Here is a 144,179-nt window from a genome sequence, read left to right as displayed (position 1 = left end):
ATGGCATAAGAATATCAATGGCAATGCACTCCACTGGTGCCTCCCACGAGATCCTGCTGCAAAGGGGCTCTTCCAGTTTTAGGGGGACTCTTCTTTGTAACGCAAGCATAATATATCCCGCTCCAACTTTCTATGTCCTGCTTTCATTTTATTCAGTAGACATTTTTTCTTAGCTTGGGTAAGGATTTTGCAAGTCCAAAACGTCCAGCACTATTAAGATCATGACATAACATCAGAACTTCCTTTTTCAGTGTATCTGGTACAAACAGCTGTGCCCATCACCTGTTGGTTTCTCCCATCTTCTATACAATATTTCATCTTTAAATTCCATGCTTTCCCTCTGTAAACAGGAAGCTTTTTTATGGTACTGTGGGAGGAGGCCACGATCCAGGTTGGCTGTGTTTGCCAGTTGATTTTCTAATCTCACACTATCATGAGATCAGAATCCTCTCTTTGGGAGCTTTTTAGTTGCTCTGGGTTCCATTCCTGCAATCCTCATTGTTCCAAAGGATAAACTGGGAACTTGGGCACTTCTGCGAATTAGAGGAAGAGAGGCAGACCTGTTCTCTTGAGCAACTAATTCCTTGTTCTCCTGCTTGGGGCAGTGTTTGCAAATTAGCCTCCCAACAAGGCTGCCTGGACAAGGCTTCAACATTACCATGCTTATGGCCATGCCTGCCTGTGATTGTGAAATCATAGCACTGCAGTTTTTCCAATCACCTGATAAGCTGTCCCTTAGGATTCCTGAATCTAAAGAGTCATTGCAGGGAAGCATTGGTTGGTCCTGATGATAAACTTCCTCCTATGCAAATAGTGATGAAAACATTCTGTAGATTTAACCACTGCCAGGAGTTCCTTTTGGTTGATGCAATAATTTCTCTCATGAAAACTTAGATTTTTCCTATAAGTTACCACCCTCTCAAGTCCCTTGTGTTTTTATATCAATATTTTCCCCAAACCATAAGCTCTAGCATCTGTGTCCAACATAAAAGGGATTTTGAAACAGGAGAACAAGGAACCGTCACAAGAGCCTTTTTCAACTCTAAAATGTTACATCACACTCTGCTGACCACTGAAGTGGTTTCCTTTTCTCACCTTACCTATGCAATGAGTTTGCAATATTTGCTAACACACAAAATAACTTTCTGTAATAGGAGCAGATCTCTATAAAACTCTGTACATCTGTGAGTGTCTGGGGAGTTGGGTAGTCTTTTTAGCATGTCTGGTCTAATAACCATTATTTTTGCGCCTGTGTCAACTATCCCTATACGTATCACAGATCGTAATAGGCACTCAGTAACCAAACTCCTATTGTTGTTTAACAGCCCATATCTAAACCAAAATTCTGAGGCTGATCTTTGTACATCCATAAGCTTTCTCCCTTCAGCTTTGTGTCACCTGTTTCTAGTCCAGGGGAGAGGTTATCATTAGACACTCTGTCTTGGCCTGCCTTACATTTATAACCATCTTTCTTTTTTATGGCCAATTTTGTCACAGTACCAGCATTTAACTAAACTATTTCCTTTCACTTTTGCATTATAGCCAACTTCCCATTTTTTAAAAACCAAATTTATCATTTGTTCTAATCATTCAATACTGTCATGAACCGTATTTGACTACCCTTTTCCATCATACATATTGGATACAGAGTTGTGTTTACAGGGCTCATGTCAATCAGCTTCCGTCTTTCCTCTTCTGGTGCACTGTTGCAAGAAATGATTCAAGTTCAACAGCAAATTCCACAGCTTCTTGGAGGGTCAGTGGCCTCCTGTAACTGATCTTGATTGGGAAGTCCAAGCCCAGCTGAGCATCTATAAATTGGTCCAATGCCAGTTTGTCCTGGTATATTGTATGCCAGGAACAAAAGTATCCACAGGTCCTCTGCCAGTTCAGGTGAGGGTTCTGTTTTTCCTTTCCTTCCATCTTCTAGCTGTGCCTTGGCCAGCTCAGATTGATGGCTAGCTTCAAACAACAGGTCAAAGGTCTCGATAGCTCAGTCTCTTTTCTGAGGGTAAGTTCTGCAGCACAGTCAGAGCTGGGCCACGCAAGTTGGCTGCTAGTAACCCCCTTTCTGTTCTTCCTCCCAGCTATTCATCTGAGCTATAATGTTGAACTAAGCCTCTCAGGGAGAATTATTTTTCCTCAAAGGTTTTGCCTTATTTGAGCTGGGACAGCCTGATCTCTCCTCCAGGCTTCTGTGGGTTACATATGGGGTAGAAAACTGTTGTAAGTGTCCAGTCTTACCCAAGTCTGCTGGCTGGCTCAATTCCTCATCCAGGCTGCTGCCTTCCACTGGTCTGTGACCCTTTGATTTCCTTCTGGAGCTGAATGTTTAGCTCCATAAGTCCTTGCTACAGCTCATCTTGGTTGGTAAATTGCAGTCTGGCTAAAGCTTGCTTAGACTCCACTATTTCATGAAAGAACTTCTGGTCTATGTCAGTCAGATTGCTGGTCACCTCGTCACTATTCCAGCCTGGATGTGTCCAAACCAATCTGTCCGGACACTTTGTAGTTGTTGCTCCAACAGGGATTTCATCTCTGTTTGCAAGTCATCTCTGAGCCCTTTCTGGCAAGCTTCCAGATGCTGCTTCACTTCCATTTGTGAAGCTTCCAGCTCCTGTTTCAGGTTTTGGTTTAAATCCCGCTGGCCACTTTTGATTTATGCACTCACTTCCATTATTTGTCCCATCTTGGTTCAGCAGAAATACCAGCTCACAATCCTTTTCCTTGGAAACTAGATCCCATGACTAACACCAATGTTGTCCCTTTTTGAGCTGAGTGGTTAGTCAAATTTCTGGGCCCTGGGGATTTTCCAGTTGGAAGTAGAAATTGATGGAGTCTGGTATTCTCTTTAACCTAATCTTGTTTATTTGCAAGAAGTGTACTAAGTCCTACTTCTCCAAACACAGGCGGAACCAAAAACAAAAGGAGCAGTTTCTTAGCTTACAGCCCCAAGCCTCCTTAGCCAGCACATCCAAAAGCTCTCTCTAGCTTTTCCAGGGTCACACTGTGCTCACTGACTCCTGCCTGCTTTCTTGCTTTTTGCCTATTCCTCTCCCTGTTCTTGTGTGTTTTCAGTTTCTGTATGTACTACCTTCCCTCACCCTCTCTTACCTTTCCTAGTCACAATACTCAGTGGAACCCCCGGCCTCCATGGTGTTAGTTTTTGGGCAGATTCTGTTAGACCTTGTTTTAGCTGTGGCTCTTTAACTGTCTCTTGCAACTCTCTTAAATGAAGGGCAAGTTCACCCACAAGCTTGAGCAAGGTTTTAATTCAAACTATAACAAGGTTTCACACAGCTCATAACAATATAGTTTGTATTGGCCTAGGTTTCACATGTAAAGCTACAATATGATTTCACAGAGATAATGCGAAAACAACGAAAGTCCTGTAGCACTTTAAAGACTAACAAATTTCTGCAGGCATAAGCTTTCGTGGGCTGCAACCCACTTCGTCAGATGCATGTATACAGACGAACATGGCTACCCCTCTGGAATTTTTCATCATGAAGGCAGAGATAATGTATTAATTCATGAAGGTTAAGAGAGAACAGAGTTCAAGGATGAATTGTTTTCTGTCTGTCATTTTTAGAGATAATCCTTTCTCTTGTCAGACACTGAAGAGTGTTTTCATCAGACTCTAATGTTAATCAATATATTTTCTTAGTGTCAGATCATGGCTCCTTGGCCTGAGTTGGAAAACTCTGAACCCAATAACTATACTGAAGACTCCTCCAAGCAAAACAAGACCATGTCTGAAAAAGATGGAGAAAATCACAAAGGTAAATATCTGCTCTTGTATAATTTACATGGCTATAAAAACCATACATTTGTGCTACCAGGGAAGGTGACAAGTAATTAATTTGGCTTGCTTGTGTTTTATTTCAACAGACAGTGTGGTTTCATTTAGAAGTAAAGGTGAACTTCAGCCTGCATATTCCAACATTGCCTTGATAGAAGAGCCAGGGCAAGAAGATGACCCTTGGAGTATGCCAGTGCTTCAGGACACTGGGGTCAAGTGGTCAGGTAACAACCTGTCAATACACAACTTATTTACCTGTCTTTATTTCTTCTAATCTTCTGCACTCTTTATCTTAACCATTTCTTCTCAAATGTTAGTTTATGGAGAAATGAATTTAAGATCCCCATTTTAGGCACACAGGTTTTAAAATGCTGTCTTTAACCACTCTGCTTCAGTTTCCCCATTGGTAAAATGGCGCTACAGTATTTCCTCAGATCCTGTGCATGTGGAGATTATAATACAGTTTACCCACCTTTTTAAAGCACTATGAGAGCTATGGATGAAAATTGTCAAGTGGTATCTTAATCTCAATCTTTCATTAATCCCACTATATGCGGTAAAAACCTAAAAGTGACAGCAAAAAAAATGATAGATTTCAAACTTCACTGAGTCTTTAATGTAAAGTCTTTTATGTGCAGTGATGTTGTAGTTAAAATTTTATTAACAAGAACATTCCTTTGGGTTTATCATCCACAGAGCTCAAAAATTGTTCTTGACTACATGGACTATGGATGGAAAACTTGCTGGAAGTGCTAAACTGTTCAAAAAGGAGTGCCAAATACATAAATATTTGATACATAAAAACTTCTCTTATGTTTTGCAGACATGGATAACAAAGGAAAAATGCTCTCTGTACTAACAGGGATAGCAAAATTTATTATCTTGCTTGGACTACTCTACTTCTTTGTGTGCTCTTTGGATGTACTGAGTTCTGCCTTCCAGTTGGTAGGAGGTATGAAAACTCTTTTGAAGTATCAGGTTAAGGTTTGGGTGGGCTGTTGAATCTAATTCAATTCAAAATAAAGTAACTAATCAAAGAATGTCAACCCTGAGAACTCATTTCATTTAAATATACAGAGGGAGGCCTCTGTGATTGAATGTTAAACTCCCTTTGTTTGTTGGATGCCTTTGTTTCCAGAATTCCAGAGAGGTGTTGACATGAGAGATTAGTGATCCCAGTTTATTTTGGAAATCCCTTTTTTTAGGGACTGTTAAATACTCAGGTGTATTTGTGTTATCTTTAGTGTGTGAAAGCTTTTTTAGCATGGAGAAACTTAAAAACTGGATGCTTATTGAAAGCTCTCATGATCCCAGGTTTCCTATGCCCCAGGCTCAGGTAACTGCTGTCACCACCAACCTTTGCAGATAGAAATATTATGTCACCCTTTGCTCTGCTCCCTTATTCCAAGGACCCTGTCTCCAGGAGAAGGGTGCTCACTGATAAATACAATAGGTGTTATCTCAAGGCCATTGCAGGAAAATCCAGTCGCCACAGGTCCACTCCAGAGTTGGTTAACAAACTCTTACTTTACTACTTACCAGTAAACCCATGAATGATCTAATTTCTAGTTCATCTAGAGCAGGGGTCCCCAAACTTTCAGCTGCGAGGGCCACACCACTCAGTCTTGCTCTTATGGTGGGCCGGAGTGACTGGGCCCACTTCACATGGTAGAGGGGTGGAGGGAAGGGGCAGGGCTGGGAGGGGGAAGCAGCCGCCTTGCACTACTGCTTGGGGCTGGGAGTGGCTCCTGACCAGGGCGCTGGGCTCATGTCACATGGGAGGGGGTGGGGCCAGGGCCGGGAGTGGGGAGTGGCTGTCATGTGGCGCTGCTTGGAGCTGGGAGCAGCACACTGGGCCCACATGGGAGAGGGGCAGAGGGAAGGGGTGGGGCCAGGAGGGGTGAGTGGCAGGTCAAAATGTGTTGGCGGGCCAGATATGGCTTGCAGGCCTTAGTTTGGGGACCCCTGATCTAGAGGTATCCTTTATGCTCTCAAGCAAAGGAAAGTCTTATTACAGATCCCAGTTCAGACTTCCTTCTCAGAAGCCTCTGGATCTATGTCCTCCTAACTTGGTCTCAGCACCACCTTCCTGGTTGCCTGGACTCCTACAGTTTCCAATGGATTAGTCTCTGGTGTCAGGAAAGTCAATTCCTGGCACCTACAACCAGGTCCCAGAAAAAAACACTTCCAGTCAACCAGGCTCCACTCTCCCTTCCCCCAAGCCTTCACCAATTGCTGGCATTTGAGTGACTATTCCATATTGGCTCTAAGCAACCAAATGGGTCTTTACAGAGTCCTCAGGTGTTAAATCACTATCTCATGTCCACCCATAGATTTTACTCAATTCCAACCCATACCCAAAATAACATTAACTCACCAAATTATCTTATTATCCATAAAAGCATTCAATATAAAATACCCTAAGATCCTTTCAGGATGAAAGGTGATATCTAAGTACATAAAGGAGATTCTGCTCATAGTTAAATTGGTGTAGCTCCAGGATAAATCTGTTGGCTTCTATGGAGATACTCTGGATTTTCACCAGTGTAACTGAAAGTAGAAATTGACTCTGAATTATTTATTCACATTGTAAACCAGAAACATTAACTATACGATAGTATTTAAATCTGGGTTTATAGCTGAAAAATGGTTGTTTTTATTCTTATCCAACTTTCACACCATTTTATTGATGTCTGAATCAGTAATTTACTTGTTCAAGCATAGAACCACGTAGGCAGAAAATGCTTGAATGAGTGAATGCCCGTGTGTGATTAGTCCACAGTGCCATGCTGAAAGTAAAGCAAAATATAGAGGCATCTATCAGTCATGTCTGTGCCTCAGACAGCTGCTTCCTTTGAATGTCTCCTAAGACTAACTACATATATGTACAATCTTTTTTCCTCAGGAGTTTTCTCTCCTCAACCCTCAAAACCCCCTAATTTTGGTAGCCTTCCCTCTGACAAAGTGGACTAGATACTGTTCTCTTCAGGGCCCATCGCTGCTGCTGCTTTTTCAGTCGACAAAAGGAAAGAAAAATGTAATATCATCCCTGATAACTCAGAAAGTGAGAGACTATGTTCAGGATCTGAACTTGGATCGCTTAGTTACATCACCCTCAAACTGATAGGCATGGCCACATGCATATTGTTTTTATGATCTTTCACAAAATACTGTCTTATTTACTGTTGACTGTACAGGGCACTTTTCTCACTAAAATAATGCCTTTTCATAGGAAAAGCTGCAGGGGACATTTTTCGAGATGGTTCTGTGCTATCAAATCCTGTTGCTGGTTTGGTGATTGGCGTTCTGGTGACAGTCATGGTACAGAGCTCTAGCACTTCCTCATCCATTATAGTCAGCATGGTGTCTTCTACATGTAAGTCTGCTTACAATATGCTAGTGCAGATCACTCTCCTACCCTTTACATTCACCACCTTTTACCTCCAAGTATAGAAACATTGGGAATGAGGAATGGGACTGCAGGAAAACAACCTCACAGTTATTTCATCCTGATGCTAAATAAGAAATGGACAGCAATTAAAAATTGACACTTAATGTAGAAAACCAGCCATCCCCTAATGGTAGTAAAATCTGTTTCGTACACTGACACTAGTAGGTGTGTTAACTTCAGCAGCACTTGCATACTTTGTCCTACCAACTAAGTTACTGTAACTGATTTGCTTCTGTGGCTTAATTCTGTGATATATGCATGCAGGATAATGTTTAGGATGAGAGAGAATTTCTCATAAATTTACTACTTTAACATCTTGTGGCAGAGGCAGAGCATGTATTTTGAGTAATAGGATTAATCATGTAGCACATTCTCAAGGTGCTTTGATAAAATAAACTTGTTTAGATTATATGGCCTGATTACAGTTACTTACATAACAGGCCAAATCCTGATCCCATCAAGTCAATGGCAAAGAGCCCATTGATTCCAGTGGGAGGATAATTGGGTCCAATGTAAAATGTTTGCAAAGAATTTGATTTTCTCCTAATACTCCTTTTTTACTTTATAGTGTTGACTGTAAAGGCTGCTATTCCTATCATAATGGGGGCAAATATTGGTACCTCAGTCACAAACACAATTGTGGCGCTCATGCAAGCTGGAGACAGGAATGAATTTAGAAGGTATTGTACTTTCATCTTAGCCCTTAAAAGCCTATTGTCAACTCCTCTAGCAGGCTTTCTCTTATGTTCTTATAACCACAGTAGCCACTTTACAGTTTAATTGTCCAAAGGGATGTTTTATCATTTGGAAATGTGAAAGTACATTTCTAAAGCTACATTTCTAAAGCTTTAATGAGTTATTGTGCAGTGCAGCTCGAGTTATATACTTGAATGTAAATTAATTAAAATAAGTCAATATTTAGTCCACAGTCATGAAAAAATACCCAATCCTGCCTCACTTAGATCAATGGGAATCTTGTGATTGACCTCAATGAGAAGCAGGAACAGCCTCTGTCCTGCTTAGTCATCATAAATAATTACATGGCAGTCCTGTAGCTTTCTGCTTCATAAAGCTGTCAGCTTTGTTAGTACAGTAAGTACCATGTTGCCTCTGTGAGCTATGTGCCACTATAAAGTACAGTACAGCCTAGACTTAATGAAAATACATCTGAAAAGATGCATAGTGGCTCTCTTGAAAGTTCCACAGTTCAAAGAGATTCTATTCTTCCTTAATAGAATCCTACTTTTTAAAGATAAGGAATGTCCCTGGAACTGGTAGAATCTTTCTAACCTGTGGAACTTTAAATGCACCTGCTTTTCACTATATCTCTATAACAGGAAAAGAAAAACTTTGTCTGCACAGGAGAGGTTAATGTTACACCAAATAAAATGTTTTCCACCTGTTGTATACTCTTATTATGATTTTTTTTCCAACGTCTGTCAATTCCACAGTAAGTAAGATATGATAAGATAAGGAAAGTGAAACATTCTAACAACGGAATGTATGCATGACAAGTTTATGGATTAGTAACTTGACATTACAAAGGTACACTGTTAGCTTACTGATAGAGGGCAGTAAAACTGGGATGGGAGTGAGACTTTGGCACTTTGTCATTCAGTACATATAACATATATGTGCCTGTAACCAGATGCGTGAAATACATTTACTCAAAACATATTTCAATGTGTTTGTTGTCCCTCTGAATCTTACCAGTCTTTGTGAATGACATAAAAATGACTTACCAAATAGTTTGTTAGAGCTAAATAATGTATAGAAGGGAGAAACTTTAATTACTAAAGTAAAAAAGAAAAAGTTGCTTTGTAATATAATGATTAATAATCATATCTCTCTCTTAATAACCTGTACTGTTCACGTTGCACTTGTGGGGGATGAAATGCATGTATACGTTCATATTTCAAAGAAAGAATAAAAAATAACAAGTGCCTGATAGCAGTCAAAATAATACTCTGTAACCGCATTGTCATTTCCATTATCCAATTCTAACACTCCAACTTCCAGTGATATTTTAGCCTCAAACAATATTGCAAATCAAAGGTATCAAACAGATTAGCATTTAGAAAACATGTTTCCATATTTCTTTGGCCCACATCATTAGGTTTTTAGTTTTAGAACATATACAGACAAATTGGAGAGAATTACAAGGATACTTATAGGTGATTAAAGGCTTGAAAAAGAACAACTAAGAGGAAACAACTGTGAATATTTAGTCTGCAGAAGAGAAAGGTGGAAGGGAAATCTATTTTTTTTTTGTAATTGTTTGCAAATATGTACAGGATTGCTATAAAAAGGTAGAGATAAACAATTTGCACTAGTCAATGAGGACAGAAAAAAAAATGGTTTTAGCTGCAGCACGAAAAGGTTAGGTTAAGTATTAGGGAAAAACTATATAACTATAGTTGAGTGATGGTACAAGCTAATGGAGATTATGCAGTGGCTTTCACTGGCAATAGTCAAGGCAAGACATGACATCCCCTACCAGGGAAAACTGCTCTATTTGTCTGTTCTTGTTTGATGTTTTAATCGCTCTAGGTCATTTTGCCAATTGGATATAAGATTCTCTGCACTGTGAGACAGGATGGCAGGCTGTGGCCCTAAAAATGAAATCATTCCTGCCTCAGTGCAGGCTCCTTTCCAACCCATATGATTACATACTTTATCTATGTTAGGCAAGTGTTACTTACTCAAAAAGCAAATTGTCTTTTTGAATCTCTCTTTGCAGGGCGTTTGCTGGAGCTACAGTCCATGATTTCTTTAACTGGCTCTCAGTGTTTGTGTTGTTGCCCCTTGAAGTTGTGTCTGGTTATCTTTATCGTCTAACTAATGTTATAGTTGAATCCTTTCATCTCGAGAGTGGTGAAGAAGCCCCTGAGCTGCTAAAAGTCATCACAGATCCTTTTACAAAGCTTATCATCCAGGTAAGCTCTCACTTTAATGAGGCCACCTGCTTGATTCATCTTCAATTAATCAAACTGCTCTGAAGCTGTTGGGCTGCCTACTAGTATTACTGTACTTATGACAGAAAAGCTCACTTGCAGATTTTATTTTATTTTATTTTATTATTTTGGTTAACTTTTCATGAAATCTTATTATTAGATGCATGTTTCAAGTTTCTCAATATTTCCCCAAAAATGTCAGCTTAATGATTACAGCCCAGCCAGGCACTTGTGGGAGGGTTACTCTGGAGTTAAGCATTCCGTAAAAAAATAGAATGAACAGGGAAATTGATACATGGAGAAGTTGATTTTATATGAAATCAACTATGTTTGTTTGTTAAAATGAGGAATAGCTGATTGCTGATTTGGTCTAGTGCCTGAGACAAAGGATGCATGTTTCATATTTTTATAGATGTATAGAAATAAAAAAAGAAGATTATTTTTCTAGGAGCTAAATCCCTGTTTGTATTCCCTGTTGGGCAGCAGATCAGGCTGCTTCCAAAGTCACGTTTGCCTGACTCGTGTTAGCAGACCTATTGATTTCAGTGGGACTACTGGATAGAGTTAAATGAGCAGGTTTGGCCTTAATTTTGCAGATTCGAATGACAGATTGGAGTTACTATTCTATTTGTTTCTTTCTTTTTTTTTTTTTAGCTTGATAAATCAGTAATAAATGCAATTGCTACAAACGAGGAAGGAGCAGCCAACAAATCCCTGGTAAAGATTTGGTGCAAAACTAAAACCAATGTGGTGAGTATTGTGTTAAAATGGCTTTTGTGCCCTTACAGAAAAATATTGTGAATTAACTATCAATCCTTCATATAGAAGGAAATAATTTTATTGCGTTATAAATATATCCACAACACAATAAGAGATGTTTCTATTACGACTAATGTTATTTACAGTAGCTGGTCAGAGCATTCCAATATATGCAATTTGTGGATTATTTTGAGATTGATTAGTTTTATTTGTAGCATAAAATAAATGAACAAAATTTAGCACTCTTGTACATTTACTGAAGTCAAAGGAGTTGTACCAGGTGTGAATTTGGCTTAATTTTTCTGTCATTGAACAATATTGTACACCTTTTGATTTGTCTTTTGTGATTATCTTGAATCAAAAAGAAAAAGAAAAATTTCCTAAATCCACTGAGTGGGTCTTTCTGAGTAATTTGGGATGGATAATTCTTCTTTGAATCATCTGGCAAAGCAGTGTCTAGAGTCTGCATCTCCCACATCCCAAGCCAGTGCCCTCACCACCAGCTTATAAAATCAAAAGCTGAGGTTTCCATCTGAAAATGGATATTTTAACACAATTCTGCATTGACAAAAACATTTGGAAGGTTTTGTTTTCGTTCTAATGCAAAACAAAAACAAACATCAAAAATTACCATGAAAAAGAATTGTCATCCAGAAAGCTCAAATTATAAGCACTCCGTTGCTTAGCACTCTTCTTGAGGAAGGATGGTCTTGTAATTAAGACTGGGACTCAAGAAATCGAGGTTAAGTGTTTGACTCCACCACAGACTGGCTATATGACCCCAGGCAAGTCACTTAATCTCTCTGGCCCAGATACTCAAAGGTATTTAGGTATCTAACTTCCATTGAAATCAATGGGAGTTAAGCACTTAATATCTTTGAGAACTTGGGCCTCCGTGCCACAGTTCTTCTGTAAAATCACTTCCTTTCTACCACTCTTTGGCTTCTCTATTTGGATTGTAAACTCTTTGCAGCAAGGACTCCTACTGTCTGTCTGTACAAGCCTACCATGATGGGGTTCTGTCTGCAGCTGAGTCTTCTAGGGGCTGCCAGCCATACAAATAATCAATAACGCTAAACTGTAATAATGACATATCTGTAGAAGTTTGAGAACACCACCAACATATGAAACAGTTTGGCACAGTTCTTCACAATAGAATTGACTGTTGGTATAAAAGCCACAAAAGGCAGTTTTCCAAGTCTTACTAAAATTATGCAAGTGTGAAAAATAGGTCATGTCATATTTCATTGCTGCTTTTCTGACAACTTCTAAGAACTTTAAAGAGATGACAGCTGATTCTTAGTGGTGTATTTCAACCTGACAGATGGGTTCCATTCCTCAGGTCAGCTAGTGAACTGGTGACTTTAAACTACCAGATGAGAAACTGAATGCATGTCAACTGTCCATCCCCTTGTCAGTTCCACAGCTTTGGGCCACTGGTTTTTGACAGCGTTTCTTCTGAATAGAATGGTCTCCTGCAGATCAGCATCAGTTACCTTCTGGATAGTTTCTGCCAGATATCGTTGTCAATATGTGACTTGACTTGCTGAAGATTGAATTTGCAAGTATTATACTTGACAACTTTAGAGACACCAAATATTAAATAGCTATTGGGACAGATTTGGTAACTCCAGGTCATGGTTGAGGTATATGGGCAGGGCATTGTGAGAAGCCCGCACTGCCCCTGCCCATACAGTACCTGTTCTGTTGATAAATACAAAACGTCACTCAGCAGGTCTATCAATCTACCATCTTTCACCAGTACAAAATGCACTGAAAATAATTCTTAAAATATGAGTCATGTTAAATTCTCTGTAATCCCTCTGCACAGTATATTCTCCCTTTGATTTTTGCACACAAGTCCCATTTATTTCATGGAATAAGGCCCAATATCAATTTATAATGGGCTAGATTTTGTCACCCTTTGAGAACTACCTTACTAGAGTCAGAGACTACTTTCAGAGTAAGGTACTGCTCAGCATGAGTAAGAGGAGCAGATTCTGGTGCATTAAAAATGTGAACATGCACACCTCTCTAAACATATTTTCTAAAGGCTAGATTCTGATTATTCCTTGAGTAATCTCATTGAAACCAATGGGACTTCTTGCGGGATAAGGTATTACTCAGTGAAAGTAAGGATATTGGAATTAAGTACAGCAGCAGCATATTGTTTCATTCTAATACTTATTGGTTAGGTTCGCTGCTGTTAGTGGCTATTTCAGAAACTCTGCTGAGATTGGTAATGTTGAAATAATACAGTAAGAAATATTTTACAATAAGTGGGCAGTAATTGATGCTGAATTTTCAGGAGATACATTAAACATTATAAGATTTCGTGCTTTATTTACAATAACCTCTGTTTTCAGAGACTACTGTGAATGCTAGACAATTCGTTCTGTTGTGTTTATTGAATTGTAAACTTAGTCCGATGTCTCTGATGAATGAAAATTCATATGAAGGAAAGAAAAGGAGAAAAAACTGTGTAGAAGGTCTCCTGTATTGTCATTCAAAAATGTTATTAAATTTGGTACGTTTAAATAAACAGTGTTAGAAAATTGTTTAAAATACCCTTTACAATCATAGACGCAGACAACCTGGCTGTAAGGGCAACAAAGTGAGAGATAACAGAAAACGGAAAACTTGTATGTGGACTAGTGACAACCACAGTGTCAATGGCTCAGAGAGTCCCTCCTATTCTGCAAATGGAGTTCACAGTCTAAATGGCTGGTAACCACTTTCTTGGGATGTACTGTTCAGCAACTATTCCATTCCACGGTTTCTTAATCTGCCTATGACTTACAGACCCTGTGCTATAACACTGTTTCTCTGTGAACTGGAGAGTCATGGTCTGTGTGTGTCTGCCACCCTGAATGAAGAGTCCTGTTTGCATCCACTAGAGCTGAGTCTGGTCTCTTATCTGCCTTGAGGCAACTGCTTTGAAATAGCTTGGCAAATCACAGCCAGCACAGCAACAGTCTGAAGCCGGTCACTTCCACACACAATTCTCTCCTCACAGGCAAGGTTGTGATTGGTGAAGGGTCCAGTACAGGTCCCACTAATGGTAATTAGCTCTTTTATAGCACTTTTCATCAGTAGATCTCAAAGTATTTTACAAGGGACATCAGTAGCATTATCTCCATTCACAAATGGGGAAGCTGAGTCACAGAAAGGTGAAGTGACTTGCCCAAGATCACCCAACAAGAAGAGCTGGGAGTAGAATCAGGTGTCCTGAGTCCTAGTCAAGTGCTCTATCCATTAGGCAGCGCTGCCACCGCTAACTTCAGTTAAGGACCCACAGAGGAGATAAGTTACTTTGGTTCAAGTAAACAGTGAGATGGATAGGAATTGGAAAGGAATTCCACATCCCTCCCACCCACCCCACCATATTACTTTAATTAACTTGAATGAAGTCTCAGCTTTTTTCAAAATACAAAGCCTCTTCATTGGTGGAATGCCATGAGTTATAGACTAAGCTTAACCCTGTTCACCGTTCTTCATTTATTATAGGAGTGCATGTTAATTTGTAATGTAAAGGATGTAGTTGATTAAACTGTCTGTTTTGCATGGCAATATCTAGACAAGACAGAATGTCACCATTCCATCCTCAGAAAACTGCACGTCCCCTGACCTTTGCTGGACTGAAGGAAACTTGACATGGACCATCAAAAATGTGTCTCAGACAGAATATATTACAAAATGTAGGTTGAAATAACACTTTTTTGTAAGTTATTGGTTTTTTATATACTTTTTTGTGTAAAGGGAACAACAGATCATTATAAAGGGGCACAAGCAAAATGAAGTTTGACTGCTTCATACATTCAGATCAACTCCTCTATAGTTATAATACTGGAGTTATTGACCAATTTCCTTTTGGTAGCATCACATGATTTAGATCCTAAATAGATCTCTTGCTATGAGCCCTAAAATCAGCACTGAAGATCTTCCATATCATGTCATCCCTTAATATTCCAGTGACATGGTCCTATGGTTACTTTACAAGAGTGCTTTCTTGGATATTTTGATTGATCTTCATGTGTGCTGCTCAGGACTTCCAGGGCCATTGGCATGTGAATTCCAGTTGGCAGAGAAGGGGTGACACACTCATTTTGTCATGAAGAGCACACTAAGGGCTTGTCTTTGCTATGCTGTTCTATCCATGCTATAGTCATCAATGCAGCTGCATCAATTGAGCGGGTCTGGTGAAGACATTCTCAGTTGATTGCCGAGCACTCTCCTGTCAACTCTGAAACTCCACCAGAACAAGAAGTGTGAGCTACGTCGACAGGAGAGCATCTCCCATCAACATAGAGTAGTGAAGACAGTGTGACTACTCAAGCCAAAGTACATCGACTTCAGTTATGTTACATCCATAACTTCCATAACTTGTATTGATGGAGGCACATAGTGAAGACAAACCCTAAGATTTGCTCCTGTCTTTGCACTCCCTACCATTCCCTTGTACAAAGTGGTATGGAGGTACACCCCTGTACATGGGTATGTTTCTGTCTCTGTCTGCTCCTTTGTGTGGGGATGCTGTATATCTCTTATAGCCCTGTCCATAAAAGATACGCACACCCCTCTAAAACACCCATGTTAGGCAGCCAGTGAGATAAGGTTTTTTTTGCTACCTTCATCTCGCACAGCAGTATGTATGTTAGCAGGTATGTGCCTATTTATGGAAGAATAGGAGTTTGGCCTAGTGACAGAAATAAAATTCTGGCTAGTCTGACATTGACTTTCTTTTTCTTTTTAGGCCAGCATATCTTTGTAGAAACAAACCTTGCTGATCTTGCTATTGGTCTCATCCTGCTTGCAGCATCTTTGATAGTTTTGTGCACCTGTTTGGTGCTGATAGTTAAGTTACTGAATTCTGTGCTTAAAGGACAAGTGGCCAGTGTTATCAAGAAGACCCTCAACACTGGTAAACTATATGTTGTTTCTATGTAACTATGAATAACTGTGACAATAAGCATGTTTACTGACACTTTGCACTGGCCAATCTAAAACGATGGCACGAGTAAAACAAGACTAAGCTGAAATTCTAGAATAATATTTCATCTTTTATTTCTTTCATTTCTTTTTATAAATCTGTGAGTGAATGTTTCACTTGTGAAGTGTGGCTGATTAAGCCATAGAAACCAAAGTCCAGACTCTGTTATTGATGTACTGTATAATCATTAGCTGTTAGAATTCTAGGGGTTAGTATCTATATCCTCAGTAAATAGCACTGAAGTACTGACTGCTTGCTCTGCCATGGGGCCTGCATCTCATATTACTGCTAGAGCTAGATGAAAAAAGGGACACATTTTTTGGTGATTTCCCCTCCCTCCCCAGTTACTACCATTCCTTCCCTTGGACTGCTGCACCCCTCTAACCCTTTCTTAAGTGAAATATGACAGCCAACAGAAGCACCTTCTCTCCTTTCTGAGCAGCCAGCTTTGGTTTCTATGACCACTTGCCTCATTAAAAAGAACTGCTGCTTGTCTAGCGCCGAGTTACTTTGTGCTATGGCATTTGCCCAGGTGCAGCTTTTTGCCACCTTCCCCTTTTGCTTCCTAGATTGAGGAGAGGGGCAGGACCCACTAGCAGTGGGAAGCAGAGGTCAGATAGAAAGAAGAGATGGTGCTCTGCAGGGGAGAAGGTTAAACAGATGGGACTTGTTTCTGGCCTTCCTTCCTCTGGGACACAGGGCACCAGTGGCTCAGAAAAAAAAATTAGTCAGTTGCCACCGTTACATCTTGTTTGGAATTGGTCAGTTTTCTGAGTTTCTTATTTCAGTTCTTCCCAACTGATTAAGTCCTGATTTCTTAGCTGACTGGCAAAGCTGCAACTTGAGACTCATTAAAGAAACCTGATTTTTCACAGGATGGGTGCTCAGTGCTTTTTAAAAAACAGGCCCACTGAAAGCATCTGAAGCTGACAAAATTGCGGATTTTGAAACCATAGGCCCTGTTGTTTCAGCGTATAACTTGAAAGGCACCTATATGTTGTGTTGATCTCCATGTAGATGCTTCTATTAGTATTTACATGGTGGTAGCACCTAGGAGCCCTAGTCAAAGACCAGGATCTTGCTGTGATAGGTGCTGTACAAACAGAATGAAAAAATAGTTCTTGCCTCAAATAGCTTTAAAATCTAATAAATAATAATAATTAATATTTTCACAGTTACATTACACATAGCAAAAAATATTTTCTGAATTTAAAGATTGCGCCCTCCCTTCTTTATTTTCCAGATTTCCCATATCCTTTTACTTGGGTAACCGGATACCTGGCTATGCTTGTTGGAGCTGGTATGACCTTCATTGTTCAAAGCAGTTCTGTTTTCACGTCTGCTATTACACCACTTGTTGGTAAGTTCTTTTGTCTTTTCTTTTTAAAGCCACCTCGTATTTTATATTTTTTCAGTCCAAAATATTCAGTCCTATTTTCTTCTTCTAGGTATTGGTGTTATAAGCATCGAGCGTGCTTATCCCCTTACGTTAGGATCTAACATTGGTACGACAACAACTGCTATACTTGCAGCTTTAGCAAGTCCAGGCAGTACCTTAAAATATTCATTACAGGTTAGTATAAATCATGCTTATTATTACTTACAGACTGAAGTCAGTGGGAATTTTGCCAAAGTGAGGAGGATTAAGGAGTAAGGAGGATTTAGCTCTAATGATGCTGGTATACAAATATCCCATGCTAGTATCAGTCTATTACCTTTCAAACCTGAGCTCTTCAGGTTATTAATGGTCATTCATCAGTCTCAAATATTGAGGCCAGAGCAAAAAGGTACATTAAATGGTCACAGAATTCTGTTACATAATGAAGGCTTTGGCTTTCATGAGATTAGCTTGATTCAGTTATATAGGCCAAAATTTTCAGAAACGAGAGTCTGAAGTTAGGCTCTTAAGTCAGAATGTAGATACCTACACTGAGGGCCTGATTTAAAAAATACACCAGGTATCTCCCACTGACTTCATTACTGGCTCAGCCCTTTTGAAAAGCATGCTGCTGATTTTAAAAGCCTAGGTTTGGGAGCCCATTTTTTAAAATAGTGAATGACTTTTCAGGTATATGGTGGTGTCAGAATTTACTTTTCTACACTGAAGGGGAAAATAGAAATGAAGTCATCTGTATAACCAGTATCAATGCATTTCAATAACTCCTGTACACTGAATGGGTTATTGACATATATGTAAAACATGGAAATAACTACAGTAGTCATTTTATTACCTCCACATGAGATAAAGCAGCTGCAATCTCAAGCTGGGCTAAGTCCAGTTTAGTTGATCTCAAGTTAAAAAATCATTTTATAACATCCTTTAAAAAACAAAACCATGTGTTTAAATGTTAGCTTTATCAAATAACTGTTACAGGAGGAAAATGAGATAAGAGCAGGGAACATACAGATTGGTTAGCAGACACTGGGCTTATTTTGCCCATGCCACTTTTTAAGGCTTTAGAAAGCAGGGCATAAGGTTTAAGGCCAGATGAGCTCATCTGATCATCTAGGCTATATCGACACTTAAACCACTACAGCAGGTGTGCTGCAGTAGCCTTCAACATTCGCTGCACTAATGGGACACTCGCTGTGATGAAGGGAGGGTTTCTCCCGTTGCTGTAGTCAATCTGCCTCCCTGGTCAGTTTATGCCCATAGGTTCTTGTGTCCTTCAGGTTTAATAGTTCTTCACCCTCCCTGGCATTTATCCCCTGATGTATTTATAGAGAGCAATCACATTCCCTCTCAGACTTTGTTTGCTGGGCTAAGCAAGCCAACCTCTTCCAGTCTCCTCTCATAAAATAGGTGCTCCATTCCCAGTCATCCTAGTAACTCTTCTCTGCACCTGTTCCAGTTTGAATTAATATTTCTTGAACATGGATGTCATGTATTCCAGATGAGGTCTTACCAGTGCTTCGTACAATAGCATTAATAGTTCGCTATCTCTCCTGGAAATGTCTTGCCTAATACATCCTAGGATCGCACCTGCCTTTTTTGCAGCCACATCATGGTGGTGGCTCATAGTAATCCTGTGATTAACCAGTACACTCAGTTCTCTCTACTTCTCTGTTACTTCTAACTGATAAGCTCTGAATTTATAATGGACATTCTTATTATTGGAACCCTACCTTACACTTTGTACTATTGAATTTCATCCCACTTCTGTCACTGCAGTCTTCAAGGTCTTTCTGTATAATATTCTGATCCTCCTCTGTATTACCAATTCCTCCCACTTTGTATCAACAGTAAATTTCATTAATACTCTTACTTTTTTGTGCCAAAGTCATTAATAATAATAAAAACATTAAATAAGATTGGTCTCAAGAGGGATCCTTGAAGAACTCTGCTAGTAATCTCTCTCCAGTCCGATTAGTCACCTTTCAGCACAACCTGTTGCCTTCACCCCTTTAGCCAGTTCCTTGTACCAATCCTCTTCTTCTCTAATTTAATTAATAATTTTCCATATCATACCATGTCAGGTGCTTTATTGAAGTCTAAGTATATTAAATCTGCTGCATTTCCCTTATCTAAAAAATCAGTTTTCTTCTCAAAGAAATAAATCAGGTTTGTTTGACATGATTTATTTTAAACCCATGTTGTGTTATATTCACTTTTCCACTTACCTCTATGAATTTAATTATCCTTTTCTTCACAATTTCTTCTAAAGCCCTGCATACCATTTAGGTCAGGCAATTAGCTCAGTAATCAACCAGATCACTTATTTTCCCTTTCTTAAATATAGGAACAATGCTAGCTATTCTCCAATCATATGATACTACTGCTGAATAGATCGATTTATTAAAAATGCTTGCTATTGGACTAGCAATCTCATGTGCCAATTCTTTCAGGATTCTGGGATACAAATGATCTGGTCTCCTGAATTTTAGAGCATTAAACTCTTTAAGTTTTTCTTTTACCTCATTGTGGTAATTTCCATTCTGTATTCTCATTTCCATTACTCCTACTACCTTCATGCCCATATTCCATATTATCATCCTAATTGAAAACTGAGGCAAAGTATTTATTTAGTTTTTGGGACACACCTAGATTTTTAATCTCCTCCCCCTCCACACTGCGTAGCTGCCCAGCCTCATCCTTCCTAATTCTCTTTTTATTTTTATAGCTAAAAAACCTTATTATTTATTTTAAGTTTTTTGATGAGCTAATTCACCTTGACTTTTAGCAATTAAGACTTTATCCCTACATTTTCTAACCTCCAAAATATAGTTTTCTTTACTGATAAATCCTTTTTTCCATTCCCTGTAGACTCTCTGCTTACTCCTAGTAAGCTTTTTGAGGTGTTGTTTTATCCAGTTGGGTCCGGAGCCTTTCCCTACAAATTTTTCCCTTTGCTTGGGATGCAAATTGCAGGGACTTTTTGTATACTTGATATCAAGTATACAGAAACTTCCTCCACATTTAAGTCCTTGTGGTCTTCAATCAAGTTGCCTTCTCTTACTAATTCTCTTAATTTCCCAATGTTTGTCCTTCAACGCATATCAATGTTGGAAATGTTATTGGAGAGAAACAGACCCTGATGTTGGAAATCAGCATATGCACACTACTGTACTTTGGTCACATTAGGTGTAGAGATGGAAATAACCTGGAAAAAGTTATTCTGGAAGAAATAGTGGAGGGTCATCATAGTAGGGGGCTACCACTGAGGAGATGCATGGATGATGTGTGGCAATCACTGGAAGGTCAGCTGCTGAGAGCGCAAAGACAGTGGTGGATGATGAAGGCTTCTAAAAGTTCTGCTATGATGTCACTGATATTCAGACATGAATAAATAGATTTTCTTACTTTACTTTACTGCCTTTTTGACATCACAAACCATAGCTGATTACCTAGTTTTGATTATCCTTCCATTTAGTTTAAACTGAATCAACTTATGATCACTCCATCCAAGGTTATATTCTATGACCAACTCTTTTAGGATGTCCTCATTACTTGCTAAAACCAAATCTAAAATTGCATCACCTCATGTTATTTCAGTGACTATTTAAGAAAATTGTTGTCTATCACATCCAGTAATAAGTTGGCCCTACCAATATTAATAGCATTTACTGTCCAATCTGTACTTGGGAACTTAAAAGTCTCCCCTTATGACATAATTCTTAGTAATATTTATCTTTTATACTATTAAAGATATCTCTATCCATATCCCAGTCTGACCCTAGGGGACTATAGCAAACCCATGAAACTGTCCCAATAGAACCTCTTTTACAATCCTTCCCCAAAGTGATTTTGACCCAAACAAATTGTTTTATCCATGTTATCTCTTATTTCTTTACACTTTACTGTATCATTTATGTACAGTACCCCACCACATTTGCCATTATTTCTCTCTCTCCTAAACAGCACAGACTTTCAATACCTATATTTCAGTGATTAGTGCTATTCCACCACATTTCTGTAATCCTTATAATATTCAGTTTGACCTCCTGCACCACTAGTGCCAGTTCTTCCCATTTTACTACCCAGACTCATTGCATTTGTGTACAAGCATATCAGTTGTTTTTCCTCAGACCTCACCCAATTTTCTGGCTAGATTAGGTTTAGTCCTTTAACTAACTGTATCATATACCTGATTACTACTCCAATCAATATTTGTACTTTCTTTCTTCTTGCTGCCCATACTCTTACTTTCCAATGTTCCTTTAACCCTGACTGTATCATCAATTAGCTGGTTTTCCTCCTCCTGTGTATTGAAACCAGGCATGGAGATTACATGAGTTTCTCCCATCCTTCTCATCTCCTAATTTAAAGCCCTTTTTATCAGTCATGCCAGCCTTGATCTCAGAAGATTAATACCCCAGGACTCAAGTGGAGTCCATCATTCAAGAAGAGTCTTCTTTCTGTGACTGCCTCTCACTGGCTCGTCATCCCAAAACTTTCCTCATAGTACCAATACTTGAGCCATCTGTTGATATTCATTATCTTTTCACACCTTCACCCCCCTTCCCTAGGGACCAGAAGTATTCCACTGAAGATCACCTGAGTTTCCACTTCATGAAGAGTCTTACCCAGCTGAGTATAGCTGTCCTTGATCCATTCCAGTGGGAATCAAGCAGTGTCATGTATCCTGACATATAGCACAATCCCTGGATTTTTCCCCACTTGCATCAGGATCCTTTTCAGCTGCACATCTACATCTTGTATTCTTGCTTCTGGCAGACAGCACATTCTTTTGTTCTTTGGATCTGATCTGGAGACAAGCGTGTCAACTCTTCTTAGTACAGAGTTCCCAGTCACATACAACTGTCTCTTCCTGGTGTTAGTATGAAACTCTCTTCTGTTCTCGCTTGCAGTCCCCTGTATATCATCCTCCTTTTTCCTTGGTCTCTGATCCCTGGCTTATCTCCATCATCTCTTCTTCTCTTCTGTGGGGACTGGCTTCCCTTCTTTTCTTCCTCATCACCTCATCTTCTGACTGTTTTTCCTCATTGCTCCCCAGTGCAGCAAACCGGCTGTCACTCAACTCATTTCACCACCACTAGTCAGTCTCTTTCTCTGCCTTGTGGTCGTGGTCAAGTTCTTCCATGGATCACCTTCCTCTTCTGGCAGTCTACCCACTCCAGGTCTTTTTGTTTGGTAGGTATCCACAAATCTTGACTTGTTTGTATTGGTACTGCCTGCTCTCTCCTCTCATGCATTATACCTTTAAATCTCCATCTGAATTCCATCATCATCTCCAGCTGCATCTTTAGTCTTTGGATTTTTTCTGCCATGAGTTCTTTCAGCTGACATTTCATAAATAAGTAGCTTGCATCAGATATCCATTCAAGGATGATGTACATCTTGCCATTTCTGCATCTGATCACCTTCTCTGTCTCCTCTCCTCTGTGGGTCACTTCTTCACTGCCTCAGTAGTCATCGTCTTCTCTTCCTAGTCCCTACTCCTAGAGAAAAAGAGAACAAAAATCATACCCAAACTGCCACAGACACTCCACTGTTTTCTGCTCCAAAGTTAGCTAGTGACTGACTTTTAAACCTTGCCAATTAGATCATCATTGCCCCCTTGTTAAGGTTTAAGAGTGAGCCCTGGATCAAGTCACACGCCTGGAACAAATCATTCAAAAATCAAGAGAGAGAAATAATGAAGTTTTTTTCTTTCCCCTCCCATCCCCAAATGATATCACAGCAAAATGAACCCAGTTTCATTCAGCATTTTGATGTTGATGGAACTACATATTCCAGCAGAATCTGATTCTGTCAAAGCTTCTCTGACTAGCTCTGTGTCTCAGTCTGCATATGGATGTGCTGTCCATTTTGCACTGTTGATGACCTGATCCCATATCCCTGTTAGGAGGCTCCTTGGTTTCTCCTTGGAATTTTGCTAGTTTAAGAGTAAGGAATCAGACCATTAGACCAAGTCAGATGTCTTATGTTGATGATTCACCAAAAACACACAGAAGTCTGCATAGTTTCTAAACATTATACTGATAATTGACCTTAAATATTAATTATTTAGTACCCAAAGTGTGCACAGTGCTTCCCAGAACATAGACAAGACCTTACAAGCAAAATCCAGTCATAACACTAATAGTGATAATACAGTAAGAGAGGAGTGAGGGAAGGCAGAACAAACACTCTGAGGAAGATCATAGGTTTGTTGATATTTGGGTCACATAATTTAAAGGCACTCTAACTCACTGCTCAAAATGTGTTTGCTTTCAGATCGCTTTGTGTCACTTTTTTTTCAATATTTCCGGGATTCTACTGTGGTACCCAATACCTTTCACCCGGATACCAATCCGCCTTGCAAAGAGCTTGGGGAACATAACAGCCAAGTACAGATGGTTTGCTATTTTTTATCTGATCATTTGCTTCTTCCTGATCCCGTTGGCTGTGTTTGGTTTGTCAGTAGCTGGCTGGCAGGTCCTCCTGGGCATTTGTGGTCCCATCTTAGTTGTTTTGATTGTGGTGATTGTGATTAATGTTCTCCAATCCAAACGGCCAGATATTTTGCCAACAAAGCTTCAAAACTGGGATTTTCTTCCCAAGTGGATGCACTCCTTGAGGCCATGGGATCATGTGATAACCTCTACACTCACCTTCTGTGGGAGATACTGCTGCTGCTGCTGCAAGTCATGCAAATGCTGCAAAGGCAACATGGGAGATGAGGTGGTCGAAGACAAGCAGCAAAAGGCTATGGAAGTTTATGATAACACAGTTGAATTGGCTGATGAAGAAAATGGTGTTACAAGGAAACAACCTGCAGCTGGTGCTGAAAAAACAGACTCAGACAATACAGCCTTCTAGTAGGGGATCAATCTATAATAACAAAGAAACAGTATAAGACAATCAATCTCTTGAAAATCAGTTTGGGCAGTATACTGAGGACTGAATGAAAACTCTATTAGGTTCTTGTATCTAGTGGTATACTACTCATCAAGGAATGCTGTAGAACAAATTCTACAGGGTTCCCAGAAAGTCTAAGATCAGGTAAAAAGCCAAGGATGGATTTGTATCTGGAGGCTCTACTATATGGTATGTTAATGCAAGGCCAGCAGTACCAAACAAATAAAACGTTGATACAGTCCCATTAACACAGTGGTTCCAATGAGTTAAGAGACATATGACCTTAACAAAACACCTGCAAGGGTGCAGAACATTCTCCCTAAATTACAGGGCTATTAAACCAAACTCACCTTATGATACCACAAAGTTTCTGGATAAGGAAAAAAAATCAGAAAAATGAAAATGTTTTCATATATTAATTTCCTTTAATGTTCATGAGCTTAGTTGCTCATTTTGTGACTTCTAGCTCCAGGGTAAAATGTAAATACTTTAAATGGCTGGTGCACTTGCCTTTTGAAAGTATAAACTGGTTCAGGATTGGGTGCCTACTGACAGGTTTGCTGAAAACTGTTTTACTAAACCACAAAACAGCCTTTGAAAATCGTGGTGAAGGTTGAATTTAGTGCTATAAAAGCAACGAAATTTGGGATTCAGCATTTTGCCTACTGCAGGGTTTATGATAAAATCACACATTCTTAAAGAAATCTGTTAACACCCACTGTGGAGAAAAGGTGTGTTAATTGTAACCATTCACAGCATGGGCTGTGTCAACTTACTTGGAATCAGCATAGTGCCTGGTGTGAATGACAGTATTATGCATGTGCATATTAGGAATTCAAATCTCAAATGAAAATCCATAGGTAAAATAGTCGTACAGCATGTGCTGGGAAGCCTGTTGTCCTCACTCTCTATGATATTCATCTTTTAGTAAATGCCAGTGCAGGCTAGTCCACATCACAGACTGACAAACTGCAAAGTTTCAGCATTAGGGAATGACCTATTTCTGAGTAGTTCAGAACCTTCAAAAATCAGTATATTTTTGTTGGTTTTCTGTGGTTTAAAAATGACCAAATCATGGGTGATGTAGTGGGTGAGGGTTGGAATGCATGAAGGTTGACAGTTGTGAGAGGTGGAAAAACTATAGCCCTGGCTCTATGCTAATTGTTAGTTTATATAGCTGAGTTATAAATGAGCTGTATAATGGAAATGCTGACAAGACCCTTCACTGTAGCATAACTTCTCAGTGCTGCTAAAATATATTAACTTCTGAATTTGCTATTTTCTTAAAGTTATGTAATTCAATAGGCAGAACTCAGTTATAATATAAATATGTACATTTTGGGGGTGAAAATAAGTTCTTTACATTTTTAAATTGACATACTCATAAATTGTATAAAGTCTGCTTTTTTATATTATATTAAATTTTATTCAGACTGAGCTTTTGATTTTTTCTGTTACTGTGAGCCAGTGACAAGATGCTAAGCATGGTTGTGATTCGTATCTGGATTAGCAGAGATGGGATTTTCTTCACAAGGACATTCCACTCGCCTGGATCTCTAGAGAGCTCAGAGTTAGGTCCAGCCATCCTATTCCTTTTTCTGTTTTCTTGGTGTTAATGTTTGCTGAATTTTATCATCTTTCAGTAACTCTTCTCATATGAACAAGGTCTTTAGTCTGTGTCTCACATTTCTAATGTGCCGTCACACATCTTTATATGCTCATGTGCATTTCCTACTCTCAGGCTTTTGACTCAGAAAAATATCTAGAAGTTCTTGTGAAATTCTGTCATTTTTCACTGACTAACTTTAAAATGGAAAGTGTTATTTGCTTTTCCTTATTCCTTCTTTCCTCTTTATATACTTTGGGGCACATTATGCCTTTATTTTTAGGCAGAACCCATGGACTTCAGTGGAGACGTTTATTTAAAAATTGATAGCACATGTCCCAACATATTCATCCCCAAATGCTAATAACTTCTATTTACACTTAATTTATAATTGTACTAGTGTACAGCATTTTCATAAGTTATATATATAGTACATGTCTTTGTGATTGAGTTGTTTATATTACATATTTGAAAACTATGCAATGTTTATCTATAATGAAAAAAGGACGATACTGTACATTTTGTAACATAGCTTTTAAAAACTGTGTTTGTAACTTTGTATACTTCATACTGTGGAGGCACATTAGTGGCTCCATTGTTTAAGTTACATTGTGATTTGCTGCTAATGCAGGATGTGAGAATCCTTAAAATAAAGATAAAAATGTAGCTAAACACTTTCATAGTATGTCTATAATGTACAAGGATGTTGAATTCTATTTTTCTAGCCAGTTGTGAATGTTCTGTGAAGAGTAGCTGTTGAGGCACAAAGTTTCTGAAAATCTTTTTTCAAATTTTGAGAAATTGTACAACTTTTTGGGCTTCGGTACTATTGGCAGTAAACAATATGTGGCTTTGTAATTGGACATGAATGTTCATCTTGCTCTAGAAGAGTGCAGTGTACTGAATATAAAAATAAAGAGATGTTTAAAATATATATATTTACTTATATGCAATGGTTGCCAATGGAAAAATAGTTGTGATCTGAGCAGCTGTACTTTGAAACAGCAAGGTCTAAAGGATATGGGGTTGTGCATCAGCATAGGAACAACAAAGGAAATCCTAGGAGGAATGTGCACCAATACAGATTTTCATAGAAGTGAACATGCTGCCTGTGAGGATGACAATAGGGTTCAGAAAAATCACAGAATCATAGAAATGGAAGGACCTTGAGAGGTCATTTAGTCCAGCCCTCAGTGCTGAGGCAGGACCAGGTTAAGTCTAGAACATCCCTGACAGGTGTTTGTTCAAACTGTTCTTAAAAACCTCCAGTGATGGAGATTCCACAACCTCCCTTGGAAGCCTATTCCAGAGCTTAACAACCCTTATAGTTAGAAAGGTTTTCCTAATATCTAACCTAAATCTCCCTTGCTACAGATTAAGCCCATTACTTGTTGTTCTACCTTCAGTGGACAAGGAAAACAATTGATCATCATCCCTTGTATAACAGGCCTTAACATATCTGAAGACTGTTATCAGGTCCGTAACTCCCCCTTCCAAACCCGACATTCTTCTTTTTCTGAAGACTAAATAGGCCCAGTTCTTTTTAACTGTTCCTCATAGGTCAGGTTTTCTAAATCTTGTATCATTTTTTGATGCTGTTCTCTGGACTCTCTCCAATTTGTCCAGTTCTTTCTTAAACTGTAGTGCCCAGAATTCGACACAGTACTCCAACTGAGGCCTCTCCAGTGCCAAGCAGAGCAGGACAATCGCCTCCAGTGTCTTACATACATGACTCCTGTTAACACATCCCAGAATAATAGTAGCCTTTTCCACAACTTCATCACATTGTTGACTCATATTCAATTTATGATCCACTAGAGCACACAGATCCTTATCAGCAGTACTACCACCCAGCCAACTATTCCCTGTTTTGTAGTTGTGCATTTGATTTTTCCTTCTTAAGTAAAGTACTTTGCACTTGTCATAGGTGGGCATGGGCATTTTCTGGCAAGTTTCTATGGGCTAGCCATAGTGAAAACTAGGTTTGGGAGGGCAAAGGGAAGATTGTCATAATACTTTTGATGTTTGATAGATTGTGGCAACTAACGTCCTCCAGTGTTGGGCCTCTGCTCTCCTTTCCCCCAGACTGTGTGAACGGGATACATGCGGAACAGAATGTATTCCAGAGACACTGGTGTCTCATTTCCCCAGCTAAGGACCTAAGCAATACGGCTTTCTAATTGGGCATGAATATCCATTTTGCTGTTTCAGACTGCATTTAAAGCAAAAGAAATGCCCAAAACCCCAGACATATTTAAGATAATTAAACATTGTAATTACAAAATTACAGCATTCTATGAGATTAAAATACCAACAACATTCCTTATTTGGAAATGGATAAATATGCAACACTACATGAACAGCGTTCTTAAACAGCAGACATCTCAGACACCAGGTTTATCATTTTAATTTCTCTATTCATGTAGGAATATTGAAATTCAGCCTGCCTTCATCATGCTTTATGCCTAGCCTACCATCCTGCATGAATTAAAGCAAACCAGTGAAAACATGGATTGTGCCGGTAGCGGGGTGCTTTGCTCAGTCAGCAAGCCTAGTGGTTTGTGCTGCCAGCTCCAGCTTTTCTGTTTGGTCAAGGTATCCCTGACTGCTGGATGAGATCTTAGCTGGAGTGGCCTTTTTGATGGTAACCCCAAATCCTATCTTCCTTGTGGCTAGGGGCCTAAGTCTGCGGGTGGGTAGGAGGACCTGGGCCCTGAAAGTGGCTCCATGCCCTGGGCCTTGAAAGTTCACTGGCATGCACTGACCTAAGTTCAGCCAGCCCATTTGCTCACCTTCACCTGGGCCACTTCCTACCACCACTGCATCTCAGGATGGGGCATGGTCGCAATGGACTTAGTCTTTACTTTCAAATCCCCATAATCTAGGGCTGATGCCTGTGGCCTGCTTGAGTCCTTGCCCACAGTTCCTCCTCCCTCCTAGGGAGCATCTGGCGAGGTGGGAACTGATTCACAGTCAGGTCGCCTCAGGAGAAGCTTCCTCCGCTGTTGCTGCAGGGCAGTGCTCCTCCTGGAAATGCCCCCCTTCTTCACCTGAGACTGCTGATGCTCCCTTTATCCTGGTATTCTCCCAGGACCTTTCTCGGCAGGGCCTCCCTGGGCCATTACTGCTCCAACCCTTCCTTTGTCTCTGCATTAGTGTGCGGTTTGTAAACCCCATCACAGTGCTTTCTACTTCATGTGGACTATTCAACTCCATTCTGGAAGTTCACTGAGGCCTCACTCGGGCAAAGCATTTAAGCGACTCTTAACTTTAGCCATGTGCTGCAGAGGCATCTAAAGACTCTTAGAATGATGTTTCAGCAAGGGACTCCTCATTGCTGCTCTTATCTCTTTCAGCTGTCTCCTTATTTGGACCCCATTGTTCATCGTTCACCTCTGAGTTTCTGATTCCTTTGCTGTCACTTCTAAGTTGAACCTTATTTGGTCCAGGATTTGGGCGTTTCACCTTTTCTTTCTCCAGGTTCCACTGTGACCAGACAATGTGTTCATATCTAGAACAGACCATGAACATCAGTGCATTTTAAATCCAGGGGAAGTTAAACACACTACTAGCACTACTGTGGGTTAAACACTCCACGACTTATTTCTCTCCTTGATTTCCATATTGGGAACCAGGGAAGGCGATGGTTAAATGGCTGTCTCCAGACTATTCTATATAGGTTCTTATACTGCACTCATCACAGTAGTATCAGTGTACTTTCCAGTAGTGCATTTAGCAACATGACTATCTGTCACATTTTTATTCATTCGCTTTCTCATTCTTTCCTCAGGGAGGAATCGTTTTTGCAGTGCAGTGTTTTGTTTGGAAGAGGTTTTTGTTTGTTTGTTTTTAAATGTATGTGCTGCTGTGTTTATTAGAGCTGGCCACATTTTTTTTTTCCTGAACAGATTTCTGGAAAATGCAATTTTGTTGAAATCAAAACACTCAAGGGAAGGTTTAGAAATTGAGAAAATTTTTGATGGAAAAGTGTTGAAATGATTCACTTCAATGGTCTCATGTTGATTAGTTTAGATTTTTTATTATTAAACATGACTTTAAATGTATAATTTACTATTTTATATTGTTTTGACATTTTTGAATTGGCATTTTTTTCAAAATTTCTTTACCACAGAAAATTTTGAAATTTGGACTTGTCATTCCAATTCGGAACCAAAACAGGTTTTGATAAGCTGAAATTTCCCATGGAATGGGAATTCTCTTGTTTAGTCAGCTCTAGCATTATATTAGAGAAGGCCAGGTCAAAGAAGTGAACCAAAGTCAATGTCACTGATATCTCTAGGTGGTGCAACTAGAATAGGATTTTAAAAAAACCAGAACCACTAACATTAAAAATATGTGTAAGGCATCATGCAAGAAATGAATACGTGTAAAAATAAATATGCACAGTACACAGGAAATGTAAAACCTCAATTTTCAAAAGATTCTGTTGGGGGAAAACATTGAATTTATTGATTGTGACAAACCACACAGAGTTTAGGGAAAAAGCTCTTGAGGAACTAAATGTATGTCTACACTGCAATGCAAGCCCAGGGTTCAAACTCAGGCCTAAATTCCATTCTGTCTACACACAAATCATGCTAACTCAGGGCTCAGACACAGAGCCCAGGACCCGACACAGGTGGAGGGTCCGAGCCTCAGTCGAGCCAGGACCCAGGGTTCAACCCCTATTGTTTTGCAGTGTAGACACAGTCCTACTGGATTTATCCAGTGGCAGTCCTCCAAAAGTATCCTACAATACCATGGGATGAATTTCTTTGTCCTTGGGATAGTCAAGTTTGGTGGACAATCAAATTTTACCACATTGTACCACAAACGGAAGGTTAGAGCAGCCACATTTTAGAGGGCGCTAGGAAGTCTGGGAGAGGAGTGGTTGGACTCAGGCCTACATAATGCAATGTTGATGCTGGAGCCCCAGGTTGGGACCTAGGGTTCAACAATTCGTAACCTGGGGTTACAAATGAGTATAGATGCTCAAGCCCTAGGTTAGCAAACTCAGTGTCTGCTAACTCAAGTTCTACTAACCCAGGGCTTACATTACAATATAGATACACCCTACATTTCCAGGCGTTTTTCCATTTGGGACCAGAGGATTATAGGAGAAGGTGCAGCAAGTTGCTACAACAGTACAACCAGCTGATGACCACTACCACTGATACCTTATCCCCAAGCTAACTGAGAAGATCAACACTATCACATTGACAGAAGAAACAGAGAGAAGATGAGAATGCCAATGGCACAAAATTCAATCCTCCTCCACTATCACTATAGCAAAATTACATACCCCCCCAACAATTCAAGTGGCTAAAGTAGGACAGGTTCTGCCCTTGGGGGTGGGTTGAGTGCTGCCTTTGGGGCCGGGAGAGTTTGCAGAGCAAACCCATCCTGCACTCTCCTACACAGTGGCCACTCCTATGTCTCTTGTCCTGTGGGACTGGCTGGGTGCCAGGCATTATGACTTGGTCCCTGATGCATGGCGTCACAGGGCCACTCTCTCAGATTTGGCCTAGCCACCCCTCTCCCCTGTATCAGAGAGGCTGGGCCAAACCTGAGCAGTTCTGTGGCCTTGTGTGCCAGGGGCCAGGTCTCAAAGCCTAGAGTGGGAAACTGAGCCCAGCCAGTCCTGTGAGACAGGAGCCACTTCAACTGATACAGGGGGTTTTGTGGGTCAAAGTGGCATAGTCCCATGAAACCTGGGGACTATAGGGCAGTCTGAAATTACAGCTGGCAGAGCTATTTCAGATAATGATCTGACTGATCACTCCAGACATCATAGTTCAGACATCAAACCCAAGTGCCAACTGCTGTGGATAGCTCTCATAATTTTCTGTAAAATTCAGCTGAATCTGAATGGAACTAACAAAGGCAGAAAACACCAAACTAGATCAGACCTCATCTTCAGGCTGATACTACGGGACCTCTCTTTAGCTTCCAACACAGTAGACCACAAAGGTACTGCTTATCTGCCTGTATGACTGGAACAGATGACACAGCATTACGATTCCTTTTCAGGAAAATCCAGAGAATGGTAACGGTAACTGCTTTTCTTCCTCAAGGAAGATCCCTTGGGAGATCCCACAGAGAGACCTACTATTTCCCCTTAATTGAACTTCATGAGACCAATTAAAAATGGTGAGCTGCCATAGACTTTGCTGCCAACAATATGTACTGATGAACCAACTATATCACATTCTCTACAGATGTCACCAATGTCACTACTGACCCTTCACAATGCTTTCAAGAGATCATTCCTCACTGAGAAGCAGCTGGTTCAAATTCAGTGCAGGCAAAGCAAAAGTGATGCCAGTTGGAAGAAGAAGATGCACTGAAGAACTTAACAGGGCATGTCTCCTCCTTCTAATGACAAAAACCCCCCAACACTTGACTGATGTACTTAATCTTGCTGAGGAATCATGGGCTGCTTTTCTCCCACGACTGTCTCAACTGCTTCAGAAAGGGACGGTTTGCATCAACAGCAGAAAATGCTGACCTGGTGGCCACTGATGTGCTGGTCAACATTTCAGTTCCTGGCAATCTAACAGCAGAGGGATTTGAGGTCTTTGTTGAGTTTGACAGTCATTTGCAGACAGAAGGTGAGCTCACGGATGCTGACCTTCTGGAGACAGTAGCAACTATAAAGCACCTACAGGCTGAAGAGCTACAAGAGGATAGGGAATCAAATGATGAACCTGAAGAGTCTTTCATTACCAGAACAGGAGGTTGTGGAATCTCCATCTTTGGAGATTTTTAAGAGCAGGTTGGACAGACACCTGTCAGGGATAGTCTAGATAATGCTTGGTCTTGTCTTGAGTGCAGAGGACTGGACCAGAATACCTCTCAAGGTCCCTTCCAGTCCTACAATTCTATTCTATGATTCCCCTATAGGTGCTGTAAATAAGCAGCAATGTTGTGCTCCATATTGCCCTGAATATGTCAATAGGGGTTTGTTTCTATTCAGAGGGCATTTCTAGCCATAACAAATGCCAGTTACGACACATATTTTTGTCCATGCAACTGGCTGCCATGTGACTGTACATATCAGCTCATGCAATGTATTTTTATAGGGAATGTTCTGTGAATTGTAGATCATCATTTTACTGTGAAGGGGAATATGTGCTTTTAGCAAAGTGCTTTGGCCTTCCTTGGAGCCTGAACCCAAGGAAGGGTTGCGACGCCCCTACTGGACAGATCAGGACCCTGCAGGTCAAATACCCAGGAGCAGAGGGGCAGGGCCAGGACAGGAAGAGGAAGTACAAAAGGCCAGCCTAGCAGCTCACTCAAAAGGAAGCTGCTGCTGGAGAAGAACGTGCCTTCCCTGAGGCTGTGGTCTAGGCCTGCCTCAGGTCCTATGGCTTTGCAAAGTGAACACTCCCTCTGATTGAAGCCTCCAAGGCCTGCCTGGGCTGCTGGGCCCTAGTAGCTGGGAAGAACTACCAGAGACCGCTGACTGGAAGAAACCCCTGCGGCTGTCCCTGACCTACAGGAGCTGCCCATTGCTGGGGACCCACTGGAGCTGCCTGAGCCTGGTGTGCTGGAAGACCCCCTGGGACCCTGTGACTTGGAGGAGCTGCCATCCGCTGATGGCCCTGAGGAGTTCCTGGACCTGCCCCTGGCCAATGGTGAGGGACTAGTGGGACTCCCACTAGCTGTCTACCCCAGTGACTCAGAGGAAGACCCCTGGTCCCAGTACCTGGGTGCAGGGTGGGAGGAAGTAGCCCAGGGACAGCAGACTATAGTTTGGCTGAGTCTGTGCTCAAATCAGTCAAAGTGTTGTGGCTGGAGCCCTGCTGACCCAGTGTCAGAGCCTCTTTGTCACTGATAGGGCCCTGGGCTGGGATGCAATAGAGTTGGGTGGGCCTGCATCCCCCTTCCCTAGCCACCCCAGGAGTGCTGGTCTCCTCTGACCTGTTGCCACAGAGGATCCCAAGCTTGGGACCATAGACTGCTTACCTGCCCTGCCTCGCCTGAGGGCCGGGGGCTGCAGACTCGTGACCTGCTAGTTTTTTCCCTTGGAGTAAACTGCTGTGGTCTTCCTTGGAACCTGGGCCTGAGGAAGAGTTGTGACACCCCTGCTGGGCCATGTTGCCAGTCTACAGTGCCCCATAACTAGGGGAGCTGAGGTGCATAACTTCTCACATGGATAGTAATTATGTTGATTTTCACTGGAGCAGTGGCTAAGTAGATTTACAACGCAGAGCAGATCCCAGTATTACAACACAGCAGAACAACAGAAGGGAGGATAATATTGAAACCATTCCATCTTACTCATGCCCTTGTGAAACTTTCATAATTACCCTTTAAACTTCTTGAAAGCACCGATTGCTATACACTAGTTAATGTATTAGTGCACAGCACTGTTGTATAAAAAATCAGCTTAAATACAAAAGGAGATAATATTTTGGAAGCAGATGACAGTAGCATGCAATTACTCCTACTTGATGCTATGATTTAGGCAAACAATTTTGGGCCAAATTCTGCCCTTGGTTATGCAACACTGATTGGCTTTAGCAGGCGCTGTGCACATGTAACTGAGGGTAGAATTTGGTCCTATACTATTAGACTTGTGTGATAGCTTAGAGCATCAGTTCTCAATCTGTTGTCAGCAGAGAGCTAGTTGGTCATAAGAGGCTATATCCACAAAGGTACTCAATATCTCCTCTTAAAGCTGCTCCACTTTATAAATAGTGAAATGACCAGCAGCAGCTCTACAACACAGTAATTACAATGCTCAGATAGTACGTAAGAGACTGTGACAGGGTGCTGTTAGCTGTTATAAACAGAGCCCTTTGGAAGCCAGCACCCTGGTCACTTAGAACAGCCAAGGTACTGGATGTAGTTAGAGTATGATGGACTTCGATTGACTGGGTCTGGAAGGGTAGAAGGGATCACTTGCATTTGTAGGGAGCCTTGTGAGCTAATGAGATAATTAGCTCACCAGCTGGATCCCTCTAAGAAGGTAAACAATGTAAAAGGCTAAGCCTGGGAGCAGGCAGTGGGTGGGGTTCTACATAACTGCTGCTGTGCTGTGCCATGCCTAGAGCACAAACAATAATCAAGGTGCTGGTGGACAGTAAGTGCTTCTTGATTCACAAAGAGGGCTTACCAGCCAGGGTTTCCACAGCTGCAGAAGCAACCTGTTCACAGAGACCCAGATTCAAGTCTCTGCTACAATGAACATTTAATTACTTATGCAAAGTGGAACAGCTTCAGCAGAAGAGACTGAGACCAACCCCAGAATAGCCAATAGCCTTCTGGTTAGGGCACATGCCACAGATGTGTGTTCAAGTCCATGTTCCACATCAGGCTTAAATCTGGGTCTCCCACATCCTAGTGAGCAGCCTAACCCCTGAGCTGTTGGCTATAACAGGGTAGGTCTCTTCTGCTGATTTTCAGTTGCTAGAGCACAAGTTACTTAAGCAGCTGACCTGGCTTATGTGTCTAACACCAGGAGAGGGTTCATGGCTGAGGATCTGGAGCAGAGGGAAGCACCTACCTCTGACCTGTCAATTTAATTGCCTAGAAGTCCAGATGAGTGGGAGTTAGACACCAAAATATCATTGAGGTTGAGGACTAAACCTCTCCCCTTTCCTTTGCATTTAATTTCTGGCTAGCTTAGGTGGCTTCCTTCTTGGCTTGTTAAATATTCCTTCCTAAGTGCCTGATTTTCCCCATACATTGTGTGGGGAGCCTGGGCATCTAACTCAGAGCTGAGAATTCTACTAGATGGTTAGGTGTTGCAACACCTAACCAACTGCCTTTGTGGATCTACCCTATGGTGCTAGCGCCTTCTTGTTGCCGGTTGCTACCTTCCATGAAAAGTTGCTTTTTAAAAAAAAAAAAAAAAAAAAATGCGTTGAGTGTTTTCCTAGTATCACTTTTCCCTAGTAGAAATTGCTGTAGTTGCCACAGGAATGTTGTATGATCCCAGAGGGAAGAAAAGGTGGTTTAGATAATCCTAAGTGATTCCCTCTCTTACCCTTTGCCCCACATGTGATTGTTCCTCTGCACAATTTATGGAACACAAACCAAAAGACAGTATAAAAACATTCCTGGGGCTGGTTTTGTTCAACATCTTCATTAATGATCTGGAGGATGGGGTGGATTGCACTTTGAACGAGTCTGCAGATGACACTAAACTAGGGGAGTGGTAAATATCCTGGAAGGTAAGGGTAGGCTACAGAGTGACCTAGACAAATTGGAGGATTGGGCCAAAAGAAATCTGATGAGGTTCAACAAGGACAAGTGCAGAGTCCTGCACTTGGGACAGAAGAATCCCATGCACTGCTACAGACTGGGGACCGACAGGCTGGGCAGCAGTTCTGCAGAAAAGGACCTGGGGGTTACAGTGGATAAGAAGCTGGATATGAGTCAGCAGTGTGCCCTGGTTGCCAACAAGGCTAATACATATTGGGCTACATTAGTAGGAGCATTGCCAGCAGATTGAGAGAAGTGATTATTCCCCCTCTATTCGGCATTGGTGAGGCCATATTTGGAGTATGGTCTAGTTTTGGGCACCCCACTACAAAAAAGATGTGGACAAGTTGGAGGGAGTCCAACAGAGGGCAACAAATGGTTAGGGAGCTGGAGCACAAGACTTATGAGGAGAAGCTGAGGGAACTAGGCTTGTTTAGTCTGCAAAAGAGGAGAATGAGGAGGAATTTGATAGCAGCCTTTAACTACCTGAAAGGGAGTTCCAGGGAGGATGGAGCTAGGCTGTTCTCAGTGGTGGCAGATGACAGAACAAGGAGCAATGGTCTCAAGCTGCAGTGGGGGAGGTCTAGCTGGGTATTAGGAAAAAGTTTTTTCACTAGGAGGATGGTAAAGCACTGGAATGGGTTACCTAGGGAGGTGGTGGAATCTCCATCCTTAGAGGTTTGTAAGTTGCAGCTTGACAAAGCCCTGGCTGGGATGATTTAGCTGAGGTTAGTCCTGCTTTGAGCAGGGGGTTGGACTAGATGACCTCCTCTTCTATGATTCCTAACCACCGTGCTTACAGAGGGAGCAGCCTTTTGGCCATGGCATGGCTATGGGCACTGGCCAGCACACGAATGAACCGTCCTCTGCCGAAAGTGTGGGCGACAGGATCAACTTTAGTTCTTTTGGGATAAACAACAAAACATGCATATGTAACAGTGTATGCCTGAAAGGCTTGGTGAACATTAAAGAACACAGTTTACTGGCGCTAAGCTGCCCTTTGGTAGACATCTTAAAACTGCTCATGGTCATTGTTTCTATATAACACTCATGGGTCAACTGCATCTAGTGGCTCTTTTTAAGACATAAAAAAATCAAGTCTAGAGCAACTGGGGACCTTGGACACACAACAAGACCCCCTCTGAATCTTGCCACCCACTTGAAATTGTGGTGGCTGGGAATCCCCTTCCACAAAGGCAGGGGCAGCAGCATGGGTCCCCTTCTTCTCAGAAGCAGCAGCAGGGTCACCCACCCCTCAGGAGCAATCTTCTGTCACATGCACCATCGTCTGCCGAGGTGTTGGCTGGGGTCCTCAGAGCCCCACGCCTTGGAATTAACAGCTCATTTGGATGAGGGGCAGCTCCCAGAGCTAGGGTTTCAAGCTGTCTGCACTCAGGCAGAAGTTAGTTATGTTTGGTTCATGTTTTCAAGTTTTTCTTCCCAGCAATGACAACAAGGAACTTACTTTAATTTTAAGCAAAAGTGGAGATTCTAATGCAGTTACATGACTAGAAGCCAAGGTGTAGGCAGGCCTGCCCGACAGGGGGACCAGAGGGGGCAATTGCGCAGGGGCCTGAAAATTTAAAATCTTCTGCCTGCTGCCTTTCCCGCACTCCACTCCTACTCCACCTCAGGATCCACCCAGCCTCGCTACTCCCTGGGTCGCTTCTTCCCCCCCACCCCCACCTGGCTTGGCCTCTCCATTGTTGCTCACTACTTGCATTGCATCTCTGCTCTCCTCTCCCGCTCACCCCTCTGACCCCCGTTGCTACTCGTCACAACCCATTGCCCCCCGAAGGAGGGGGAGTGTGGAAGAGAGGAGGGGGACCGAGAGGGGAAAGGATGTGGTGATGAGCAGGCTGAGCTGGGGAGGGGGTGGAACCTGGGATGGAGCAGGGGTGGACTGTGGGTGGGGCTGCAGGCAGAAGAGGCAGGATGGGACTGGTCTGCTCTGGGGCTCAGAATTGCTGTTGGTGAGCCTGGTGTTAGGCACAGACATTATATGTTCTTGCCTATGTGGCCCTGAAGTAGGTGGGTCCAAGTGATGATGCAGGGCTGTGTTTTCATTGAAAATGCTGCTATGAGTCTACTTTCAGGGATTGCTAAGTGGGTGTGCTGCCTTTTAGTGTGAGATCACTGATCAAGTCTTGCCCAGGTTAATAGTGAAGTAAAACTATCATTTTGATGGCTGCACAGTGGTCAGTATGAAATGTGGTGGTGATCTCAGTCCAGTTCCTAGTCTACGGCTGTGTACATGCCAAAACCACTGTCACCTGACATGCTAAATAGCTCACATCTGAAAGCTTAACCAACAGGCTAAGGACTGAGTGAACCTGGTGAGTACCTCTCGTCCTAGGACAGGGCACTGCTGGTCAGGTTTAGTGCCCACTGGCAAGATGGTGAGGGGAAGTAGTTGTACCCATTCTGTGGGTAATCTGGCGCTGTCATGTGATAACAGTAAAGAATAATTTCCTTCTAGTACTGGACAAGGAACTTTAATAGAAGGAAAAATATATTTCTCTTAAACCTATTCACTTTCTCTCTCTACTTCACTGTACAACTTCTGTCTAGAACCTTCCCCAGCTCCTTCCTGCCTGGCTTCCTGGTACTGTTTTTCTTTTGTTTAAAAAAACAAAAAAAAAAAACAAAAAACATCACAGTCACCTTACGTACATATTACAGTCACTTTTAAGATGAAAAACAATCTATATTAGTAACACTTTTTCCTCAGTAGGGTGTGGATGGAAACCCCCCATCCCTGAAATGATGACAACCATTTATTATACCAAGCAGAGCAAGTAAAGTGACACCCTCCTCAGACATTTAACATCTGCAAGAAAGGCCATGTTTTTAGAAGGGTCATTTATAGACAGCTATGATCACTATGAAAAGAAACCACAAGGAAAAGTTAGTTAGTTGTTTGAATTAGATTGTAAGTGTGGGGCAGGGACCGTCTTTTTGTTCTGTATGTACCGTACTTAGCACACTGGGATCCCAATATGGTAATACAATTAATAAATAATAATAAAGACAAAATTTAGGCACTTTGGCTTCCTTGAGTTCAGAAACCCTAGAAAATTTGGGGTGGGGACAAGTTTGGGGAGATTTTCAAAGGCACAGATGGCAACTGGTACCCAATTCTTATCACAGGTAAGTGAGACTTAAGTGCCTAACTACCATTTGTGCCTTTCAAATTCCCCTCCAATTAACTTAAATTGTATTTTTTGAGAATTTCTTAGCTCAGGTGGAATTAGCAAATCCTATTTGTAAACTATGTCCCTTTCTTTTGATTCCCCTCCATTTCTCCCCTTCCATCCCGTCTCTCTTCACCTCAGTAAAATCTTTTAGGGACACCTGGTGCCCATCAGCATAGTTCAGGAGAGGCAGAGAGATATTGCCCCCCCAAACTGCAAGCCTCAGGCAAGGTGTGGAATTTGCCTCTCCATGTGTGGTGCCGTTGGCCAGACTGGAGCTGCCCCCACAAATATGAACAGCAAACTATGCCATTTTGCTGCTTCATGATACTAATTGCCCTGAGTTTCTGGATAATGCTTGCCTGGTGTATTTAGCCTGGTGTATTTAGCCTGGTGTATTTAGCTATGGTGGTGCTGTATAGCTCCCTTCAAATCTGGAAAGGTCTTCCTGCTCTCTTCAGGGACAGCTGTGAGGGAGATGCCATTTTGTGTCACTTCAGATGTAGAGTGTTACAGGGTGAGTCATTGTGCTCTCCCTCTTGATGTGCATGGCTGTTTTTACTTAGTTTCCGGGAAGCTAGAGATCTATAAAAGCACATGTACTGCAAGGGGTTACCTCCATTTTCAGCATCCCTGTAGGCACCTCTGTACCAAACATCCTGCAGATGTGACAATGTAGTCTGAGTTCCTGCTCTCTTAAATGGTAAGGCGGGGCGAAAATGAGTTGAAGCATCCACCCAAACTATCACAATTAATTGCTATTTAAACAGTGAGCTTTTTTCAACAGTTATCACTCAGCATAGAATCACAGAATATTAGGGTTGGAAAAGAGGTCATCTAGTCCAACCCCTCTGCTCAAAGCAGGACCAACCCCAACTAAATCATCCCAGCCAAGGCATTCTCAAGCCACACCTTAAAAACCTCTAAGGATGGAGATTCCACCATCTCCCTAGGTAACCCATTCCAGTGCTTCACCCCCCACTCCTAGTGAAAAATATTTTCCTAATATCCAACCTAGACCTCCCCCACTGCAATTTGAGACCATTGCTCCTTGTTCTGTCATCTACTACCACTGAGAACAGCCTAGCTCCATCCTCCCTGGACCCCCCTTTCAGGTAGTTGAAGGCTGCTATCAAATCCCCCCTCATTCTTCTCTTCTGTAGACTAAACAAACTGTGAAGGAAAAACAAGATGGGGTCTCTTTTTGCTGAGGACTGATTTTAGAAATGGCTGTAAAAAGCCTGAGATAGAAAATGTTTTTTTAGCAGTTATTTAATCTTAGAATGTTTTGAAGTAATGAAATAGTTAAGAGGTCTAGACGCCAGTAGAGATGGAATGCAGAGAAAGACCTTCTAACTTAGATAAGGAAAGTTGCAAGTATTCAGTTAGAAAAATTCCTAGATAATAATTTTTTAGTATGTATGACCGTGGAAACTGTGATGCGTAAAAACCTGTTTATACCACCCTATAAATACGGTCAGGTTTTTTTGGAAGCAAGCATTGTTCCTTACATTTGAAGGGACCACCTTCTTTACGTAAAGAATAAACTTTGATTTTGCTAATCTGTTTGGCTAATTCTGGACCATTCGCTTAGGCAACGGACATATTAGTAAGGACCCCTGAGTTTGGGTTCTTCCACAAATTCCAGTTCCCTCAGCCTCTCTTCATAAGTCATGTGCTCCAGCTCCTTAATCATTTTTGTTGCCCTCCGCTGGACTCTCTCCAATTTGTCCAATCCTTCTTATAGTGGGGTGCCCAAAACTGGACACTCTACTCCAAATGTGGCCTCACCAGTGACTAAATAGAGGGAAATAATCACTTTCCTCGATCTGCTGGCAATGCTCCTACTGATGTTGTCCAATATGCAGTTAGCCTTGTTGGCAACCAGGGCACACTGCTGACTCATATCCAACTGCTTATCCACTGTAACCCTCAGGTCCTTTTCTGCAGAACTGCTGCCTAGCTCGTCGGTCCCCAGTCTGTAGCAGTGCATGGGATTCTTCTGTCCCAAGTGCAGGACTCTGCACTTGTCCTTGTTGAACCTCATCAGATTTCTTTTGGCCCAATCCTCCAATTTGTCTAGGTCACTCTGTATCCTATCCCTGCCCTCCAGGATATCTACCACTCCGCCCAAGCTTACTGTCATCTGCAAACTTGCTGAGGGTGCAATCCACCCCATCCTCCAGATCATTAATGAAGATGTTGTTGAACAAAATCGGTCCCAGCACTGACCCTTGGGGCACTCCGCTTGTTACCAGCTGCCAGCTAGACATTGAACTGTTGATCACTACCCATTGAGCCTGATGACCTAGCCAGCTTTCTATCCACCTTATAGTCCATTCATTCAACCCCTACTTCTTTAACTTGCTGATAAGAATATTGTGGGAGACCATATCAAAAGCTTTGCTAAAGTCAAGGTCCACCGCTTTCCCTACATCCACAGAGCCAGTCATCTCATCATAGAAGATAATCAGGTTGGTTAGGCATGACTTGCCCTTGGTGAATCCATGCTGACTGTTCCTGATCACCTTCCTCTCTTCCAAGTGCCTTAAAATGGATTCCTTGAGGATCTGTTCCATGATTTTTTCAGGGACTGAGGTGAGACTGACCAGTCTGAAATTCCTGGATTTCCTCCTTCCCTTTTTTGGAGATGGGCACTATATTTGCCTTTTTCTAACCTTCCAGGATCTCCCCCAAATGCCACAAGTTTTCAGAGATAATAGCCAATGGCTCTGCAGTCACATCAAACAGCACCCTCAGAGGTATTGCATCCCGCCCCATGGACTTGAGCATGTTCAGCCTTTTTTAAATAGTTCTGAACCTGTTCTTTCAGCACTGAGGGCTGCTCATCTCATCCCCATTTTGTACTGCCCAGTACAGTGGTCTGTGAGCTGACCTTGTCTTTGAAGACAGAGGCAAAAGAAGTATCGAGTACTTCAGCTCTTCCCATATTATTGATCACTAGGTTGCCTCCCCCATTCTGTAAGGGGCCCACACTTTCCCTGACCACCTTAATATTGCTAACATACTTGTAGAGACGCTTCTTGATACCCTTCACGGCCCTTGCTAGCTGAACTCCAATTGTGATTTGGTCCTCCTGATTGCACTCCTGAATGTTCAAGCAGTATTTTTATACTCCTTCCTAGTCATCTGTCCAAGCTTCCACTTCTTGTAAGCTTCCTTTTTGTGTTTGAGCTCACCCAAGACGTCTTTGTTATGCCAAGCTGGTCACCTGCCATATTTGCTATTTCTGCACATCAGGATGGTTTGTTCCTGCCCCCTAATAAGATTTCTTTAAAATACAGCCAACTCTCTTGGACTCCTTTCTCCTTCATATTAGCCTCCCAGGGGATCCTGCCCGTCAGCTCCCTGAGGGAGTCAATCTGCTCTTCTGAAGTCCAGGGTCTGTATCCTGCTTTCTTCTTTCTTCCTTTTGTCAGGATCCTGAACTCTATCATCTCATGGTCACTGCAGCCCATGGTTTTCAGTAGCATATGATCAAGTATCTCTGATTCCCTGGTGTGGTGATTGACTGAGAATGCTGGGTATTTAACAGCGACCACTTGTAATTTTGGGCATCACCATCATTTGTTGTAAGTCATTTTATCCAAGCATCTGTTAATAGTTTTAACCAAAATAAAATTTCTACAGTGTGAAAGTCCATAGCAGCACAAAGTATATAATCTACAAAGGTTTCCTTGACATTGGCACAGTATCAGGTTATTGTAGACAAAAGCTGGATATGAGTCAACAGTGTCACTTTATTGCCAAGAGGGCTGATGGCATATTGGACTACGTTAGTAGGAGCATTGCCAGCAGATTGAGGGAAGTAATTATTCATCTCGGTTTGGCACTGGTGAGGCCACATTTGGAGTAGTGTGTCCAGTTTTGGATGCCCCCCTCCACCTCACCACAGGAGGGATGTGAATAAATTGGAGAGTCCAGAGGAGGGCAACAAAGATGATTGGGGGCTGGATCACATAAAGAGAGGCTGAGGGAACTGGGCTTGTATAGTCTGCAGAAAAGAAGAATGAGGGGGGATGTGATAGCAGCCTTTAACTACCTGAAAGGGGGTTCCAGGGAGGATGAAGCTAGGCTGTTCTCAATGGTGGTAGATGACAGAAATAGGAGCAATGGTCTCAAATTGCAGTGGGGGAGGTCTAGTTTGGATATCAGGCAAACCTTTTACACTAGGAGGATGGTGAAGCACTGGAATGGGTTACCTAGGGAGATAGTGGCATGTCCATCCTTAAAGGTTTTTAAGTTGTGGCTTGACAAAACCCTGGCTGGGATGGTTTAGTTGGGGTTGGTCCTTCATTGAGCAGGGGGTTGGACTAGATATCTCCTGAGTTCCCTTCCAACCCTAATATATTCTGGTTCTATATAACAAAATCATGGAGTGTTGACCCACAGGATTTAGATGATCTTTATTAGGAAATGAGGCATGCACCCCAGGTGAAGTCCCAGCTTTTCCCCCTCAAAAGTCATTGTCACATGTGAAACTTTTAAAACCCACCGCTCTCCTCAGTTCTGCCACTGCAGCTCCCATTGAAATCAATGGGAGATAGCGTGTGTGCGTATTAGAAGACAGAATTAAGTTGTGGGTGGATGAACTGTCCGCAATTCAAAGTTCTCAACTAGGAAGAGTAAACATCATTGCAATGAAATGGTTGTAAAAGATCCAGTTTGGCCTTTGTTCCATTGCCAGTGAAAGGTGAATTGCATAATAATCGCATTTGTAGTGCCATCAACAAATAAAAGTGGTGAGTACTACTGTAAATGTGACCATGAACTAAAATGAACTTTCTGATCAGCAGACAGAAGGCACCCTCATAAAATCAGGGCTTGTAAGGATACTTGCTGAGCTGTGACGTACTAACAGCAAATTTCCCTCTTAGGGAATGTCAGCACAGCAGAATGTACCCTTGTCTCAGCTCATGTGCAGGTAGATCTGTGTTTGCCCAGCATGCATCTGAACATCCACACCGCAAAGCCACACATGACCATATCTATAAGTTCATTCACACTAATGCTATGGTTACATGGGCTGGTCCATGAGGTGGATCCCATGGCTTTTAGCACTTCACTAACTTGAGCTGTTCTCGCAGTTGGTTTGTGGAGTTTTGTAGAGGATTTGGCTGTCCTTGGGCCTCTTTGTGGAAGTGTTCTTAGTCCATCAGCACATGTGGCATTGCACACTCCTCACTTCTGTCCAGTCCAGCCAGTGCCATGCCATGGATTCAGTACTGCTTGAGGCTGCACTGTTGTTGGAGCAAGGTACTGCTAGAAGTTCTGTGAGATGGTGGATGACATGACCAGCAGCAGTTTTCCACCTCAAAAGGTGGTGACAGGTCTCATTCATGGCGGACTGGAGACAATCACTGCAGATTCCCTATATGTAGACCAGCACTTCTGGTGCAGGACCACTGGCACAGCATGGTGGGATCACAAGCATGCAGACCTGTGATGACCAGCAGTGGCTCCAGAATGTCCACATGAGAAAGCTATGTGAGCTTATGGATCTGTGTGAGAAACTTGCCAAACCATCCAACCCCAGGACACACAATTGAGGGAGGCCATAATACTGGACCAGAAGCAGGTTGCTATTGCCATTTGGATGCTGTCTTTCAGACTGCTACAGTTCCATAGCTAACCAGTTTGGAGTTGGGTTGGCAAGTCAAATGTTGGGGCTGTCATGATGGAGATTTGTGAGGCAAATACTGTGGTTTACCCAAAGGTAGTGGACATTGCTAATATGCTTGGAAAAATATTTGGCTTTGAGAGAATGGGTTTCCCACACTGGCACCCATGTGTTTATAGTTCACCTGTCACAAGGAGCACATGAATATGTCCATTGCAAAAAGTGCTACTCAATCATTCTGCAGGTCTTGGTAAGCCAAAGAGGCAGGTTTGTGACCACATTGGATGTACTGGAAAGAAGCCTGCAGCCAGGCTGCTGAGAAGATCTGGCATTCCCTTCTTTGGACAAGAAGGGACCTAATTCCCTTCAAACTATACTCTGACCACAAGGAACACAAAGGAAGGAAGTTCAGTTAAACACTGAGCAATTGCAGGATGTTGGTGGGCACTCATTTGGCAGGCTGAAGGCAGGATGGCACTGCCTACAGAACTGTTTGGATGCCAGTGTCCTGCATATCATTGCGTCCCGCTCAACATATGCATGGATAAGGGCAAGCATTTTTGCCTGGAGTGGGCTCAGGATGCTGTCATTTTGCAGGCCCGGTACAGGCAGCCAGAAAGTGCGCCTATCATTTCTGGGTCTGGGTCCAGGTCAGCAAGGGCACCTAGAGAGGCCTTGTGCACCCATACTTTTAATCTCAGGGTAACATGGATGAGGAAATGTGATGGTAGACTGTAATGCTGTATACTGTTGTGGTACACACCAATTTACTTTTGCTGATTTGCTATTGGTTTTAACACTTTATTAAAAGCTTTGGCTACAACTTCCTCCTTTTTCCAAGCACTCTCTCATGCCAGTGTATGGTACAACCAAACCAATTTATAAACAAAACCACAAGTATTAAAATAACCCAAAGTGTTCTGATTACCATTGCAGGCATCTCAGCTTCCTGTGCACAAATGGTGATGTAAAAGGGTAAGAGAGTGCAAACCAGTGCCATTAACTGAAGTGCAAGCTCTGCAGTCTGCCTGGCAATGGCACTGGATGTCAAGAGTATCTGTTCTCCTTCCCCCTGGCTGAACAGGTTGGACAGAAGTGGAGTGAATAGGATACATCTGCCCATTCCAGTTCATGCAGCTGTTCATAGCCCATCAAGCCACAGGGATCTCCAGTGATTGCACTGGCTGCAGGACGGATGTAGTACTATGGAGACCTCACTGGCCCTGCTGATGGTGTTGCAGCTGGGGGCTGTAACCTGGTCTCCTGAGCTGGTGGTGAGCAGCTGGTGGTGAGCAGCTGTTCAAATAGCTCCCTCTGCTGCACTCAGTCCTGATCCCTCACCCTCTGGTCATCCTCAAGCAGACCCAGAAGCAGCCATTCTCTCCTAATGCTTTCCATCTCACGCCTCCTTTCCTCTGGCACTTCAAGTGTTTGGCTAACCTGCATCCAATGTCATACAACCGGCCATCTCTGAGCCTCTTCCTGTTTGCACATTGACTGGGTGAATTCTCCTCAAGAATCGTGTGCAGCTGTCTCAGTCCAGCAGAGGTGGAAGTCGCTGCAAAGGAAACGAAAGAGTTATGTTTTGTCCATTGGGTAGGGTGAGGGAGGCGGGGTAGTAAAAATAATCACTTCCATCCCGCCAAAGCTATGGCTTATACATTTATCCGCTTGGTATCAGCTTTTAGTCCCTCTTTACTCACAGCCTGTCGAGTGCTTTCTAGATACATACCCAGGCTAAAGATACACTATGGTCAGAATTTCAGATTTATTTCCATTAAAAATTAGAGAAGAGGGTGACTTAGGACAATCAGACCAGGGGCCTGTCACCAGTATTAGTTTAAACATTATTTCAGGCCAGGGAGGCCTTAGAGGATTTTAATCAACTGGAAGTTCCAGAGTGGAAGAGGGAGCAGCTTTTCCAGGCCAGGGGTTGAATCCCAGCTGACTGAACAGCACATCAAAGAGTGGAGAGGGCTAGTAAATTATAGGGGTGGCTATTAGAAGTTTGCCCTACCCAGGGATCTCCCTGACCATCCTGAATTTCTCCTGTATGAATAATTCTCAGAATCACCTACCAGGAGGGGGGGAAATTTGGCCAATTATTAACAGGATGCTGAACTAGGCTGCAGAAGCTTGCTAACAGTAGACTGGGTTCGTCTTTTCTTCTCCCCGGCCTCGACATCATGCAGAGAATAGACAGGACCGGGAGGTCAAGTGCTAATATCCTCAAGGGACTTCTTCGCTTAATACATCCACTTGGACTTTTAATGCAGACCTTCTGATACACTGCTGTAATGCTAGTATTGGTATAACTCTAGGTGAGTTTACTGGGATGACAGAGCAGTTTGTGCACTCATGCTTGCTAAAACTGTAATCCTGGTGATTTTGGGGGTTTTTAATAGGTGAAAATTCAGTGAAAATGAGCGGCTAATCTCATGTTTAAATTCCTCCTCTCCCTCACTTGGAATCCATCTGGTGGCCCTGACAGATCTGTTGCATATAGTATTGATCCTGAGCTACTTATACAACAATGGACCAAATGCCACCCCCTCTTAGCAGTGCAAGCCCAGACTATTGTCATTGGTGATGGCAGGATTAAGTTTTCAGGCTGGTTTTTCCTTGCCCTCCTGTGGAGATGAATCATCAGTTTATCCTAAAGTAATCTTATCCAACTAATGAGAAATTAATGAAGAACAAATAACTCATGAGAATCATGCAGCATGTGCTGAAGTATACATTGAAATGATTGTATTTTGCTCTGCAGGGGGAGACCATTTCCTTTCCTGAACAATTGCAACACAGAAAGGGGAAAACCAGGCAGGTAGGAGTCAAGCCATGGTTTGTTTCAATTTGATTGACTTGGGTCCTATAGAAATGTCAGATGGGTGGAACTGTTGGATGCCTGACCTTTCACCTTTCACATTCTCAGGATTTTGATGGTCTGGATCGAAATCTTAGCAGTAGCTGTCATGTTTATTACAGACAAAGCCACAATTTATAAGGAAGGCTGGGCAGTGTATATATTGTATTTTAGCACAAACCCATTGTCAACCAATGGAAAGATTCCTAGGGATTACAGTGGGGTTTGGATGTGACACATACGGAGGCCCGTTTTGGTTGAAATTCCCTGACAGTTGTTCTAGGGAATCCATAGGAGATTGCTAAGTGTTGCCTCTTTTGCAACCAGATACAGCACTGCATGCAGCAGGAATTAGCAAAAGGATGTTGATGGGGCTTTATCGGGCACATTTCAGAGGTGCACTTGTATTTGAGTTTTGCACAATGCGTTTATTGGATGCAAACAAGAAATCTTAGGGAAAGGTTGGCCCGTTCACATGATTAGTTATGCTTTAACTGCAAAATGCTCAGAATTGTGTACTCTCTCCTCTCAGCTCCTGCACCCCACCCCTTCTCTTTATTAACTTGAAATCAATTTGACGCACACTTAAAAGTAAAGCTCTCCTCTTGCCTTTCCCTCCCTTCTCCAGACTGCCCCCCGCATTGCCAGCTTAGTTATGGTTTTATAAACTAAACTTTTGTTTATTCTTGAAGGTGCAGATTTTCCCTGACCCCAGCTTCCTGTTGAAGGGCCTGATCCAAAGTCCACTGAAGTGAATGGAAAGACTCACATTAACTTCTCTGGGATTTGGAACAGGCCCAAAATTCTCAGGAATCTCACTTAGCTTAGACAAAGCACGAGGACAAGTGTACGTGTTGATTTGAAACTTCCTGGGGTATAATCACAGCAAAGAGAGAATGTTCTCAGATAAACCTAGCATGAAAGACCAAGGCCGTATGGATGAAAACGTCATGGTTTGAATAGAGATATAAGCCTTTTCTTTTTACATATGACTATAGGGGCTGGCAGCTGGTCTGAATCTGTTTGACTGGAGCTGCAACGAGCATTGATAAGATAGGAATATTTTTCCTTTGAAACAGATGAGACGTTTGAGGCGCTGACCTTATTTATTTGGGGCTGCGTGAGACCTTTTGCTCTGGCAAATGGTAAGATAAGATTCCTTGAACAGAAAAGCGTGTTCAGTTTTTCTCTTGTTGGTTTTATTGCTGATTCTTTTTTTCCCCCCCAGGGTATGTTTCATAAAACACTATCTACAAATGAACATTACTGAATCATCAACTTTTATAGTCTACCATTGAAAACCTTGTTGTGAGCATAACAAATCGTCACTAGGCCAAGCTCCTGTAACCCATACATGCTAGGAACTCTTACCTTGATAGCACCTTCTACCTGAGGATCTCCATGTATTTAAAAAGTTTTACCCTTAATATGAAACTTCCATATTCTTTTTCCTGTACATTCAACATGCCAGGAACCAAATGTGGAATACAGTGTATGACAAAGACCCAAGAGAAGGGCACAGAAAAAATTATGAATGCAGGAAACTTACAAAGACAGAGGATTAATTTCTTTAGTGGAAATGACTTTGTATCATCTGTTCCATGACCCTGCATTTCTGATGGAATAATTCACAAGAATAAAAAAATGAGAATATCAGGGTTTTTTAAAACATGGATAGGTTCGAGGAAGGGCCGTCTACTTGGTACTTCTGTGGCCACATGAATGTGGTAACTTCACCCCTGGGGTGAAGGTGGGAGGCGTCCCTCGAAATGAAGGGCGTTGTTCATGGAGGGTGGAGAGCCATTCAGGGTGGAGAGCCATTTCTCACTAGTTCATTGTGTATCAGAGGCAGAGAGGTGAGCTGAAGGTCAAAGGCTAAATTCCATTTGCCACAGTATGTTTGTGCTGGTTGAATCAATACTCGACTGCTTGCACTGCGCACCCTCGCGATACAGGGAACTGTGAGGGAGGGAGCTTAATGAGGAAACCCACAGTGAAACTGTCCAAAAATATTATGCTGAAACGGGCACAGACTGATTCCTGACCCCTGCTCTACACTATAAACATACAGCGGTATAACCCTCACTGACAGGTGAGCAATACAGTAATACCAACCTAACCCCTGGTGTTGTCAGCGCAATGTTGCTGGGAGGGCTTCTCCCATCAACATCGCTTCTGCCTGTTGGAGAGGCGGAGTATCTGTGCTGACAGAAGAAGCTCGCCCATCGGTGTAGGTAGCCTCTTCACTAAGCGATGTAAGTGTAGCTAAGCCCATAGTTACTCCAGTGCTGCATGTCCTCATAAGGGCAGCAAATCCAAATAGTCGTGTTCTAGTCTCCACAACAAGTTTGCCATTCCAGTAATCCACCACCGGTCTGGACTGTGCTATCCTTGTCGCCTACTCTTCTATTACTTATGATGAAAGAAGCACTCAAATCAACTGCTAAGGTGATCTCCATTAGTGGCTTCTCTTGTCCCTGAGAGGGCTACTACACAGGACGGAGTGGCACCATTGAGCTGCTGCTGAGCTGGTGGTTATGAAGGACAGACGTGCAGAATGAAGTCCCAAGCCATGAGGAGGTTTAGTGCCTGCCCCATGGTCTTCCCCCCCCCACAGCAGAGTTCAGTATGTCTGAGTGTGATCTAGCTAACGGAAGTCAGTCTGAATTATCATGACCACTTACCGGGGCATGTCACACACAGATCTCCTTTTGGGCCTGGTAATATACACTACTGAAGCGAAGTTCATGGGTGTGACATTTTACCTGGCATACAAATTTCACTGACACTGTTCAGGTATGTCTATGCTGCAATTAAAAACCTGGGGCGGGTATGTGCCACCTGACTGGAGCTCACGGGCCTTGGCCTATTTCATTGTCCCGTAGATGCCTGGGCTCAGGCTGCAGCCCAGCTTCTGGCCCCCTTCCACCCTGCAGGGTCCTGCAGCCTGGGCTCCAGCCCGAGCCCAGACATTTAAACTGCCATTTAAACAACCCCACAGCCCAAGTCACTTGGCTCGGGCCAGCCATGGGTTTTTAATTGCCGTGTAGACACCCCCTTTTTTAATTGTACATGTCCCAGAGTGCAGTCCCAGAGCATGCCCCCTCGGGGCAGTGAAGGCACCCTACCTCAGTTTTTTCCCTTCTGGAGCTCCCACTCATTCTTCTGGTCTTCAGCCCAGTTCAGTTGCTGAGGTGACTTGGCCCCTCCAGCTAAGTCATAAACGCCCACTCCTTCTGCGGTATCAAAGTCCAATCAAAACACACAACAAACCAGTCTTTTGCCCATGTTTTAAGCTGGGCACAGCTCTTCCTTCCCCAATGGTTTGTCTTCCCCATATCTTTACCTTGCTTAGTCTGTCCTCTGGGCTAAAAATTCTTCCCCTCTTGAGATAGGTACTCCACAACTCTCCTTCATGGGGGCTGTCTAGTGGGAATCTACACTTGTGCTCCTCTATGGGCCCAGCCTGGGATCCCTGAATAACGGGGCTGCCGGGCTCGCACAGCCAGGGTCAGTTCAAGGGGTGGGTGAGCAGGTGGTCAGTCTGGGCACCAGACAATTCTGCTGCTCAAGCTTTTTATTTTTATATCCACTCCAGTTGGCCAGGTTGAGTTTTGGTTTTCTTTTGCTCAGCAGCTGGGCTGAAAACATTTTCCACCTTGGCCAGCAAAACAGCTAGGATGGCTCCTGCCCATGGCTACATGCCGCTCTGCTTCTCTTTCTGAGGGCTTCTTCTAACATTTGCTGCCCTCCTGCTCTTTTATGGCACACTGACTCCAGGGCTGCTCTCTGTTCCGCTCCCCTTCAGAGTCACTTTCAGGTCTCTTTCCAGTTGTCCATGCTAGGCTCATACTTCTCCCTGGTGATAGGGCCACAGACAGCAACCTCCTACTTGGCTCTCCCATTTCACTGGCCACATCTTGCTTTTTTATCTCCCAGCATGCCTGGCTCAAGCCACCCAACTCTGTCACATGGTTTACTCATTTCCTCCACCTGAGAACGTGGACTAAATCTAGTGCAGGCACAGCTGAGCTCCAACCTCTTAATACAGCACTGGTGATGATTTAGACATATGACATAACCCTAAGGATCTGCATGGCTGGAAAGAGCAAGGGAATTGAAACAACCTCCTCAGCGAAACCAACTAATACATTAATTCATTTTAAAAAGTATTGGGTGCGTTCAATCTTCATTAGGACAAAATGGCTGGGGAATGTAACTAGACAGCGGTGTCCTCTGGGCTCTAAAATGAAAGTAGGTTTATTGCTGCTACTGCCATTAAACCTCTGACCACTTCTGTAAATGTGAAGAGAGGGCCTGCTTCCCCAGTGCACTACTGCCGCTTTGCAGGCCTCAGGCAGTGAAAAGAAGCCCCAAAGCCAGCTTGGCAGGCTGCTGGAGGATCCCACCCCATCAGCTGCCTGTCCTGTGGGTATAGCCAGGGCAACCCTAGACTTCAACAATCCCCAGGGAGACTGGAGACCATGTAGGCCAGTGACAGTCGGTGTGAACTGGAACTGTCTTTGGTGACTTAAGCAGCACACTTCTGGTTCAGAGCTGAGGGCTGGGGCCTGAATGTTCACTTCTGGTTTTTACATTTGAGCACTTATTCAAAAGGTCAAATCTAAAACTTTCTCAAATTTTTTTTCCCATTGGAAGGTTCAGACACCCCATTAAAACTCCATTTTTTTTTTAATACAGTACAAATAAAACAGATGCGTGCAGAGAAATGACTATAACAAAGGTTTTTACATGCTGGAGTATCATAGTATGATATGCACTTTATTACCTGATACCGCATGCTGCAGAAGCCAAAATGGTATGTTGGATTAAAGCAATAAAATAAAATATAACTGCAAGGACAATAATAATAAAAAAATGCTGTATTCTGCTGTGCGTAAAGCTAGTTAGCAGGAGATAGTGAGCTCAATAAAGTAATAAAACCCAATTTAAAAAAAAATCATAGTTACAGTGCCAGGGAGGAAAATTTCAAAGGCACCCAAATGGTTTAGGAACATAAATCCCGTTTTCAAAAGTATCTTTGAAGACTTTTATAGTTATTTAGATGCTGAAAGATGCAGTTTGTGAATCCCACTGGGGCTTAGGCATGAATTAGACACTGAGTTGCTTGGTGGTTTCAGGTCTCAGGCAGTTTTGTGGATGCTCCCTGGCAAACATTTAGGTGCCTAGAGGACTTTACTAGTGGAAATCTGGGTGCCAAGGAAATTTAGGCACCTACAGGGTTAGGTGGCAGTGAAGCAGTGTTTTGTGAATTCTAGTGGTGTCTACAGGTTGGACATAGGTGCCTAGAGGGGCAGGTAGTTGCCTAAGGGTATGTCTACACGTCAATATTAGCCCAGGGTTACTAAGACTTGAGGCAGCTGACCCATGGGCTTGAGCATCTACACTGCATTTTAACCCTGGGTTAAGACTTTTCTAACCTGTACTGAAACCTAGGGCTCTGGCGTACACACTGCAGTGTGCCATCCCAAATCAAAGTAACTCATAACCCAGAGTCTCTACTGCCATCCCAAAATGTGACCGCTTTAGCCCTAGAATTGTGGTGCACTGTGGGAAAACTTTACTGCCCACCCTGCAGGTTACCAGGAAGCAACCTGCTTTGCAAGGGCTTGATGGGTTCACTCTCCATTGCAAACCCAGGAGGATCTCTGTCTGTGTGTGTAGATTGGCAATCAGAAGAGAATGGGTTAATGCTGACCTGAGCTGCTGCTGTTTGCAAAGGGATGGGGTTGTGGCTTCTGTTTTCAACAGAGTGGATTGCAGATTGTTGGTCTAGAAAAGACTAAGGAAGTTGTCCCATAGAATTGTGGGGTACTTTTGGCTGACTCCTGGGACCTGAGTCAAGTGGGGCTGTATCTACACTGCAAAGCAATAGGGCTCAAACTCTGAGTCCCAGCTTAACTTGAGCTTGGACCCTCCAGCCCTGTAGAGTCCTGGGACCCTGGGTCCGAGCTCTGGGTTAGCACAAGTGCACTATAGATGCAAGGGAGATAAGTCCATGCTTGAGCCTGGGCTCAAGCCTAAAGTTGCAATGTAGACATACTCTTAAGTCCCCTTTGTTAATCTAGCTCTGAGAACTATATTCAGCTATATGTTGTTAAAAGTCTATTGAGTGTTATTCTGATGTCAAAAGCGTCTTAGAAATCTCCAGATAATAAAGCTGAAATTACAGACCCAAAAGTTGCCCTTTGACTACCATATACCGATATCTGCAAATGACAATAGAACTTTCTCCTGACCTTGGTTGAGTATGGAAAGTTATTTGGTTTTTTTAAACACGGCATTCCTCTGGTCAGCTCCAGCACATCAGATTAATGATTCATCAGGAAAACTATTAATATAACCATGCAGACACTGCAACATTTGTTCCATTGGAAAAAATTCACCTTGAGATACACTGAAATTTATTTGTTCACTCCTAGTGCAACAGTAATGTATTCATATTAGAGATAATCATACTGAAGATCACGTTTGTCATTTATGACTCCCCAGTACCAGAATCTGCCCGTAAGGATGTATCGACACTAGAGGAAAAAAGTGTGTTCTTACCAGGTTCTAGATAACTACCATGGTAAAATCCTCTTGAAGACAAAGCAGTTTGTGCTTTTTACATGTTTTCATATTGAGGTAAAAACTATAGTGCCTTGTCTCCACTAGAATAGCTATCTCAGGGTAAAAACACACCTTTTTACAGTGAAGATATAGCTCACTTCATGAGGGACCAAGCCTCCCATTCATACCTTATAAGCTTGCAACTGGCCACTATTGCTCTAAGCATCATCCTCTCTGGGGATTTAGCTGGTGAGGGATAAACCCAAGTTAACGCAAGTTAAAATTACAACTGCCTTGTCTTCACTAGGATTGTACCATGGGTGAGTTAGTGTGGGTTAAAAATACATCTTTTTTTTTCTAGTGAAAACACAACCCAGGATCTATGGATTAGCAATCTGGATTGTGGAGAGGCCAGCCACAGCTGCACAGGAGGGGATTTGCAGGGGCCAAACACATAGGTCACTAACCTATGGATCTGTTGTGGACACAAACAGTGCCCCAAAGAGAGAGGTTACTTACTGTAACTGAGGGCTCTTTGAGATATGTGGTCCCTATCTGGATTCCAAACCTGGGTGCGCACCATGTTCCGGAAATGTTTGAAGTGGTCTCTAGTGACCTGCGTGTGCATCATGCATTGGCCACATGGTGCGTTCGAGGTCCTATGAGATTGGGGGGTCAACACCTCCTCAGTTCCCTCTTACCAACAGGTACTGAACCTGTAGCAGAGGGGATGGGAGGGTGGGATTGGAATCTAGATGGGGACCACTCATCTTGAAGAACCATCCGTAACAGTAAGTAACCTTTCTTCTTCGAGTGCTGGTCCCTTTGTGGATTCCATAAGTGGGTAGCGTAGGGAGTAGTATTCAATTTGGAGGTGAGAGCAAGGGCTTAGTAGAAGTGTGTTTGTAGAACTGCACGGCTGACTACCACATCTGCTGTTGCTGAGTGGGCTATGGCATAATGAGTGGTGAATGTGTGAATGGAAGACCACATTGCTGCTTTACAAATGTCTTGCCATTGGATGTGTGGGGGTAGATGTGGTGGGTTGTGCTCTTGTGGAGTGGGCAGTGATGTCAGGTGGTGGAGACACTCTGGAAAGGAATTAACACTGTGATGCAGAGGAAGATCCATTTAGAGAGGTTTTGGGAAGAGAGGGCGTGGCGTCGGTAGCTTTCTGCTATAGTGAGAGAGTATGGATGAGGCTTGGAAAGTGCGGGCACATTGGAGATAAAAGGCCAGCTCATGACCGACATCGAGGGACTGTAATGTATGCTTCCTGTTGGAAGTGTGCAGTTTAGGGTAAAATGTTGGGAGATGGATGACTTGGTTGAAGTGGAATGCTGAGGCCACCTTGGAGAGAAACTTGGGGTGGAGTCATAGGGAGACTTTGTCCCCATGGAACACAGTAAAGGATGGGTTTGCCATCATGGCTGCTAGTCTGCTGACTCGTTGGTAGAGGTGATGGTCACTAAAAAGATCACCTTCATGGATAAGTGGATGAGGGAGCAAGTGGCCAGGGGCTCTAAGGAAGGTCTAGTGAGTGCTGAAAGGACGAGGTTAAGGTATCAAACAGTGGTTGGGTGGCTGAAGGCAGAGAAGCCATCTACAGGTGGGAGGAAGGTGCTGAGCACCACGAGGTGAACTTAAGAGGGCAAGGCCTGAAAGGTGAAAGTTAAGCAAATAGTCAAGGATGGTATGTATAGACATGGTGTCTATGGAGTGATGGTTGTTCGATGCCCATTCCATGAAGTGTCTCCATTTGACTTGGTAGCATGCCCTGGTAGTCAGGTGTCGGCTATGTGTGAGTACGTCCCGCACCGGAGTGGAGCACGCATTGTCTGTCTGGGAGCCCCATCCAAATACCAGGCTGTGAAGTGAAGAGGGTCCACTTGGGGTAGTGGATTCGGCCCTGTTGTTGTGTGAGGAGATTTGAAAGAGGGGGGAAATGGATTGGAGGGTAGGTTGAAAGGTAAAGAAGATTGGTGAACCAATATTGGTGTGGCCAGAAGGGGGCTATGAGGATGATGACTGCTCAGTCATGTCTCACTTTGCAGAATACTTGTGGGAGAAGCAGTATAGGTGGGAAAGTGTATTGTAATTCTGGTGTTCAGGGGAGGAGGAGAGCATCTCCTTGAGCATCTCTGGAGCAGAAGAGGGGAAGCTTGTGGTTGGTGGCTGTCGCAAACAGGTCCCATCATGGTGTGTCCCATTGACGGATGATGGAATGAAGAGTGGGTTTGTGAAGCTCCCACTTGTGGTCACAATGGAAAGAGTGGCTGAGACTGTTGCCAGGTTGTTGTCTGTAACCAGTAGATGGGTTGCATGAAGAGAGACAGTGTTAAGTAGGTACCAGTTTCACAGATGGATTGCCTCTTGACAAACGGCTGGAGATCAGACGCCATCTTGTTTGTTTATGTATATGACCACTATCATGTTGTCCAAGAGAAATTGCACGTCTGAAGCAGACGAGAGGCAGAAGTGCTTGACAGGCCCACTGGACCACTTGTAATTCTAGGATGTTAATGTGCATCCTTGCTCCTCTGGGGTACCAGAGGCCTTGGGCCATATAGCCCCATATGTGGGCGCCCCACCATGAGTGAAGTGTCTGGTGAACGTGGCATTGGTGGTAAGGGTGCTGTGGGATATAGGGGAATTGAAGGGAGTGCCCACCATGACCTTGGATGGGTCACATCACCATGAGAGAAAAATTACCACTGAGGGTGGAAGGAGGACCTGTTTGTTGAGGTGTTCCTTCTTTGCATTGTACATGGAGCAAAGCCACAGCTGAAGGCATCTCATGTGAAGATGAGCATGTGGGGTGATGGAGATGCATGCCATCATGTGTCCCAGGAGTGAAAGGCAGTGATGGAGGCGTGTTTGGGGACAACGTTGTAACCTTGTAATGCAGGAGGTGAGAGTGGCAAAGTGGTTCTTGGAAGGATGGCCCATCCTGCAAGGGAGTCCAAGTACACGCCTATAAAGATGAGTTCTCTGGTAGGTATCAATACAGATGCCCAGACTGGTGAGGAGGTCTTGCAGAGTCTAGATGGTAATGAGGAGGAATTCGTGGGATGACGCCACTAGGAGGCAGTCATCCAGGTATGGAAATAGGGAGTGGCCTAGGTGTCGCATATAGGCTGCAACTAGTGTGAAGACCTTTGTGAACATGTGGGGGGCAGTGGCGATTCCAAAAAGGAGGACACGGAATTGATGAGAATATCCCACTGTAAAGTGAAGGAATTTGCAATGGGTGGGATGGATGTCCATGTGGAAGTACTCATCCTTCATATCAAGAGCTTCCAAGGTGGGAGGTTTGGGATGATTTGGAGAAGAGTGAATATTCAGAAATGGAATATGTGGATAAACTGGTTCCATGCCCATAGATCCAGAACAGGGCAAATAGGCCCCCTCCTTTTTTCTGTATAAAGAAATTGGGGGCATAGAAGCCATGGCCCTGTTAGTGGTGCTGGACCCGTTCTATGGCACCTTCTGGGAAAAGCGTGTGTTCCTCCTTCTGTAGAAGGTCTTCTTGTAAAGGATCTGCATGACTGCCTTGGGGGGGTGGAGGAATGATGGGTTAGGGGGGGAAGAAGAGGAATTCTATAAGGTATCCGCAGTTTGATGGCTAATACCCATCAATCGCTTGTAATCTTGCTCCAATTGTGTGCAAAGAGAGCAAGACAGTCCCTGACAATCAGGGAAACCGGGGGGTGAGGAGAGTTTGCAGTTCTTAAGGGAAGAGTCAAAAGGTACTGAGTTCGGAAAGAAGCCCAGTTTTGATGGCAAGCAGGAGCCAGAGTATAGAGGCCTAAGGACTGGAGTGTGGCATGAGAGTCTGAGTGCAGGTTCTCATCGGTCTTGTTGCTAAAAAGTTTTTGATTGTTGAAAGGGAGGTTCTCCAGAGTGGTTTGGACCTCCTTAGGGAAACCAGATGTCCCTTTGAAGCAGCACTGCTTCGGCTAGGGAGCATGATGCCGTGGATGCTGCTGCTTGGAGGGAGATCTTGGCCACTAACTTAACCTCCTCGATGAGGGACTTAAATTCTATTTGTTTATCCTCCGGAAGTAAGTCTTGGAATTCTACCAGTTTCGAGTATGTTCTGAAGTCATACTTTGCTAGTATAGCCTGTTAGCTGGCAATGCGGAATTGCTGAAGAATAAACTTTCTGCTTGATCAAGTCAACCTTTGTGGCTGCTTGATCTAGCAGAGTGGTCCTGAAATGCTTCTGTTGGACATGTTCCATTGCCGCTTGCACTATAAGAGAATTGTGTGGTGGGTGCATAAAAAGAAAGTCAGTGCCCTTGGCCAGGACAAAGTAGCATCTCTCAACACGCTTAAGTGTCGGGGTGCAGGATGCTGGGGCATGTCAAATTGCTTGGGATGGTTGAAGGAATGTGCTGTGGATAGGGAGCGCAATGCGTGAGGGGATCCGCTGGTTATAGGATGTCTAGGAACTCGTCCAATGGGTCTTTTACATCCTCAGCTGGAAGGTTGAGGGCCATTGACATATGGTGCAAGAGGTCCTGGTACTGTCCATGGTCATTGGGTGAGGAAAGGAAGAGAGGGATGAGCACCTCATCCAGGTACAATGACGCTCCAGTCGGAATTGGCAGTTTTGGCAGTGCTGACGGTGCTGGGGGCATGATGGTGCTTCGTGGTTCTTTGTAGACTGAGGGAGGGGCAATGTGCTCAGGCAAGGGTTAGTGCTGAGGAGACGGCAGTGCTCTGTGGCCACGATAGTGGTCCCAACCATGCCAGTAGGACCAAGCATATGATCCCTTTGCACCAGTGGTCCATGGGGGTATTGGAAACACGGCTCTGCAGGAGGTGTATACGTTAGTGTGTACACTAATTTGTCATGGGCACAAAGCACAATTCTTAAACCCAGCTTGTTGGGGCATAGTCCCCGCGCAGAAGGTAAGATGCCCCAGATGTGGTAGAATGACGGTAGACTAACTATACTAAGCTGTAAACTATAACTTAGTGTTTAAAGACCTATCTACAACAATCTTTTTTTTTAAAGCTACACAGATTGAAAACAAAGAGGAAGGTCTTCCGACTCTGGCCATGCGATGGTTAGAGGGAAATGAGGGGGTGTCTACCTGCACTGTCTCATAAGATCTCACACACCCCAGATGGCTGACATGTGAGCGGGTCGACGGAGACTACGTCAAACAATTCCAGTTCCGGCACATGGTTCGCATGTGTCCCCATGTATGGAATCCACATAGGGACCAGCACTTGAAGAAGAATCTATGTTTCTCTATCCCTACCTCTGCCACTGACTCCCATTGCCACAGATCTCAGACCTAATCCTAATGCTGCTGCTTTTTTTCAGCCAAGTTTGAACACCACCATTGGCTGAAAGGGCTTCACCCAATTCCCTGAGCTCATGAGCTGTAAACCAAATTGCAAGCCTCTTCCAGTCTGCCCTCTCTATAGGTATGTCTTCATGGCAGCAACAGCATTGGTGCCCATGGTATCCTGGCCTGGGTGTGAGCAGCCACACTGCAAAGCCATACCTGAGCTACTATGTCCCCCTTGGCACTACACTAGGACTGCTGGGGCCACATCCCATGGTTCTTTGTGCTGCCGTGAGCTGAGTCACTCTATGGTTCTTCCCACTGAATTGTAGAATTGTCTGTACTTTGGGGCACACGGGAGGAGAGGGGAAAATTGTGTGAAGGCATAAGAGGACTAGTTGCACTCGAGTGGTTCAGCTTGTATCCTCACTGCAAAATGGGTGGTAAAAGTGACACCTGAGCTCTAGCCTGTACTAAAGTCTGGCCAGCCAGCCTGGGTTTAAAACACTACCAGACTTGGGTGAAAGGGTTTTTTGTGTGTGGATGTGGAAGGGGGTTAGGAGCAATGCTTGAGTTAACTCTGCAATGAAGCCATACCCTTACTAAGAAGATGCAGCTACTAAATGTGATTTAGTTTGGATGTCCCTGGGCTGCAGGTCTTAATGCTAGCACAACTCGAACTGTATTAAATCCAGCATTTTCAGCCAAAGCATTGAAAGAATTCTGCTATGATTTGTTAGTAAATGTAGTCCAGGAGTAGTTTGTGCATATCTCTTCATGCTTATTTGGACCTGATTTTTAAATATAGTCTCCCATTTTGCACCTTCAAATAATTGTGGGACTAACTAATGTTGGTATCTATGATGGCAGTTAGGTACCTAAATACCTGTTTTTAACTACAAATCATTTATGCCTATACTTAACGGCAAAAAATTGAAGCTGCAATGAGGAGACTGGTTTTTAACAAAAAAGACCCTTTAACATTGGTCTAATATATGCCAAGAGAGTCAAACATAGTTGAACAATAATGATGAGTTTGGAAGACCGAAAAGGTTTAGTCTTGCTAATAAGCCAAGCTCTGTATATCCCTGCTAACTAGGTTTAAGTATAGGATGGATAATAAAGCGTTTATTTTATTGGCCTCATAATTATGCACCCTTATTTTTATTACTTCATTGCATTAAACAATATGCGGTGCAAAGCATTTTCCATTTGTAATATCTATGATTGTACGTCAAACAGTGTCATAATATGATCTTCTGACGCATAGACATTTATTACAGTAATTTCTATGCATTTGTTTCTTGCTGTTTTGTTTGCATTTAAATTTTCTCCAGACACAGTGGTGCAATAAAGTTTTGAATCTTTCCAGTGCAAACAATATTTGATGATGTTGTGAGAGGTGCCACATAAAAATTATAAGCACAATAAAAGAATGGATTATGCAGCTTTCCTGTTTGCTGGGTCCCTTTCCTAGTCTCAAGTTGCCATTCAGGGGTGGCAGTAGGTCACTGAGAGACATTCCGAATTGCCCTTTCACCTCAGAGGACGTGGCGAGGAGCACTGGTAGTCCTGATGTTCCTTAAATCAGAGAGGGGCGCGGAAAGAGGAAAGGTGGGGACAAGTGCAGGGATAGAAGACAGGCTGGAGAGTTCAGGCGTTTTCACTAAACAATGAGGATTAAGTGACAAAAGAGCCAAATTTACAAAGGTGCAGACAGACGCTTAGTGGGATTTACCAAGTGCCTACACAGTGTAGGTACCTAGGTCCCACTGAAAGGCAAGGAGAGTTAGGCACCTTACTCACTGAGGTGCTTCTGAAAATTCTACTAGCTTTGCAAAGGGGACTTAAGTTGAATGTTACAGTGTCTGATGCATTGGCACCTGGCCATTAAGTGGAATTCACAACCCCAAGGTTCCCCATAAGGGGAGAGATAGACAGCTAAAAAAGGAATTCACAGAGGCCAGCACTAAACAGGGAGCCATATAAACTAGCCAACAGGAATCTGAGGAGACGGGTACTGCCTAAGGCTCACCCAACACTCAAAGGGAGTTAGGCCTCCATCTCTAGGCTGCAGGGAGATTCCTTCCTCCATTGGGGATGGGCAGCTGTTATCCCTTTCCTGGTGTTAGGTGCCTAACTCAGGTCACTCTTTTCTCAAGCAAAACTAAGGAGGGGGTGCCCCCTTTTTACCTGAGAGCCTAATGGTTACATCATTCATCCCAGGATGTGGGAGACCTGGGTTCCAGATCCTGCTCCAATGAATAATAGAGGCTAAAGCAGCCACTGAACATGTCTACCAGATTCGGCCCTGCAGACAAGATACAGCGGGGGAATACCTAGTTTGTGAATGCTGCTGGACTTAGGGGTGAGTAAGGCACTAAGTTGCTCAGTGATGTCAGAACTGAGGGTATGGGCATGGGCACCTGCAGAAATGTAGGTGCCCAGGGAACTTGATTGCAGAAACATAGGCGCCTGGGGAATTTAGGCACCACTCATTGAAGATCCCGTTTTAAAAACTCCTACTAATCTCGCTCTCTCCAGGTCTCTTTCAACAACTCAATCATCTAATCTAGCTCACATTCTATCATATGTTTATGAAAACAGCCAGGCAAACAAAAAAACATACCCTGGAAATAATGTATATGCAGCCCTTCTTCATACCTTTGAATATGGTTCTTCGTTTAATGTAGGGCATATCCGAAGCTGGCGTAAATTGCCATATCTCCATTTATTTTAGTGGATCTATGACAATTTACACTAGCTGAAGAACTGCCTTAAAATATAAGCCCTATGGGGAATGATCCATGTCTTCTTGCATGCTTGAAAAATGGCACGGACATCAATGGTGCTAAACAAATACTAAGAAATGTTTCTTATGGATGAAATTTATTTAATTTAAAAAAGTGTTAGCATGGTTGGGCCTAATCATGTATGCTTATGTGTAACTACACACCATAATATGCATGACTAATTGGATGCTTAATGTTCATCACCGCACAAATTAGGAAACAGCATGGTCCAGGGGCATAGGCACTACACTGAGAACACTTGAATTCCGTGTCTGCTCTGCCACTAACTCACCATGTGATCCTAGGTAATTCACCTGACTGAATTTTCAACATATCCACTAATTTTGGGTGTCTGATTTCAGACACCTGTGGCCTGATTTGCAGAGGTGATGGGAACCTGCAGTATACATTGATTACAACTGACTATTCGTGTAAATCTGGGTCTTAACTTCTCTGCTATTCTTATTAGCCAAAATAGGAACAATTCTATCCAATTTACAGATGGGGAAATTGAGATACAATCTCTTATTTAGCACTTTTCATCCAAAGATCTCAGAGCTCTTTACAAAGGAGGTCAGTATCATTATCCCCATGGGGAACCTGAGGCACAGAGCAGTGACATGACTTGCCCAAGGTCACATAGCAGGCCAGAGCTAGGAATTGAAACCAGGTCTCCTGAGTCTCAGCCCCGTGTTGTATTCACTAGGCAACACTCCCTTTTATCAAAGTGCTTTAACATGTACATAAATGTTATCAATATTATCATCATCATTAACTATGCCTAACTGGCCCTTTGCAGATAAAGACACCCATTTGCCTTCTCAGTTGTAACTGTGCACAAATTAGATGCATAATTGTGCATCCATTTTGGCAAATCAGGTCTCTAATGCTTTGCAGTGTTGCCATGTTGTCATTTGTGTTTTGCTGCAGGGGATGCTAAGCTGAACCCAAAATAAAAGCAGGCAAGAAACCCCAAAACCTCCGACCTTGTTATGCATGGTACTACTTGAGTGTTAGAACATTGCTAGAAATGTCTGTGCTTGCATGGATTATTGTTCTCTCACACACATGTCTAATATGAAATGAATTTAGTTAGTAGCTTGTTTTGGTTCTGTACTGCTGAGCTCTTTCAGCACTCCTTATCCACCTAAATATTAAAAATGGGTTATAGAAAATACAAACTTAAAGAATTCTATTCTCCGTTCCAATTTAGGAAAACTGTTTTTAAATATAACTAAATAGATCATTTTCCACTGCAGACCTAGTATTTTCTGCAGCTGCTCAGAGAGTTACCAGTTTTCTCAAAAAAAAATTAAGATTTTCAATTGGGGAAACCTCCATTTTCTGCTCAGATCTTCTGAAAATGCTACAAATAGCGGAGCATTGCTTGATCACACAGTTTGATAATGAGATTATCTGCTTAGATTATATCCCCTAAAGCCAATCTGTGACTGCAAGATTTTTGCTGAGTTGATCCTATCTGTAATGCAAGATAAAAAGACACATAAGCCACTTACCATACAGTCAGCCATAGAAAAATAATTTTATTTACTCTTGTAAATATGGCACTGCAAAGAGTAGATTTAACCCACACTAATTCATAGATGGACACAATTAGATGTGATCTATATGATTTTATGTGTACACACACCTGCTGTACGCATAGTCACCCCCTTCCTACATCCTCTCACTTCTCACAGCTTTAAAATCAGACAGATGAGATCTATGCTCTGCAAGATTAGTTCCTTTATATCCAGTTATCCCAACTGTCCTAACTAGCATTTTTATTATTTTTCATCATTTGTAATATTGTAGCTCATTAGACTTCTAAACCAAAGACAGCATTGTGCTAGGTACTGTATAAACACATTAATTAATGAAAATGGCACCTAAGTAATTTAGTTAAATGACAATTTAAGATACACCATAAAACTGGAGAGAAATCCCTTCCTATGTTACCCATGTAAGAATCTGAGAAGATTAACTGATCCACTTTTTTTTGGTATTATTTGGTAAAGGGAGCTGCTCCCTATAATCAGTCTTTCTCTTGTGCAGCTACCCAATAAATTCAAAGCAAACAAAAGACGGGATGCTGGGCCTCCAGGAACAGAGGTACAGGAAATTCAAACATGTCTCTAAGTGTGGCAAATACTGCTTAATAAAATATTAGATACCACAGGTGAAATCTTAGCCCTATTGAAGTCAATGGATGTTTTGCCACTGACTTCAGTGGGGTCAGGATTTCACCCGGTTTTTAATTCCCATTAAAAACAAGACCATACAAGGCATTCACATGTATCATCTAATAAAATAATCAGTATGTATCCTGGGTTTGAGTTTTTAAAAATGTCCTCATCTTTTTATGATAGATAGATTAAATCGGGGGGGTTGACCAGGTGTAATGAAGAGCAGGATTTAGCTCATGAAGTCCATCGTTAATACCATTCTATACAGTTGTGAATTCTTAATATTGTAATGCTCAAAATCATGCCTTCCTAATGTTTGCTTTGGAATGCCAGTGTTTAGGAGAATTGCACCTCAGCTGATCAAATGAGGATGCTGAGAGCTTAATTACTGCTGTGCTAAATTGTTTGTAAGGGTAGATTCCTCTTGCTCTCTTGATCTAGTGTCACTGGTGTTTTCTGTGGAAGAATGTATATCTGGAGACTGTTCTGGCCTTGGTACATGAGAGTCATTGACTGTAGAAAAAACACAAATACAGAATAAACATTGAAATTCAGTATCGTATATAAAGTATACACGTACATATCTGGTTCCCATACAAACATATAAATAAAAATACATAAAAGAAAAATCAAGCATTCAAAAATTAGGAAATGCCAAAATTACAGTAGTAGCCCAATGTAACTTTACCTGTGCCCCTTTGTGCGTATGCATTACAATTACATCAATTGCAGCTGGTATTAAGGAAAACAGGGCTTTCAAAAACCAATCTATAATGTATCTGTGAACAATTTATATATGCTGTAAGTCTTGTTTCTTAAAAATTCAGTAAATACTAAATTAATAAAGGAATTTTTGTGATTATAAGACTATTGTCCAAAACTTAATTTTTATCTAAAGCGTCGATGGAGATTTTTCAAATCCTACTTAAGATAATATAGTACTTTAATTTCGGGCTTGTCTACATCGCGCTGCAGTGTGAAAGATAGGGGTGTGAATTGAAGAACACACTAAAGTGGTGTGCGCTAATTGCCTCTTGCAGACGCTGCTGGTGTGAACTAAAAGGTGGTTTTAGAGAGAAGACTACATTAACTTGAACTAGGTACCTTTTAGTTTGCACCAGCAGTGTTCACACAGGGCTGTTTGTGTGCTATATTGCAGCACAGTGTAGAAATAGCCTTAGTAACTGATTTTACTTTATTTTGTTACAGCAATAAGCCTGTCACCATATACTTATTCTATGAAGATTGGAAGATAACATGTTTAAGTTTGCAAGAAAGTACAATATAATGGAAACCCTCTTGCCATGATTTGTCCATATTCCTTCCACAATTTGCTGATCGAAGACTGTCTTGTCCTTAGATACGTGCCTGCCTTTGTTCTTTTTTTTTATTTGTGGCTGATCATTCTAGTCACCATTGGTGACTGATGATTTATTATCTATTGTATATCACAAACTCTTTTCCCCCTAGACAATGGCTTTTTTGTCTGTAATATTCCTTTAAACTGAAAAAAACTTCTAGGAGACTAAGGGCTGATATGTGGCCCCAACATCGATTCTCTGCTTCCTCCCTATCAGAAAAGAGAGTAATGGGCAGGATTTTTCAGTCAGTTAAATCCATTTTGACCCACTCTTGCTCTCCTATGACAGATCCTCCACTGGTGTAAAGTACAAGCTTCCCTTCTTGGTGTAAGTTACAGTTGCTCCCCAGTAACTCTTACACTGGGACATGGGATCAAGAAAGCGCAACCGACTCCACTGCCCATGCATTTGATGGAGCTCTGTCAGGGTGCAGAATACAGCCCACTGAATCTAGTGGCAACAATCACCTGAAGTCATAAACTCATTAGTCTGACTATTTACAAGTTGAGACATATAAGGGCTATAAAAGGAAATGATCTATTCCTTTGAGTTATCATCTCTTTAAGTTAATGTTATACTAGTAATCTTCATAACCACTGCCTTAACAACAGGCTTAAATTAGTCATCAATGTCAGATTTCATTCAGACTTCAGTAACTAACGTAATGGTCAAAAGCATTACCTACCCGGTCAAAAAAGGTTTAACACAAACGGCAACCAAAAAAAAAGTGATAAGCATAACCTCTCCTTTGATACTAATTACTTCTGTGAAGCTTTATTTCAAGGATAGGTTACAAATCCCTCTGATTGCTACTTAGCCCAATTCTAAGTTATATACAAATATTTTACTAGAATAGGACACATGAAATTGACGTCACTGAACTATTTATTTTTTGTTTGTTTCATTCCCATTATTCTAGTTATTCTTATGTTTTGATGGTGTGATTTATAGATGCAAATATCAGGCAAGATTTTGTTGCCTATGCTTCAAGAAGAGGAACAAGTACAGAGATGAGGGAAAGAAATGTGCCTGGGGTTGGAAGGACTGATTTGTAATGTAGGATTAAGCATTAAATATGTATCACTTGGATCAGTGATGACTAAGAGGGGCCATGATAAATATCTGAAGGGTGTGAACATCAAGAAGGGAGAAAAATTACACAATGAGGGTGGTACACTGGGTATGACTAGGTGTATGAAAATTCAGAATGGACTAGGAGGATAAAATTCCTAAAACAAAAATGTAGGCTGGATATCAGGGAACACAGCCTAATAGTAAGATATATTGTGGAATACTCTCCCAAGGGAGGTAATAGAAGACAGATCACTTGGAGCATTTGAAACCTGACTGGAAAAAACCCTAGAAAAAGTATAGTAGGGGGAAATACTACACCAGTAAAGAGATGGGCTCTCTGATTACTAGATATTTTCCCATTTCTGTGACTATCATTCCAAACAGAAGGATGCTGGAGTTTTGAAGCTACAATAATTATGTTAAAAAAGTCAAAGCCTTAGTAACAAAAGCCTTTAATTCACTTATGCATCTATTAATAGGTTTTTGGAGGGTGAAAAGGTAAAAAGAGTAGCTTGCTTAGGATGTTCAAATAAAGCTGAGCACTACCATGCTACACAATGTAATAAGAATGATTTTCAGCTCCTTTAATTAAATTAGTGAAAGAATGGTGAAATTGTTCCTGGGGAGGGGAATGGCAAATATCAAATCGCAGTTTTAAATTAGTGGCCTGATGCAAAATTAATAATCTGTGTTTGAGACCTGAGTCTGCACAGCCTTACTCGTGCAATAATGCTTTGAAGGCAATAGGACTACTTTTGTGAGTCAGATCTACTCCCACAATTAAGGGTTTGCAGGCCCTGTGAGAGGAGACCTGAATCTGTAGGACATTACTTGCTTTAAATTATATGTGAACTGCATGCTGATACCAAATCTGGAATGTTAGTCATATCTTTAAAGTTCCTTATTTTATGTATTGAATTATTTTTTCTAAACTATTTCAGCCTGACCACGGCAAATACTTACCAGACAGAGACTGAAAATACTGTACGGCAAATGCAAGCAATATTGACACAAGAAAGGTACCCATGAAGTAGATCTGCAATAAGTTTAGAAATGTGTGTTAGATCAATACAAAGGCAGGGTGCTGGCTATAATTGTACTGATGAATGAAAATGGAATAATACATACCAGAGTAGAATGCAAAATGTTATTCCAACAAACTCTTAAGTAAAAATAAAGCAAAGCTAATGAGCATGGATTAATTGATTCTTGATTGCTTTGACTCCAGCACCTACAAACAAAAATAAAAAATGGTGATGAATATTTAATACTACTACTTAGTATTTCGATAGCAATGGGGCTACTTTTGGATCTTCAACATGAGTTAAGGATGGTAGCAGTGGGCCGTAAGTGACTTATCCAAAGTCACACAGTGACATAATAGCAAAGCTGGGAATAGAACTCTCATTCCCTAACTCACACATCCATGCATTAACCACCAGGTCATCCTTCCTTCCTCATTTATCTATAAGGTGATTCTACAACATTACAGAGGGCAGAATGGGACTTGCTTTATGTGGTGTCAAGAAAACTAACTCTCTGTAAGTAAAAGGAACAGATATAAGGGTCACGTACCAGTAACTGGAATTCTTAAAGATGGACTCTGTGTAGTCCCACTCACAGTGGAACCTCTTGTAGCAGTGCCTCTTAGGGAGCTCATAAGCCCCTCCCTACCTCTCCCTTCTACAGTTCTGCGAATTCTGAGGGCAAGGCTATAAAAGGGAGTGTGGCACTCTCTGCTGCCTCAGTTCCTTCCAACCTTTGCCTTCTCTAGTCAAAATTCCATTAGGATTCCAAGGAATGTGGATGGGGAGCATGACTACGCAGAGTCCATCCCCCCAAAACCTCCAGTTTCAAATAAGAAACCTCCATTTCTTCTTCAGATGCTTGCTGCATATTTCCATTCACAGGATAGTTTGGCAAGCATCCATCCCACCATGATGGAAGGTGGGTCTTGGAGTCCCAATTGAAAAGGGATTGAAGTGTTGCTCCACCAAACTGAGTTTCCAATCTAGATGCCAAGTCTAGGGAGAAGTTTTGTAAAAGTAAGTATAGACCTCCAAGTAGCAGCCCTATAGGGCTCTGCAACTGGGATGTGTCTAAGGCATGCGACAGAGGTAGCAATAGCTTTAATAGTATGACTTGAACCCAAGAAGGGGTGAAATGAACGCTAGTTTATAGAGTTCCTCTATGCCCTGTCTAACCCCTCTAGATAAAGTCTGAAGAGTATATCTGTCTTTTATGGTTGTCTGCATATGAAATAAAGAGATTGGAGAATTTCTGAAATTCCTTGATTCTGTTAATATAGTAAGCCAGAGCTCTTCTAGCATCTAACACATGCAGCTTTGACTTCCCTATGTGAGTGAGAGGCCCAGGGGAAAACTACTGGCATATTAATCGTCTGATTGACATGAAAGTCAGGTACCACCTTGGGAAGGAATCTAGGATTATGGCAGAAGCCACCTTATCCTTGTGGAAGATAGCAGATGAGCAAAGAGGAGGTAGTTCATCATTCACCTAGCTGAGCTTGTGGCTACTGTGAAAGCAGTTTTTATAGCTAGGGAGTACAGACAGCAGAGGCACCATTAGCTGTTTAAGGAGTAAATTGAGATCCATGATGGTATTGGATCCTTTATTTGTGGATATATTTATATTGGAAAATGTGACCCAGAGACCTCTGGGTGCCCACTGGCAGAGGGCACAGGAGTGTGTAGGGCTAAAGGGATCCCCTGGGTCTGGTCTGTAGATAATAGTTCATCAAAGGATCTCATATAAGATCTCTACTGAAAGCCTGTGTCACAATGATCATCATAATCACTGTGAAATGTAGGTATGAATAATATGTAATGAGTTGTGTGTATATATATGCACTGAAGATAATGCTCTTATGGTCTGTGAGTTGGAGTTGGTCATCAAGAGGTGATAAAACAAGTTTCTTTTCAGGCGGGAGATGCTCTAGCTGTCTGGCTGTATTAAATTGAGTATTGTATATTTTACAATGGATGTCTAATTACATGCTGAGCAAAATGCTCAGTGCAAAGTCTCCAGAGGGGATTCTCTACAGAAAAAACAAGCAGCAGGGGGTACCCTGTTTACAGTGAAGAGAATGGATTGTTGGAACTATTTGGGGATGCAGAGGTACACCTCAACCTAGAGGATAAGCTGCCAGTGTGTTCGTCTCATGAATGGAGGATCACAGCTGCTCTGGCTGTTTAACCCTGGAGGAAAGACTTTGGGTGAGCTTACCTTTATGAGACAGGAGGACATCTTGTTAGTTAAGTTTAGGCTCTAGAAAGCATGTTATAATTTTATTTTATATGTAAACATTTGTTTCCATTAATTCTACTTGCTTCTTCTTGAAGCTCTAGTCTTTGTTTAATAAACGTTTACTTAATTCCACTATAACCGTGTCTAAGTGCTGTAAATTGAGGTGAGCAGGGATCCTGAGGTGTAACTGGTAAGCTGAGGTGTTCTGTTCCTTTGTGAATAGCGGAGCTGTGAATTCTGTGAGCGTCCAGTGGACATGGGCTGGACACTACAGGGCTGTGCTCAGAGTGGTTGGGGGTTGGAGTGTGCCTATTGCTTACCTGGAGAGAAAGAGCAGAGCCTGCATAGGCTGAGAGGGGAGTGTTTGTGTTCCCTGTGGCTGGTGGAGTTGGAGTACAGTCCAAACAGACAAGGCTATGGGCAGTTGGTGGTGAGGTGTCTCACAACCCTGGCTACCCCCAGGAAGTCCCACAGCAAGTCCCTTCTTAAATTTTCTAACTGTATTATGTGCAAAGAAAGGTTTATAAATCTACGTCCAGGTAATCCTGCAAGGTGAGGATCTCATCTCTAGATTTCTTTAACAACAATTCATGAAGTTCCATTACAGGGGTGTCAAACTCATTTGCTATGGCGGGCCAGATTTGAACTAAATGTACTTCGAATAGGCCATACATACCATAAATCGAAATGTTAAGCACAACCATTTTTATGTGGTATTATATTTTATTTGCTAGATATCAGCGATATAAAAACTGCAGTAAATTCACTTCTACAATTATTACTATTTTACGATTAAAAGAGTCGATCAATGATTAAGAGTTATAGTACTGCGCGATGCTCCAAGACCACACTGTCCCTCTCCCGCCTTTTGGAGCACTGTACACAGTTCTCGTGGCAGCGTGCGCTGCCGGGACATCTCGCAGTGTTGTACTCTCTGGCAGCAGCGTGTGCTGGCGCGACATCTCACAGCACTGTACTCTCTGGTGGCGTCGCATGCTCTGGTGGCAGCGCGTGCTGTTGCGAGATCTTGCGGCGTTATTACTCTCTGGCATCAGCAGGTGCTGCCATGAGATCTCGTCGTGTTGTACTCTCTGGAGATCTCGCGGCGTTGTACTCTCTGGCGGCAGTGCGCGAGATGTCGTGGCAGCACGCGCTGCCGCCAGGGGCTGAACCAAAAAGGTTGGTGGGCTGTATCCAGCCCACGGGCCGTATGTTTGACACCCCTGTTCTATTAGATCTCTGCTCAGCTGATCTACCAGGCTGTTGTCCTTGCCTGCTAGGTGTAGAGCTATGGGTTAAATGTTGTGCTGAATATACCAGTCCCCTAATGCAACTGCATCTTCGCACAGTTGGGAAGCATGAGACCCTCCCTGTTTCTTGATATAATGCACTGTCATTGTGTTGTCTGTGACTACTTGCATTACCTTGTTCTGGCTCTGAGGCAGACATTATTTGAGAACCCAATGGATTGCTCTCATTTCCAGGATATTTATATGCAATGTCTTTTCTCAAGGACACTATGACCTTGTACTGTCAATTTGCTGAAATGCACTTCTCACTCCTGTTGGAGGCATCCAAGGCAACTGTTTCTGATGGAGCTGGAGAGTTGAAAGATACCCCTCTCAGAACATTGTAACATTGAATCCACCATGTCAAGAATAGCAGAATCTTCCTTGGAATGGTCAGCTATATGCACATGCAGTCTATACTTGGTCCATAATTTTACATCAGCTAGTGCTGCAGACGTCTCATCTTGAGCAGAGCATAAGTTGTGACATAAGTGGCTAAACCCATGAGACCTAGAAAGAACATGACTTTTAGTGGGATCTTGACGAAGCACCTGATGCTTCAGGTATCTTTCTTCTAGCAGAGAGGCTTTGCCCTCCAGCGAATTGAGACCTGCTCCTATAAAAGGTAGGTAGAAGAAGAAATTCTTTTCTTGTTTATCATGAGTCCGAACCTCTTGAAGAGGTAGCATGTGTAAAGTTTGTCCACAGAAAGACCTTCCTCTGATAAGACTTTGATCAGCCAATCATCTAGATAAAGGTAAACAAACATGCCCTGGTGTTTTAAATGAGCTGCTACCATGGAAAGGCAATTTGTAAACACCCAGCGGACAGTTGATGGGTAAGACTAGTACTGGAAGTGGTCTTGTGCAACCAGAAAATGAAGATATGTTCCGTGCTTGGGTTTGATATAGATATGGAAGTACACATCTTTCAGATGAGAGCTGTAAACCAATCTAGGGTGGACAGGAAGGGTATGATGGATGCTAGTGTCAATTTGAGGAAATGGAATTTTTCGATACAGGAGATGGGCCTTCCACAGCTCTAATATTAGACAAAGTCCTTGGTCTGACTTTGGTATCAGAAAACATCTGAAGTAGGAACCTTGTCTTTTGAATTCTCTTGGCTTCCCTGTGGCTCTTGATTCCAACAAGGAATGGAACTCTGATCTTAACACACTCTTGTGCGAGGGGTCCCTGAATAGGGATGGAAATGGCAGAGGGACCAGGTGGAAGAAGGGAATTAAACTGAATGGCATAACCATCCAGTAATATCTCCAGAACCCATTTGTCTGATGTGATGGAATTCTAAGCATTGACGTAATGGGAAAGTCAGAAAAGATGGTGGGGTTGCTCGTTGGTCTGAAACTTCTTATCCTCATGTCAATCACCTGATATTGAAACTGAAAATTGTTTTCCCTTCATTTGGAACTTAAAAGGCTTCCTCTGCTGTTGCTGTGTAGAAGAAGGCTGCCGATCAGAGAATCATAGAATATTAAGGTTCAAAGGGATCTCAGGAGGTCATCTAATTCAGTCCCCTGCTCAAAGCAGGACCAATCCCAACTAAATCACCCCATCCAGGGCTCTATCAAGCCGGGCCTTAAAGACTTCTAAGGATGGAGATTCCACCACCTCCCCAGGTAACCCATTCCAGTGCTTCCCCACCCTCCTGAAAATGTTTTTCCTAATATCCAACCTAGACCTCCCACACTGCAACTTGAGACCATTGCTCCTTGTTCTACTACCACTGAGAACAGCCTAGCTCCATCCTCCCTGGAACCCCCGTTCAGGTAGTTAAAGGCTGCTATCAAATCCCCCCTCATTCTTTTCTTCTGCAGACTAAACAAGCCTAGTTCCCTCAGCCTCTCCTCATAAGTCATGTGCTCCAGCCCCCTAATCATTTTCATTGCCGTCTGCTGGACTCTCTCCAATTTGTCCACATACTTTCTGTAGTGGGGGGGAGGGCCCAAAACTGGACAAAATACTCCAAATGTGGCCTCACCTGTGCCAAATAGAGGGGAATAATCACTTCCCTCGATCTGCTGGCAATGCTCCTACTGAAGTTGTCCAATATGCTGTGTAGACTTGTTGGCAATAAGGGCACACTGTTGACTCATATCCAGGTTCTTGTCCACTGTAACCCCCAGGTTCTTTTCTGCCAAACTTCTGCCTAGGCAGTCGGTCCCCAGTCTGTAACAGAGCATGGAATTCTTCCATCCTAAGCGCAGGAGTCTGCACTTCTCCTTGTTCAACCTTGTTCATCAGATTTCTTTTTGTCCAATCCTCCAATTTGTCTAGGTTATTCTGTATCCTATCTCTACCCTCCAGCATATCTACCACTCACTCAGCTTAGTGTCATCTGCAAACTTGCTGAGGATGCAATCCACTCCATCCTCCAGATCATTAATGAAGATGTTGAACAAAACTTGCTCCAGCACTGACTCCCGGGGCACTCTGCTTGTTACCAGCTGCCAACTAGACATCGAGCAGTTGATCACTACTCGTTGAGCCTAATGATCTAGCCAGCTTTTTATCCATCTTATAGTCCATTCATCCAACCCATACTTCTTTAACTTTCTGATAAAAATACTGTGGGAGACCATGCCAAAAGCTTTGCTAAAGTCAAGATATATCACGTCCACCATTTTCCCCACATCCACAGAGCCAGTCATCTCATCATAGAAGGCTATCAGGTTGGTCAGGCATGACTTGATGTTGAAAATGACATCTTTCTGAAAAATAAGATGATGATGAAGAAGTGGGATAGAATTTTCCATTATACCTAGAGACCAGTCTCAAACTCCTTTCCCTCGGAGCTAGGTAGACACCTAAAGTCTTGCAGTAGACCTCATGTCCTGCACCGTCTCCAGTATCTCATTGGCCTTATTACTAAATAACTCCCTGATCTTTGATGGGAAGACCTTCTACTTTCAATTTGGTTTCAGGTGGGAGAATAGATGATCTGAGCCACGCATGTTTGCATAGAGTGATAGCTGAAACAACCACTCTCACTGCTGAATCTACAGCACCAAAAGAAACTCTAAGCACATTTAGCCATTGCCTGACCTTGTGTTTTCAAGTTGTTGGCCAGCTTCGTTAGCTCTTTGTGGAGTGCTTTGGCAAATATGAACATCTTTTAGCATAACTGATATTGATAATTCAACATTACTGCCTGGTAATTTGCTACTCCTAATTCTGAGTGATGCAAACGAAAACGCCATTCTACCTGCTGTATCAATCTTCTTTTCCTTCCTGTCAGAAGATATGGGATGTGATTATCCTCGTCTGGATCTTTGAACCACTCCTACTACTGCTAGAGACCTAAGGGCAGAGTGTGCATGAAAGAATGAAAACTCCTTGTAGGGTAATGATATAATTTTTCAGCTTTTTTCAATATAGCTTGACAAAGTGAAGAAGTCTTCACAGCTGTCTTCACAGGTCACAATAACATGTCTAATATTGGAAGTATGATCTTATTTTAAAACATGATGGAGGTTTCTCCCAATGTGACTGATGGAGTTGCAGTGCCATTGCCATTCTGTTCACACGTTCGTGGAAATGTAAGGTGTCATCAGAAGGAGCGGAAACTGAAGCAACTCCAGCATTTTTATCCAGGAAAGATTTATTATCAAGTTTTGGCTCCAATTTTTGTTATTTCATCTGAGCTGCAGGCTCCTCCCCTTCTTCTGAAAGAGTATCAGAAATTATGGTGGGATAATGCTCCTTGAAAGCAGGTGAAGTCAACTGATCTGGGAATCTTGGATATGAGAACTGAGACATTTTCTGACCCCTCGTGGGAGAAGAGTTCTGACAAGGATGCAGAACATTTCTATACTGTCTATTCAAAGGCCAGTAGGGCCACCCAGCACACAGCAATCTCAGCCAGTCATGCCAAATAACCAAACTCAGGCTCCATGTCATATCTAGGAGGGCATGTTGTTCTCTAGGGACCAAACCTAGACGTGTTCTTTCTCATGAGCATGGAACCTGGAAGGTATGTTGGTATACCTAACGTGAGTCAATTCATCCTCAGACAGTAGATACAACCTCAGATCCAGTCAGATCAGAGACAGATTATTGGAGAATTTAAAGGACCTGGCATGTGTAAAACTGAGAGAGATGAAACAACTTTATTGGTAGAGCCAGAGGGTGAGTTAGGGGGTAAAAGGGAAGTTTCTTGTTATCTGTGAAAACTCATTCAGTCTCCTGCTTTTTTCTCTTGGGAAGGTCTGAGGAGGATAACTAGTTGGAGCTTTCCTATTACCCCCTTTAGGAGAAGAAACCATTTTTGTCCCTTGTAGATTTGCCAACAGATCTGATTGCAGATCTGTATGGTGCACTTGTGCTATTGCTGTAGAGACTGGTACAGTGTGGATGGGTGATGTAGAAACAACTGTTGCCTCTGGAATGATCTTCAGGTCCAATGTGATCTTCAGGGTGGGGGATGATTCTTAAGCAGGGATTTATGGTGAGCCAGAATCTTAGTCTTTGATTTTGGATCCCATGTTCTCTGATTGGGATCTGATGGATATGAGAAGTCTCCTGAATGTGGTTTGGTCCTATGAACAGGAGCTTTCTTGTCTCACACAGTTTTTCTGGGAATGAAAGTAGAAGAATCCAAAGGTTTTTCCTGTTGTTTGGCTCTGATTTCTGAGAGTGTGTTGAGGTTAGATCTGATCATCTGCGAACTTACCGCACTGAGGTCTTGGATCCTGATCCTGGGACAGAAATTGGAAACTTCTGTATAGTGTTCTTCCTCTTCTTAGTCCCCGAAGTGTCAGGAGCCGACACTGGCCTTTTCAACTTAGGTAAGGACTCTTTAGATGAGTTGGATCTGGGAGGTTTTGCAGCCAGAGCTCCTTGCAGCAATACGGCTTGCAGCCTGTTCTGGTGCTCCTAGAAAGCTCTTGGATAAACGTCCTGCAGATGGAGCACCCAAAAGGAAAGTGGCCCTCCACAAGGCATGCCAAGCATCTGGTATGGGCATCTGACACCAGTAAAACCGCTGGACAAGAGGTGCACCTTTCAAAGCTAGATCTCTTAGCTTTCGGATCCACCGTGCAACTTGTAGTCAGATCCGTAACCATCCTAAGAATAAAAATCTAACCACTAATACTGACACTACCCTAAGTTAAGGCACTGAGTTCTTTTAGAGATAAGGTTTGATGGAACTGGAGAGGTTCACATGTGTCTACTGCTGCAGCTGGAAAGAACTGAGGCAGCAGGGAGCACTATGTCCTCTTTTATAGCCCTGCCCTCAGAATGTTCAGGAACACAGAGGGGAAGGCCAGGAGGAGCACGTGTGCACTCTAATGGGCACTGATACAAGAAGGTTCCACTGTCTGAGCTGCACACACTAGCGCATCATGTGAGTGGGAAGATGCAGAGGACACTTGAAGAAAAAACAGAATTTCCAAAATGAAAGTAGACAAATGTCAGAATGTTGTAGCAAAGCAAGTAGAAATAAATGGAAGCATTTCCTAATTCAGTAATCTCTATTATTTTTCATATTTGTGTTTAAAAGGCTATCTTGGGCATTTTATAAATAGAACAGATACAAATTGCTAGAGCCCAGTTTGGCCGTAGAGTTTAAGGCTCCGCTGTGGGATCAGAGCACTCAGCTAGCCCCAGTGACATTTGCAATAAGTAATAATGTCAGTAAAGATGATAATTTTAGCTCTTGGTACTGAAAGGTGAAAATATAAACTCACCTTTGATAAAGCTCCTGAAGAATGGAAATGTTACTAGAATGGAGAGTCCTGTTGATTTCTAAGTGATCTAAAATGTGGGGAGGAATGGAATTACCTTCTTCCATGAGAAGGGCCAAATTAAAGAATCCCTAAAAATACATAAAATATACAATTATATAGAAGACGATACACACATATAGGACCTAATCCTGCACCACTGAGCTAAATGAAAGTTTTATCATCGACTTCAGTGGGAGATGGATTGCGGCTACTGATTAACATGTAAATAATTACAATTGCTTTTTTTACTTTTTTCACTTTTGTACCATATGGTTCTGTGATCTTCGCTGAATAAACATGACATCTTATTTCCCCAAGATATGTTCATGTGAACGATACATTTGCAAGAGAGCAGCACTCTTTTGTTGTGATGTTGCACTCCATTTTTTCAAACTAGCTCACTAAAGATCTAATCTTTTCATCCCAGCAACAGCTGAAGAGCGCATCACCCTGACATCTTGTATGTTCTATTGATATACAGAGACTGAAAGTAGAAAAGACTATGTTCTGTCCCCAATTAGTCCCCTCTCATGTAACCCTCCTGACTTTAGTGGAAATTGCAATTGTGCATCTGAGTGCAGAATTTAGCTCAAAATGGCTTTGGCTCTGGTCCTGCAGCTGCATCTGCTTGGACAGACTTCTGACTTTAGTGGGGCACTATACAGGTACAAGATCTGTGTGGATGCAGTTGCAGGATGAAGCTTTGATGTGTCTTTCACATTTAAAACTGAAGACACTTGTTTCTCTTTGCTTTCCATTTTTACCTGCAGTTGCAGACACTGGCAGCTTTTTGTTTCAAGATCCTTGGGCCCAATTCTGGTAACTTTGCTTAAATGCCTTGCAAAAACTTTTCTGTTGTCAGAGAGTTCCACATGCACAGGGAAAGCAGAATATTGAAGAATATCTGCTAGGAGGATCTGAGAACAGAACGCTGCCCAGTGTTAAACTATTCATGTCTTTAGTACAGTGTCTTGGAATATCTTGGCACTAGAAAAGGATATATGCTGAAGTTTTTTGTTGTTCTTGGAACATACTGGGCTGAATTCATCCCAAGAGTAATTCATGTCTTTAAGGAAAATGTGCCATTATTATTAATTTGTACTACAATAGCACCCAAAATTTCAAAATAGGATCAATAGTGTAAAACTAGAGTAATGTCAAATTAGGTCCTTCAACTTTAACTCTGAAAACATCCCCCAGGCTAATCCTAGTTTACCTTACTGTGAAACAGCTAACTCCTGAATCAGATCATACTTTAAAATAAATAATTTATACCAGTTGGTGAGTTTGCTGCACGTGTGTAACAAACCAGAGTAACCAGTATCTCGGCTACTTATAGCTAGTTCAGGAACTGGTATTTCAAGAAGGTGTTTTTATACCTGTGAATCTCCCTCTAATGCAGCTTGTGCATACATCCACACTGACAACTCGAGGTCTTTAGAGTGGTTCTGATAACCATAGTAGTAGAAGTCTCCCATCTTCAAGTAAGCTGAGGAAGGTAACAGTAGCAGGACATTAAAAAAAATATTGGTAAAGAGAGAACTGAACTATTAATATATTTGGAGAAATGTATTGAATTTTCCATTCAGAGCACTGTATTAGGGATAATCATAGTATCTCCCTGCTTAAGATTGTGACCCCCTTTCCATACCAAGCCCACATTGCACCAGGCCTCCAACCTCTGAAAATACACATTTTGAATGAGATTTCTCATGGTTCCTCTTCTGTCAGGGAATACTTTTAGGAGGACATTTCCGGTTAATCAGGCAAGGCATTTTGAAGATACAAGTTTAATTAATAAGTGGTTTTCCTGCTCTTGCAAAAATCTCTAAGTCTATGCAGTGTCATCTTTACCACAAAAACTAACAATAACCAGCAAAACTCTCCAATCTAGAAACTTCAAATTGTTTTATTCATTTGGTTTCATTAAGTGCTGGTGCATAATAGTCTTTTGTGGGAAACACTGGGCTTAGCCTATTTACTAGTCCTGATCGTTCAAACTGGCTTCAAACACTTCTCTTCTGTTTAGATATTTATTCTGCGCCCATCACCATGATATATGAACACCTTTCCAAAGTACAGAGCTGTGTTGTGCCTATGGAGAGAATTTCTCTAGATTAGTTGTTCAAATCCTCCCCTAACACAGAGGAACTGAATGGATAGAATTTTCCCAGGACAGAGCCAAGTGATGCCTGGGATGGCTTTTAAGAACTCCTGTCTCTAATACAGAATGAGGATGGAATGCTCCAGCAGAAGAAACTTGGTCCACATGTGCATGAAAAACCTCTAAGGTGGGTCATTACCATAGCCCATGCTGCAGAGTTTATAAGCTCTAGCAATCAGCTCCTGCAGAGTTTATAAATTTTCTGTGGGCTCGATCTCATTGCAGTTAATAGGAGTTTTGCCACTGACTTCAATCAGTGCAGGACTGAGCCCCCTATATGCCTTACAAACAAAAACTTGTTTTTTAACCTTCACGTCAAAAGAGACCAGTTGTGAAATCCTGACTCCATTTAAGACAAGGGATGTTTTGCAACTGATTTCACCCCAGGCGTGTGATGAAAGTTAAGTGCTTCTCTAGCATAAAACTGCACTCATGAATTCTGAAAGATCTGTCAGCCAAATCATACTATTCTAAGGATTTTGCAAGCTCCATTAGAAAAACTTGTGGTATTTATAAGTTCCCATGGCTGAATCACTCTGGATTGAGATGGGTACAGGCTCCAACCAGTGCGATACTGGATACCAATACTATGTTTTTTTCTGTTTCATTGAACAGCTTGCATTATTTTTTATACTACACTTCTAACAACAACAAAACATTGTCTCAGAATGAAATATAGCAATTGTATCAGTGTTTTTAAATACTGGATAAAATTTTCTAAAGAATCTAAGTGAATTAGGAGACTAAGCTTCATTGAAAGTCACAGACAGATTTTAAGACCAAAAGCAATCATTAGCTCATCTACTCTGACCTCCTGTATGACACAAGCCATAGAATTTCTCCCAGTTACCCTATTTTGAGCCCAATAACTTTTGTTTACTAAAGCATAACTTCCAGAAAGGCATCCAGTCTTGATTTAAAGACATCAAGAGATGAGGAATCCATCATCCCCTGCATAGTTTGTTCCAATTGTCAGTCACCCTCACTGTTAAAAATGTGTGCCTTATTTCTAATTTGAATTTGTCTGCCTTTTAACTTCCAGCCATTGGTTCTTGCTATGCCTTTCTCTGCTAGATTAAAAAGCCCTCTGGTACCCACTTTATTTTCCCTGTGAAAGTATCTATATCCTGTAATCAAGTCACCTCTTGATCGTTTTGATAAGCTAAACAGACTGAGCTCTTTGTGTGTCATGTGTAAAATGCTAGACTCTCCCCCCATGATCCATCCCCTTTCTTTCCTTAATTTGCTTATTACCATAAAAATTTCACACTGTATATAAAGTTGTTACATTCTCATTGTAACCAAGGATTAAAACTGAAATCCTATTAAGATCTGAATTAATAAAAAGTTTGCTATACATACCAAATGAGGGAGCATTGATTTGAGATATGGAGAAATTATAATATCGCCAAACACAATCAGCAGCTAAATATCTTCTTGCTAGTTCCTGGAAAGAAAATGAGTGGATCAATTTATATCACAGGCAAGTTATTAGTTTTACAGTATCACTGATGATTTAAAAGGACCATGTATTATGAATAAATTTACTTACTGGTCTTTCTTCACAGATATGTGCTAAGTTTGTCTGTGACACTTCGATCCCAGCCTCTGCTGATAAAACATAATGCAGCAGAGCTTCATGCCTAAAATAGACGACAGAAATTAAAAAAAAACCTGAAATCACAACAATTTTGCTATTGTTAGAACCACCAAATAAATTCTGAAACATCCATTTGGCAAGCAGAATTTGTGAGCAAGGCTTTTGCCATGTCTACACTACAGAGTTAAATTCAACTTATGTCGACGATCATTAGTCGCTTTAATAACTTCAGTTGAGCATGTCCACACACCACTCCTTTTGACAGCTAAGTGTGTCCACAGTCATTGCTCTTGCATCAAGAGAGAGAGTGTTGCATCGTGGGTCACTATCCCACTGTGCAACTCGCCACCCTCTGCTGCTGGGAGCTCTGGGAATAGATCGTGATGCATCGCCATCCCATGATGCAGTTCTTTCCTCCCATCATTCCCTGGGCTTCCTACTTCGTTTTGCACCAACAGCCCTTGTAAATTGTGCGCCTGCCATCTCTGCCTGACAGCTTGAATCCTGAACTGTTGACCATTATGGTGATGAGTGTTATGAACACAACTCACAGGTACTCCAGTATTTCAACATCTGCAAGACAGAGAGTGAATGCGTCTGCCATGGAGAATTTAAACGATGATTTGAGGACTTTAATAACTCAGTCATATGTTAGAGGAGTGGGTGGGTGAGGTTCTGTGGCCTGCGTTGTGCAGGAAGTCAGATTAGATGATCATATTGGTCCCGTCTGACCTTAGAGTCTATGAATCTATGAGACAAATAATTCAAGATTGCTGCTGGCATTCATGCAACAACTTGCCATGGTGAACCATCGGTACAGGGCTCAGGAAACAAACACTGAGTGGCGGGATTGCATGTCTTCGGCAGCGCCACATCAAAGCGACAGTTAGCTTTCCCTGCCTTCTGGTACGCCTGCCTCAGCTCCTTGATTTTAGGATGACACTGTTGAGTGTCCCTCTTGTGCCCTTTCTTGTGCATGCTACTTGCAATCAGCCTGTAAGTAATGAAATTCCTATGGCTGGTGCGAAGCTGGAACTGTACAGCCTCCTCTCCCCATATGGTCAGCAGATCCCACAGCTCCAGTGTGCTCCACATGGGAGAGTTTCTGGCATGCAAAGCCGGCCTGGTCAGCTGGAAAGATACTGTGTGAACTGTGCATGCCAAGCAAACAGGAAGAGGAATTTCAGAAATTCCCGGGCCTTTAAATGGAGGAGTGGCACATACCTGTATACCTTCAGGGTTCTGCTGCTGACCAAAGTGGTCATGATGGGCATTGCAGAACACCTCCTGGAGGCCAATTAGGGCAACATAGCCAAACACAGTGTCTACATTGACACTGCATCGCTCTAATTATCTTTGCAAAAAGCTCTATGCCGCTCATCAAGGTGGTTTTATTTTGTTGGTGTAGCAGGAGAATTATATCAGCGGGCAGAGCACTTCGGTGTGTACAGCACCACTGTTTTGTCCATGAAAGCTGACTTTTGTTGACAAAACTGTAGTGTAGACAAGGCTTTAGAAAGAAATGATTGGATATTCCATGCAACAGCTACATCTACTGGCCACATTTGGTATGACAGAACAGAATTTGGTCTAAGGTGTTTTGAAACAATTTGAAACAAACAAACACACATACAACATATATATACACACACACACCACCACCACAACATGGACCTATCATTACATTGGCCAAATTTCACTTCTGCTTGTATGCTCCACCCCTTTTTCCTACATTTTGTCTTGCTAGCTTGTAAACTCTTTGGAACAGGGATGCATGCATGTGTGTGTGTGTGTGTTTGTGTTTGGGTGTGTGTGTGTGTACACTTACACAGCATCTAACATAATGGCACCCCAGTCCTGGCTGTGGCCTCCAGGCACTATTGCAATACAAATAATGAAAGCCAATGTCACATTGTCAAGTACTGGCAATCTACTGGTGACTAATTCTCAGAGCAGTTCCTATTTCCTTTTCTCCTTCATGAAGGCCAAGCCCAAACACTACCCAAAAAAATCATGAGACTGGCTTAAAAAAATGGGGGTGATTTTTGTTTGCTTTCTGGTTTTAGAGCCTGCAGGCATCACATTTTAAGCCGTTCTCTGCAACAAGGAAGGCTAGAACCATATGTGTGGTCTTTTAAATGAAAACTAAGCTTCTCACATAATTGCATGACTTCATTGAGACCCAAAATAATAAAATCATAAAATTTAATAATACCTTGCTCTTATCTAGCGTTTTTCATCAGCAGGTCTCAAAGGGGCTTTACAAAGTACTTCAGTATCATTATCCCCATTTTGCAGATGAGGAAACTGAGGCACCGAGAAAAAACTGAAAGTTCGCAGCACTGGGTACCAACTGCCCCATGCAAATGAGCAGGCTTTGTTTCTGTTTTCCTGCTGCTTCTACAGGATTCCAAAGCATTCTTTTCACTGAAAAGTCTGAAGTCTTGTAGAAACAGCAGGGACAAGGAGACTTGGCACCATATGACCAGCCAGCAAGTATTTGGATGAGTACCAGTGGCCACTGGATCAGTTAGGGTCCTCTAGCATATGCAAAACATTTCAGTCAGCAAAACAGTATGTTAAGATCGGGGCACAATGTGTCTAGCTGTAGCAAACTCTCTGACCTCTGCAGCAATGTCAGCATTAAATTCTGCAACAAACTGAAATTTCCACCACTGTGTGAGATGCATGGAGACAAATTCAAAACAAAAGCTTTTTAATGTGAACTAAAGATCAGAATGATCAGCACATTGAATAATGCAAGACTTCCATTACTAACACCAATCTTTGCAAATGATTGTCCAAACATTTTGTACTGTCTCAAATCTAAATTTATAGTAGTGGGAAATCACGAGTCAGGTGTCTCTCCTGCAGACACCAGCTTACTTCTCCTAGCTGCTGAGGGACTGACTTCATGGAATCCCAACTGCACTCTCAGCTAGCCACACAGAATTCCAATTGATTTCAGTGGGAGTGGCATAGGTGTATTGGAGAACAGAATTGGGTCAACAGGGCCTATTTTACACAGGAATCTTTTCTAGCACCTTGTAAAATAATGGGACTAAAATGAATTATTAGGGCTGATTAAAGGTTTGTACATTAGAAAATGGCACATAAAACTAAACTGCAGAGCCCTTCCAATTTTCAGAATGCAGAGGTCAAATTGTCTGATTTGCATGAACAAGAACAAGGGATATAAAACTTCATATTATAGGACATAAACCCACCACAAACTGACAGAGGTAATGAAGAAAGTTATAAGTAGATTATTCCTTGCACCTTCCAGGACTACCACTGCTAGACCAGGATACTACATTAGATGGATCTGATCCAGTATGACACTTGTGACAGGCTGTTGAGCCTGTTAGCCTGTCATGCCAATTTAGGGAGGTAAAATGGAGCTGCCTGGAGAAAGCCTGCACCTGATTAGAGAATGGGAGACAACTGCCTGTTCAATTAGCATGGGGCTGCATAAAGGGCTGAGAGGAAAGAAACCATGAGGGAGGGCAAACAGAATGATAGCTCTTCCCTGTTAGGTATAGATACTAAAAGGGCAAACTGTGGATGGGAAAAGGTAGTGGGAGCATAATCTCTAAATAAAACTGCACCAGTAGTTACTGAACCCCAGGGTCTCTGAGTGACTTTGTGAGTGCAGCAGTGGCAGCAGCAGTGGAAACAGGGCAGAATCAGCAATGGCCTGTTACACATGGGCGTTTGTCTGGGACGGTGAGCCAGAGCAAGAGTTTGGTAGCCTGGCGATAGAGGAGACCCTGCGGCTATTGAAATAGCAGCAGGAGATACAAAAAGCTATGTAAAGTTTCCAGAAATCCCACTAGCTGAAGAGGCAGACCTTGCTTAACTGAGTAGCAGAAAAGCCTGCGGGACTTTATATGAGAGCAAACCACCATGCAACTGCAACTCCTATGGAGAATGGTGAGTCCCACGGGGTGGCATTTGGGATGATGGGCTTGGGACTATATAAGATGGGCTCTGCAGATTATCCTGATGCAGTCCTAGGCACCTTTGAGTGGGCAGCTAAGGGGGCAGAATAGGATAGGGCAACCTGGGCCCTGCGGTTGGCTCCCTACCTGGCTGGTGAAGCCCAAGTGGCCTATATGACCCTGAGTGAAGAACAAGCCAGGAGCTATGATGTGGTAAAAGCAGCCATCTTGATTCGGGTGGGACTATCTGCCAAGAAATACCGCCAGAGATTTTGGGCAGTGAGGTGGACAGGGGTTTGTGGCTCCGGGTGTTTGCCCAAAAGTTAATGGACTCGGCCACCCGATGGCTGAGGCCTAAGACCCAGACCATGGGGGAGAGGATGGATGTGCTCATCCTCTGAAAGCTTAAGGGTATGGGTGAGATGGCACCAACTCAATACCATAGAGGCCGAGGTAAAACTGATGGAGGAGTATGTGGAGGCAGACTTTCCTAAAAAGGAAGGACCTCCAAATGAGGAAGAGGAAACCAGGAGAAAATCCAGAGAAGCCCTGACTGGAAAGTCTCCAGAGAAAAAGAGAGAGAACAACCAAGGAGCCCCCACTGGAACCAGACTGCTAGTCTGCTGGCAGACATAAAAGAGGGGACTGCCTGGACATAATGTGTGGCTTTGCATAATTTTGTGAGTGAACCCACACTGGAGTGCAGGAGAAGGAGCAGAAACCATCCACCATTCCGGGACCTAATGGACATGGCCTTGGCTTGCCCTCTCTTAGGAGGGGACTGGTGAAGCTGCAATGGCTAAATCCAGGTGCCAAAATGAACTTAGAGTTCCACAGGGATGCAAGTCAGTTCCTGGTGGCCCAGATGCCCTCGAGGTCTGGGGCGGGTTAGAGAATGGGAGACAGCCGCCCGCCCAATTAGCTTGGGGCTGCATAAAGGGCTGAGAGGAAGGAAGCCAGGGGGAAAGGAGCCAGGGAGTGGAAGCAAAGCAATGGCTCTTCCCTCCTGAGTGCAGATGCGAAAAGGCAAGCTGCGTATGGGAAAAGGTGGTGGGAGCACAACCTGTAAATAAAATTGCACCGGTGGTTACTGAACTTCAAGGTCTCTGAGTGACTTTGTGAGTGCAGCAGCAGTGGAAGCAGGGCAGGATCGGTGGCTCCCTTTTACACACTCCTTATGTCCCCCTGCCTGCATGCACAAACTAAGATGCTCATGCCTACAAATAAGTATGCATGCAAAAGTGGGGCACAAACGCTGAGGCTCCTTTGGGTATTTGGTGCCACTTGTTTGGTTTGTTGGACATTGTAACCTATTTAATTTTTGGGAAAACACAACCAAATCTGTTTAAAAAGAAGAACCGAGCTAAGGTGTTTCCATGTTTTGGAAGAAGCTTTGTTGTCAGTATCAGCTTGTGCTACGAATGCTTGGGTCAGAATAACTTGTAAAACAATGTGCCTAGGTTTAGAGATACCAAGGTCTACAGTGCTGTGTGACAAGGAGCATCCTATTTTAGCAGTATGTATTTGTCTTCCCTGCTGCCCACTGTAAATTCTGGCTGCCTCCAGGCTTAAGACTCTTGGGGAAATTTCAGACTAACTGAAAAAACTCACGCAGAAGAGACAATAAAATAAAATATGACCATTTTGGCTGTTTTTGAGAAGTAATCTGAGGAAAAACCAAAGCCCTAGAAAGGCCCCTGGGCAAAAGCAATCATTTTGCTGCCATTATGCCGATGCAGTGTAAACTGTTTTTCAACTATGTACTTTCATAAACTCCAGAAATACCTCCCAAAATACCAGTTCATCAAAGCTACATGAATATTTTGGAAAGAATGTGCCAGACAAATCCACCTGCACTGATTAAAAAAAGTCTCTAATATGAAATCACAGAATTATACAATAGAAAGAAAGCAAAATATGCTTTTGGGAGAAGGAGAGAATGTTACAGTTATATCCCACAGGAAGTGCTATAAAGTCCACCTGGAAACCACTAGAGAAACATCTGGGCTATTGACCAAGTTAAACTATAATGGGATATAAACACGTAACATGGGGGAGAATTTACAGCAGAGAGAACTGAAGGAAAACTGCACAAGCAGATGGCAACCAGCAGCTGCATTAAAATGATAGTACACAGATAGCAATCTGGCTGCTACTCTGAAATAACAAGACATGGGGTAAAATTTTCAAAAGCACCTGTCACTTGAGAGCCTAAGTCTCATAGAAAGTCCAGGGGACTTAGGTTCCTGAGTGGCTAAGTCTCTTATGATATTTTCAAAAGCAGCTAAGTCCCCTGGACTTTGTCTAAGACATAGCCTATGTCTGACTGAAGCTCAAGTAAACATACTCAGGTTAGCTTTAACCAACCTAGCTCTGGCCCCGGAGCAGTGAAGTGATGGCAGCGTGTGCTTCAGTGCAGGCTACACAAACCTGCCTGGACACCTGGGTAATGACCCACAGGGCTAACCTGTGCTGAAACTTGTGCTGCCAGGGCTTCACTACCGCTGGACCATAGATAGCTTTAATCTAGCTACTCAAACTGCAGTCACACACTGTGATTGCAGTATAGCCATTCCCTTAGGTTCTTGGGTGACTAAGGGCAGGTCTCCACTTAAAATGTTGCCCTGGCACCACTGTAGCACTTAAGTGAAGACGCTCCTATGCCGACAGGAGAGCTTCTCCTGTCAGTGTAGTTAATCCACTTCCTGGAAAGGCAGTAGCTATGTCAACCGGGAGAAACTCTCCTGCTGACATAGCACTGTCTATATCGGGGTGTGGGGTTTAGTCAGTATTACTACATTGCTCAGGGATGTGGATTTTTCATACCCCTGAGTGATGTAATTATACCGATATAAGTTTGAGGTGTAGACGTGGCCTGTCGCTCTTGAAAATAGGATTTAGGAGCCTAACTGACTTACTCACTTTTGAAAATTTTACCTGTGGACTTTACTTACATAGGCACATTGATTATATGTTTGTCTATTTTAACGTGTCTTGACTTTTTTATTCTAAGCTTTTGGGACAGGCATTGTGTTTTTCCATGTCTGTACAGTGCCTTGCACAATGGGATCCCAATTCTGATTGCTTTACCCCCTTTTATATAATACTCATTCTTAATATTGCTTTGTGGGCACAGTTTTGACATCAAATTACATTTCTGCTGGACTATGTACGCCGCATAGGCTAGACAGCTATATCTCAATTTATAGATCCACTTCACCTGATTCCAGCAGTGCTGCATGCTGATTCCGCAGTCCAGTGTCTGAGGGAGACTGGGTCATAGATGAGAACTAACTGGCTGAAGCTCAATCCAGATAAGACTGAGGAGATGCTGGTAGTTTAGGGGAAGCAATAAGAGGATATGGCAAGGCTAACATCTGCCACTTTGAAAGAGGGTGTTCACCCACCATTTGTGATTGTGTTTGCACAATCTGGGGGTTGTATTGGATTCACATCTGCTGTTGGATGATCACATAGCAGCAATGATAAGGTTGGTGTTTTGAATTGTATGTCAAGGGTGCCTAGAGCTTTGAATAAGTGCCCTTTGGGCTAGAGTTCGTGTAAGACCAAAATAGAAAGTAAATTACATCAATTACAGCTGCAAATTCTTTTTTGCGCACACAAAAATTCTAAATAAATAAGGGAGGCCAGGTTTGGAAAAAAAGCTACCCAAAATTGTGCTTTGTCTACACTTGAGTGAAAGACAACCTTTCTGTATGATCCTGGTTTTGGTGTGTTTCATTTCACTTGTGTTTATTCTCATGTCATGTTTGGGAGACTCCCTGGGTGAAACCCCAGCCCCATGAAAGTTTTTGCTATTGACTTCAAGGGCATCATAATTTCACCCTAGGTCTATTGAGGAGATATTACATTGTTTTACCACAACAGTTAACAAAAATAAATCACACACAAGAACAGAAAATTAGTTTTCGGTGCAGATCAAACTTACCAGGACAATTCCAGATAGGCATTAAGAGCTTTTCTGACTACATGTCCCAAGTAGCCATTTTTTTCTGCAATATGTTTTGCCCAACTATAAAAGAGAAAACATGACAATAAATGAACACACACATTTCACACACCATAGCCCAGTCCTATTCTCACTGGACACAACAGGAGTTTTGTCAATGACTTATGCAGGTGCAGGATCAGCCTCTTTGTCATTAAAGGCATAGATTTCTAACATGTATTTAGTTCCTAATGAAATATTAATGTTGAAATGTCATAATGTAATACTTTATTTCTGTAACATTTTTATGGAAATTTTGGTACAGCATCAAAACAAAACAAGATCACATTCAACATGCCAAAATACATGGGTAATGAATTGGTCTGTATATAGATATAAGTGGTACAGTAGCCTAATGTCTACTAATTCATAGATCTTATTTTTTTTTAAGATTTTTTTTTTAAAGGCCAAAAGTGATCATTAGAATATCTAGTCTGACCTCCTGTATATTAGGTCTTAGAATTTCACCCACTAATTCCTGCATCAAGACCAGAGCTTCTGGGTGAACTAGTGCATTTCTTTGCGTGGAATTCCCATTAGTATCCATGGAAGTTCCCTGCATAGATTAAGGACAGCACATGGTTCTATAGTTTTTGCTGATAAAATTACTTTCTCTTTTTGGAGAAAATGATGCAATTGCTCTAGGAGCTAAAAAACCACAAGGTCTCTCTGGTAATGGAAAATACAGGTCCCACCTCTTCTTACAAAGCTATGAATTAGATATTCTTTGACAAACCGGTAGACATAAAGTTCACATAAATAGTTTAAACCAAACGACTTTCTGGGATAATGGACAGCAACAGCTTGATTTTTCAGAGATGCTAAGCATCTGCAACTCTAGGAGATAGCTGCAGGTGCTCAGTACCTCTGAAAACCATGGCTTAACTATTTCCTAAACAGCTGGCTATGCACACATTCAAATGGAGCAAGTATTATTGCAATGGTGCAGTTTCTCATGAAGGAAGATGCTATGAATTAATAAACATTTTTTAGATTAAGGAATCAAGAACCTGCCATAATTTAAAGGATTTTTTCATGATCCGAATAATCATTGGTTTAAAAAAATGAGATTTTCCTTTTTTTAAAAGGTGTCATTCCTTACATTACAGCTTTTTCTGGATCTCTAGGAAAGTTTTCTATATTTCCTGTGATGTAATACAGGGAGCATCGGACAGTCCCTTCTACGTGTCCACCTTGGGCAGCTTTATAGAAGTACTGAGCAGCCAGTGTCTGCAACGAAACAAGAAAAAAATGGCAACCTCCTTGGAACATCCTTGGGAATTACTAGTTCCCTATATTAGTTTCATTTAAAAATAAACAAATAGATAAATAAATAAATTAAATAATGGCAACCTGGCTAACGAAATCAGTCAGTTTAATCACTTCCTGTGCACTTGGGCGATATCAGTTTCTTTCTTCTACCACCTTGACAGTTTAGGTTGGAAAAAGGTCTTTAAAACTAAAATTGTGGTAGCATGGGTATCAGGTAGAGCAGTGGTCCCCAAACTGTTTACCCCACGTTCCCCCCTCCATCAAATCCCCCCAGCTGGGAGTGGGCCACCTTCAGGGCTGAGGACTGCGGCAGGGTGGCAAGGCTTCCATGCCTCCCACAACCTTCCTCCACACACCTCTAGGGCTCGCGCCCCACACTTTGAAGACCTCTGAGATAGAGGAATATATGAAATGTACAACTGGCCTCTGGTGCATGGTTTGTTTACACTGACAAAAATGGGAGCTATAAGTCACCATCAGTGATAGCAATTATGGAAGAGAAGGTACAGGCATTTTTACCTCCCATGCTATCTAACCCTACATTCAGAGCTAGTGGTAAAAACACTGCAATCCTATCTACACTAGACCTTCCAATGTTGCTACAACTGGCAGTGGATTAGGGGACCTGTTTTTGCCAGTGTTGCAGCCTGCTGGAACAAAGCTTGCGCTCTGGTATCTGAGAAATCATTTGCATGAATGGCAAAAACAGAGGGTCCAATCCTGCAGCTCTTACTGTGTGAGAAGTCCCAGTGACTTTCATGATCTACACACGAGTACAGGCTGCAGGATCAGGCCCATAATGCCCATGCATATGAAGCTACTTTCTAGAAGGGAATACAGGCTCAGCATGACAGGACAGAACTGCAGAATGAGGGGGAAGTGAGAGAGTAGCCCGTTCTCATAATCAACAAGTTTTATACTGTCATTGTAATAAAGTAACAACAATGCACAACTTAACATTTTCTTTAATCTCGGAACCTCTAACCAGCAGCCTGTGCTGTAAAATGGAGACCTGTTGTTTTTGTGAAGGGTCCTGGACTCTGGGACTCGCTCCCTCATTTGATCCAACAGAGCCTGGTGGTGTTAACTTCCAGAGCATACAGCAGCTCCTCTCTCTTCTCAGGATTTTGGTGAAGGAAGGAATACAGGACCAGAGGTGTTTTTGTAGGGGTTGTTATGAAATTGGAAATACGTTGTTATGGGCAGGCCATTATTATGTACTGTGTATTTTTGTCCCCTGGGTAGGAGAAATATGCTTGCTACCACTTGCTGGCTAGCTCTTGCTGCTATTTACAGCATGTATGCTCACTGAATGAGACACTAGATGTGCTCTCAAACTCCTAGACCACATTTCCCAGCCTGCTTTGAAATCACCTCTTGGCCTGAAGCATGAGGTTTGGTAACTTTTATCTTAGCGTTCTGAACTATAAATGATGTGATTAGTCATAAAATTATCCATCAAAGTAATATTATCCTGTGTTGGGAATTTTTTCTTGATAAATCATAAAATTAAGTCCATAGGTCCTGTTTTAGAAAGACAAAAATAAAATATGTAGGTCTGTAAGGGCTGCATTAAAATTACAAATCAGACTTTGAAAGGAAAATTTAATTAATCTGGCTTGAAGAGAATTTTTCGCAACAATAGCCGGTTTTATTGATGCTTCAATATGAGTGCAGCATAACTGTTTGTTTAAAAGTTTTGGGGCAGATTCTGCAGCCCTTAATCATATTGAACACTCCATCAAAAGTACCAGGGAAGTCGATAGGACTACCACTGAAGTAAAGAGCTATTCTACAGGAGTAATGGTGACAGAATCTGGCCCTCGGGAAGGTATAAAACAACTTTTTTAATGTACTCCAAACTTGATTTTGTATGACATTTTTAATAGGACTTTTGTTTTACTCTTAAAGGGACAATGATACTCTTGAGGTAGAACTACACAGAGCAAAGAAATGCAAACACAACTGCACCAGGCATGAACCAGATTGCAATTCCAGTATGCTGTGTGATATGGTGAAGGCAGGAGGCAGTAGAAGAGTGGTGGATGGGAGGTATGTGAGCCCCAGAATGCTACGGGCCTTGTTCCCTGCTGACTAACTCAGAGCCACTGGGGGCAATTAGGAGCAGCTGAGGCTGATTAAGGTTCAGCCAGGTGCTCCATAAAAGGGCTCCGCCCCAAACACAGGGGGCACAACCTGGAGGAAGTTGGAGTGCTGTGCTGTGCTGTGGAGCGGAGCACTCTGGGGTCGAACAGTGAGGAGGAAGGTACCGGCTTAAGAGGCCAGAAAGACTGAAGGAGGGGGAGAGTTAGCCCAGGGGAAGAGTGTGCCGTCTGGAAAGCAGTACCAGCAGCACATAATTGCTTCTCATAGGGCCCCTGGGCTGGGACCCAGAAGAGTGGGTGGGCCCGGGTCCCTACCCCCTCCCCTGGGAAGATGGGGTGATGGGCAACTTCCTGGCCCACTACAAGCAGGAAGGCGTGAGACCCACTGGAGGGAAGCTGGCCATCAGCCACAGCTAAGAAATGTCTCACTCCAGAAGCAGTGCCCCAGACCTCAATGGGATTTCATACAGGATAAGACGCAACTCACTGTGATTAAGGATAGTAGAATATGGCCCTCTAAGCATCTTAAAGAATAAAGCCAATATTTGTAAACCAGACTCTGTAATAAGAAATTACATCACTGAATATTTACTTACTCGATTTCTGCCAGGCATTCCTGGGTAAATCCCATCTAAATGCAGAGCACCCAGGTTATAGGATGCATCTGAATTTCCCATTTCTTCAGCTTTTAACCAGAATTTTGCTGCTTTTATGTAGTCTCTTTTAAAATTATGGTAATACCATCCCAAACCATTCACTGCCTGATGTAGTCCCTGTGGGTAAAGAAAAAAAATGTCCTTGGACCATTCAGGTTCAGCTGTGCTTTGAGTCATCTTCTGATGCCAACTTGTTCTCTAGTGTCAGGAGTTCTGGAAAGATAATTTGTGTAGCTCTTTGGGGCATGTATTCAGACAGAGTTCTACCAAGCTGTGACCAAGAGACTTGTAAAATCTTGTATGGCAACCGCTGGAACCCTAAATGTCCCCTTATTTGTCTCTTTTCTTCTCTAAGGCCCTATGTTGAATGAAGTCCTCTCCCATTGAGGGAGATTGAAGAAACTCCCTTCAGAACCCATCGGTGCTGTTAGTTAAAGGATGGTTCTATTTGAACAGCGACTGTGTAAAAATGGTGCCTTCTTACTCTACAGATATCTGCTCTCTGTCTACATTCAGATTGTAGTTGCTGACAAGAACTGTCTTTTACTGTTTTTTTTCAATCCTGTTTCCTCTGCAAAGCCACCACAGATACGTGTAAGAGACTAAGTCTCTTCCTATCTGCATCAATAGAACTAAATGCTATTCATTGAAGGCAATGGGACACCACATATGTAACTTTGCCCTACACAGCCTGTGACTGATATGTAAGAAGGAAAAAATCTAGTTTGATATATATCTATGATAAAGTTAGCAGGACTGACAATTAGAAAAAACATTTATTTTTCTTGCAAAGTATAGAATCATAGAAATGTAGAACTTAAGAAGTCATCAAGTCCAGCCCTGTATGGTGTGTCAGGACAACATAAACCTAGACCATCCCTAACAGGGATGTTTGTTCAACCTGTTTTTAAAAACCAAGAATGATGGGGATTCAGCAAACGCCCTTGGAAGCCTGTTCCAGAAATTAACTACCTTCCTAGCTAGAAAGCTTTTTCTAATATCTAACCTAAATCTCCCTTGCTGCAGATTAAGTCCATTACTTCTTGTCCTATCTTCAGTGGACATGGAGAAGAATTGATCACTATCCTCTTTATAACACTCCTCAAAGTATTTGAAGATTGTTATCACATCCCCGCTCGGTCTTTTACACTGTTGGCACTTTTAAAGGCACTCTGGAGAAGAATTATTTTTCTTTTCAAATTTTGAGTCAGACCTCGAATCCCTCCTCATTAACATCCAAAAACAGAGCAACTGTTCATTAATGATCTTATCTATTGAAAAAATGCATGGGGATATATATTTAAATAATAACATCCTTGCTGTTGAATGCCAATTTTCTGATATTTGCTGCCATAGCTGGCTCTCCAGAAACCAAGTTAGCAGGTATAACCCCATACTGTGGAAGGTAATCTGTTTAGTCAGGCTTCTTCTGAGCAGGCATTTGAACAGTGCTGTACAGCGCTGGTAGAAATGGCACTTTTGAGTTTCTCTTTTCTCTGGCAGTGGCTGATCATTCATTTGGAGATTGTCCATTTGATGCCAGTAGCTGGCAGTGGACTGTGAGTGGTTTGAATAATTATGGTTTTCAAGATCTAAATTTACCAGAGATCTGAGCAATATAAATAAGGGCATGAATATATAAAGATGTGGAAAGCACTAGGGGCCAGATCATGGCATGGCCTAGGTGGCTGCACAGACTATGAGAGGGAAGGAGACCTCTTTCCTCCCATTTCTCACATTATGCCCCCATGTGGTCCAGGCACAGAGGGGTATATAGACTCTACGCACCCACTACTTTCCCCTGACATGAGATACAGAAGGGCAGGGAAAGGCTGGAGTCTGTCCTCAGCTGCACAGCACTCCAGCTACTGGAGCTGAGCTGGTGCAGGAGGTAATGATCTGTGAATGGTAAGACACGATAACAGCTTAGTACGCACCAGGCATAATGGGGGCCAGGGAACGAATCCTGACTTTGAGTTACCATTCAGTCCTGGAGTTTTTTCTGGTGCAGCTACACACCACCAATTACACAGAGCGCCTTGCAAAAGCACAGTCTGGCTCTCAACCCTTCTTTATTCTTTTCCTTTATACTGTATTATAATGTTTGTTGGCCTGATTTTTCGAAGGTGATGATCACCTCTATTTCCCATCGGCTTCAGTGAGATTAGTAAGCACTCACATCTCCAAAGATCAGGCCAGGTGGGCATTTTTGAATGACAACTTAACAAGCAACTTTATTTAGAAGAACAAGCACAGGAATAGGAGGTAAAAGCACCTGAGTTCCAAACTTGCATCTGCCACTAACTCACTGCGTGACCTTGTCTAAGTCAGCCTGAGACAAATTCAGCTTTAGTGTATGCAGGCACAGTTCCATTTACTTCAGTGGAGTTGCATTTGCTTACTCCAGAGCTCAATTAGATTTTGTGGGATTCAGTTTCTCCGTTCAGGATAATGATGCTTTCCTAATTTATGATCAGGATGTTGGGAAGATGGATTAATGTTCATACAGCCTTAGGGTGATGTAAAGTGCTACATAACCATGATTAATTATAATATCAGTATTAACACTTCATACTTATAGCACAGCAATAAATATTTACTATTATGAATATTTTACCTTGGATGCTGCTGTTTTCATTAGTTCTAAAGCAAGTGTTGTGTTCTTTTTCACACCATGACCCTAAATAATAAAATAAGTATATATAAGCAACCACTATTTTGAAATACAGAATAGATGCGAATGAGCATTCACAGCTAATAATTTTAAAAGCAAATTTAAGATCTTTGAATATTATAGTTGTTTTTCAACCTTAAAATGTTAAAATAAGGGGATAAAAGGTATGTGGGTCTGTAGGGCTCATTCACATTTAATATCCTATTTTAACCTAATCTTAATTGAGGCTTGGAAAATTCCAATTGTCCAAGTAACCTGGATAAGTAGCGTTTCTGATGGGCAAATGAAATAATTTTTTTCCATTATCAATTACCTTGGAAAAAAGAATAGTGAATAGCTTTTGTGCTTGGGCTGGTGAATTTTCATAATTTTGCCTGGCTGTCTTAAATTGTAGACCTGAACACATTCTGAAATAATTGTAGTAATTGCAAAAGTACTGTACGTGGAATCTCCTTAAGACCTACTTCTTCTGACAGGGCTCTCGGTGCTAAACCTCCATTGTGATAAACCACATTCCCTCACAAACTTTAAAAAAATGTAACTAACATGAAATTCGAACTGCAACCAGCTTCTGTCTCTTGCTCACTATGGATATCTACACGTCTGCTTCCTCCTCCTGTGATCCCAAAGATCAAAATTTGACAGTGAGATTCAGCACAGGAGCCAGTGCGCAAGTGCTTCCTTTGGGAAATTGTTCCAACACGTTTTCACATATCGTGACCTACGGAAGGGCTTCAAGATTCAGGTCTATAAGACACTTGTCATCCCTTCACTCCTTGATGAATGCAAAACCTAGGTGTCCTATCGACAACACCTTAAAAGTTTGGAGAGGTATCACCAATGATGCCTCTGGAAGATCCTTCGCATCAAGTGGGAAGACCTCTGTACTAATGTCAACATCCTCACTGAAGCCGATGTCACCAACATTGAAGCAATGATCCTTATGCACCAACAACATTGGGCTGGACACTGCAGATGCCAGATTTTCACCTCTCAAAACAAGCTCTCCACTCTCAGCTCACCTATGGTTAGAGACCTCATGGTGGTCAGAGGAAATGCTACAAAGATATGCTTTCAGTGTATCTTAAGAAAACTGATGTGGACATTATAAGCTGGGAGGAGCAAGCCACCAACAGATCTCAATGGCACCATATCCTCCATCAGACAGTGGCCTGCTTCAAGGCCTGCTGCCTTGCCCTCAAATCTGACTCGCTAGGAAATGTCTGACCTATTGCAGGTGGATTTGTGGTTTCAGGATTGGACTCCTGTGTCATCTCAGGACCCATATGTAAATCCACAGTAGAGATCATTCTCCGGTCGAGGGATGGCTCATAAATTCTGTGATATGGTGGGCTGCCCTTATGAGACACACTGACTACCTACTGCTCTTGTAGTCACTGAGGGCCAAGTTCTCTTATTTGGTCTCAGTGGAGTTATGCCAGGAGAGAATTTGGCCTCTAATGTCTGTTGGTTCCAATGGGTATAACCTATAGTTTGGGGGAAACGTAACTCCTGGTAAATTTAACTCCCATTCAGATCTCGCTGACACACGAGCTGTGACTAGAATAACTAAACTGGTTTTAATTCACCCATTTTGTTATTTCAATGCAAGTCTGGGTGTGGGCTTTGGAGCATCCTTTTTTCCAGTTTAGTTTAAGTTGGTAAAAAGTGGAGTTATTCAAGTGGAATAAAAGGGTGCACCTAAGGGATCTTCTATACAGCAAAACTCCCCGCCCACCCCTCCAAGGCAGCAAGTCTCAGGTCAACTGACTTGGGCTCACACACTATGGGGCAAAAAATAGCAGTGGAGCCATTCAGGCTTGGGGTGGAGTCTGGGCTCTGAAACCTGGCAACGGGGAAGCGTCTCAGACCCCAGGTTCCAGCCTGAACGTCTACACTGCTACTCTTAGCCTGGCAGCGTGAGCCCAAGTCAGTTGACCTGGGCTCTGAGATTCACTGTTTTTGCTGTGTAAACGTACCCTAAGACAGTGGCTTTCAACCTTCCCAGACTACTGTACCTTTTCAGGGTTTGTCTAACATACCCAAATTTCACCTGACTTAAAAACTACTTGCTTACAAAATCAGACAGAATTGTCACAGTACCCTATTACTGAAAAAGTGCTTATTTTCTCATTTTTACCATATAATTATAAAATAAATCCATTAGAATATAAATATTGTACCTACATTTCAGTGTATATATTTTCAGCATATATAGAGCAGTATAAACAAGTGACTGTCTGTCTAATTTTAGTTTGTACTGATTTAGCTAGTGCTTTTTTGGCTAGATGAGGTGATGGATGGAAGACCCCTACATGCTGCCAGGAGTACATGTACCCCTGCTTGAGAACTGCTGTCCTAAGAGTACAGTGTGTCACTACAAAAATGTACAAAGTTCTCCATTATCTAAACTCTGAAGCACATACACCCAAAAGGAAACTACTCTACAAGACTGCAATGAACTGAAAATTGGAAGAGTCTTACCTTGAATAAAATAATGGCATAATCATACATTAATATTGGCTCTTCGGTTTCCAGTGCACCCTTGGCATACCACTCTATTGCTGCTTCAGGATTTTTTGCCACCCCTTGCTGGCCCCAGAAGAGCATCTGTGCCAACCGTTGCTAAAACAAAACACCACAACTATCAAAATAATAAATCTTATATTTAAATTGTAATTGTAGTTACAGGAACAGATTATTTACGTTGGTGTTAAATGTGTCAAGAAGGCAGTTAAATGTGTTAAGCATTCTGAAAACAGCTTGCCTCACGTAATTTTCATTGAGGGCTTTCTAACAGTCACATTATAGATAATGGACCAAGTTGAGGCCTGCCCCATGCAGATGCAACTACAATGAGGGTCTCTGGATTGAATTCAGTGGTGAATAAATAGCAATATAAGTGAACTGGAAAATGTGTGCAAGTGGCACGCCACTTGCATAGAGCTGACATTCCGTAATTGTACAAAACAAGTGTCAAATACACACCAAGGGAACTAAAAGGATAGTTATAGCAAGTAAAGCAATGGACATGCAAAATGAAGTCCCCTAATACAACCTTCTCTCTGCCTTGCGCCATCTTTTTAGTTGTTTTCACACTCAGGTTTAAGCACTGGAAAAGTTTAAAGATCAGAGAAGAAATAAGTTTGAGGGAGCAATGCGACAGCAGGATCAGCATTTTTATAGTTTATTCCAACCTGTATGTAAAATGAGGAAACGATGCACTGTGATAGAGTATACCTGTGCAGCTGCATTTCCTCTTGTTGCTTCATGTTTTAACCACATAAAGACATCACCATTCTCTTTAGTTTGGGCTTTTAATAGGTCATCATCCCTTAGCCTTATAGTTTCTACGAATGCCTGAGAAGAGGGTGAACAAAGAAAACATTAAACAGCAAATTAATAAACCTGCCCACCTAAATTAAAATGTTAAATGTTTCCTGATATCTTGAACAATTCCTTCTCGGTTCTGGGCTTTCAAAGTTTTGATATTTTCTTCACTGGTCAGTTCATTAATCTTGAAAACATTAGTAGAGCCCTGCAAATCCGTAAATATCTGCTTTACAGCAGCAGATATCATCCACATCCAGAGAAGCAATCTGTGGACCATTTTTGTGGATCGCAGATGGAGGCGTATCCAAATTTTATATCTAAAGCCTTGCAAATCTGTGGATATCTGCGGATCATTTCTGTGGGCCACGGATTGGATTTGGATACAAATTTTGTACCAGGCAGGGCTCCAACCATTAGCTCATTGTTATTTCCTTTCATTCATTCAGGCTCTCCTGTTTTCTTACATGCTATCTGACAGAATGGCACAAACAGTAACCCCTTCTACACTAGATCTAGTTTTCTAAAGCTCCCACCTTTGCTACTATTCAGTGCAGCTCCACTAGTGGTAGCAAAAGTAGCATTAGTATGGATAAAATCCCAGCAGTATGCCACCATGTTGTTTAGACCTGCTCTGAGCAGACGGAGATGACATGGTGGTGAAAGCACTGGCAGCTGGTCTATGTTAATGCTCCCACCTTTGTTAGCTGTGGTGGTAGTAAAGGTGGGATACTCTGGGAGTAAAAGATAGTGTAGATAGTCACAGACACACCAGGTATCAACTATTATTTGCTCCCATACCAATATGGGTTTCTTTCAGGCAGTCAAGCAACACATAGTACGTAAGTAAAGTATAGAAACAGTCCAATACATCTATCAGGAAAAAGTTTATTTTTATTATTTTTTATCTACTGTACTTAGGTACAGGCTATGGAAGGAGTCCCAGTGCACAAAGAAGCCATATGGTCAGAAAAATCCCTGCATGCCTAGGAGCCCAACCCTAAAGCACAGGCTGCTAATGGAGATAGATTTACCAGAAGACATGTTCACTGCTTTAGGGAGGGGACAGGGAGACAAAAGAGGAGGACAGTGAAAGGACAGAATGATGCAGAAGTCAGAGGCAGTAGAGAAAGGGAAAATGATCAGAGGCCCCACTTCACAGCCTTGAGGGCCAGAGGAGAGCACCAAAAATAGTTTTTTCCCTCAGGGTCCAATACACCTAGGCCCTGCACTGATAGTGGGCATATATAGTTACACACTAAAGAAGATATTTATACTTATCCTTATTTATACTGGGAACATGGGGTGGGAAAACATGTGGATAAGAGGAGAATTATCAAAGCAGAAGAGAAAGAAAAGGGAATGTTGAGGTGAGCAAACAAGCACGTGAATGGAGAAAATGCATGGCACGTTTTATAAGAGAAAGCATATCTATGAAAAGGGGCCTTATTTAAGGTTTGGAACTTGCAGCATCCGCTCTCCATCACGTAATGGAACATCTGGGAGAAACCTACAGTGAGCAGAGTTTTCAATAGTCTGAAGATGGTGAAAATCCAGAGACCCAGAGAAGTCCAACAAAGTGAGATATCGCTACTGCCAATATAATTAATGAAGGAGGTGTTCAGATACGAGAGCTTTTCCCTGCCCATGTGCTATGAGCTTGCATTTGAAACATGGGATGTACAAGCCACATGGCAGAAATTATCAAAAGCAGCTTCACCATCTCCATTTTGTCTTCATTTCTGCTTTTTCCCTCTGAATCAACTATTCTACAGCCGAAGCTTTGAAACAAAGGACTGAGACACAATGTACTTCAAAGGAACTGTATAAGCCTGCAAACCCCACAATACTGCTAAGAATCTGATATATACGGACTTTGAAGTCATTTGTATGTATCTGATTGCTTTGACATTTAACATCTCTCTTCTTTTCTTTTAATTACTAAAGGATTGGCTGGCAGAGTGGTATTTTGGATAAAATCCAAACCAGTACTTATCTGGTAATGTGGCTGCCCCTTTGGGAATCAGGAGAACATTTTATACAGTAAGCAGAGTTTTAAATAACTTCTCACTTTACTGGACCTAGTTGTTGATTGGGAACCAGAGACTGAAATGCAATAAAGGGGGCTGTGTAATTCTTTTTGGGGCTTCTTGATAACCCATGTGGGGAATCAGGAGCACGGTTGTGACTGGTTGTTGAGTCTAACTTCAGTGTTTGCCACCAGTTTGGGAGAATCTGCTCTCCTTCTTGCAGCGTGCCCTGACCATGGTGTTTTCAGTGGGCTACCGTAGGCGCGTATGGATCACACGAGGAGCCAGATACACCAGACTTCTTTCCCAGCTCTGACACTGATTTCGTAGGACTGTGGTCAAAACGTGTAAACTCTGTGACTTAGTTTCCCCATCTGTGAAATGGAGTAATAATACTGTTTCATGAAGTGTTGTGGTGATTAGGTAAGATAATGTTTGTAAAGTACTTTAAAGATACAAAGCTCTGTATAGATAAGTATTATTAATGCATTATAAATGGCTATAATGGGAAATAAATTCAAATATACCTATATTCCCTTTACCTGATCTCCTTTTGTAGTATGTTGATCAAGAGAGGTCTTTAGTGCAATATCGCTGTAATAAGCGTATGATAGCTCCAAGTCTAGTGGATAATTGTTGATGCCTTGGTAATGTTTATACCCAAGATTAATCACAGAAAGTCTCTCACTCCTTTGTGCACCAACCAAACTGTACAGCAGTCCCTGGGAAAAATCAATAAATATAAACAAAATTGAATTAATTGGACAGCTAACAAGTTTGCCTACTATTAACCATTTTTGGTTCTGTCTCATAGGCTTTACAAAATGAGCAAAGAACACCTGCAGCACTGGCTGATACACCAACTATATCATGTGAAACACCTGAACAGCAAAGTGGTTAGGATTTCTTTTATAAAGAAAGGTATAAAAGAAACTCTATAATACTTCTACTGAACACATGCCATGAGCACTGCTGTCCATCATCTTACCACGACTAGATAACTTTGCAATTTAGGACAGATGCTACTCCTTGGACAACCAAAAGGCATCAGCTCATAAATGGAGCACTAAAGGTGGGATATTTGAAAGCTCTCAAAACTCTGCTCTCATTGAAGTCAGTGAGAATTTTACCATTGACTTCAGTAGAAGCAGATTGAGGCCATAATGGTGCACTTTTGAAAAATCTCACCGTAAGGGACTGCCTGCACTAATGACCTATGGCTGACAAAGGTTATCAGCAATAGGTTCCCCAGGCTGCACTTCAGCACTAGTAGTTCAGATCAGACAAAACCATTCTCAGCACTATTATAGAAAATGTGATCATTCCACCAGTCTCAAGGGTGCTTTTGGTAATGGTGCTGAAACCAGTTTTGTCCCACCGGCACTAACTATTAAACTATTTTCAACAATAGTTTGGAACCCAGGAGGGAACTTACTGTTAGCTCTGAGCATATTTGTAGTTTAGATAGGACCCAAGTCTCAGTTTTTCTTTCCTGAACAGGAAATGGTAAATTTTGCCTCAGATTAATGTCTTGGGAGTACCTTTTAACTACACCTCCTGATATACTGACTACAGTGACATTAGGCAGCCCCACCATTCTTTGAGTATTTTATATCATTGTACCATTTTATAGTTAAATGGCTGTCAGCAAGTTCATTATAAAACAGCCTCCAATTTCACACATCTATCTTTCTCCTTCTCAGACCATCCTCCTCTTTTATTTGACCCTGTGAAATTACAGGGATAGTTCTGATCTTATGAATAATTTGAAAAAGTTTAGCGTTCAGATGCTTATCTGAAACTTTTGTGGGGGTTTCCCCTCCCAGCACCATGCTCTTGCACAACAGAGCACTGGATCTCTTTCCTTTCTACTCCTATAAAACCTCATTCTGCTGGGAGACCCCCCTCACTATGCCCTACTTAGTGCCAAGATTTCTTGAAAGGGAATCCCTGTGACCTGCTATCCCCATCAGCAAAAGGACATTTTCTTCACCACAGGTTTCTGGAGCCTGCTAGCAGATCCACCTCCTACAGTCTATATTTCTGGAGGCACCAAGCTGGCCTACACACCCATCTGGATGACCAGTAGGCCCCCATCCTGTCTCTTCAGTGGCCTGGAAGGAGTGTCCCTCCTTTCCAGTTCACTTTGCCACCCTCTTTTAGGAGTGACCAATCAATCCATTTTCCCATTTTGTAGCACTGAGACAGAGAAGTTCCTCCACTAGACTCCAGTGCTCTTAGCCCCATAGTGTATAGGGACTTCAGAAATATCTGTGGTCAGCTGCCCATTAAAGGGGTAAGGGAAAGGGAGCCAATTGACCATGCCCTGACAAGAAGACCTGATTTGAGATGGGGAAAGCCACCAAAATTTCTTTCCTGTATTTTTTTTCTTCAAATGGCCAAGTTTCACTCTGTTAACCTACTGTGTAAATTGCTTTTGAAGGTAACTAATCTCATCTGAAATGATCAGATACAGTGGATACATTACCTGGATAGGGTTTACGGGCACACCTACTCCCGTTTCAAAAATAACCGCAAGGAAATAGGAAGCTTTATGGTATCCACAGCAGCTGGACTCCATCAGAAAAGGGATGGACGAGCTCACGTGGCGTAGACCCTCAGCACTAGAAAGACTTTTTGCAACCTTCTCAAATATTCTTTGGCCTACTTCTAAAACTGGATCGTTTCGGTCTTCTGACACTAAAAATACACCACAAGATGCACAATTGTTATATGTGAAAAGAGTTTAAATCAAAGGTCAGACTGTGCAACTGTGAGATTTATTCTGCTATCCTTACTCATGTTCAATACTACTTAACTCCTCGGGAGTACTAGTGAAATCAAAGACATTCCTAGAAGAGTACGGTAATATCCAACCGAGTAAGGATAAATCACAACCTGGCCCAGTAGGAATAAATCAGACAGTTCACAGTTTAAATCAATGCGACTTTGTTGAAGAGTAAGGTACTAGTCAACATGAATAATGGAGGCTGAACCTGGCCCATAGTAATTACCATTCCATAACCAAACATCAAAACAAACAATTGCACACATTTTGGCCTAGGACACTAAAACACTATGTATTTCCATTTTTTACATTGTGTCCATTCCTCACTTGCAATGTGATATGGTTAAATTACAGGTTAAACTTGACACTCCATCCTTAAGTTAAGTGATGTGAAAAAAACCTCTGCAACATGAGGTAAAGTCAAAGTGTACCAACTTCTAAGGGACAACGTATAGTAATTTCAGAAAGACAAGATAAAGGCATGATTACCATCAGATGAACTTAAATCCATCTCTCGCAGCAGTTTGAAGAAGCTGTGGTATTTCTCTCTTAGCTCTTTGCCCCAGATAAAGGCATCACAGGTGGACTTGTTCCCATATTTGTAGTTTAGCTCTGAATAATAGTTTTCACGGGTACCTGAACAAAGTGAGGAATCAAAGAAATAGTCTGATCTAGTTGGTCTTTAGAGGAAGCTTCTTTTAAATATAAGATGTCCCCCCAGGTGGATCAGAAAGAGGGGTGTAGGATGGAAAGATGAAAGACAGGAAACAGAGTGAAAAACTGATAATGTTGGTACAGCTCACTTTTAAAAAATATAGATGGTTTACTATAACATCTTCAATAATCTTTCAGGACATATAATAATGTTGTGTATATCAGATGTTTGATGCATGTTCCTGAATGCTATAATAATTAATGGGCTTAAAGATATAGCTAGACTTGTGTTACTCCACATTATGGAACAGAATAGATGCTTTGGTATAAATTTTGCTTCTCAGCTGCTTCATACTGAGTAACTATGGAATAGATCTTCCAACACAACGTAAATTGTTGGGAATTTTAAAAATATGTATGCAGTTGCAGCTATTTGCCTTCTTGTACCGTAACACATTGTAATTTGATGTAATACTCAGGACAAATATGTATAACCAGCTATAAGAAACTTACGTAGTTCTGGATATGGAACAGAAGAGAAGGGTTTGGGTGGTATATTATATTAGCCTCAAATCATTTTATTGTTCATTTTATTTGTCTTTCTTCTTATGGAGGAAAAATCAATAACTACACTGGAAGGAAGCCTTTCCAGTTCTGAGAAACTTTCCAGCAAACATGCTGTAGAAGACAAATTAATTTTCTTTTACTTACTGAGCACATGGTGGAATTTATTTTTCTTTTTTATTAAAATTATCAAGTCACACTCTGTCTCTGAAAAGCAAAGCAGGGGAGAACTCAAGAACAAGGCAGACTAATGTTCCCATCCGGTTGTTCAGTACTTACAATCTTTTTGCACTAATTGGCCTTGTTTTACAATGTGTCTGTACCCAGATACTATTTCTTGGATGTCTGCACATCTCTTATAGTAGAGTTCAATCTGTTCCATAATTTCTTTGTCATAAAGAAGATTAGAAATCTAGACAAAAACAATGATCATTAAATGGCAATGCTTACAATTACAATACAATTATAGTAGCTAAGGCTATCTACATTTTTCTAAAAAGAGACTTCATAGAGTTGAGTTTAAAGTCAGAAAGGACCACCAGATCCATCTAGTCTGACATCTGGTATATCACAGGCCACCAACACTAACCAGCACCTGCATACTAACCCCAGCAACCAAAATTAGACCACAGTATTACAGCCCACAGATTTTATAGACTTGATGACAAAAAAAATAAAGGATTATTTACAACAAAACTGTATCATGTTTGGATGTGTTTGCTTTGAGTTAGGTGACTCTCATGCAGACCATGAGAGACCATGCCAAGCAGTCATTGTAGACCAGGACCCAACGGGATGAATTCTTGACCCCAATGAAATCAATGGGACTTTTGCCATTAAGTTTAATGGAGTCAGAATTTCATCCATTGTGTCCTATATTGTCTCAGCTATAACTAAAGAGCATTCAGCATTTTTTAATATTAAGACACTTATTTAGGCAATTATGTATGGGTTATGGAGCCTAACTTTGGGCACCTCATCATAAAAATCTATTAGCAAGTGTATACATTTTGTAGGCATCTAAAGTAACTACATCTTAACAGAACCCATGATCACATACTGAAGATGAAACCCTCAAATTCAATTATGGCTGATGACAAGCTTATCATTTGCTGGGGCTTCAGTAAACACACAGGGTCTGATCTTGTCATCAGTCTGCACTCAGAACTCTGTGACATCGGTGGAACTTCCATAAGAGAAATGACGGCAGAAGTGGGCCTAAGAGTCAGAGACAGCCATATTGTTGTGTCGCTCTCTATGTATGCATTTACCTGTTTTGTTTCCCGAACATTAAGACGGTAGTATTTCACGGGTCCAAAGAATCCTTCAATGCCAGATGAGTACCCACTGCCTCCAAGAACAAAGTATCCAGCCGTGTCATCATAATAGACATCTTCCCTAAAACTAGAAAACAAGACCGACAAATACTCTGGGTATATGGAAGTATCATGAAGCAAACAAAACCCCTGTATCTCATACGTTGGCAGGGACTACCTTAAATTTATCCCAAACATCTGTTTCTGTTGCCTATCCTTTTACTCCCACTTTGGAAGTCAATGCAGGTAAATTGAATTAAGGCTGCTTTAGTTCCGAATGAGTCTGTCTACGCAGTGGTTTCATGTGGTTTAACTAATCCTGTAGTTAGTTTAGACTGATTTTTGTGAGTGTCCCGGTGTAGACAAGCCCATAGAAAAGATTTAACAAACATCTTGTTTCACATACATTTTAAAATCTCTGGGGGTTTTTTCTTTGTTAACATGGTTTACACATTTGAGGTGTCTTTCTTCCTGAATTTTTGTGTCAATAATTTCCAGGCAAAGATCTTGATTTTTTTTTTATATTTACTATGAGTCAGCTGTCACTGGTGGGTGAAAACATGGGTGATTTATCCTTTAGACAGTGAATATCTACAAATTCATCTTACACGGTTCACGTTTTGTAAACAGGAATGGAGGGAGAAAAGAGTAAACACAAAGTTTATAATATAATTTATTAGTACATAACCTCCTTTATTAAAGGAATCCTAAAACTCTTTGCGCAGGGGAGTCAATTGTATGCTAGAGGGAAATGGAATTATTTAAAATGAGATTTTATGAAGAGAAATGATCCAATGACTTTGGAGCCAGGGATAGAAGAAGAGCACAAGGTCAGTGGGACAGCACAAATGAATTAACCACTCCTAACCGTAGACCCTAGAGGCATGATCCTCATGCCACTGAAGTTGATGAAGTTGTCATCATTTAAAAGGAGCAGATCTGGACCCTATGGGTGAAATCCAGGTTCCTTGAAGTCAGTGGCTGTTTTGCCATTGACTTCAGTGGGACCAAGATTTCAGCCTAAGAGCCTGATTCAAAGCCCACTGGAGTTAATGTAAGTCTTTCTATCATTTTCAGTGGTCTTTGATCAGACTCTATGAACTAGATTGTAATACCTTTACTTATGCTGAGTAGTACCTTACTTCTCAAATAGTCCCATTGACCTCAGAAAGATCATTCATGTCGTATTCAACATGTGTCCAGGTAACATAATCTAGCCCTATGATTGTTATAGTGAAACCAATGTGTTGAAAAATAGTGTAAGAAAGGTAGGGTAGAAAGATATGGAAAATCAGTTTTGGAATCTCCGTTACATCCCCTTCTCCTTCCACCTCCCTCCCCCAATTGAACACCAACCACATTATTATGCAAAGGGGAAAGTTCCTCTTACTTAAAAGACTGATGCTGGTGTCTTTTCAGATTCTTCCCAAGACTGGTTATTTCTATCTAAAATAATGGAAAATATTAAATATCAGTTGTGATAGACTAAAAATCGCTAATTGCCATTATAATACTTAGTATTTAGTTTTGAAAATTGTCATTTGCAACCTGCTGCATCTTTTTGTATGTTTACAGGAACACTGTCAAATAGCTTAATGGGATTTTCAAAAACGCCTAACTGCTTTGGAAAATCTTATTAGGTGACTATCTGCATCATTAGGTGCCTAAATACCTTTAAAAAACTGGTCTCTAATCTCTTGATGCCTCAGGTTCCATCTATAAAATGGGGATAATAATCCCTACCCAATTCATTAATGTTATTGTGATACTCAGATACTGCAGTGATGTGAGCCCTAGAAAAGCTAAGAAATAAATAGCTCCTCAATAGGGATTGGGGGGGGAGGGGGGTGTGTGTGTTTGGGAATGACGGGAGGAGAACAACATATAGAGTTTCTATTACCCTAAGATGATTTCTACAAACAAACAAGCCATATTGTAGTTCCTTGTGATAAAATCTTGGGAAATTCCACAAAGTTTACTGTGCAGTGTTTCCATCTGATATTATGTCTCAGCGGGAAGATAGGTGGAGCTTGGCCTGTAAACTCAATGGCAAAAGGGAGCTCCTGCCACACACAGAAACTGAGAGCTGTCCCTCCTTGTTGCTCTCCAGTGTCCATTTATCTAATGGCACTAAGGCTGCCGTTGAGATCTGGCCTGACTTCACAGGGACTGGGCAGAGCAGCACAAGGAACCCTGCCTTGTAGAGCAGCTGCTTCCAACTTTGTAGTGGTCCTGTGGAGGGACTTCTGCAGTCTGCAGGACAGCAGGGCTAGACTATGTCACCCCGCTTTCATCCATCTTAGGTATTTACCTGGTACACATTACTGAAATATCTGAGTGCCTTGCATAATACATATTTACTCTCCCAACACCCCTGTGAGGCAGGTGCTATTATCCCCATTTTACAGATGAGCAACTGAAGCACACAAAGACTAAGTAACTTGACTATGGCAGAGCAGAGAATTGTGTCTGAATTTCCTAAGTCCCAGGCTATCACTGTAAGCACTGGACCATCCTCCCCAGTCTGGCTTTGCTCCTCCTGCCTTTCCACAGTTTCAGGAACTCTGATGAATTTATTTATGCTCCCTTCATAATGCCTAACAGAGAAAAGCATGAGATTTTACTTCAAGTCTATGCAAACTAACTCTGCCCTAAGACTGCAGAATAAGGTCTTGGTTTAGCTACCCAAGTGACCAGTAGGCAACTCCGCTCAACACCTTATGTTAATATTGACAATAATATTCATGCCTGCACCTGAAATGGGCTTCAAGCCAAGTCCATTGCTGCTTCCGGGAGTAAAGGCTTGAATTACACAGTACAATTTAAACAAGCTAAGAAAGCCATCTAAAATGATTGAGAACCAAATGTTTTTTTAATTTCCTATTTAAAAAAGTAGATAGGAGACAGAACATACATTAAGATGAGGTAGTCATTTAAATTACAAATAAATGTACATTTCTATCTGCTTTCTTTGCAAGAAAATGAGGCTGCTTTGTGGAACCCTGATTTTCCCTCCATTTATTTATTTATTTATATATAAATATATTAAATATATTACAGATGCCTGGAGTTATGGTTGCACAATTGTTTTCATTTTAAAGTGTCATTTCCAGCTTTGTCTATATTTTACCTTTGGCTCTAAACCATGCAGTGTGGTTCTTTTAATCCATGAATTTTTTTTTTTTTAAAAACATTGAACAAAATCAATTCAGCCATTTTCAAGAATGAAGAGAATGAGGAATGAGGAAAAAATATTTACACTTTACTTAAAAACAAAAGATGTGAACATTTTTAAATAGTGTCTTAGTATTGGTGGTAGAGACTTGAAATGGGGCAGGGAGAGTGACCCAGATGTGCCTTTTAGTGGTTTGGTGAACACTGGTTGTGATTTGTTAAAATGACGGGTTTAAAATACGTGTTTTGTCTATGGGCAGTAGATTTTGTAACGTGATCTCTTAACAGCATTTTACTGGTTCTCTGTATGAATTAAAAGCTTAGAAAATTGTATAGGGAGTGTGAATATTTTTTCTATGGGAGTGAAAGAGGCTGGCAGACTTGCTTCTGATAAGAGTAGTTTTTATACTATTGAGACACACAGGAGCCGGAGGAGGAGGAGATGGAGATATGCTTAACAGATGGGAAAACTGAGCCACAGAAAATCAGTCCTTCATTGCTCTGGAAAACTTTCTAACTCTTTTCCATCAGCAGCACAGCTACGCTAGAGCTAGCAATGACTAATGTGTGTGGATTTGTGATAGATATTGGCCTCTAAATCAAAAGACCTAGCCTCAAATCCTACCTGGTTTCAAATCTCAGGTGTCTCATTCTTTTGCTGTGTCAACATGTGCAAATCATATAACCTTTCTTTGCCCAATTTGTAAAATGGGATAGGGTATAGTGACCAAATATAAATAGCCCTCTGCACACCCCAACATTGTTACTCTCATATTCAGCTACAAGATGGCAGCTGTGAAAATCACACATACCTGTCCTCCATTAAAAGAGAGATCTAGTCGAAACCATTGTTTCAGAGGAAGGGTGAAACTAGTTTTCACTGCTAGGTCTTCTCCTTTAACAAGGCTCATCTGAATATGAACATAACCTGACAAAGACAGCGACAAATGAAAACAAGGAAATAATTTAAAAACACAAAAATATGAAAGCTAAGAACTGGCTTACCTAAATGTTCACAATAACCCTGTCATGTGAAGCAATACAATGATAATCTGACTGTACTAGTTAGAATCACAGAAGTTATTCCAGTTCCAGGCTTCCTAATGCCATATACAGAAGTAATACCATGTTCTTCCTCCTACTCCCTATTCTCCTGTTGACCCATACAAAGATTGTGTTTGCTCTCTCAGTCACAGAATCATGCCTGGAGCTGTGGAAAAGACCTACAATATTTAGTTCATCCTCCTGAGAGTGTGGGAACTTCTTGAAAACAAAATCAGAAAAAAAAATCTGACACTTTCTGAGATAGCCGCAGCTGGATGCAGATTCCTATGGAAATACCATGACAAAATTTCTTAATTTTACTCTAATGATATACTGTATATTTTTTGTTTCCAAACATACAGGGCCAAAATAAAGCATTCTGCCAGGCATGATTTTAGCAAAATAGCCATGACAAAATGTTTATAAATGCTGTTCTTTGTTACAGGGTAGGAATGATAACACTATTTCTCCTCTGAAGGCCTTATACTATTCTTACCTTCATCATTTAGAAATACAGCAGGGGTACTATACATTTCTCCTGCGTCAATGAAGTAGAATATTCCACACAGGTGCTTTTCGCAGTGACGGAGTAAATAAAGCCAAACTGAAATAGTGAACCTGCATGAATAAAAAGAAACAGACAACTCACTCTGGGGATATGGACCATATTGATTTTTAAAGTCTACATATTTTTAAAAGCACGTTTTTCACTTTATTTTAGCAAAGCTCATTTACTCCTGTGATTGTCAAAACAGAACACAGGGCAAACTGCTTGGAACAAAGCAAGCTATCTTAGATTCTTGCTGCTGAGATCTCCTCTTGAATATGCATGTTTGCATTGACATAGCATTGAGAAGAGTCAGGCATAGTGCTTGATTTTCCAAGGCATACAGTGATTTGAGAGGAGGAGCAAGTCTTTACGGCAAGATTTTGGCCAGCCCTTCTGTTGGTGCACAAGGGGAGGACACAATAGCCTGTCTTCTACTCTTGCACCCCTGGATCGGAGCCAATTATTGTGTGGCTAGGAAGCATAGTCCCTTCTCTCTCCTAGAGTGCCCTTGGGTACCAGCTACCTGAAAGGAAGGATGGGCTGAGACAGATGTTAAGGGAGAGCAAATTTTCACAACCTGGAGTCCAAAGGTGGTGGTGGGGTGGTGAACACACATTCCTATCAGACAATGCTAGAGGAGCAGCTCTCAACTATCAACAGTCCCACACCATTCAGGAGTTTAACAATCAACTGACAACTGAAAACCAATCCAACACTATAGAGGCACCCCATATAGACACCACAGGACGTGTGTATTTCTAATCCTGGTTGCTGAAACCAGTGAACAAATGAACTGTGTATTGTGCACTAGCTGTAAGCAGTGGAAATGCTCTGGGAGAAGTTCAGCTCAAAGGAATTACAGGAATCCAACCTCTGGGTCACATGAACACGTGCAGCTTTTATCACAGGATGAATAAAAGTGCAGCCTATACAAACCACACAATAGTGAAGTTGTCTGTACCAGGCCAAATACCACTTTTGGTCATGTTGGTATAAACTGAAGTAACTCCATTGGTTTCAGTGAAGTTACACAGTGGATCTGCTAGGATGCTACAAGCTGAATTTGGCTGGTGGGCTGGAATTCTGAAAAGCAACTCTGCATTGGCCTAACTCTGCTCTCACTGGAGTCAATGGGTTTGATGATTTAATTCAATGCCGAGTGCTTTTGAAAACCCCACCCACGGTGTGTAACTCATCTTAAAACTACATTTAATATTATCTTCTGATAAACAAATTATCTTTCTTTAATGATCTTTTAAAAGTACTATCCCTCAGTTCCATATTTTTATGGGTTAACAAAAATGCACATTTTAAATGTTTATTTTAAATACTTTAAGCTTGATCAACTCACTCTAATTTCCATTAGAAATGATATTTAATGTATGATATCTTATGTCTTTCTCCAAACCTAAAATAGTGTTTGTTAACCTGATGACTATGCTCCCTTCCTGGAAAAATGCATGGGAGAGGAGTAGTTACTCAGTAAGATATGTGCACTCTGATAGTTGGGAATGTCACCTCACTCTGAGGTGTGTGTGTGAGAGGCAGAGTATCTTATAAATCATGTGTACACTGATGATTCACAGGGGATGACTGTGTTCTTTGTACATATCTTTCACGCCTATATACCACTCTGTGCATCCTTCACCCCTCGCAACACAGCTAGCTCAATTGCTGAATCCCTATTGATTCTCTGATTGCAAATGTGTGCATGGGGCTCTTCTGATGGGTGTCACAGGGCACACAGTGCAGGACAATGCTGACTAAGTCAGCACCCACAGTCATTGTAAATCTCAGTGTAAGGTATAAAGCTTTGGCAGGGAAATATGCTGTGGCCAGTAGGTGCCCCACGATTCCTCGTTTCCCTTGGTGTACAGTGCTTAGTGGCAGCTGCCCTGTGACAGCTGAATTTCTCCAGCCCTCTCTCACTATATTATGCTCATCTGATTCCCTGAAGGGGAGCATATGGCCTTACGGAGATTTCTGCACTCAAGGAAATCCCTGATTAAGACTGAAAGCTTCAGACTGTTGAATTTGGCCCATCTGCTCCCCTCTGTTCTATGGTGTGGAGAGGAGCAAACATTCACATGTAAATGGGGTTGTGGAGAAAAAGCTGTTAGGTGGCATGCTTTCTCTTCCACTCACTGTGTAGCTAACAGCAGTTGGTTTGCAACAACAATGCACAAGTGGTGTTCCATGTAAAACAGGGGACAAGGCCTGGTGGCAGGGGAAGGGAAATTGTGAGGAGCAGGGGAGTTAATAGTGCATATTCCCATCCACAGCTTCTCAGAAAGGGAAGTTGAATGTAGCTGTAGTGGATGATCCACTGATAGCATAGCACATGAACCAGCCAAGCTACCAGTTCTAAAAGGACAAGGAGCTAGAAAGTGCACTAAACGAGAGCTTCTACATATGGATGACTTAAGAGGTCTGTGCCCAGGGCCACTAATTCCCACACATCCTCAGGATCAGCAAATTTGCAGCCACACCTCCTGTCCTTTAGTACATAAGGATAATATACAAATCTAGTGATCATTTTCAAATTCCATTACAATGTTGCACTGGGAGGAGGTCAGGGAGCAACAGGAGGCCAGGGGAAAGAGGAGGGGGGATCCTCTTCTTACTTTTCTCCCAGATCCCTACATGAGACCAAAAAGAAATGGGAGCCTGGAAAAGCTGCAGAAGGGGTGTTCTTCATGAAGTTCGATTTCTCTGTATGTCCTGCGAAAGAGTTTGCAACCTGGGAGGCCTTATTTCAGTGCTGCTGGATTGTTTAGAGGGAGTGGAGGATAGAAGAGGAGTGAGCCCAAGTTTATTTGCTTGGAGTGAGGCTGCGATTCTCAGACCTGTCCTCTCTCCTCTGCTGAAAAAACCCTTATAAACACCAGAAGAGAAGCTGCCCTATCACTTGCTTGAATTAGTGGAGAGTGTCCCTTTAACTTGTGGATTTCTGTATGTGTGTGGCTCTGAGGACAGATTTTAGCCTTTAGGAATTAAATATACTAGTCTTCCATGATTTGCATTTGCTTACATTGGGTAATCGATTTGATGCCGTCTGATTGTCTCAAGCTCTCTGTTCTTAAATCTCTTGAATTTCTTCACAATTCCTGTTTTCTCTCCGCTTGATGCATACGGAAAATGGAGGATCTCGACAGCATCTGCCAAATGTAATCATTCTTAGTCTGCCAAGAAATGTCACTCCATATTGACACCCCACGTTCAGACATTGTTAAATGTTTAAATGAAATGTCTTGTAACATAGGTCAAACGTTACGATCTAGTTAACCCACAAATACTCAACAAATCCCCAAATGTTAGGCCAACTCTCCTTTACACAATACACTGCAACCATCGGAGACGTTACTCATGGGAGGGAAAGGAGCATGGGGTCCATTCCTTGTGGCTATTTTGAGGCTAGGATCAGTGTTACTGAAGTCACAAAATGTGACAAAAATTCCAGTGGTTAGACACAGATCTGCCCAATAGGATTCTGATGGATTTCTGACAGATCGTAGGTTTCCCTAGACATACAGAGATGAGTAGGTCAACTAGATTTCCACAGAGAGATCCTGCATCCCACAACCTGTGCTTGTGGAACAATCATGGCTCCCAAATCATGAGATGTCATCATGTCACATCTCAGTATGATGGCATACTTATGAAATGCCACATTGGCTCACAACATATGATGGCTGTATCAAGAAACACACTCAAAAAGAAGCAACTCCTGGGTCCCACAGTATCTAAATTCATTATAGTAAATGCTCAGTTATAATGGAGACAAACTTTTTGTTCACTATAATGGCGTCATTACAGTTATAGACTACAATGTACGTAAGACCATACTAACTACTTAAGGACAAATTCTACCCTTAAGTACATGAGTGCACTCTCACTGATTTCATTGGCAGAAGTACCCATGTAACTGAGGGCAGAACTGGGTCATGAAGGCTTAAAATGGCAAAAACTGTTCAGTTTTGGCAATAATAATAGACTTTTTTCTGAGACAGTGGGTCACGTTCTGTATTTACTTCTGTACCCACGCACTGTCTTCAGTAGGTGTGGATGGGTGTAAATGAAAGCATAATCTCACCCACCATATGTTTTATCTCATTTCTGTTCTTTTCTTGGAAAGTTAGAGGGATGCCTCAGATTTTGTTTATAAATAAAATGTAGCATAGCAAAGCTACAGTTGCAGCAGAGATGGACATTGCATTCTAAACCCTATTTTCAGTTGTTTCTCTATCACAAAATGTTTCCTTCTGGGCTGGAATATGCACTCTCAGTCCAAAGGCTAATATTCTCTACTGAGGGAAGAAGGGAGATCCATTTTAGGGTCTGATCCTATATTCCTTTACCCAAAAAAGCAGGGTGGATTGATTTAAATTTTAATTGTTTTAAATGTAATTGATTTTATATTTTAATCATTTTGCCACCAAAAGTAAATCCCTCTGGCAAAATATTTTTGCTGATAACTATAAAAAGACACTTTTTAGCAACTTATACAATGTGCCATTTTGGTCACAGCTTAGCACCCTAAAAATAGGAAAAATGTAATTGTACCTACCATTTTCATGGGGGCACTGAGGTATCCTGTTTGCCTGGAGCCTCCACATATACTCAGAGCTCCACTTAAAACATACTTTGTGATCTTTGTATGGACGCTCAAAAGGTGGAACTGTTTCCAACAAAGTATAATTCCTGGCAACTGCCTGCAGGTAGCTTTCATCCCACTTAGCATCATAGCTTCCAGCAGGTTTGTGACTAATCCATGCATATAATATCACAGTATGCACTATTATAGAGTGTCTGCTGAAATAATCATCTCTGTAAACCATGACGCTTGGAAATTTCAAATGCACTGTTTGAGTTCTACTTATATGAAGGTGCTTCTCATTCTTCCATCTCTTCTTATACACTGGCACACCAGTTCTGAACTCCCATGAAGCTACTGCTTCCAAGGTGACAGTGCAAGGCTTAGAACATAAATACTGAACTGAAACCTCAGAATTGTTAAGAACTTTTTTTTCTAAAATGTTTAAATGAATAAAATCCTCATAATCTATGCTTTGTTCAGACCATGGGGTAAATGACGTCGTCAGTAGTGTCTCCCTTCCAAATGATGGCACAAAATTCTGGAAAATAAATTCAAAACGTTATATCCACCTGCCTGAGTTAAACTTGATCATTAATATATATTTACAATAATGATATGTTGTAAATGGTTCTTCTTAATGTAACATTTAAAACATAAAATACCGTATTAGACACCCAAAATATAAAGACCCCTTCATACAGGAACTAGCTATGGATTACTGAAGAGACATTGTTAGGATTTTTAAGGTAATATTTGACTAGTTTAAATTCTTAGAATTACATACACAAACAAATATACATATAGACATATCCTGCAAACCTTACTCAGATATCCACCAAGGAAATGACTTACTCTGCGAGGTACTAAGCACATTTTAGCATCAGACCATCAAAACCCCCATTGTAATTTATAGGATTTGGACTTTTGTTGTTGTTTAGTTGTGTTTTTGTCAGCTTCGTATTAATACAATTTTAAAAATTAATTTTGCTACTAAAGAAACCTTTAAATTAGTAATCTGTACAGTGGGAATAATACCTAACCCACTTCCCAATTATAATTTTGCTCCCATTAATTAATGTTTCTAAAGTATCCAAAAGTGCATTACAAGAATGAAATACAGAATGGCAGTGCACGTACTAGTTGAAAATCTAATTGGAAAGTACAGTAGTCATTATTTGCAGCAGTGTGGACTGATGCGCTTATGTGTCAGTTCTCCCACTTTGGTCAGATGGAATAATGCACAGAGTCTGCTCAGTCCAGAGGGGTGGTCAGTCAGCCTTTCTTGCCAGAGTCTCTATAATAGTCCTATTCGGGACTATGAAGGGTATTTGTTTCCATCCCTGTGTGGTGTATGGGTTTCCCCTTGTACTTGGCAGGGGTAACTGGTCCTGGTCCTCAGCAGGTCTGGAAAACCCTTTTGGTACTTAAGACTCCATTGAGGAACCAGTAGGGGAACCCACACCAACCCACTCCACTGGGTTACCTTCCAGCCCAGGGCCCTTAAACCAGGCAGGCACCCACCTTCCTTAGTTCTGTGGGCTTCTTCAGCCCATAGTTACAGTCATCCTTTCTCTGGGGTGTTGTCTCTGGGTAGCTTGCCACCAATTTGCTGGCAGGACTTTCCTTCTCTAGCCTGCTGACTCCTCTGGCAGTCTCCCTGCACCTTTGCTTCTCAGCTCCTTTATTTTTCCAGCTGCTCTGAGGCTGGCAATCAGTGCTGGCTGGTAGTTGCTGCATTAACTGCTCAGTTGCCAGGCCAGCATAGAGTCTATACTACCCGTGACAGACCTCCCCACTTCAGATGGAAGCAGAAATGTTCTTTGCAGAAACAGTGCTCCCTGTTTCTTGGGAGAAGAAATCTGCATTCTTGTTTTGGCTGCTGGCCAAAACCACCTCATTACTCTTGCATTTATCTCTTTCTTGTGGTTCATCCATTTTAGTGGGACATGGTCGGTCACCAACTTAAAGTGATTGCCCCTAGTAGATGGTATTATAGTGTCTCAATAGCCCACTTCATCGCAAGGCACTCCTTTTCGATTATTGCATATGCTTTTTCCCAGACATACTGGGTGTTCTTCACCATCATAATCTTAAGATAATACTGTGCCTATGGTGACTCTGGAGGCATCAGTCTGGAGTATAAAGGGTCTCTCGAAGTCTGGGGTCTGCAGTACTGGTTAGCTACACAGAACCTTTTTAATCTTTTGGAAGATTGTGTGGCATTTGGTAATTCATTGCACTTTTGGAGGGGGCTGTAGACTCTAGTTAGTTCATTCAGGGGTGCCGCTAGTATCACAAATATAGGTACAAATTTTCTGTGATAGCCCACTGTTCCCAAAAATGACCAGACTTGTTTCATGGTCATGGGGGTTGGACAGTCCCTAAGGTTAGCACCTTGTCAATTAGAGGCTTGCTCATCCCATTCCCAGTATGTACCCCAGGTACCATGTCTTTTTTGCTAATAGCACACTTAGCTGGGTTTGCCATCAACTTAGCTAGCAGTCTTTAAGGAGCGTAGGACTGCAATCACTTTCTGTATGTGTTTCCCAGTTTTAAAATCATCTAAATAAATAGCCATGTAATTGTTATTCGGCTGCAAGATCTTGTCCATTACATGTTGAAAGGTGGCTGCTTCACTGTGTAGATTGAATGGCATGGCTCTAAACTCAAAGAGTCCCAAAAGGGTGGAGAAAGTGGTCTTCTACCATGATGTTCTTGTCAAGGGGATCTGCCAACATCCCTTGGTCAAATCTCAGGTCATTATAGGTCATTATATAAAGCTTGTGTGCTGCTCCTGGGTTGCTTGAGCCCTTTGTATAGCTTAGTACACACTTACCGGGAAATTTGGCGGCAGTTGATGGGAGTTATGCAAGCTATGCAGAGTAGCTTGCGTAACTCCCATTAACTTCCTAACTTCCCTATAGCGCGCTGTCTCCACTGCAATGCGCCAACGGGAAATGTGTTCCTGTCGATGCAGTGCTACACCTTTTGAGGAGGTGGTTTAATTGAATCAACTTCCAGATCGATTGAGCGGGTCTTCACTGCCACTCAATCGATCCAGATAGATCAATCTGATGGTGGCGAATTCGCCACTGTCAGTGTGTACATACCCTAGTTTTTGTTTCTCAAAATCTCAGAAAGCCTCCAGACAATCCCTTAGCTGTAGGACATACTGCACTGTACTGGGTGTCATACTGGCCTGTTTCTTCCAACCCTCCTTCACTAAGTTGAGTATTTCCACTGGTTGTCATCCGTAAAGAAGTTCAAAAGGGGAGAACTCCACTGAAGCTGTGTGATTTCTTGTACCGTGAACAGGAGATGGGGAAGGAACACCTTCCAGCAACGGAGATGGATTCTGATGAAGCATTTGAGCAACCTCTTTAGGGTCTGATTGAATCGTTTGACCAGGCCATCTCTCTCGGGGTGATACATGGAGGTGAATAAGCTCTCGATTTGGAGCAGATGGCACACCTTCTTCATCAGCTTGGAGATGAAATTAGTACCCTGGTTCATCAGGATCTCCTTGGGTAGTCCTACTCTTGCAAATATTTCTGACAGCTCTCTTGCTATTATTGGGACCGTAGTGGTTTGTACAGGAACTGCTGCTAGGTGGTGTAGTCAATGACAAACAGTATATATTGATGACCAGCAGTACTCTTCTCTATGGGTCCTATGATGGCTACTCCTACTTGCTCGAACAGGACTTCCACCAGACAGGTAATCACTGGGGTCCTTCACACTCATTTGGGGGCTACCAGTTGGCAGTCAGGACAGGGAGCATAATAATCTTTTATCTCCTTGTGGATTCTAGGCCAAAAGAAGCAGGGTAATAGATGGGTGAGGGTTTTCTCCCAGCTCAGGTGGCTTGCCATTGGGTACCTCTTGCGCCAGCTTGGAGCTGGATGTATTGTTCACCCTCCAACATACCCTGTGTAAGGCGGTAGAATAGGTCTCCCCATAGCTTGAAATGAGGCAAGTGGGCAGCTAGTTCAGGTCACACCACTTCTCCATCTATGAGAGCTATGTCTTCTTCATAGACCCTCCTGTTCATCCTGCAGGTTAGATGATCCCAACTGCTTCCCCACATCCACTGGGTCTTGTTCAGAGATCCGAACTCTAGGAACACCCATTCCAGTCGAGTCCTCACACTTGCCCAGACATCAACCCCAATCTCTTTTGCACAGGTCCCATCCTTCACATCTGGTAGCTTGTTTTTCACCCCTAGTCCACTGGCCTTCAGCTGGGGCAAAGAAAGGTCCTTGTCTTCAAAGGAATGAGGTTCCCCAGAGTCTGTTCTGTTTTACCAGCTGTCTCTAATTGGCTTATCAATAGGGTCTGAAACAGTGTCTTAAAGTGGGGCCAATCCCATCCCAACAGAACCAGGTATGGTAGTTTATGTGCTAGGCCTGAAGTTTATGTGCTAGGCGTGAAGTGACTCGTTTGTCTGCCAGCCGTTAGACAGACTTTAGTATTGGGGTAATGCCCCTGTAGATACTTCAGAGACACTGCCGTCTCAGTAGACTTTGGCTTTCCTCATTAGGATTTGTTCACAACCCAAATCCTGCAGGGCTTGTAAACCTAGGTCATTAACATACACTTTGGTTGTGAATGCCAAACCATCTGGCATTTGGTCGGGGCCTGGTAACATGGAGCCTGTCCATAATTACACTCTATGGTCAGGCATTCTTTCTGGATAGCCCCTTCTTCTCTGCACTGGATCACCCTCCCTGGTGAATATTGTAATGATAGGATACTCGGGGTCTTGGTCTGGCATGGCCTCCATAGTTTGGACTTTAGAGAAGAGGGTGGAGAATAAGCTACAGTCAACCTCTGGCATGAGGTCTTATCTGTCGGAGGTGAGGCCAGCCCTCATTCTATGGTCTCAGTAAGGCTGCCCCCTTTAAGGGCAGCCCTAGTAGAACCAGAACCAGAGGAGGCAGGATCCTCCTAAGTCGGATTTGCTGAATGTCAGTCTCAAAGTAGTTCTCTGCTAGCATTACCCATTCTTCCAGAGTCTCTGGTCAGTGCCTCTGTACTCACTCTTGCACAGCAGAGGGGAGGGCCCAGAGGAACTGTTCGAGGATGATCAGTTTGGCTATCTGCCTGCACATTCTAGTCTCAGCCTTATCTGCTTCCAGTTGACATCTGAGAGCCTCTGCCGAAACAGAAAATAGTTTCTCACAGAAACACTCTCTCACACAGAAACAGCCCTGGGCCACATGAATAGGGTAAATCTCTGCTCTCTGAAACAGCAGCAGTAAGTCTCTTTGCTTAACTGCAGTCACTCAAATATGGCCACCTTTCCCATTGGATAGTCAAGGATGCATTGTCGGTCAAGGGCCCTATAGGCCACATATGCTTTTTCCTGTCAATACAGGTGCTAGGCAGAGGCCCATGTCTCACAGTGCCGATGGGTGCAGATGGCAAGCCATTAAAAAGTCTCTGGGTCATCCTCATGTCACATCTTGTACACTATAGGGCCGCTGAATCAACTCATCATAGCTAGCCCCAGCCAAGGGGACAGGGTTGTCCTGGGTGTTGCTCTCATCCAATTATCCAGCTGCTGTTGCAGGATGGCTATCATGTCTGACATTCATTGGCTCTGCTGTTGAGCTGTGGCCTGGGTATCTTGCTGTTGTCGCTGCGTACAGTTCATTTTTCCACTGCTGGGCCTGTAACAAGTGTAGCATTAAGGTCTGCATCTGTCATTGCTCCTATGCTGTTGCTTGCTGATTGAAGGCAGCGGCCTACTGCTGGCTTAGCAATCGGAGTGCTTCCTCCATCTTAAGCCTGGTTGGGGGCTTGTATATCTGTTCTGGGGTTATGTGAGGCAAGGACAAGCAAAACACCACTCGTTCCACATGTGGGCTACTGCACTAATGCATCAGCAGCCAGCTTTGGTCAGATGGAATGCTGCACGGAATCTACTCAGACCAGCAGGGTGACCAGTCAACCCTTCTTGCCTGAGTCTCTGTGATAGTCCTATTCTGGACTATGAAGGGATATATTTTCCATCCCTCTGGAGTGTATGGGTTTCCCCTCATACTTGGAGGGGGCTAGTTGGTCCTCAGAGGGACTGGAAGCCTGTTTTGGTACTTAAGTTTCCATTGAGGGATTGGTTGGGAAACCCAAGCCAACCCACTCCACTGGTTCTAGCTCAGAGCCCTTAAACCATACAGGCATAATCAATTCACAATTCTTCCTACTGTACCCTGAGCTCCTTCCTACCTCCCTTGGTTCTGTGGGCTTCTTCAGCTCGTGATTCTGATCATCCCTTCTCTGGGGTGCTATCTCTGGACAGTTTCTCACCCAGCAGGACTTTCCTTTTCTAGCCTGCTGGCTCCTCAGGCAGTCTCCCTTCTTTTATTCTTCCAGCTGTTCTGAGGCTGCTGATCAGCTGCCTGGTAGTTGCTGCATTAACTCCTTGGTTGCCAGGCCAGCATGGGGCATATACACCGCAAGACAAGCAGTGTCAAAGTGGCACAATTTTTGACAGTTTTACTGTTATGCACATGGTTCTGAACAGCTATAGTAAAACAGAACAACATCCTGCTAATTTCACATGCTAGCCTCAGACTCAGGAAGACAACAGTACATTAGTTTACAGTTGAATCATATAGTTATTTTCCATCCATAAGAGCTACAAACTGTTTATTAATTGGAGGGGAGCTTAGATTCCATTGAATTTGAAGGCATTGGTTCTATCACCACATCAGATTTCAAGGGAAGCTTCCTATTCACCAGGGATGAGCAAGGAAGTGGATTTTCAGCCTATGAAATATCATTGACAGCAGGCAACAAAAAGGAAAAAGGCTGAATAGGCATTATCATAAATCATTCCTTTAGTATCAGCGATGATGAGTTTGTCATTGTGGGCTATTAAAATTGCTGGACCAAATTCGGCTCTGGAGAAATGCCATTGACCTCAATGAAATTGCATCTGCTTACACAAGAACTGAACAAGGCCCACAGTCCTCTACTGGGCCATGCTGAATTTTAAATTGCAAAAGACTCAATATGAAAAATACAGCACAAAGGGTCCAGACTTGCTCCCATTCAGTATCAGTAGCAAAACAATCCCCACTGACTTCAATTGTAGCCCAAAAGAGCAAAAACAGAGTCCTGAAATTATGCTGCTTTAAGTTGATTTGTACAGTGGGTGCCATTAAAAACTCATAATTTACCACCGCCCAGGTACCTGCAGTAATGATAGTATACTCTTACATGTAATAGAGAAAATACCACAGTACCACAATCCCTCTGGAATGGAAAAGGTTAATTTTTTTAATGACATCTACTGTACAGTTTTCTAATGCATTAATGTTATGACTCATCACTTCTTAGATCAATAATGTACACTTGGGCCTGGTCTACCCTTACCTGGAAATTCAGTGGCAGCTGGCGGGAGTTACGCAAGCTACTCTGCGTAGCTTGCGTAACTCCTGTCAACTTCATAACTCCTCTTCTATGCAGCGTCTTAACTGCACTGCGCCGATGGGAAATGCGTTCCCGTCAACGCAGTGCTACACCACTTGCAGGGATGATTTTAATGTGTCGACTTCCGGATCGAATGAGCGGATCTTCACTGACCCCTCAATCGATCTGGATAGATTGATCTGACGGTGGTAAATTTGCCGCTGTCAGTGAAGACATACCCTAAGAAATAGTGAGTAACCCCTAGTTTGTATAGGAGGAAATATATATGTATGGCCAAAATGAGGATGATCTTCATTAAAAGGCTATATTTTTAAGATCATTATCACCACAGAGTTAATAATTAATGTGACATTTTCCGCTTCACAATTTGTAATTCTTTTGTCGTTAGAGGCAAAGATGGTAATCTAAAGCCTGGCCTAAAACTATGCAGCAGACACAAACAAAGCCCTTTCTATAGGGGTGGTGCAGGCAGCAAATATGCAGTGTTCTGAAGATAAATGTTGACACTAAGATAAGAAGCCAGGAGAAGAATTTTTTTTTCCTCTTTTATGTGTATAAAAAATAACTACATACAATAATAATTTGTAAATGGTTTCAAAAGGAGTTATGAATGTTTCTTACCTAAAGGCACAATAATTTAGAAATCTGAGGCCAAATTTTTTAAAAAGCTATAGACCAGATGTTCAGAACCCACAACTGGGGCCAGATTTGGAAAGCTCCCATTTAGGCACATACATAAGCCAAATTTTCAAAAGCACCAGATTAATGGCCCAGTCCTTCAACTCTTACTCACACATACTATCCTTAATCAAAATACGAGAATGGTTTAAAGAATATTCAGATAAGTTAGATGTATTCAAAGTTGTCAAGGCTTGCTGAAATCCATCCTAGGGTACTTAAGGAACTAGCTAAAGCAATCTCAGATCTATTAGCAGTTATCTTCGTGAACTCCTGGAGGATGGGTGCAGTCCCAGAGGACTGGAGAACAACAAACATAGTATCTTTAAAAAGGGGAACAAAGAGGACCTGGGGAATTATAGACCAGTCAGCCTATCTCTGATACCTGGAAAGATACTGGAACAAATTATTAAATAGTCAGTTTGTAAGCACCTAAAGGATAACAGGGTTATTAGAAATGGCCAACATGGATTTGTCAAGAACAAATTATGTCAAAGTAACCTAATTTTCTTCTTTGACAGGGTCACTGGGCTAGTGGATAGGGTAGAAGCAGTAGACATGATATGTCAATTTTAGTAAGGCTTTTGACACAGTCCCACATGATAAATGCACACTTGCAAAATGGGGAATAACTGGCTAGATAGTAGCACAGCTGAAAAGGATCTGTGGGTTACAGTGAATCACAAACTGAAAATTAGTCAACAATATGATGCAGTTGCAAAAAACACTAATAGCATTCTGGGATGTATTAACAGGAGTGTTATATAAGACTACTCTAGTGGACACAGTTAGACTACTGCATCCAATTCTAGGTAACAAATTTTAGGAAAGATGTGGACAAATTGCAGAGAATCCAGAGAAGAGCAACAAAAATTATAAAAGGTTTAGAAAACTTGACTTTATGAGGAAAAGTTAACATATTTAGTCTTGAGGAAAGAGCGAGGGGGGGTGGGGGGTGGGATCAGGTAACAGTCTTCAAATATGGCAAAGGCTATTATAAAGAGGATTGTGATCAATTGTTCCTCATATCCACTGAAGGAAGGACAAGAAGTAATGGGTTTAATCTGCAGCCCCAGATTTAGATTACATAGTAGAAAAACTTTCTAATATAAATGCAGGTAAACTCTGGAATAGTCTTCCAAGGGAGGTTCACTAACTCCTGTCAGAGGTGATGCATGAGGTGCGGGGGGGAGCACAGGGGTCATGTGCCCATCCAGAGTTGCTGCTTGGCTTGTACTGAGCATGCTTACGCAGACTGAGCATGCTCAGTAACATCTGCTGAAGCCACTGCCCTCATGCTGTCCCCCCACCCCTCACTATTGGCAGGCATGGGTCATCTCCAGGGATGCTTTAGGTTTACTTGGTCCTGCCTCTGTGCAGGGAACTGGACTTGATGACTTCTCAAGGTCCCTTCCAACCCTATATTACTATGAATCTATGGGTATGTTTTCACTTATGGTGGCAAATTCGGTGCCACTGGATTGATTGGAAGTGGAGACCAGCTCAATCGATTTGGAAGTTGACTGAATAAATCCACCCCTGGAAAAAGAGTAACACTGTGTCGACAGAAGGGCATTTCCCGTTGGCACAGTGTAATGCGGACGCTACGCTAATTAAAATTTAGGAAGTCAATGGGAGATATGCAAACTACCCTATGTAGCTTGCGTATCTCCCATTGACTGCTGCCGAATTTCGCAGTAAGTGTAGAACGGGCTATGATTCAAGTGAATAGAGTCCCATGGAAAATAATGGGATTTTCCTTTTTAATGATTGTCCATGAATAGAGGCTGCATGATTGGACCCTGTACAAGTACTCTACTTTAAGAACTTTTAATATGAAGTCTAGATTTGTGACTTTTATTCTTGAAGGCTGAAATATGGATCTGTGAAAAAGTGATAAGTAAGAGTACAAATTACAGTTGTACAAATGCTATAAATTACTTTAAAGATCTAATTTTCCTACTCTAGAGATATAGAGATATACTTTTAACAGTAAATAGGCTAATACTTTGTTTGAAATACTGTCAGTGGAAAACTGGAAGAATCTATTTTTTTTTTAAATAAATGTTATAAAAAATTGGAGGAGTTGATAGGGGAAGTCATTATTATCATCATCATCCCTGGAAATGGAAATAGGATATGTTTGATGAGGCTGGACAGAAAAGTGGTGTGTTGATGGGAGAGGGTGCTGAGGTTGAGAAGGCATAGGATGAAAGGAGGAAAGACTGTATGGGAAAGGATGGAGGGAGCAGGTGTGTATATTGGGGAAGCAGAAAAAGAGGAAGAAAGGGGAGGATTACAAAGGAGCAAGAGATGTGTGCTAGGGCAGAATAATGGAGAGATGTCAGGGTAGGTCCAGGATTTGCGTGTAATGGGAGATAGAGGGCATGTATTAGGGATATGGGTGTAGGGAGTTTATTGGGAGTATATTTGGGGGTGTACTGGGAGTATGTTGCGGTGGGTGGAGGGATGTACAGGGATGGAGGGCTGTACTGGAAGTGTGCTGGGGTGGACAGAGAGGTGTACTGGGATGGAGGAGTGCATTGAGAATGGGTGGGAATGGACAAAGGGATATATTGGAAATGCTTTGGGGTGGATGGAGGCATGCATTGGGATGGAGGAGTGTACTAGGAATGTATTTAGGTGGATGGAGATATGTATTGGGAGTGTGCAAGGGTGGATGGAGAAGTGTGAAAGGGTGTACAGTAGAACCTCAGAGTTACAATCACCAGAGTTATGAACTGACCTGTCAACCACATTCATTTGAAACCAGAAGTAGCAATCAAGCAGCAGCAGAGACCAAAAAAAAAAAAAAAAAAAAAAAGCAAATATGGTACAGGACTGTGTTAAAGTAAACTACTTAAAATGTTAAAGGGAAAGCAGCATTTTTCTTCTGCATAATACAGCTTTGAAACTTTACTAAGTCGATATTCAGCTGTGAACGTTTGAAAGAATAACCATGACGCTTGGTTCAGAGCGAGGAACATTTCAGAGTTAGGAACAACCTCCATTCCTCAGGTGTTCCTAACTGTGAGCGTCTTTCTACTGTGTGAGGCTGTGTTGGGGTGGATGGAGAGGGCACAGGAATGAAGGGTGAGTGGGAGCGTGTGGCGATGGCTGGAGGGATGTGCTGGCAGTGCGCTGTGTTGCCCCAGGGGTGTGCTGGGAGGAAGAAAGTGCTGGAGAGCACAGCGGGACTGTCCTGCGCATCTCCGCGGGGTTGGCACCAGAGGACGGGCCTGGAGGATGTGCCTGCCGAGCAAAGGAGCTGGCCGCCCAGCCCAGGGCGCTCAGGGCTGCGGGTCCCGGCCTGCCGCGGAGCGGAGTGGGGGCAGGTGCCCGGGCAGTGGGGGGTAGGCGGGCTCACCAGTAGCCGGAGGAGGAAGAGGAGGAGGCCCCCGCGGGGCACGGGCCGAGGCTCCGCTGGGCACCGCATGGTTCCGAGGGGCGTCGCGGCTCCCGCCGGTGTCGGCGCTGAGAGCTGGAAGGTGTCCAGGGCAGGGCAGCCCGAGCACGCGCGGCTGGCTGGAGAATCCGGCCACGGGGAACAGGTACATCCTGCTTCCTGGAGGAGCTCAGCCTCCCCCGCGTGGGGATGGGGAGGAGGAGCCGCCCGGGCGGGGCTGGACTGGCGGAGCGCAGGGAGGCCGTGAGCAGGTGCAGGGCGGGCACCCAGAGACCCGCTTCCCCAGCCAGGGTCAGGGATGCACCCACACACAGGGCTCCCCCCACAGGCTCTCTTTGCCCTGGGGGCGGCGGGGTCATATGGAAGGGGACACTCTGCTGGCTCTGCTCCTCCCTAGCGCTATTTGTCTGCGTCTGTGAGTACTGGCTCTGCCCAGCGCTATCTGAGACCCTCTGTACAGTGTTAATCGTGTATGTTTTGTGTCCCCCTCCCCCCATACTGCTACTTTTTTGGAGGGGGAGAGAAGGGCTTGGGGAAGGAAGGGACAGTAATTGGAGTGGCTCTTCAGCCTTAGGAACACCAGAGTTGTGAAGTGACCAATCAACTTTACACGCCTCATTTGGAACCGGGCATATACAATCAGGCAGCAGCAGCAGGGACAAACAAACACACAACAACAAAAAGCAAAACCAGTACTGTGTTAAAGGTAAACTACTACAAAAATAAAGGGAAAGTTAAAAAAAAGATTTGGCAAGTAAAGTGTTTCTGCGCTTGTTTCAGTTAAATTAAAGATTAAATTGAGGTGGCATTTTTCTTCTGCATAGTAAAGTTTCAAAGCTGTATAAAGTCAAAGTTCACTTGTAAACTTTTCAAAGAACAACCATAACGTTTTGTTCTGAGTTATGAACAACCTCCAGTTGTTAGTGTTAGTAATTCTGTAATTAGGAATTCTGAGGTTCTACTATATACTTTTTAGTTTGGAGGTGCTCTAACAGAAGAGATCAGACATTTACATGGACAACAAGAAAGTATCCAGTATGCTAATAATTTGTGATAACACATTATGGAAGAGAGATTAATCCTCGGGCTTCAGGGTTTAAACCAATTGCTAACTATTAGGGACCAGGATGAGACCTAATGTGAGAGGCAGATTATTTCACATCTGTTGCTGTGGGAGTTCTTGCACCTCCTTTTGAAGCCTCTTGTGCTGGCCACTGTCAGATACTGGATTAGATGAACCTGGGGTCTTAATCCAGTCTGGCAATCCTCATGTTCCTATGTCAGTTGTTATTAGAGCAGTGGACCATCTTCAGGTTTTCTGGATTTTATTCTTCCATAGACTTCCCATGTCATGTTTGGCACATCACTTAATTTTGCTATGCCTCAGGTAACCCAACAGTCAAACTAGAATAAGTTGTAAGGCTTCATTACTTAATGCTAGTAAAGTGCTTTGAGACCTTTGGTCACATCCTTATAGAAGTGCACAACATTTTTATTAGTTAATAACCATAATAACAGAATCATAGAAATTACAATAAAAAGACATTCCATGGGCTCAAGTCCTTGGTACATTTTATTACTATTAATTATTATATATCTGTCCTATGCTAGAGCCTATAGAATGTTAGGCACTGTCCACGCACATAGTAGACACATAGACAGAGTACCTGCCATGAACAGCTCACATAAAGCACACTATATTATTTTAATTTGTATTTTCAAACCTGAACTTTAATAAAACACATGGCAGGACAGTGCCCATTTAAGTGCCATTGCCATTATCTAATAATGGAGTTAATATGATTGTTTAATAGCTGTGTTCCTATCACACTGTAATCAAGATCCGTATTAGATGATGGAGATCAATGTTTTCTGTCATTTATGTAGACCCATAGAAATGTCTGGTGCTTTACAGGCATATGGTCCTCTCCGCCCACACCAGACTACAATCTAAGGCCTTGGTCCTAATCAATATGCTTTGGCAGACCCCTTAAACATATGTGGAGACCTTAATGAGGAGTGAAGAGACCTTAAGTAATATGTGGGGTCATCTGCAGTTCCTCTACATTTTGTTGAATTATAGTCTTGGAGAATATGGCCACCATCCTGCTCCTATACAAACAAACTCCCACTGGCTTCAATATTAGCAAGATTTGGCAAGTATTGCTTCCCAACATCTGAAATATTGTACTATGCCTTCTTCACATACCACAATGCTTGTCCTTTTTAATATCTGAAACTGAAAATTCATCTTATATCCTTATTTTGCTTTTTAATGATGCAAAACAAAAGCCTGAAAGGATTTTGGGTTTTTGTTTTGTTTTCCCCCCAAAAAAAAGGACATTGGGAGAGGAGAGCTGCTTGCTTTTTACATTAGAGATTCAGATTGTGTCCAATGCACTTATCCTGAAAGACTCTGTGGCCAACAGGAGAAATTGTAAATTTATGATGGAGTCACCTGCAAGTGAAAGCTGATTAGCTGAGAGGAGCAATGATTCATATGCAGCCTGTTTAAAACTTTTTTTTGATAATATATTGAACTCTAACACCTAATAAAACACTTGGGTAGGATGGGAGAGGAAGCTGTCTGTTAAATATACAACACCCTCTCCCCTTTTATTAAAGACTGATAAATCTCTTGGTCCATAACTGGTATGGCAAGGAGACCTCCAGCAAAACCAGAAAAGATTGGCCTTGACTTCCTTTACTGATATTTCTAATGTAAAAAATAAGCAGAACAAGACCTTTTTTTAAATAAATCCTTCCAGGAAGAAGAAAATGGTTGATGATCTCACAAGCAATTTCTTTCTCTTTGAAGGTTACCTTCAAAGCACCTAAGGAACTGGATTCTTCTAGAATCAGTATCAGACTGGCTATCTATGAAAAAAGGCAGTTTGGCATCCTCCTGCTGAGATCATACTTAGATTTAAAAAATGTAATAAAAACTTCAGTAGTACTTGTTTGTTTATTCAAGCTTGCAACTTTAGTAGTTTTTCTGCTGTATCTAAAGTCACAGGCATTCATCTTTCTGCATGATGATAACTACAAAACAAACAAACAAACAAAAAACCAAAACTGATTGGAGTTAGAATTTACTAGTAGTTTCAATTGGGTATATTATCAAGGGTTTCCAGATGGTGTTAAACGGTTCTTTTCCATTCTAGAGGTGATTGCACACCTGTGATGGGTGACATATCCACATTTGTAATGCAGTTTGAATTATTCAGGGTGAAAGGCACAGTCTAGATGTATTATTATTAAACTATATAACACAACCATTAAGCTCTGGGAGAATGCAGCATAACAAAGGCTTTTAAATCACAAGACGCCTCATTAGTTGGAATGATGGGAAACTAACAATGTGGAAAATGAAAGGTATTGAAATTATAGCTGACATAAATGTACTATACATATAATTTATATACAATTATACAAAGGTGACCCCCTGCTACCTAAAATGCAAATCCATCAGGAATCAGCAGTGTATCACTCTTTCCTAGCTGTTTGTCTGCCACACTCGTGTTACCACCTGGCCAGAATTTGACTGGCCAGGCCATTTTTAAAAAGGGATTTGCCAGTCATCAGAAAAATAATTTAATGTTCGGTTTTTTTCTGAGGGTCTAAAGATTTCCATTACTATCACCATACACCGGGATACCTAGCGTTAACAGTGCCTGTGTCCAGCTAAAGATGCTGTCCTGTTCCCACTTCCACACTTTTAGCTGTAACAGAGCAAAACCCTTGAAAACACAGCAGCTGTCAGACCGCCAGCAGGCAAGCGCCCCCCACCCGGGTGAGTGTGGAGGATCGGAGCCGTGCGATGCCATGTGGGATGGGATCTCACGCGAGATACGGCGAGGGGCTGGTGAGATACGGGCGGGGCTGCAGCAGGCCTGCCTTGCGGGACAGGGGGTTCGTGCCCTGCCAGAACAAGGAGGCGTATGCGGGAGCCGGGAGCGGGATTGGCCAGAGGTGGTCGCTGTCGCATACACAGGCCGGGAGCGCCCACGTGATCCAGGCTACTCCCCCCCCCCCCCCAGCGCTTGCTCCGGAAGCGGAAGTGAGCACACTCGGGGGCGGAGGGAGGAGCGCGAGAGCGCGGGGCTAGGCCATGAGGCGAGAGCCGGTCGCTCGCTAGTGCGCAGGGTTTGGAAGTGGCCATGGCGCGGTCTCCGCCCGCGTGGCTGATCTTCGGCGGGTTCCTGGGCGTGCTGGGGGCGGTGTTGTACCCCATCTACTTCCGGCCGGCCGGCCGCGTGGAGGAATACAGTGAGTGCTACGGCCCCTACCCCCGGCGATGGACAGTACATTGTCCCCCCCCCCCCCGCGTGTGTGTGTCACGTGCCGCCCCCGTCCCGCTCTCCACGCCCCTTTGCTGATCCTGTCCCGTGTGCCCCTCCCCCCGCTTGCGGTGCGTCACTGGTGGCCGCGGCCCTTCCCCCCCGCTGCGCCCTGGCCCCGGGGTGTCATGTCCCCCCCCCCACCCCCGCGTCCCTTGTTCTCCTGGCTGTGACAGGCGGGTCCTCGTGAGCAGTCTCGCCTTCGCGCATCCCCCAGGCATTTCCCCTCCCCGTGTAACCCCGGTTGGGACTCGGCCTCGCGGCCCCCCACTTCATCTATCCACTACTCCACCTCGCCTCAAGCACTTCATTTATCCTCGGCCTTAGCCCGCCCTGGCTCTCCTGATCACTTGGCTTGCGCCCCCCACCAGTCCCTTCTCATGCTCTGAGCTGTTCCCGGGATTCAGGTTCTGCTAGCCCGCTGTTACATCTGTTGAACTCCTCCTGGCAGAGCAGCAATGCTGTCTTCTGCAATAAACTTCCCTCACTGGACACCTAACACCTCCCTGCTGTCCTCTGTCCTGCACAACCAGTTAGCAGGAGCCCTACAAGAAATGAGTTCTCCTCTTTCCAGGGAAGTGCTTTGAAGAAAAGGTTTCACGGTGATGGTTTCCATGGGTTATTATTGGGGCTGTATTTAGTTAGCTTCCCAATTCCTCTCTACCTTACCTCCCATCATGATGGAATAGGATCTTTCAGCACCACTAATCCTAGCATCATTACCCAAAAGCATCCTGTCAATACTGCATACTGAATGGTCTGGTCTGTCTTGGCATTACTGTTCTTTAAGACATCTGACATATAGCACTAGAATAGTGGTTTTTTTTCCCCTCCCCTTACTTTTGCACTGGAACCTGGAGAGTGAGCATGGTTTTTGTATGCATAACACGTGTAAGAGTCTCCTATGCTGTTTGAAATACATTTTTTTGGCAACAAACTCACTTAAACTAATATTTTTCACTATTCTTCCCCTTTTCTCCCCTCTATCTCACATATAGATAATTTGTTTCATATCAGGGAATAAATACTCCTGATGTATACTACCTGCTGTTTCAGACCATATAGAATAACTGAGCTTTGCTATAGAAATATTTTGAATGACCTCTTTATTATTTGCTTGCAATATCCCATTGTTATTAAAAAAAAAAAAAAAGCAGTTGAGGCAAATCGTTTATAGTGGAAAATAGAACCATATTAAACAACTGGAAACTATATTCAAAATAGGCTTATCAATAATCCATTACCCAATAGATTTGTGCATGTGTGTGTATATGTATAATATCGGAGACAGCGTCATGTCCTGAGCAGAGCTGGAATCCAGAAACTCTTGAGTTTGTATCCTGGCTCTATCGCTTTGTTCAGGTTTTTTTTCTTTTGTGGAACAAAAACAAGACGGGGAGGACTTGAGGACACGTGTAGTGCCTCAAATGCCTAAAAGTCATTGATTTTAAATGCCTGGACTTCAAGTTGATGATGTCCCTTACTTAGATCTCCCCAACACCCATGTAATTGTAATTATTTTTCAAGTTTCCAAAATGTGCTGGCCCCTCACAGAAACAAATATTGATGTGGACCTGTCCCTAAAGAGTCTGAATTCGGTGTGACAATATATGGGGGGATAAAGGGAAGGGAAAAGGAAAGGACAATGGTGACAAATAAAAGCATACAGTTATGTGGACCAGTGAGGCATGAACTGGAAAGGTTAGTAGTGACTGGATGTCTAACAGAGTGAATACCAGTGAAAATGAGTTAGGATATGATGCTAAAACAGGGAAAGAACAAGTTAAAAATTACTTAGGCAAGTTAGATGTTTTCAAGTCAGTGGGGCTAGGTGAAATATATCTTAGATTACTCAACGAGCTACCTGGGGAGATATTTGAGCTATTGGCGATTATTTTTAAAAAGTCATGGAAAACGGGAGAGATTCCAGAGGACTGGAAAAGGGCAAATACAGTGTTGATATATAAAAAGGGGATTAAGGACAGTGTTGTCAGCTTAACTTCAGTATCTGGAAAGAATGGAGCAAATAATTAAGCAATCAATTTGCAAACACCTAGAGGACAATAAAGTGATGACAGATCCATGCTGTTATTTAAGAACAAATCATGTCCAACCAACCTGATAGCTTTCTTTGACAGGGTAACAAGATTTGTGGATGGGGGGAAAGTGGCAGATGTAGTAATCTTGATTTTAGAAAGGCTTTTGATACTGTCTCGCATGACCTTCTCATAAACAAACTAGGGTAATACAACCTAGATGGAGCTACTATAAGGTGCGTACATAACTGGTTGGAAAACTAACCACAGAGAGTAGTTATTAGTGGTTCACAGTCAAGTTGGAAGGGCATATTGAGTGGGGTCAATTCTGGATCCAGTTCTGTTTAATATCTATCAATGATTTAGATAATAGCTTAGAGAGTACGCTTATAAAGTTTGCGGATGATACCAAGCTGGGAGGGGTTACAAGTGCTTTGGAGGATAGGATTAAAATTCAAAATGATCTGACAAATGAGAAATGGTCTGAAGTAAATAGGATGAAATTCAATAAGGACAAATGCAAAGTACTCCACTTCAGAAGGAAAAATCAGTTGCACACATACAAAATAGAAAATGACTGCCTAGGAAAGAGTACCACCGGAAGGGATCTGGGGGTCATAGTGGATCACAAGCTAAATACGAGTCAAAAGTCTGGGATGTATTAGCAGGAGTGTTGTAAGCAAACCACGAGAAGTAGTTTTTCTACTCCTCCACACTAATGAGGCCTCAACTGGAGTGTTATGTCGAGTTCTGGGCACCACATTTCAGGAAAGGTATGGATAAATTGGAGAAAGTCCAGAGAGGAGCAACAAAAATGATTAAAGGTCTAGAAAATATGACTTATGAGGGAAGATTGAAAAAATTTGAATTGTTAGTCTGGAACAGAGCAGAGAAGATTGATGGGGGACATAACAGTTTTCAAATACTTAAAAGATTGTTACAAGGAGGAGGGAGAAAAATTGTTCTCCTTAACCTCTATGGATAGGACAAGAAGAAATGGGCTTAAATTGCAGCAAGAGAGTTTAGACTGGACGTTAGGAAAAACTTCCCAAGTGTCAGGGTAGTTAAGCACAGGAATAAATTGCCTAGAGAGGTTGTGGAATCTCTGTCACTGGAAATTTTTAAGAGCAGGTTTAGACAAACACCTGTCAGGGATGGTCTAGACAATGCTTGGTCCTGCCATAAATGCAGATGACTGGACTAGATTACCTTGCAAGGTCCCTTCCAGTCCTATGATTCTGTGAACACATCCTGAAACGTATTGTTTAAAAAAAAAACAAGAAACATCTTTTCTTCCTCCCCCTCAATTCTAATAGGTATTGCAGAAGAAATGAGTTTTAAGAAGTGATTTGAATGAGGCAGAGAAGACCATTCCAAGCTTGAGAGGTGCATAAGGCTTCCTATAAGTATAGCACATAACCTGTATATAGTGTGAATTTAAGAGCTACCTTATTCACTAGCATACCTTCATACTAACTTGAGTGACTAGAATGTTGTGAATGTTGCCTTGAATGCTAGTCTAAACTACTTTCTCTTTCACAGTTAAGAGTCAGTATATGGTACTCTTGTAATCTGTTTCTTTACCTCTTAAATAATTTTTAAACTTGTCACTCTATTCTGCAAACAGTTTTTTAAACATCAAATGCTTTTTATGCAAGACTTGGACAACTCAGTGTTTAGTGTTTTGCTGTTGCAGAGCCAGCAGGGGGAGCATAAAACTAAAACAGTTGATTCCAGAGTTTATTGTCTATGCATTATGCACAAAGAGCGAGGTAACAACTCGGATGGACACAGAAAAGGAAAAAAATGTTTGGAAAATGTAGATCAAATTTAGGCACAGAAATTTTATATCAAGCTTTTAAGAGGGCACAACTAATAATGGAGAACAAAGCTGCTAATTTCTAAAAATGTGCATCTCTATTTTAAAACAATCTTTATCATGATTCATCTAGTGAAAGAATTTGAAGATGTTTCTGAATTGTAAAAGGGATGGTGTGACATTAACTTCATGACAATCTCAGAGGGACTTTCATTTTATTTCAGTTTAAATGCCTTGCTGTAGAAGATCCCCTGTAGGGGGCGGCACCAGCAGCCCTCCCTTGGTGTCAGTCTCTGAGGGAGGCCACACCTCCTGGTGCCTGTGCCCTTCGGGGAGTCCCACTTAAAGGGGCCACCTCCGGCCCTTAGTAAGGGGTAACTGTCTCTTGCCCTCACGGGGCAGGCAAACACTCTATGGCCTGGCCCTCAGCCAGGGCCAGGCCGGCAGCAGGAATCAGCCCTCAGTGGGGCGAGGCGATAGTCTCCAGGCTAGCTCTCTAGCAGGGCAGGCAGTCACACGCAGTCTTGAGCCCTTGGCAGGGCAAGTAGCAGTCTATAACCCGAGCGGGCAAGGAAATAGTCCAAGGCCCTGGCACTTGGGCAGGGCAGGGCAGGGCAGAGGGGCAGCAGTTTCTAGCCCTTAGCAGGGCGAGTAAGTAGTCTATACCCAGGGCATGGCAGGCAGTAAGGGACAGGTTCTGGCCCTCAACGGGCGTTCATCCCAGTTTGGAGTAGGAAGGGGGCAAGGGGACACAGGCCCACCTGTCTCCACTGTCTCCCAGGTACGGGGTGTCCCATCACTGGGTCAGCGGGGCTCCGGCTGAAACACGCTGACTCACAGCGCATGTAAGCTCAGCTGGACCGTAGTCAGCTTCCCTGGGCTTCTTCCTCCCACCCTCTCCCTAGAGTACCTGGTCTCCTCTGCCGTACCATGGTTCCTTGTTGCTTGACGGCAGGTCCGAGAACTGGTCGGGGTCCTCGGCGTAGGGCAGCTCTTCTAGGTCCCAGGGTCTGTGTCCCCCTTCTGGCTCACTAGGGGCTGGTAGTTTGGGCAGGTCCTCGGGGCCCCACACCATGGGTAGATCCGGCAGCTGCTCCTTCAGGTCCTCACGGCCCCACGCCATGGCTAGATCCGGCAGCTCCTCCTCCGGGTCATAGGATCCAGGGGTCTCCTTCAGCTCGTCTGCTTCAGGCAGATCCTCAGGGCCCCATGCTGTGGATAGATCCAGCAGCTTCTCCTCGGAGTTGCAGTTGGGTGCGGCCGTAGGCTCGAGCACCAAGGGAGAGGCATCCTTCTCCCTCAGTCACTGGGGCCTGACTGAGCTGGGAGGCCTGGGTTTTATAGGCCTAGCTTCACCTACCTGCTTCCAGTCAGGTGCAGAGTTCCTGGGTTCCAACCCCCGGGGGGGAGGGGTGGTTTGGCTCTCCCTCGGGGTCAATCTCCAAGGGAGGCCACACCTCCGGGCTACACTTCCTAATTGGGAAACACCTACGGTCTGTTAGGGAAGCTCAACTTACTCAAACTGGAGCCTCCCACAAAACTTTCTGTTCTGTTTCCCATCAAAAACTTACCACTTTTGTCTATATTCCATTCCTCCTTACAATACAGTTGAAATATGTATTGTACACACAATATTATGCTAAAGAACATCATTAAGGTTGCAAAGTCAAGCACTCAAAAGTTAGACAACTCCAGAATTAAGGTTGCCTGTGCAACCTTAATTCACTTCCTCTTATCCATATGCATTTTGATACAGTCTATTGCCCAGCTCCTCTTCTGATTATAGTGTCATCCCTTCTCTTCCCACATAGCTCCCAGTCCCAGACTGCCCCTTCCACAGCTCTGTCTCCTTTTAGCTCCAATTTCTAGTCTCTTTGGCCAACAAGCACCACTCACCCCCTCCAACTTTGTCACAGGTTTCCCACCCCCCAAAAAAATAAAAGCCTGAGGCAGACACCTGGCTGAGACATTTTCAGCACAAATGGTTAAAGTTATAAGCTATTGAAATCAGGTTCTTTTATTGGGAAGTGTCAGGGAAACTTAATAATGTGCAATGCTACCAGCCCTGTGTATAATAAAATACATCATAATATTATATTACAACGGCACCCAAAATGTGCTAACCACACCCTCATTTTGTAAATGGGTCAGAACAATGGTCTATCTACCCCAATATCCTGTCTTTCAACAGTGAGCAATGCCAGATGCTTCTCAGGGAATGAACAGAGTAGGGCAATTATCGAGTGATCCCTCCCCTGTTCTCCAGTCCAGCTTTTGGCATTTAGATGTTTAGAGATACCTGGAGCATGGGGTTGTGTCCCTGACCATCTTGCCTAATACCCATTGATGTACCTATCCTTCATGAAAATATCTAGTTCTTTTTTGAACCCAGTTATACTGTTGGCCTTCAAAACATCCTATGGCAATGAGTTCCACAGGTTGACTGTGTTTTGTGTAAAGAAATACTTCCTTTTGTTTGTTTTAAACTCTCTGCTTATTAATTTCATTGGGTGATCCCTGGTTCTTGTGTTGTGAAGAGGTAAATAACACTTCCTTATTCATTTTCTTCACACCATTCATGATTTTATAGACCTCTGTCATATTCCCTCTTTAGTATTCTCTTCTAAGCTGAATGTCTTTTTTAATCTCTTCTAACATGGAAGTTGTTCCATACTCCTAATAATTTTTGTTGCCCTTTTCCGTACCTTTCTAACATATCTTTTGTGAGATGGGGCGACCAGCTCTGCAGGCAGTATTCAAGGTGTAGGCAGTATTCAAGGTGTGGGCATACCATGGATGTATACAGTGGAATTATGATATTTTTGGTTTTATTTTCTATCCCTTTCCTGATGGTGCATAACAGTATTAGCTTTTTTGACTGCTGCTGCACATGGAGCAGGTTTTTTCAGATAACTGTCCACAATGACTCCAAGATCTCTTTCTTGAGTGCTAACAGCTAATGTAGACCCCATCATTTTGTATGTATAGTGAGATTATTTTTTCCAGTGTACATTATTTTGTACTTTTCAGTGTTGAATTTCATCTGCCATTTTGTTGCCCAGTTACACTGTTTAGTGAGGTCCTTTTGTAACTCTTCGTAGTCAGCTTTGGACTTAACTATCCTGAGTAATTCTATATCCTCTGCAAATTTTGCCCCTCACCGTTCACTCCCTTTTCTGGATCACTTAGGAATATGTTCAATAGCACAGTCCCAGGACAGATTCTCGGGGGACCAGTTATATACCAATTTCCAGTGTGACAACTGACCATTTATACCTATCCTTTGTTTCCTATATTTTAACCAGTTATTGATCCATGAGAGGATCTTCCCTTTTATCTCATGGCTGCTTAGATTACTTAATAGCCTTTGGTGAGGGACCTTGTCAAAGGCTTTCTGAAACTCCAAATACATTATATTGACTGGATTACCCTTGCCCATGTGTTTAGTTGAACCCCCTTAAAGAATTCTAATAGACTGACGAGGCATGATTTCCTTTTATAAAAACAGTGTTGACTCTTTCTCAACATATTGTGTTTGTGTCAGATAATTCTGTTCTTTACTATAGTTTCAACCAGTTTTCCTAGTACTGAGTTATGCTTACTGGCCTGTAATTGCCAGCATTGCCTCTGAAGCCTTTTTTTAAAATTGGCATTAATTTCATATTTGAGTTCCTTTAGAACATTGGGGTGAATACTATTTTGTCCTTGTGACTTATTAATGTTTAATTTATCAGTTTGTTCCAAATTGACACATCAGTTGGGGACAGTTCCCCATATCCGAGCCATTCTTTTTAGATAACCAATCTGAGGATGTCCCCCACATCCTCTGCAGTGAAGATCATTGGCAAGAATTCATTTAGCTTCTCTGCAATGGGATGGTCTTTCCTGAGTGCTCTGTTAGTACCTTGATCGTCCAAGTGGCCCCACTGTTTAGCAGGTTTCCTGCTTCTGATGTCCTTTAAAAAGTTTTGCTGTTAGGTTTTTGTATCCTTAGCTAGTTGCTCTCAAATTCTTTCTTGACCTGCCTTTTATTTGCAGTATACATTTAGTTTGAGCCTCTATTGTGGTGTTTTTAAATAGTGTTTAGGTAGTTTGCAGGCATTTCACCCTTGTGATTGGTCCCTTTAATTTCTGTTTAAGTGGCTTCCTCATTTTTGTGTAGTTTCCCTTTTTGGAAGTTAAATGCCACTGAAGAGAGTTTCTTTGGCATTTTTACATTATGGTTACTGTTACTGAGAGTTTCAACTATATTCACATCTTAGATCAGATCCTGTGCTTGACTTAGGACTAAATCAATAATTGCGCTTCCCCTTGTGAGTTCTAGAATAAACTCCTCTAAGAAGCAGTCATTTATGGTGTCCAGAAATTTAATCCCTGTGTCCCTTCCTGAGGTAATGTGGCCAGTCATTAGGAGGATAGTTGAAATCCGCGATTATTATTGTTTTCTGCCTTTGTAGCCTCTCTAATCTCTGAGCATTTCACAATCATCATCCTGGTCAGGGGGTCAGTAGTATATTCCTGCTTCTACACTCTTGTTCAAGCATGGAATTTCTATCCATAGAGATTCTATGATGCAGTTGATTCATTTAAGAGTTTTATTTTGTTTGATTTTATGCTTTTTATCACATATAATGCCACTCCCTGACCAGAGTGACCTACTCTGTCATTCCTATATGTTTTATACCTTGGTATTACCGTGTCCCATTAATTATCCTCATTCCACCAAGCTTCTGTGGTGCCTATTATATGTCAAAATCGTTTCTTTCTGTTTCACATCTATTAGTTACAGACTGATATTTTTTACTAATAATTTTGTTATGCCTAACTTAGGCAAAGATTTTCAGAAATGATTAGTGATTTTTGTGAGTCTTGAGACTTGACAGAAGCCTGAGGAAGGGTGCACAACACTTTCTGAAAATCAAGCCCCATTAAATTGTAATGCATCCTAAATTCACCTTCTTGGCCATAGCTGACACTATATAATAGAAGCACAGGAACTCCTTCCTAAACACATTTTTTTGGTTTGGTTATAGTATCCAAAAAATTGACTTGCTGTTTATTGGACTAAGGTGCAAGCTTTCGTCCTGTGTGATTATTATATTTTTGCTGGGCAGACTACTGTTCCCTAGCATGTCAGAGCATCACATGCAGATTTTTTTGCTGGCTTTTTAATTCATAGCATTTTGGTAGCTACTGTAAGAATAAATGGTGTTTCTTTTCTTTGTGATTTTACTGTTTGTTGTGTCTACCAGGGAAGGAACAGGCAATAAATCGATCTGGTATTATTCAAGAGGACGTACAGCCACCAGGTATATCCAGTTTTTGTATTTCTGTGTTGATGCATTTAATAAAATACTCTTTGAAAACTATGATTTCACACTTTAAAAGCAAGTATGTTAAAAATTAAATAGTCTGCCCATTTATTTATTCAGTTTTTTTAATAAAAGACTTGTAATTTGTGACTTAGCGCTAAACAGTTTTCTCAGGCATCATCGCACAGAAATTGCACCAATTTAACTTATTTGTTTTTGAAATTGAGTTAGTTAAGTTGGTGCAACCCCTTTGTGTGGAGATATCTGCCACTTTTAAACCAGTTTCAGTGTGCCCATGCAGCAGGACTGTACAGATTAAACTATAGATTTCTTAACCAATTAAAATTGGTGCAACTTCTATGTGTAGACTGGGATTTACTGTAAAAATGTACATTTTCACTCTCCATTGCTGAATAAAAGCTCTAATCAAGAAACTGTGTGGAACTGAGCTGCTTGACTATTTATCGTTTCTAGTGTCAGAAATATTTCATTAATAACTACTGTTATAATTTCCAGCTAGTTTCTCTGGCTTGCTGTGAAAGAGATTCTTGGTGATAGGCAAAGTAAATTTAAGGACTATGGGAGGATTAAGTTACTAACTACTAGCCATTCAAGGTTGGCAATTTATTATAGTAGACAAGAAGCTATTTGTGTTTCTGAAATAACCCGTATCTATTAAGATGTATTATAGGATTATTTGTTTCAATTTTTTATAAAACTCTAAAATCAACTTCAGGGGAATATCAACTAGGAGTAGGGAGGTGGAATTACTTCTGTATATGGCATCAGTGAGACAATTACTGCAATATTGTATCCAGTCCATACTTCACATAGGAGGTTGAAAATTGAACAGGGTTTAGAAAAGAACTACAAGAATCAGTTGAGGTTGGAAAGCATTCCTTATAGATTGAGACTAAAGAAGCTCAGTCTATTTAGTTTATCCGAAAGAAGGTTAAGCGTTGACTTGATCACTGTCTACAAGTGCCTACACGAGAGATCTGTCAGATAATAGACAGCTCTATAATCAAGCAGAAAAAGGTAATAATAGATGCAAGGTAGATAAATTCAGATTAGAAATATGGTGCAGTTTTTTGACACTGGAACAATTTCCATTGGAACAATTTACCTAGATTCTCCATCACTTGAATTCTTTAAATCAAGATTGAATGTCTTTCTAAATGATATGCTATATTTCAAACAGAAATCATGGTCTTGATTCAGAAATTACTGTGTATGCCTTCTGGCCTTTAGTAAAAAATCTATATACTCTTGATTGTATTTTTAATTTGATTTGTAGGGTTAAAAGTGTGGTCTGATCCATTTGGAAGGAAGTAACAACATTGTCTGTGTACATCACAAGGCATGACTGAAGATGGACATGTTCAAAGCAACTGTTTTATCTCATACACTAATAAGTGCATTGTTCAGGTGTTGTTAGAGAACGATTCTCAATATGGAGGTTTGGACAGTAACTTCAGTAAATGTTGCAGATTCTGAAGATTAATACTAAATTTTTCTTTAGAGTTCCGTACAGTCCAAAATGGACTGACTACGAGAAGCCTGAATGATTCTTGAGTTTAGAACTGAAACACTTTTTCATAAATATGATCAGAATAAATTATGCAGATCATTGTAGTTTACTCCATTGTTTGGTTATTCCTTTTTGAGTTTATAAATACAGATGAAGACCTAGTATATACAAGATGGGTGAACAATGCAGAAAGAATGTAATGTGATATAACTGTAAATCTGTAAATTATATTAAAATCCAGTTTTTATTTAAACTCGTGTAAATTTTCTCCATTCCATTGGGTTTTTTGTTTGTTTGTTTGTTTTTTATGATAAATAGGAAACAGCACTGACAATGTCTTTGAGAGCAGAAGATGTCTTGTAGGATCTTTCTGTTTACAGTGAACAGAATTAACCACTTGAACAATTTAACACAAAATGTGGCAGATTCCCCATCTCTGGAAGTCTTTAAAATCAAAATTGGATGTTTTTCTAAAACATGCTGTAGTTTAGCCATACATCACTGGGCTTGATACAGGAATTACTGGGTGAATTCTGTGGTATTTTATCCTGGAGATGATACAGATTCCTTCTGAATGTACAATCCATTAATCTATAAATGACCATCATATTTAACACTACTGTAGCCACCCCCTTCTTGGAGGGGGAGCAATGTGAGCTCCAACAATATTGTTAGGCAGCAATACAATATAAAAACGTGTATTTCCCTCTATTTAGATGTCTCTGTACATCTGAAGCAAGATACATGCCATATTTTTCAATTAAAAGTTGAAGAATCTATCTGCGTGTCACTACTTTCCTCAAATGAAGCAATCTCTATAACAAAGCTAGAATGGATTAGTTAACGTGAAATGCAGCAATTCAGGTTCAGACCACTCTCAACTCCCACTTCAATATCACAGGTGAGATTCTGAGCTGTCTAAGCTTGCAGCTCAGGAGCCGGGGAAGGCATCTTTTTCACACTCTCAAGTCTGGATCTGCTCCGGATAACCTGTCATAATACAGTCCTTGGGGGGGCCTGTCCCTGGCTGCCTATGGGCTGCATCTCTGCCAAGATCTTGAAGGTTACATGCTAAAAGGTTACTTGCTATGGGTCCTGGGCTTGACATACCCCACCCCTTATATCAGGACTTGGGAGATGGTCCTCAGAAAGCAGCCTTATGGTTGACTTCCCCAGTTCCTGTGCTGGAGCAATCTTTCTAGCCAAATCTGGGGCTTTTAGAGCTCCTTTATGCTGGTTTGGTATTCTTATCCATGTACAGGAGCTAGAGCTGGGGTCAGGATTTCATCCCACATATAAATTGATGTTGTTGACATCACCTTTGCTGTATTATGTGCCACTGTCACTATGCTGCTATTAGAGTCTTGGGTAGAAAATGAAGAATCTAGTTTAAACTTGAGGTTGGAAAATTTTACACCAATTCAGGTATGTTTCTCAAGAAAGTAAGATTGAGAAGTGTGGGTTGTTTGATTCTACCTCACACAAAAGTCCTATTGATCTATTGAAAGAAACAATGCCAATCAAAGTTACTTCTGTTTAAAAACATTTTAACGCTGAACTAAAATACTTCTCATCTACAGCTGTGTTTCATAGCTTTAATCACTCAGAATAAATGTGTAAATTTAAACATGGATGGATGCGCTGTAGAACAAAATATTTGGAAACCACTTCTGAAGAGCAGCATTTCTTCTGCAAGAGCTGATGTCAAAAGCAGTGTAAGGAATGTGCAGTGCTTCCTTCCACCCGTGTTTCGTGGTTATTAAATCACTAACCCATACAGGATAAAT

General features: G+C 42.2%; 3 protein-coding genes across 4 annotated transcripts; 2 read left to right on the top strand and 1 right to left on the bottom strand.

The window, feature by feature from the left end:
* The first annotated feature begins 3,476 nt into the window (after positions 1-3,476).
* On the top strand, positions 3,477-26,745 carry SLC34A2 (solute carrier family 34 member 2). Its single transcript, XM_067562542.1, has 12 exons — positions 3,477-3,782; positions 3,892-4,026; positions 4,626-4,754; positions 7,035-7,178; positions 7,822-7,933; positions 9,994-10,189; positions 10,862-10,957; positions 14,544-14,664; positions 15,720-15,887; positions 17,200-17,316; positions 17,405-17,529; positions 23,635-26,745. The coding sequence occupies exons 1-12, from the start codon at positions 3,677-3,679 to the stop codon at positions 24,217-24,219; spliced, it is 2,034 nt and encodes a 677-aa protein (XP_067418643.1). The 5' UTR covers positions 3,477-3,676; the 3' UTR covers positions 24,220-26,745.
* Positions 26,746-63,972: 37,227 nt separating this feature from the next.
* SEL1L3 (SEL1L family member 3) lies at positions 63,973-127,435 on the bottom strand. 2 transcript variants are annotated; one of them, XM_067562557.1, is made up of 24 exons: positions 127,316-127,435; positions 115,804-116,371; positions 114,268-114,394; positions 111,183-111,304; positions 110,455-110,570; positions 107,859-107,914; positions 106,424-106,556; positions 105,432-105,564; positions 104,424-104,570; positions 103,635-103,846; positions 101,689-101,868; positions 99,027-99,146; positions 98,271-98,411; positions 95,730-95,792; positions 93,053-93,229; positions 90,182-90,309; positions 89,020-89,103; positions 81,082-81,172; positions 80,892-80,976; positions 78,745-78,854; positions 77,327-77,454; positions 68,192-68,294; positions 68,027-68,099; positions 63,973-65,141 (listed from the first exon to the last, which is right to left on the bottom strand). In XM_067562557.1, the coding sequence occupies exons 1-24, from the start codon at positions 127,382-127,384 to the stop codon at positions 65,014-65,016; spliced, it is 3,294 nt and encodes a 1,097-aa protein (XP_067418658.1). In that variant the 5' UTR covers positions 127,385-127,435; the 3' UTR covers positions 63,973-65,013. The 2 variants fall into 2 exon arrangements, with proteins under 2 accessions (XP_067418658.1, XP_067418659.1); XM_067562558.1 differs by lacking the exon at positions 127,316-127,435 and adding an exon at positions 117,355-117,457.
* A 3,963-nt stretch (positions 127,436-131,398) lies between these two features.
* Positions 131,399-142,645, top strand: SMIM20 (small integral membrane protein 20). Its single transcript, XM_067562556.1, has 3 exons — positions 131,399-131,623; positions 140,802-140,858; positions 142,159-142,645. The coding sequence occupies exons 1-3, from the start codon at positions 131,515-131,517 to the stop codon at positions 142,194-142,196; spliced, it is 204 nt and encodes a 67-aa protein (XP_067418657.1). The 5' UTR covers positions 131,399-131,514; the 3' UTR covers positions 142,197-142,645.
* The last annotated feature ends 1,534 nt before the right edge of the window (positions 142,646-144,179 follow it).

Source organism: Emydura macquarii, unplaced genomic scaffold (genome assembly GCF_026122565.2).
Source record: "Emydura macquarii macquarii isolate MOO-44397 ecotype Brisbane River unplaced genomic scaffold, CSIRO-AGI_Emac_v2 contig_2448, whole genome shotgun sequence".
In the NCBI taxonomy this organism is placed as follows: domain Eukaryota; kingdom Metazoa; phylum Chordata; order Testudines; family Chelidae; genus Emydura; species Emydura macquarii.
Note: the sequence above shows the minus strand (reverse complement) of the source record. Positions and strands in the feature narration are given on the sequence as shown.

What these genes read in the sequence shown, in the direction of transcription:
- SMIM20 (XM_067562556.1), top strand. Translation starts at nt 131,515, where the DNA reads ATGGCGCGGTCTCCGCCCGCGTGGCTGATCTTCGGCGGGTTCCTGGGC. An exon ending in CGGCCGCGTGGAGGAATACA is followed by an intron (nt 131,624 to 140,801) that starts GTGAGTGCTACG and finishes TGTGTCTACCAG; the next exon opens with GGAAGGAACAGGCAATAAAT. An exon ending in AGAGGACGTACAGCCACCAG is followed by an intron (nt 140,859 to 142,158) that starts GTATATCCAGTT and finishes TTTGATTTGTAG; the next exon opens with GGTTAAAAGTGTGGTCTGAT.
- SLC34A2 (XM_067562542.1), top strand. Translation starts at nt 3,677, where the DNA reads ATGGCTCCTTGGCCTGAGTTGGAAAACTCTGAACCCAATAACTATACT. An exon ending in TGCCTTCCAGTTGGTAGGAG is followed by an intron (nt 4,755 to 7,034) that starts GTATGAAAACTC and finishes GCCTTTTCATAG; the next exon opens with GAAAAGCTGCAGGGGACATT. An exon ending in TTACAAAGCTTATCATCCAG is followed by an intron (nt 10,190 to 10,861) that starts GTAAGCTCTCAC and finishes TTTTTTTTTTAG; the next exon opens with CTTGATAAATCAGTAATAAA.
- SEL1L3 (XM_067562557.1), bottom strand. Translation starts at nt 127,384, where the DNA reads ATGCGGTGCCCAGCGGAGCCTCGGCCCGTGCCCCGCGGGGGCCTCCTC. An exon ending in AATCAATGCTCCCTCATTTG is followed by an intron (nt 78,855 to 80,891) that starts GTATGTATAGCA and finishes TACCTTCCTCAG; the next exon opens with CTTACTTGAAGATGGGAGAC. An exon ending in ACATTTTGCATTCTACTCTG is followed by an intron (nt 68,100 to 68,191) that starts GTATGTATTATT and finishes AACTTATTGCAG; the next exon opens with ATCTACTTCATGGGTACCTT.